We start from the raw sequence: 144,179 nt of genomic DNA, 5'->3' as shown, positions 1-144,179 counted from the left end.
TTTATCAATGAAGATTTTTTTTTGGAATATTCAGGAGCGGGCAAGCCTTCCTTCCACTTGACATTTAGAATGATCATGCAGTAACATAGCCCGAAGCTGTGTGTTTTGATGGAGATGGGACTTTCTGGTTCGAGCTTGGCCCGCACCCATCATCGTTTTCTGGCAAATAGGAGGTTTTATACTATGGAATCCCAGGCTCTGGTAGGGGGGATTATAGTTGTATGAAAAACTGGTGCAATCACTGTGGATGTCTACCATCGATGTCCTCAACAAGTTGCTATTGTTATCTCTGAAATAAATGATTTTCTTGACTTTTGTCTGATGCGTATATGAGCACTGATTACAAGGAGAGGAGAACCTTGTGACTAGAGGTGTCTAGCATGATGGATCACGGTATCTCCTTTGCTACTGCTGGTGATTTTAATTATATTGATGGTCCTCATGAGAAAAGGATGGGTAGGCTTTTTATGGATGATGTGGAGTCTAAAGAGTGCATGCATTTCCTTCACTCTAATGGCTAAGTGGATGTCGATTTTATTGGTCCGAGGTTTATTTGATGTAACAATTGCCAAAGAGGGAGCTAGAGTGTGGGAGAGAATTGATAGAATTTTTGCGATAGCCAGCTGGATCCAGTGACACCCCACTCACCAAGTCTGCCACCTGCCAAGGATAGCATCCGACTACTATCGGTTCTATTCACCATTGACACCTCCTCTTATCGGAGCCCTTTGTGGTTTGAAAAGTTTTGGCTTTCCAACCCCCAATCGTGGGATATTGTGATGGATGTATCGAGACTGTCGGTGCGAGATGATGCTAGATATCTAGTGACTTGGAGGCTGGAGCTAACAAAATGATGACTCATGCAGCGGAATAGGGTTGAAATGGATGATATCTTTTGGAGGCTTGAGGCCATGGAGGCAGCTATCTCTGAGTTGCAGGAGCATGAGGATCGGGAGGGCAAACTTGTGGAGGGTGATTTGGCTGACCTCCAGGATAAGCTTTTTGTGTATCACTTCTTCTGAGGCAGTAAGAGATTTTATGGAGATAGAAGTTCAGGATTTAGTGGATTAGAGAGAGACCAAAATATGAGGTTCTTTTATTAGGCCACCATCATTCGGAGACACATGAACTAGATTTAGATGATCAAGGACAGCAGTGGATAGTGGTTGACAAGAGAGGAGGATGTTAGACAAAAGATTGTGTGCTTCTTCAAATCAAGGTGGATGATGGCATTGGATGTGGATGGGACTTTTGAGACCCCACCCCCAAGTAGCATGGTCACAAAGCAGGAGCATAGGACCTTCTCTGATCAGTGACAGCGAACAAGGTGCGTAGAGTGGTCTGGTTCATGGTGGAGGATAAAGTCCTAGGACTAGATGGCTTCTCTCCTCTCTTCTTCAAGAGATATTGGTTCATCATTTAGTCTGAGGTTGTGGTATTTGTGTAGGAGTACTTCACCACCTGTCAAATGCCTGAAGCTTGGAAGCAGACTTTCATTGTCTTGCTACCGAAAGTACAAAATGAGTTGGAGCTCGGGTACTTCAAATCAATCAGCCTGTGCATGACTTTGCACAAGATTTTTGCTAAGCTAATGGTATGCAGGATGAAGCCCATTCTCCCTCCTTTGATTTGTCTGGAGCAAGGGGTGTTCATCGGCAGTTGTAGTATCTCTGACAACGTCATCATTACTCAGGAGTTTCATGCATAATCTTTGTTGTGCCTTCACCCGCCACAATCTCATGACAATCAAGCTAGACATAGAGTAGGTCTATGATCGTATGAGTTGGAGGTTCTTTGAGGAGGCCTTGGTGGATTTTGATTTTCATTCTTGTTGGATCGGCTGGTTTATGGCATGTATACGTAGCCCTTCTTTTGTCAATTTGATCAATGGGACACCTTTGGACTTCTTCTACACCATGGTCAGGTTGCGGCAAGGTTGTCCTCTATTCATTATCCATACTGCACCCTCTCACAAGCTCTATGTGATGCATTATAGGGGCTGGTATTAGATCTTTATGTGTCAACACCAGGGATCTAACCAATCTCACATTTATTTTTTATAGACGACTATCTACTGGTCGGCTGGACTTCAGTTTAGAATGCTGTCAATTTCAAGAAGATTTTGGAGTATTATCTAGCTTCAAGTCAGAAGATAAGCCTCTTCAAGTTAGCTATTTATTTCAGTCCGAAGATGAAGGTACCGCTGTGACATACAATCAGGGACTGACTTTAGATTGTGAAGAATAGTCGGACCTTGTAGTGCCTGAGAGTCCCTATCTCTAGATGGAGGCTGAGGAGGACAGAGTGCGCTGGTGTGTGTAATGGCCCGATCCATGGATTGGCCCATCTACAGAAGAGCCACAAGCCCACAAATAGAGAGAAAAAAAAACTCCACTGAATTCGATATGGAATTATTCTCCTAGGGCTGCCAAAACTTTAGAAGATCTTCTACAAAGCTATCTCCCATTCACTCCAAGGCACTCCACCAAGCAAAGACCCTCCTTTCTCCCCTCTTTCTTCCTCTTTTCTCCCATTGAAGTTGTGCCCTACTGTCCTTGTGCCTACTTGAAATCGGGGCTGAGATTCATCGAAACCAAGGTAAAACCTCAATCCCACCTTTCTCTCTCTCTTTCTCCTCTTTTCGTAGCTTTTGGCGCCACCATCGACCAACAGCTTTGCCAGAAATCTCTTTTGAAAAAATCTCCTATTTTTGGCCATGTCCAATGCTAATAGTCATCGCCAAAGCCCTCGATCTTTTGTCCATGTTAAGCTCTAGCCCATGTCGAAGCCCCACCCACCGACAGACAGCCTAGGACCCAATGATGACCAAGGAAAGGGTCTCGAATTGGGCATATTTTTAATGCCTTTTAATGACTAGTTGCTTGCCATCGGCTATCCCCTTCTCCACCATTATTGGCCATCTACTGCTGCATATTATTGCCAGACCTCCGATCGTGCTGCTGCACCCTACTAGACCCTGACCCCCAACCCAACATTCCTCCCCTATTCGACCAAAGAAAGAAAGAAGAAAAGAAAAGAAGACGAAGAAGAAGAAAAGAAAAAAGAAAGAAGAACATAGAGAAAGTGATGCTCTCTCCTGGGTTTCTCTCTTGAGAAAAAAAATAAAAGAAATAAAAAAAAGACTCATTCTCTTTCCACTTTCTCTCTCTTAATCCACTTTTTTTCTCTTGAAAGATTTGTGCATCTCAAGATAATCCCATCTTTTTGCTCTAAGAACTCAAGTTGATCCTCTGGAAGAAAGGCCCAAAACCATCTTGGTGTCCGAATAGACTATCGAACTGATTATCTTGGCCATGTCGAGTATCTTTGAAATTCATTATTAATGAATCTTATTGATCGATTTTGATCTCGATCCAATTCGTACTTCATGATACTTTGATTGAGTCGTTTAGATCTAACCCTTGACTAGGAGATCCTGAATTATCCTGATGCTCAGACAGTCTGTCTGATTGACCATCTAGTCAATAGTTCTCTTTCCTTATGATTTAATTTTATTGAGCTCATTAAATAGAAATTGATCTTACTTTTGATATTTTAAATAGGATTAATAGATTTATTTAATGAAGTCTGAAGATCTAGGACAGTCGAGATAAGTGGATCTTATATTTCTTATTTATTTTTAAATTATCATATTTTTCATATATATGATCTGTTACTGATGAAATTATGTTTTTCATAAAATAAAAAGATCAACATATATATTATGAAGATCATGCTTTATTATGAAAAATGGTTTTATGAATATTTTTAATGAAAATAGCATATTTATGAAATATGAATCTAATTATGCTACTTAGTATTCTTTTACTTATGTATATATATATATATTTTAAATAAAAAAATATAAAGATTTCAAAAGCTCTCAGATAGCTATGTATGAATACTAGAATTGAAAAAATCGACATTCGAAGCTAGCATCCATATAAACATAGGCCTACTAATAAGTATAAAGTTGGTATACAAAATAAAAATTTTATCGATTAAGAACACAAATCCTGTTATGGGTATAAAGTGACCATAGCATAAATATTTGTGAGCAATATTTTAAAATATGATATGAGTGCCTGACAAGAATAACTTATGAATCATATTTATGAAACATTCATAATTTTGTATGCATGATTATTTTTATGACTTATTTTATTATACTAATCTATGAAATACTTTATTTTTGTAATATCTATTATTTTCTCAATAGTATATTATCATTGAAAAACTCTTGCTTGATCTGATAAGAAAGTATAGATTTTACTTACTGAGCTGGTGTAGCCTATACCTCTTTATTCTTCTTTTATTTTTTTTACCGAGAAATAAAGTTAGGGATGAAGGATGATTTAGGCTTGAGGGTTTACACTAGCAAGCTTAAAAATTTTATAGTTGGATTTAGTTTATTGAATGATTATGGACTTATAGTTAACTATTTATGAATTTTGAGATATGGGTTTGATATTTGATTTTGGATTTAGATATTCTGAATCAATTTTAGTTTATTTACTTGATGAATGATGGAATTGACTCTTTTAGTATATTTTTTTGATAAATTTTAGCTGACTATGATTGATAGGCTTTGTATTATCGATGGTGTTATCCATTGATATCATTGCTGTGTTATATTTTGGATTTGAGGTATGATGGTGTGGAGCAAGCGATTCGGGAGTGACTGGAGGGTTGATAGGTAAGAGCTCTTTCCATAATAGATAAGGTCACCTTGATAAGGTCGGTCCTCAGTTCCATGCTTATCTATCTTCTTTCAAATACGATCTTGCCCAAGACCTTTGTGGTAAAGCTTAAGCAACATCTCCAAAGGTTCTTGTGGGGCTCTCGCCCTAGAGGGAGTGGTGTGCACTTGTTGGCCCAAGATGTGGTGTGCCAACCACTGGGAGATAGAGATCTTGGCATTTGGTCTTTGGTCATGGACAGGAGGCTATGATTACTCGGCATGTGGCTAAGTTCCTTCTTTATCTTGATAGTCTTTGAAGTACGATGATGAGGGCTATATATGGTCAGTGGACAGTGAGACCCAGGCTGATCGAAGTTGTTCATTCTTATGGAGAGAGATTTATGCATGAGCCCCTAATGTAATTGCTTAGACGAGATGGCTCATGGGGGACGATCGATTTGTGAACCTCCTGCTAGACCCATAGATCGCTGACTTGCCTTTGAGCTGATGGTCGACCTTTGTTAGTAGCAAGGTGGGGGACTCCATGAGGATATGTGACCTGTTCCATTTAAATGGCAGAGGCTAGAGCCTTGCGATAGTAGTTCACCTTTTTGGGGAGTAGTTTGGAGAGTGCATGCTCTCCCTAATGATTCCTATCCATAGCAGCTTGGACACTAGGATCTAGAGATCTTTCTGGACTCCGAGAGCAGTGATTGCTGACCTCTATCGACTGTACTAGGGGGAGCTTATCTGCAGACGACTGGATACAAGGTGGACTTGGAGGATTGGAGTACATCCGAGGGTGAGCTATTTCTGTTGGTGGCTTGGGGTCAACTTCTGACTAGATCTATTATGAGGGATAGAGGCATAGACCTCCACTCTGCCTACTCATCATGTGGATTAGGAGATGGGATAGTGGAGCACATCCTCTTTTTATGTTTGAGGGTCAGATAGGTTTGGTACCTTGTGGGGCTGCATCAGCTGATTGTTCAGGCCAAGGCTCTAGTTCAGTTATTCTTGGAGTTTCTATGGTGGAGCACTTAGGGTGATGAGACTACGGTGCTAGACATCGAGTGGTCTATATTGCCCACCCTATCTGGCTGTCTAAGAATAGCATGGTTTTTAAGTCCAAGAGATGTTCGATGAGATTTATTTTTGGAGAGAGTCCTCTCCTAAATAGCGGAGTTGATTGAGGTGACCTCGAGGTCCTTGGATATCTGGGACGGCCGTCTTGCTCAAGTAGCGATCCGATGGGTTGTTATTATTACTTGGGAAACCCCTCCACTGATGTACCTCAAGATTAGTTTTGATGGTAGCTTCAAAGATGGGTGAAGAGGCATCGGTTTTGTGATCTATGGGTCTGATTCCAGACTTCGAGCCCATGGTACTTAAAGCAGAGCTTCAAGCTGCCTGGATGGGGATTGCATACAAGTGGCAAACTCTGCGAGCCGACCACTTGGTCATTGAAGAAGATTTTGCTACGATGACAATTTGGATCTAGGGATGTGCACAAGAAGATGCCACTCACCCCTTTTGTAGGACATTTCGAGACTGTTGTCGAGGTGCATAGCTCTAGTTACCGACATGTCTTTCGAGAGGCAAATACTATAGTTGATTGGTGGCTACTTTTGTTGTGAAGTACTCTCGAAACCTTCTTTGGACGGATGTGAGGGCGGCTCCAAGGCCACCCAGGGACATTTTGTTTTCTCATTTTTTTTGAAAGAATCCACACTAGATTTGTATGAGCTCTTCATTTTTACCAAAAAAAAATAAAAAATAAATTGGAGGCCCAGAAGATCGGTTTAAAGGCAGAATTTTATATCTATAACCAAGATTCGGTTGACGAGCAGGTTGCTTTAAACTATTTATCTAGTAATGTCTCGTTAATAATATAAATGTCCTGTTATCTTTTTGCCTCATAACCTACACCTTGAAGACGTATAAATTACCTATAAGAAGCATGATCTTTCCTTTTTTTTAAAAAAAAATGAAAAGAAACTAAATATGCAGTCTTCTCTTCTTGTAGACTTTCAGACTTAAGACAAGTGTCTTAGTTTTGTTGAAATAAAATAATGAAGGAAAATGTACTGGCATTTTGGCTACTAACGTAGGGATTAGGGAACTTGGCCGGAAATGGGCTTGGACTATTTTGATCAAATTTGAGTTGGGCTTGGCTCTAAAACAAAGATAAAGCCCGACTAAAAAATTTGGGGCGGGGTTCTGATCAGCTCAAGTCTGAACCTGGTAACTAGCCAGAAGCAGGCTGGGTTGTTTAAGGCTCGAAGCCTGAACCTGGTAACTAGCCAGAAGCAGGCTGGGTTGTTTAAGGTCTAGTCAATCCTAACCTAACCTGACCAAACCCAGACATTCGATCCAACCCGACCACCCCTACCTAAACATAATCCTCACCCTCTGCCACACTTGTTCTCTCACCATTCACACCCAATAATTCCCAACTACGCCCATGCCGTTTGATTGTTCCCCCCTCTCTCTGGAAGAGATCGAGCACACCAAATCTATTGTTTCCACTAATGGAGAGGGTCCAGATGTTGTCCTATTTAATGCCCGATAAACATGAAGCCAAAAATGAAATTGTTCGAGCCCTCTTTGTTACAAGACAAGGCCAATCATGCTGTCAAAATCGTACAGCAGATGGTGAACAAGCAAAAATGTCCCTGGATTGTTCTCCCCCCACTGAATATGTTTTTGTTTCCCTAGTTGAATAGAAAACATGTTCAAGGGACTCCATTGTTTGATGTCTTGGTTTTGCGGTCAGAATTGATCAAGTATCCTTGATGGGTGCTTAAGAGGGAATCCATTATGCTGGGGGAACAGTCGGCAATAGTTGCTGACTAGATCCAGAGTCAGACCAGAAGAATCTTGCCTTCCCCCTACTGAAAGATGCTGGGGCATTGGTGAATGAATGTACTTCCTTCGTAGCCAGACATGTATATTGGAAGGTGAACAGGATAGCAGAGGGGATTGTCTTTTTTGTTGTGGAGCACTCCGTTGAAGCCTTAAGAATGGATTGGATGTTGACCCAGCATTGCTGAGTGATGTTTTATTTTCTGACTTTCTGGAATGTAGTCACGCTAGATTGGTGCGAATTTAATCTTCTGATTTTTGGGTTTTTAGGGTTTTAGCGTCTCCGATAGGTTCTGTAGAATGGAGGAGGGTTGAGCATTGGCGGTGGATCAAAGAAGGCAATTAAGCTCCAAGAGACTAGTCTTATTGATCCTCACCTTTTCATCGGTCAAGTCGAACTAGGCTTTGCCAAAAGCTTAACACGGTTTATGTAGGCTCAAGCCCACCCTGACCCAATCTGTGGGCTTACTTTCCAACGCAAACCCGACATTTGCTCAAGCCCATCCTTTTTTTTCTAATTTAAAAATGCAAAAATATTTAAAAATACTTAAAAATGCTAAGTATGAATAACTAACTATTTTCAATAGCAATTTTATTGCTCAATAAATAAAATAAGGTACTCTAAGATTCTAGATGTTCTTTCATGAAGCTTATATATTAACAAAACCTAGGTTAAAAAATTTTAGTTAAATTGGATTTCCATCCTCAAGCATGAATTTGGCATGTTTAATAAACGAGTTTATTTTGTACACTAGATCCCGTTCATTGGTCCTAAAATGCCTACCCAAAAGGCCTTATACTTTTAATATGTTCATTTATTTTTTCTAAAATTTTATGAATATTATATAAAATTAAATAAAATTATAAATATAATCAGATATGCAGATTAATTATCTATTCATATCTATACTTATTTTTTCTTTTGATGGTTACAGATATAGATATGGATATGAATATTAGTCATATACTTAAATTTTTATTTATATTTGAATATATTCGGATATAAAACTCTGAACGGATGTTATCCTACCCATTTTTATCCTTTGCTTTTTTTTTTTTTTTTTTTTAAGATTCTTGGTTTTTTTTTTAAGATTCTTGGACAATTATCCCATGGCTAAAAGGTGTCAAATCACTCAAACAGGTTTCAAGGCAACTAAGGCATCAGGATCCTGTATCTCCACGAATTGCAACCAGCTGTCCCTGCAGCAGTCCACATTTTCGGGAGAGAGATCAGAAGCTGATTCTGTGAATCTTTGGGCTTAGAGAATAGGATGAGAGATAATGGCATGGCTTAGACATCCATGTAAATCCTATTATCAAACTCTTGTTCTACAGTACTTAGTGTCGCATTTTGATAATGGCTAGGATCTATTTTTAGTTCGAGCAAACTAGTGAGAGAATGCTTTGCGAAGACCAAGAGATAGGTTGTTGCATCATGAGAGTAGGCCCTTGCAAAACTATTTGTACCATAAGTGTGTGGAATCTATTTTGGAAGGATCATCATCCTTACCAGAATGATATTCTAACTTATATCATTTTGCATTCATAAAGACTGTGGTTGCAGAATAAGTTAATCCATGCTCAGTAGTTTTTTTTTTTTTTTCAAAATGAAGAAACCATGCTAAGTAGTTTCACTTGCTCTAAATCCTCTCTGTTCTAGAATAAACTACTCCCACCAGGAGGGTGGAATAATATACTTTGTTTAGATTTCTAAAAGTAGCTTTAGAAGTTTTTCAAGTGTTTGTTTTGCTGTCAAAGGAAATTTGGTTAGATTTTTGACCTTAAATGGATTAAAGAGCCTTTGTTCTATTCAACCCTCCCTTTACCTTGCAACAAATGCAGCCAAAGTACTTGAACCAGCTCCTCCAAAAGGGGTGGTCGTTCATTTAGTCATGTAGAAATAGTTGCAAGCATCCAGATTACTGTTTTTTTTTTTGGGTAAAAATATATATTCTTTGCCATCTAGATAGAATATACTAGAAGAGAGTGGACAGCATTGCACTCTCATATTCATGAAGCATAAAGATGGATAGTTCTCGAAGAAAAAAAATTGAGAGCCCATAGACATGAAGTCAAGGAAGCTTATGGAAGGTTTAATTAAGTAGAATGTATTAGAAACCCTTCTTTCACTTGTAAAAGAATGAAGGCATCTAATCTATAACCCTTTATGACCGAAGAGGAATCGGATCCCTGATCTTGAGAGATAACTTAAGGAAAAATAGAATCGACCAACTGAAAAAGGAAGCCTTTACATGTCAAAGGTAATGCACTCTGAGCTTTCTTCACCACTAAGAAAGCTCTAGGCTTGTAGAGTGGATGGCCATTCAACATATATAGATTTTGACACTAGGAGGAAGGAAGCATCACTGAATAACTCCCTTTCACACAATCCCTTTTAGAAATCATAGTAGTATATGTCCATATATAAGGTTAAGTTCATCTATATCTATGCATACAACTTAGCTCACGCCAGAATCGAAGCACAAAAAACCACATAACTGCCTGCTGCTTCTCCGCCACTTCCTTGATGGACTCAGTAGCTCAAGGAACCCAACCTCCACCAGGTCTCTCTCTCTCTCTCTCAAGGAACACACACACACACACATACTCTAGTTCAAGGGATGGAAGACAAGAAAATTTTTTCTTCTACTACTGATCTTGGGCTTTGTTTTATGAGTGCAAAGGGTACCCAAGTGATCCGGGGGCACCGAAGAACAGGACAGGCAATCCCCGTATCAAGAAGAAAGGCGACAGAGGGTTCATTGAAGGATGGTAAGCTCATACACTGCTAGTTAATGGTAGAGATTTCAGCAGCAGTTTTCCGAGGGTTTAAGGGATAGTTTTGGCGAGTGCTAAAATCACTTGTCAGGGTGGTGGATCACAACTTAGTTGTGGTCACCCTTCCAATCCATCAAATTATAGCACTTCTGGGCATCAGGACAAAGTGTAAAATCTCTAGACTTTATATTTTTCAAGGAAAATTTTTAAAACATGAGATAATTAATTTTTCTATATGTAAATTATTCTAAGGTTGTTCCATCGTGATTTGATTGTCATGAACTTGAAATACATAAATAGCCCCTCTGCATGTACGAGTAAAATCTCACTCTCCCCAGACCTTGCAACAACGGGAGGCTCATGCATTGGAATTCACATATTTTATTATGATATATATGTTGTATTTTGTTATAATATATATGTTGTTGACCCAAAATTCTATACTCTCCTTGCTTATTTGCTTGATGGTCAGTTTATGTAATATTTTACCTACATAAACCTAATAGCTGATTTAATTTGAGATTTTCTTTTACTCTTTTTTTTTTTTTCTTTCTTTTTGAGATAGAAGATTTTCCTAGGTCGATAAGAACCCAAGAAATCAAGATTTGTCACAACCGCTCGTAGGTACTTCTAACATCCTATATAAGGATAGAATATGGAAGGATATTCACTCCTTAGAACAGAACAAAGTTGGCCAAAAGAAAAGAGGGTCATAGGACAACAAAATATTATTTGCGTATGATAAGTCGGCGTTTTCTGCATAACATCATCAGATTTAGTGCCTACATGCAAAAATTTCAAGCAACAAGCATATATGCCAAAAATTTTGATTTTGCTTTTACAAAGAGAGAGATTTGCTTCAACATAATTAACTGAGATATTTATTAGATGGCTTCGGCCTCCTTTTCCCTAAAAGAAAATGCTTACATGTAGATTTGCTTAGGTCCATACCCGGCCCACATGCTTTGCAGGATATCTCCTAATTTTTCAGGGAAAGGATGGAAATTGTCATTTTCTTACTATTCAATCTATGTTATTATCCTTTAGATAAAACCATCATGTTGTCTATGTTGACTGAAGTTTGCTATATCAAACCAATAAAGATTTCTTTTTTGATTCTTTGGAGTTGAATTCCTTATATATTCAAGAATTTTTTGCTGTTCCTAGCTCAGGCTAGTTTGCTACTTAAGGAGACTCGAGATGAATTTTAAGAATTTGATGAGTAGCTAGAGAAGGTCTTTTGATAAAAGCATTAGTGGTTGTCAAGTCCTATAAACATGCAATGCATTGTTCAATTGCATGTCGGATAGATGGTTTCATATTCATAATATTATGCATTTCTTACATTACACATCATATATCCTTCTAATTCTACCTCAAAAATGTTTTAACTAGTTTTTTGGGGAATAATGCTTTAGTATGACACTTGTTTCATACTGCAATACGGAAGGAAACTCCTTTGTATCAATTTATGAGATATGATGTCTTCACAAGTTTAAGTGGCATCCTTTTTAAACTCTCTCTCTCTCTCTCTCTCTCTGCAGTCTTGCTGCACTTTGTTGTTGTTGGATATGTGAAACCTGCTTCTGATGAAGAGTGGAGACAAATCAGACGAGACACAAACTATAAGAGCATTACAAACGGATAATAGGAGTATCACATCGTGCTTTTCAATGGATTGTAATCTTATGTTGATGTAATAATCAAGCCAAGGACTTGCATATATTTGCTCCATTTGAGAGTTTGGTTTGTAACTCTTTTTTCTAGTGTATCATCCAGTATTAGAAACTACCTGTCTATCTTTCTCCTATTTGCTTTGTTCGGTGGATCTTCCAATCCCCTTTTTTTTAAAAAAGAAAGAAATTTCCAAACAGAAGTGCAACAAGGGTGCAACAATGAAAATAAAAAGTGATCAGCAATAAAACAATTTAAATAGAATGTAGAATACAATTGATTAATATTTATATAGATTATTGCAGTTCAAATAGAAAAAGAAGATGTATCCATAGTATTATTAAGCAAATTTCCATGCAATTAATTCAAAAAGGACAGGATAGATGAAAGAAGTAAAACGTCATTTCTCTTTTCCATTCAACAAACCCCCAACATATAAAGAATTAAAAAATAAAAACCTCTCAATAAAACATTCTCTTTTTTTGGAGACTCCTTAATAAAACATTCCCTTTTTTTGGAGAAAAATAAATTTACTAAATGCTCTAAACAATTATATCTTAGCACGACCATCTGAACAAGAACTTGAACAAGAACTTGAAGGCACGTAGGAAAACAAAAACTAGAAAATACAATTTTAAACCTTTGAATGATGATTCTCACTCCATGGAACGAGCCATAATTCAATATGGGAAGAAAAATTGAGGCAATTTTGATGAGATGAACTAGTCAAAAGACATCTAGGCATTGATCATGAAGTAAGAACAACAGTTGCTACCATTACTCCTCAATACAGTAGTGTTGACTTCAAAGTAGGGCTAAAATCAGATTGGATATGAAATGAATCCTAGTATATTCATATCTATACTTATTTTGTTTGATGAATACAAAAACGGTTACGGATGTTAGTTGGATGCAGAAGTTCATTTTCATATTTGCTATAAATGTATATGGATGCAAATTGGATATTTGAAGTGGGAATATAAATAGAGATATATGTTGGATAATTAAATTTTATGATCACAAAATCAAAGATATTTCTAAGCAGATGATAAATCAAGTTAACAGCTTATTAATATGATTATTTATTTCTCATAAAAATTCAATAGTGTTATATAAAATTAAATAGAATTAAAAATAGAATTGGATATTCGGATGCAAATTGAATAGTTGTTTATCTATATCCATATATATTTTTCTTCGATTGATATAAATACAGATACGGATATTAGTCTGATGCTTAAATTTTTATCTATATCTGAATAGATTCAAATATAAAAATAGATCTGAATAGATATTATCTGATTCATTTTCATCTCTACTTCAAAGTTAATAAAGGTATCCACACTAATAGGAGGTGAGGAAGAAGGAGAAAGGTGCCCATGCTTTCTTTTTTTTTTTTGTTTAGGAACTAAACAAGCTTCATTAATTTCTTTCCTTAACACATTGCTTACTATGGAAAAAACCTAAAGAGAATAGGTAAACTTTCATTCCTTCTTCGACCTTAATCTTTAATTTTTTTCTCTTTTTTCATCCACTTCTTTTTTTAAGCTCTGTATATGCTTCTTGCTCATATGAAAAATCCATTCACAAAATATATTAGAAGATATATTTATTAAAATATTCTTTGATTTGATGTCTAAATAAAAACTATGGCTGAACTGACATAATGTGAAAATTCTTGCTATTATATAATGTAAACTACCAGTCTCTGAATCTTTAACAATCTATTTGAACACTTCTTTGTCTTTAATAATTAATTATGTCCATCAGACTAGCCAGATATTAGTAAAGAAAAAATAGTGATGGACATTTGATTAACTAGACATCAACCCCCTAATGATATTGTTGGAATTATGTACTAATTTAAATATGCCCGTCTTGGCTTAGCTTTCTCTTCCTTCTTTATTTGGCAAACAAATATAGATGGTATATTTATCATTTGATAAAAATTTTGAAATATCTTATTTGTGAGAGTATATTATCATTTGATATAAATTTTGAAACATTTTAATTTTGAGTCTCCTCAAAAAATATATCTTTCTTTGGATCATTTACGATTGTAAGCCTAATAGTCTAGTTCCATGTAGATTGGGTTGATCCAGAATCATCTTATTAGATTTTCTAGGTCAAATCAAATCAAGATCAGTCCAAATACAAACAACCATTAACATGTACAAATCAGTTACACAGTCAAATATTGAATATATCATACAAGAAAGGGATGATAAACGACATGTGAACATTTTTTACCTAAAATAAAAAACAACAACAACAACAACAACATGTGAACATAATTGGCAATCCATTTTGCAAAAGTTTATCAACAAAAATGTATCTTTAGCTCAATAAGGGTCGAACACGGTACGAGGCATTAGTTTCAAATTGGTTTGGGCTTGGATTGCATATCTTGGTGATGTAAACCCAATCTATATTTGAAACATACCATATTTTCAATCCAAGTCTCATCCGAAATGGATTACATGTGGAACAGGCTAGGACTTTCAACTTAGCTCTAGATCATAGGCAAGTCCATCCAATTGTTTTTTAGATTGCATTTGATGCATCATCAGCCAATCTTAGAAGATAATGTGGATTGTCTTTAAGATAAATTGCAATCATTAAATTATCAGTAATGTTGATTCCTATTTTTGGTACATATAGGTAATATTGCAATAAAATTACTGAAAATCTTGGTTGATATGTTTGGCATGACACTTAGATTACTTGTAATGTGAAATTAAATTTTTAAAATATCCTTAGTAATTTTGTCCTGGTGCTCTTCTTTCACCCTGATGAGAAGCGATGGGAGTAGTGTGGGTGTGGTGGCGGCACAGAGAAACGGTGAGTTGGTGAGTGTAGGCAACCGCAAGCATGAGGGGAGGGGGAATGGAAATCCACAATTGCCGCTGCTTCTTATGAGAAGAAGAAGAAGTACATCTCCATGTGGACCGCCGGTCTAAGCCATCCATTTTTCCCACTTATTCCCACTGGTATGCCTCCTTGGCGTTCGCTGATGGTGGCAAGCCTCTCCCACTCATCCATGTCTACAGCATCGTCTTCAATGATTTTTTCACTTCCCTCCACCCCGATCATGCCTCCAAACTCACCCACCACCTGGCCATCCTCATCATCTTCGAGGACCACCTCTGTTGCTTCCACACCACCCGCTCCTTCAAGTTCCTCAAACTCTGCACCTAGATTGGCCGCTAGTCCAAGTCACTATGGCTCCGATGTCATTGTCGGCATCCTCGATACATGCGCTGGCTCAAGCATCGAAGCTTTTTCGATCGCAACCTCGACCCTATCCTCTGTTGCTAACGTAGCACCTATGAGATCGGACTTGGCTTCCCTACCTCCCTCTGCAACCGTAAGCTCGTCGGTGCCCGCTCCTCCAAAGGCCATGACTCCAACGCCGCTGTCTATGGTGTCGGCATCAATAGGACCATCGAGTTTCGCTCTCCCTGCAATGTTGACAGCCATAGAACCCACACCACTTCTACCACCGTCGTCCACCATGCCTTTTACACCAACATAGCCAGCTATGCCATATTGGCGTCGCCTCCAAGGCTCGAATCACGATCTGCAAGGTCCGCTAAAAAGACACCGGCTCCTTCAACTCAGACATCCTCGTCAGCTTCAATCGTACTGTCGCCAACGGCATTGACAGCATCTCCATTTCTATCTGTGGAGGAGCCACTCGAGGGGTGTGCACGGAGGAGCCACGGGTGGCATCGAGGGAGGGGTGTGGGGGGAGAGGGGGAGGACAAGGCAATGGGTTTTATGTTATTTTTTTGAAAGATAATATTATCTAAAATTTTTATTGCAATAGTACCAAAAAAATGATAATATAGATAGTCTCTTTCTCTTAAACTATTTAAATTACTTCATGAGAGACAATATAAATTGTTAAAATAATTTAGATTGTCATCCAAAATTATATCAAATACAGTAATATGATGGATTTACTTTAAATTATCAGCGATCTATATTTCTTATTCTATATGTATTGTGCATGCTCGACGGCAGAGTTAGGTGATGCTAGGTTTGGTGTGCGACTGCTTTAGTTAATCAATCCAAATCCCGATAAGGCAGCTAGTCAGTCCGGTTCAGTTTATAATCGAACCGCTCTGATCATTCCCGGTCCGGTCTGTTTTGGCTCTTCCCATATCTAATATGACAAGAAAAAAAATAAAAAATGTCGTGGCTGCGGAAGCTTTTCCGCGCCAGAGAGTTTCCTCCGCAGCCTTCTCATCCTCATCCCCTCACAGAATGTTAGCAAGAATTAGAGCATGTCAAATTAAATTAATTGCATCGTATAAGGCATTGTTTGGAGCGATCCTTTCTCCGCCGCACGATTCGGAGCTCTCTTATCTGCCACGTCGGATCGGATGCGGACCGTTGGCTGCCCTCGCTCCATGATTCCCGCCACCCTATCCCATTTGTCTTTTCCTATATATCTCCACCACTCTTCACCAGAGCTGGAACCTCTCAAGAAGCTTTCCGGCGGATGCCTTAGAGAATGCCAAACTAAAAGAGCAAGAGAGAAAGATAAAGGTATTCTTTTTCTAACCTCTCTTCCTGTTTTCTCTCCAATTTTATTTTAGAATATCTCCAATTTTTTTCGACTGTCCGCGAATCACAATGTTTTTGAATAATAATTTGGACATATGTATGCTTAAAAACAAAAAATTATTTCTGATGCACGAGATTGCTGCTACTGTGGGATCTAAGGGAGAATTAGATCTACGCAGCCTTACCCCCAGCGCAAAAAGACTGTTCCTGCGTTTTGAGCCCTCGACACCAAGATCCCAATAAAGCAACTGTTGTGCCAATACATCTTTATGCTTTCTTTAGGAAATATTATTTTTTTTCATTACCTCCAGGAGCGGTGTAGTTAACCATTCCAATCTATCAAAGCTATGGTGATTTTTCTATGTTACCTGTGACAGGATATAAGTTGTTAAAGAATAATTTTTGTTTATTACCAGTGAATCGATATTTTTCTCTCCTGTTAATATGGATTCTGTAATTTTTTTCTTAATTCATCAAGTGGCTCTGCCAAATGGTTTTTACTACTAAATTTGTGATTTTGAACCTTTTGGTCATTGGCGTAATGCTTTCTGAAACAGTAAAGCCATATGATGCTATGCAATCATGCCTGCGGTTGTTGCAGAACAGAACGGTTTCTTAATTATCTGTTAGGGGACTTTGGAATCAAGCATCCTTTTGCCCTTCTATCCCCTTTCTCTGTTATGATATGTGTTGCAATATTAGACGCTCTTTTATGCTGCGATTATAAGATTGTTTTTTCACATAGATAAAGGTAACAGAGTGTGATGTTCTTATCAATTTCTTATTTATCATTGTTCTTGGAGAGTTTTAGATTATTAATATCTGGAATACATGTTCTCTGATTAGCGTTCTGATAATCATAACTCTGAGCAGAAAGAAGCACTACTAAGGAGCTTGGTTTTGTGGTTTCATGCAGGAGAGCTTCACTGAGCTTAGCAAAGATTAAAGAATAACTGACCTTTTGTCATCTTAAGTATACAAGAAAAGATGGATTATGTTTATGGTCCTGGGAGGAACCATCTCTTTGTTCCTGGGCCTGTGAATATCCCAGAGCCTGTGATACGGGCTATGAACAGGAACAATGAAGATTACAGGTCCCCAGCTGTGCCTGCGCTGACGAAGACTCTTATTGAGGATGTTAAGAAGATCTTCAAGACAACAAGTGGGACTCCTTTTCTAATTCCTACAACAGGTAATTCTTTCCATGCTTACTGCATATGTCAAAGATAATATCTATCAATGTTCAGATTCTTCTCACATTCTGCACCTTCATAATTTGAGACGCATCGTTTCATATTTCTTTAGTTATATAACTTTGTAAATTGTCAGAGTTTCCATCAAAGTTTGTCTGTAATTCATAAATGATATATAACCTTACAATTGGAGAGACAGTAGTAAGTTCTGAAAAACCATAATGTCAACTTTGGTCTATGCAGATAGGAGCCATTTAAAAAGTGCAGACTCATTGCAGTATTTATGCCTGAAATCCCAGAGCTTCATATTTTAGTGTACCAAACGTTCTTGGGTATTCTTTGCAGAAAGCTCTGCAGGAAAAGACTCATCCATGACCACTGTTACGTAGTCATTCATGCCATGCTAGACAGAAAATTGCAAGAGGATCTTTTTTTCCTGATACAGATCTAAGCTTCCGAAGATCTTCCCCTTAAAAGCCTGCAATATAGTCTACTAAAAGATGATTGTCTTCCATCTGAATGAACTTGTATGATGCTGCAGATTAGTGGTTTATTAGAGGGGCTGTTGTCCCCTCCACCGATAGTTAATATTTGATGAGGCACACATTATTGAAATGACAAACATCTGAAGTGAGAACATCAGCCTTGTTTAATGCTCTGCCTTCACTAGAAATGTCTGATATTTATAACTTGTACTGTTTAATGCTTGTATACAACATGATGTATCCTGTACTCAAATAACTTTTGACTGAAGATACCAAAAGGTTGTCCGATACTGACAGCTTTAGCTGACATTATTAGATTACACCATTTTTGAACAGTCAAGGGGCAATGTGCTGTTATGCTGTGTTTAGTTATATGAAATTCTTGGCATAGTAGAATTCCTGAAAATAGCATGCAGGAAACACTATTTAAAAGTAGTAAATTTCAGGTAAACTGTAAATAGTTCTGGATATATTTATTTAGATAATCCTGTGATACCTATACTTTTTCACAAGGCTGTATCTAGATTATATCTTTTGTTTCATCTTGTTCAGTGGAAAATCATTTTTTTAATAACCATACATAATCCGTCTGTAACAATGTGATGTCTTCATCTAGGTACTGGAGCTTGGGAAAGTGCATTAACAAACACATTATCACCTGGTGATAGAATTGTATCTTTTCTTATTGGGCAATTCAGTCTTCTCTGGATTGATCAACAACAACGCCTCAAATTTGATGTGGATGTCATAGAAAGTGAGTGGGGACGAGGTGCCAATCTTGATATGTTGGCAATGAAACTAGCTACAGACACGGCTCATACAATTAAGGCAATCTGTATTGTTCACAATGAGACAGCAACTGGAGTCACCAATAATTTGGCAACTGTAAGAAACTTGCTAGGTAAGCATGGATTTATTCACATTTAATCTAAAATCATGTTGATGCCTCATGGTTTGTCGATATGATTTCCCACTTCAAGTGATGCGTTTTATATTCTTAAGTGATGATGCTTTCAGTGTGATAAACTTACTAATTGATCTACCAAAATGACTGTAACTTTTTCCATTGAAAAATTATACATATCAACAGGCATATTGCTTATTTGAAAATGTGAGGCATGTGGAAGCAAGTTTTATGTGTTTTATAACAGTTTGCCCATTGAACTTGTAGAAAGGAAAGGTTTAAGGGGGAGTCTAATCCTCCAGACTTGACCGGCAACAAAGCTTTTACCATTATGTGATCTAGTACCTTTTGTGAATATATGATACTGGTGAGAAGACTATCTAAAATGATTTGTTATGTCGAAGCTTTTGATACTTGTAGAAACATAACAAACACGAGATCATTTGATACAATTTTTGTTTTGAGGTTTCAAAAATTGTATCTAAATTATGCAGCAGACATATGAAATTTTCTCTAGAATATCATAAAATCCTTTACCAATATACCGAAGAAAGGAAGAATATTTTGGGTTGGCTCAAATGTTTTCTTGCAAAGCACTTCTGAACTAGAAATGCCTAGCAAACTTCTGAAGGAAATTATCTGGAATATATCACACCCACATATTGTAATTGTATATACACAATTATCTAATTTGATATGCCTAGAAAATGACTGATGACATATATCAACGCAATCAATCTAAACTTGGCCACTATAAACTACCATTATCGATAGAAGGTGCTAGATTAAATAGAGGTTAGTGCTTGAAGCTAGTGCTAGAGTCGAGAAGGGTTGTCTTTGGCTTCATGATGCTCCAATTTGTCATCCTGTCTCAAACAATAGTCCCCATTCTATCCCATAAACATATCAAGAACCATAGTCAATATAAATCTGTAGACTATCCATGAATGCTAAATCTGTGCAAAATTAGTGTTTTCCTAACTCAGCAGTGGAAAACTTTCTTGCATTTGCTTCTTGGTTTGCTTCAAAGTAACTGACTTCTGCCCCCAAATTTTTCTCTTTTCTTTTTCATTTCTTTCCTTTTTTTTTTTTTCTTTTTTTGGCTGTTATTGCTGTTGTTGTTCCAACAAAACTCTTTTTTTGATGAAGTTCCCAGCAAAATTTTGAAAACTGAAACCATACCATTCCAATTGCCATTAAGGCACCAGCAAGATCGATGTATATATGGGTAACTTGCGCTTGTATTTTTATCATATCTTCATTGTTCAAATATTAGAAAGAATTGAAATTGGACCTTGCAAGCTTTGAGAAAATTGGGAGCATATAGTGTCTATTTCCCAAAAAAAAAAAAATCAGATGAAAACTGATTTATATCAAATTTTAGGATGTCTGCGGTGGGTTCAATGACTATTTCGGGGAAGGAGAGGATTGTGACGTAGATTGGACCTGCTAAATGTGGATTTGTATGATCTGGACTCTCTTATATTAGAGATCTATGGTCGTTGCATGCTATTCTTGTATAATTATCATGAAATTTGAATTTCAAGTGATAGTCTTTGATCATTTTCATGAAGATATGAACTTCTTTTTCTCATTATATTGTATAAATATGATTTAAAATTCATACATCTTGTTTATAATGCTATAAACATTTCAGTTATTTTGTGTTATGGTATCAGGCAAATATGCATAGTTTCAATCCTGTTTCTGCAACTCATTTAAGCCTTAATTGTTTGCTCCAAGTGGTGAGGATTCCCCTGATGAAATTCATGTGTCTAATTAAACTTGTTCATGCTGCCAATGTGGCACTGCAGATGAGTACAACCATCCTGCACTATTGCTTGTTGACGGTGTGTCATCGATATGTGCTCTTGACTTTCGTATGGATGAATGGGGAGTTGATGTAGCTTTAACTGGATCACAGAAAGCTCTTTCTTTGCCTACTGGAATGGGCATTATCTGCGCTAGCCCAAAAGCACTGGAAGCCTCTAAGACAGCCAAATCAGTAAGGGTGTTCTTTGACTGGAATGACTACCTGAAGTTCTACAAAATGGGAACTTATTGGCCCTATACTCCTTCTATCCAACTTCTGTATGGGCTCAGAGCAGCTTTGGATCTTATATTTGAGGAAGGACTTGACAATGTGATCGCAAGGCACAACCGTTTAGGGAAAGCAACAAGGTGAACACTAATCTGATATCAATGTAGATCTTCTCTATGGTCATATTTATTTTTGACTTTGGTCTACTTTATCTATAGTACAACATATCCTTGTTGCTATTGAAAATGTAAAATGTAAGGAAGTGAATATGTCTCTGAAATCTTTTTGACTCCTCTCTTATCTTTAATGAAGCTTCTCTGTCTTCTGCATCTCTATTCATGCTCTTAAAATTTGAATATGCAGACTTGCTGTTGAGGCTTGGGGCCTGAAGAATTGCACACAGAAGGAGGAATGGTTTAGTGACACAGTCACCGCAGTGGTTGTTCCACCTTATATTGACAGTGCTGAGGTTGTTAGGAGGGCATGGAAGAGATACAATTTAAGCTTAGGCTTGGGCTTGAACAAAGTGGCGGGAAAGGTGTTCAGGATAGGACATCTAGGTAACCTCAACGAGGTATGCTCTTCTTTTTTCATTCTTGCAAGTAAATATTGGGAGGACCCATAAATAAATATAATTATTTTTTATGAGGTTAGAATTTGAAATGGATTGAGATATCAATTTCCTTTTGTAAGTTAGCATCTCTATCCAATTTAGGTATTCTATCCAATTGAGATAGAAGGCATAAATTGATTTCTTGTGGGTTAACATACGCTAATAAATGAATAGCTTTCCTTGAGTAATTTCTGCTAAACATGAAGCATGCTTATATGTCTTTACCTTTCCAATATGAGTTTGAAAAACACAGAAATCATTACTATGATGTTAGCGGTCATTTTCCATATAAGCCAATGACTTATCTTCTTAAACCAAATATTAAAATCAAACCTTCTGCTTAGAACTCCACATTATTGCTCGTTCATGTATATAGCTGCCATAACCAAAGGTTTTGAGAATTCTTTTGTATCGTGTGCTAGGTTGTCATGGTGTTATCGATTCACTATAAATACAAGTGTTGGTGTGTGGGAATAGATGCACCCATATATGGTGGAAAATTTGAGACAAATTATTCATGACCATCGATGGGCCACATGAATAATTACTTCTGACACTTCTGCTGCTACAGAAGAGATCATAGCTTGAATGCCTATTGTTGTGGTGTAGAAGGGAGGATATCATTAGTCCCACATTGGTTGTGAGTCAAGGAAGACTTTGGCTTATATAAGAAAGGACCATCCTTCCTATGTGAGGTGCCTTTGAAGGACAAAATCGTGAGGCCCATAGGCCAGAGTGGACAATACCTCGCATGCTGAGCCATGAGCCCTTGGCCACAACATTGGTGTGCTAGGTAGGAGACCATCCCTATTGTGATAAAAATAAGAAGGGCACCTCTTGTCCGTATGTAGACTCCTCTTTACTGGAGGGACAGTGATAAAATAAGGAGGGTATCTCCCATCCCTATATAGACTCTCCTTTAACTGGGGAGCTATGTTGTGGTGTAGAAGGAAGGGCATCATTAGTCTCGCATTGATCGTAAGTCAAAAAGGACTTTAGCTTATATAGGAAGGGACCATCCTTCCCACATGAAGCATTTTTTGAAGGGCAAAACCGTGAGGCTCATGGACCAGAGCGGATAATATCTTATGTACCGAGTCATGAGCCCTTGGCTACAACACCTATAAACGACACTTGAATTTATCCATTCATATATTTTCAAGTCATCATTTCCCATTGTGTATCTGGCCGCAAGTAATTTTCCATATCATTTGCCAATATTAGCACAGCTATATTTCCTTGCTAAACATTCTCTCTTTTATGACTGATTGTGGGATCTAGAGTTCCATGTTCGGATTTTCAACTTTAACTCATACGGTTACTCTTTAGGTCGATAAATAGGCAAGGCATCAATTCATCAATCAGGTGAGGCCTGAGCTTGGAACTGCTACTAAATCTAGATGAAGTGTCACTTAATCAGATACATTACATTATTTAGATCATCTTTAAATCTTCTCCACCAAGTCTAATTGACCCAAAACAAGTAATTTAACTTTTTAAATCAATTCTCAGCCTGAACAGAAGCTTTTCTTTTTGATTCTGTCAACTGATCATTGTCATCTCAAGCTTTAGTAGCTTGAATTTTCTCGAATGAACAATTCTGAGGAAGATAGCATACCACTTTAGGGAAAGGCATTTTGACTACTTTCACAGTATGTGGGACATATTCAACTTATGTCTTGCAACCCCTTTGGCATCCGATATAATTGATCAGAAAGTTCGGTTGAATTGGAAGCTGCTCATGAACCGATCAGACCTGAAGCTTCAGTTTCTCAAATCATACTGTTGGACCTGAAAATGAAAAATGTCATTTTAACTTCAGATTTGATTTGTTACAAGTATGATTCGTTGGTCCTCACTTTTAAGCATCATTATTGATTCTTTATTGTAATAAGAAATCATTGATCAATTTTTATTTTGAGATAGACTTGTTGGACCAAAGTTTTTTTTTTTCTTTTCACCAATAAGACTTAATGATTAGATTTTGTGCAATATGGCTAATGTTTGTTTAAACTCTGCAGCTGCAACTGTTAGGCTGTCTTAGTGGGGTGGAGATGGTACTCAAGGATATAGGCTACCCGGTCAAGCTGGGAAGTGGAGTGGGAGCAGCAGCTGCTTATCTTCAGAACACTACCCCAATGATCCCTTCGAGGATATAACATTCGATCAACATAGCTTCTTTTCTCAGACTTTCTGTAAATATGACCATATATTATGCACTCTTGTGAGGCTTGTTCTCCATACATACTGTTCTGTAATTGATTATTTTCTTTAGAACTCCCATATTCATATCTAGTTAGTCGTCCTATTCTTGCTTCCATTATAAGTAGCATATTATACATGAGTTGCGCGGATGACAGGTGGTTCCATGCAAGTAGGTAAATGGTAGGAAAGACATTGTTGCCAACTTGGTACCATTAAAAAAATGCTGGTGTTGTGGCATCTTATGTGCCACTTTGTGAACCATCTCCTTTGGTTCAATTTTGGAAGATACCCAAGAAGAAAAGCTAAGAAATTCTAGTCAAGTCACCTGTCCTAGCAACTTGATTGACTATTGTTTTCCTAGGTATTATTGTTCCATTGAGAGCATAAATGAGCAGGTATGGATTTATATTAGTTTTTGAAATATAAATGCTTAGCAACTAGTCAATATTTAATCCGAATGGTGTAGAGAATAGATAGTAGAATACTTCAGAGAATATTGACAAAAGGAATCAACGTGCCGTAACCAGCAGGCCGATGGTAATGTTCATGCCTTGCTTGAGCTAACTAAAGAAAAGCGTAGTCTTGAAATGTGCTTCTCAAATCTGCTTGCAGAATGTTAAAAGTTGTGAAATTTTCTTTCAGGCAATGTTTGCAATCAACTGATCTAAGTCCAAATTTTCTAGCTGACATGGTACTTCATCAACTTTAACCAAACGCTAAAAAATGCAAAGGGTATAGTGCGAATTTTAAGTCACCCAAGAAAAAAAATAAGCGATGAAGAAGACTCCCATTGGATAGACTATAGTTGATGCAAGAAGAGGGATGTAGAGGCATTTGTGACATGATGATATGGTTGGAGAGCCCTGTGCTTAGGATAGACTAAGCAACCTCTGTGTAGTCTTGGACCGCATCAATCAGCATTCTGTTTTGGCTCCTATCCATGCTTCTGGGCATGTGGATGGATAAAATATGCTCTTTAGAAACTAGAAAAGTGTTAATTAGTCATGAAGGCAGCTTGAAATTGACATGGTGATTGATTTAAGAGTCATAGTGAACCCTTTCCTCGTCTTGTCTCGTTTGATGACCTACTGTGTGACACACACCATAAAAAAAAGAAATCTGGTCACCGTACTCCACTTGTTTTCTTAATTTTTCAACAAATATTTAATGAGCTATCTTATAAGATGGTTGGAACAGAGTAGCTGATGTGTCATTTTTTTTTCTCCGACAACATAGCTGTCACGCCCCAAATTTGGGATATAACACGGCCATGCTACCGAGGGATGGAGCCCACGATAACACGAAGCCAATTCATCATAATCATCTAAAATCCGTCAAATAAAAAGATTCAATTCTATTATTCATCAAATAATCGAACCAATATGGGTTCAGAGCATCTAAATCCAAAAGCAAGTACTAACCCGAATCTCAACATTCATAAATAACTATAAATTCATGATTATAAAATAAATTAAACTTCTGTTGTCAAATTTTTCAGCTTGCTATACCGATCTTCAAGCTTGGATTCCTTTTACCGATCCTAACCTTATTTCTCTGTTCAAACAAAAAAAAAAAAAAAAAAATATGAGCTACACTAACCCAGTAAGTAGAACTTGCACTTCCTTATCGGATCAAGCATAAATTTTTCATGATAATGCAATATTTAAAAAATAACAGATAATAAAAATAAAGTATTTCATAGAGCATATAACAAAACAAGTTATAAACTCATCATGCATGCATAAATCATGTATATTTCACAATCATGAATCGTAAATCATTTTCATCATGTATTCATGTCATGTTTCAAAACATTGCTCACAGACATTCGTGCTAAGGTCACTATTATACCCGTGACAGGGCCATGTTTCTTAATCGACAGAGTTCTTAATTCATGTGCCAACTTTATACCCGCTGGCAGGGCCATGTTTCATGTGGATGCTAGCTCCGGATGTCGACCTTCCCGAAGGGATTCATTCATAGCCATCTGAGAGCCTTTGAAATCTTTATATCTTTTTCTTAAAGCATACATATACATAGATGGGAAAACAATGAAATTCATGCTTCATAATCATGCTATTTTCATAAAACATATTCATGAAATCAATGCTTACAATAAAACATGTTTTTTCATATCACATATGCCGATCCTTAGTTTATAAAAAATTATGATTTCATCGATAGCAATTCTTTGCATAAAAACATGTTCATTTAAAAATAAATAAGGAGCATAAGATCTACTTACCTCGTTCATCTTAGATCTTCGGACTTCGTTAGAAGAATCAGCTAATCCTATTTAAAATATCAAATCATTATCAAATTCTATTCCATAAATATAATAAGATTAAATCATAAGGAAAGAGGACCGTTGACCGAATGTGTCGGACCATCCAGATACCAGGGCAATTTAGGATCTTTGATCTGAGGGTCAGATTCAAGTGACTTGATCAAGAAATCGTGAAACACAGATCGAATTAAGATCAAGTTCAATCAATAAGGTTCTTTAATAATGGTTTTGAAAAATACTTGATATGGCCAAATGAGGTTGACATTCAGCACGGATATCAAAGCAATTTCGGATCATCTTATTAGAGTCAATATGAGCCTCTAAAAGATGAAGGCATGACTCGATACAGGATTCATAGACCTTAAAGAAAGAAAGTCGGTCATGAGAGAGAAAGTAGAGAGAGAAAGTGGAGAGAGAATCTTCGTATCCTTTAAAAGTGGCAATCATGATTGAGATCATCAGAGATCATATCAAGGTGACTTAATATAGATTGACCATGATTGATATTATCAATTTCGAAAAAGAATCGGATCGGGATCCGATCTACTGCACGAATTTCGGAGCAGTCCCAGATCATCATATTTTCATCTCAAGTTTATCCTAGGGTCTGTGATGTAATCAGAGAGAGAGAATGATCCTAGAGAGACGAAATCCATAATGAGAGAGAAAGGTCTAGAGAGAGAAAATAAGAAAAAAATTTAGAGAGAGAAAATATAGAGAGAAGGTAGAGAGAGAAAATCCAATTCTAGAGAAAGAAAAACTTTAGAGAGAGATGAGAAAAACTTTCTCTCACATGTATTTTTTTTTATTATTATATATATATATATTTTTTTTTTCTTTTTTTTTTTCTTTTTTTCTTTTTAGAGAGAGACAATAGAGAGAGAAAAAGAGAGAGAAAGAGGGAAAAAGAGGGGAGAGAGGAAAATTTTCTCTTTTCTTATTATTTATTTATTTATTTATTTTTTCTATTTTGCATTTTCTTTGTTTTTCTTTTTCTTTTTTTCTTTTTCTTTTCTTTTTCTTTTTCCTTTTTCTTTTCTTTTTCTTTTCTTTTCTTCTTCTTCCCGAGCTTTCATTGGGCCGAAACAGGGGACCTTGAGGTCCCCGTGCCTTGATCGACCGATCACGGCCATCTCATGGCCGGTGGTGGCCGGTGGCAACGGCCGACTCTCCCTGGTTTGGAGAGACCAGGGCCGGCGGTCGGCGTGACCGTCGGCGCCGGAAAATCAGAGGAAAGAGGCGGCGAACAGGGGGTTTCCTTCTCCAACTAAATCCGGCGACACCCGTCGCCGGCCATCGTGCTCACCGGCACGGGAAAGAAGGGAGAGAAGAGAGGGAGAGGAGGGAGACCTTACCACAACCTCCGGTGACCCCCACCGGCGAGAAATCGCGGCGAACACGGGTCGAGGAGTCACGACTTCAAACGGGAAAATCGGAGGAAATTTTCGGCAATCGACGGTGACTGAAGGGTCTACCCATAGAGGAGAGAGAGGGGTTTCTTATAGGGTTTGTCCTAGGGTCTTTCAATGGCCCTAGGACTCCGATTTTTGATCGGAGAAGAGGAAGACTCCGATCGGGAGTCTTCCTGCTCTGTTTTTCCTTTTTTTTTTTTTTTTTTTTCGGGTGGGCTTTGAGCTGGTTTTGGGCCTCAATTGGGCCGGGTTATCACATTCTACCCCCCTAAAAAAAAAAATTTCATCCTCGAAATTTAACATACCTTCATTTTCAAAAAAAGTGTGGATATCTCATCTTCATATTATCTTCAAGCTCCCAAGTGGCCTCTTTCTCTTCATGATTACTCCTATGAATCTTTACATACGGAATGATACGCCGTCTTAGAACTTGCTCTTTTCGATCAATAATTCGGAGGAAAATTTTTTTTTTTTTTTCTAGCATCCATTTATTATCAGTAAAATCCTTCCTTATTTACAACTAACGTATTTCATAATATCTTTTGCTTTAAAGGATTAATATTTCTAATCAATTTAGACCACCATGCTTTTGCTGCGCACTCTGATCTCAATTTACCAAATTATCTAAATCTATCAAAAATATCTTTGTATATTAAATCAACCAAAGATAGATTCAACTTTCAGATTTCATATATAATTTAGGATAAAATTTAAGATTTTCTTGTTATTACTATCTCTTAGATATAGCACATCAAAATTAAATCTTCATCCCCCTTCTATGTTTGAACTTATTACATAAGCTTCATCACTCCTCAAGAATCCAATATGTCTAGAATTAATTTGAGTTAACCTTCGAGTTACCTTACAATCATTTAGACAACTTCCAAACCAACTTTTCTTTGCAAAAAAAAAAAATTAACATCAAAATCAGCAAAGTTATCATGTCCTTTATCCATATAGGTTTAGCATTCCAATGTCATCAAATATACCTAACATAATATATCAATACCTCCCATTTCATTCTAGGGTCAACACTTCTCGTACTCAGATCAACCTTGCTAATTGAAATCTAAGATATAACTCATCAATTCTATTATAGACATCATATGCCACTTATGCATAAATTTCATCATAATACCTATTGATTCGAAATCAAATTATTGAATCCTTTCTTTTATATCTATCATGTTCCTCATGATCTTAGCCTCAAATTCAAATATCACTAAAGTCACAATCCCGAATAATGATAACCTTAAGTTCAAATACCACTTAAGTCATATTCTCTAGTGATCATAACCTAAACTTTATATCATTCTATCACGTCCTTAATGATCATAATCTTAAGCTCTGATGTTATCCATTATACTCCACTCGGTCACATCCTATTGGTCATACAGAAAATTTTGATATTACTTTATAATCTCAATGATCTTAAACCTAAGCTCTGATATTAATCTATCATATCCTAATCATTTATATTATTTATATCATAATCTCTAAAGATTATAACCTAAGCTCTGATACCATAAAATGTCACGCCCCAAATCCGGGACATAACACGGCCATGCTACCGAAGGATGGAGCCCACGATAACACGAAGCCAATTTATCATAATCATCTAAAATCCGTCAAATAAAAAGATTCAATTCTATTATTCATCAAATAATCGAACCAATATGGGTTCAGAGCATCTAAATCCAAAAGCAAGTACTAACCCGAATCTCAACATTCATAAATAACTATAAATTCATGATTATAAAATAAATTAAACTTCTGTTGTCAAATTTTTCAGCTTGCTATACCGATCTTCAAGCTTGGATTCCTTTTACCGATCCTAACCTTATTTCTCTGTTCAAACAAAAAGAAAACAAAAAAAATATGAGCTACACTAGCCCAGTAAGTAGAACTTGCACTTCCTTATCGGATCAAGCATAAGTTTTTCATGATAATGCAATATTTAAAAAATAATAGATAATACAAAATAAAGTATTTCATAGAGCATATAACAAAACAAGTTATAAACTCATCATGCATGCATAAATCATGTATATTTCACAATCATGAATCGTAAATCATTTTCATCATGTATTCATGTCATGTTTCAAAACATTGCTCACAGACATTCGTGCTAAGGTCACTATTATACCCGTGACAGGGCCATGTTTCTTAATCGACAGAGTTCTTAATTCATGTGCCAACTTTATACCCGCTGGCAGGGCCATGTTTCATGTGGATGCTAGCTCCGGATGTCGACCTTCCCGAAGGGATTCATTCATAGCCATCTGAGAGCCTTTGAAATCTTTATATCTTTTTCTTAAAGCATACATATACATAGATGGGAAAATAATGAAATTCATGCTTCATAATCATGCTATTTTCATAAAACATATTCATGAAATCAATGCTTACAATAAAACATGCTTTTTCATATCACATATGCCGATCCTTAGTTTATAAAAAATTATGATTTCATCGATAGCAATTCTTTGCATAAAAACATGTTCATTTAAAAATAAATAAGGAGCATAAGATCTACTTACCTCGTTCATCTTAGATCTTCGGACTTCGTTAGAAGAATCAGCTAATCCTATTTAAAATATCAAATCATTATCAAATTCTATTTCATAAATATAATAAGATTAAATCATAAGGAAAGAGGACCGTTGACCGAATGTGTCGGACCATCCAGATACCAGGGCAATTTAGGATCTTTGATCTGAGGGTCAGATTCAAGTGACTTGATCAAGAAATCGTGAAACACAGATCGAATTAAGATCAAGTTCAATCAATAAGGTTCTTTAATAATGGTTTTGAAAAATACTTGATATGGCCAAATGAGGTTGACATTCAGCACGGATATCAAAGCAATTTCGGATCATCTTATTAGAGTCAATATGAGCCTCTAAAAGATGAAGGCATGACTCGATACAGGATTCATAGACCTTCTTAAAGAAAGAAAGTCGGTCATGAGAGAGAAAGTAGAGAGAGAAAGTGGAGAGAGAATCTTCGTATCCTTTAAAAGTGGCAATCATGATTGAGATCATCAGAGATCATATCAAGGTGACTTAATATAGATTGACCATGATTGATATTATCAATTTCGAAAAAGAATCGGATCGGGATCCGATCTACTGCACGAATTTCGGAGCAGTCCCAGATCATCATATTTTCATCTCAAGTTTATCCTAGGGTCTGTGATGTAATCAGAGAGAGAGAATGATCCTAGAGAGATGAAATCCATAATGAGAGAGAAAGGTCTAGAGAGAAAAAATAAGAAAAAAATCTAGAGAGAGAAAATATAGAGAGAAGGTAGAGAGAGAAAGTCCAATTCTAGAGAGAGAAAAACTTTAGAGAGAGATGAGAAAAACTTTCTCTCACATGTATTTTTTTATTATTATTATATATATATATATATTTTTTTCTTTTTCTTTTTTTTTTTCTTTTTTTCTTTTTAGAGAGAGACAATAGAGAGAGAAAAAGAGAGAGAAAGAGGGAAAAAGAGGGGAGAGAGGAAAATTTTTTCTTTTCTTATTATTTATTTATTTATTTATTTTTTCTATTTTGCATTTTCTTTGTTTTTCTTTTTCTTTTTTTCTTTTTCTTTTCTTTTTCTTTTTCCTTTTTCTTTTCTTTTTCTTTTCTTTTCTTCTTCTTCCCGAGCTTTCATTGGGCCGAAACAGGGGACCTTGAGGTCCCCGTGCCTTGATCGGCCGATCACGGCCATCTCATGGCCGGTGGTGGCCGGTGGCAACGGCCGACTCTCCCTGGTTTGGAGAGACTAGGGCCGGCGGTCGGCGTGACCGTCGGTGCCGGAAAATCAGAGGAAAGAGGCGGCGAACAGGGGGTTTCCTTCTCCAACTAAATCCGGCGACACCCGTCGCCGGCCATCGTGCTCACCGGCACGGGAAAGAAGGGAGAGAAGAGAGGAAGAGGAGGGAGACCTTACCACAACCTCCGGTGACCCCCACCGGCGAGAAATCGCGGCGAACACGGGTCGAGGAGTCACGGCTTCAAACGGGAAAATCGGAGGAAATTTCCGGCAATCGACGGTGACTGAAGGGTCTACCCATAGAGGAGAGAGAGGGGTTTCTTATAGGGTTCGTCCTAGGGTCTTTCAATGGCCCTAGGACTCCGATTTTTGATCGGAGAAGAGGAAGACTCCGATCGGGAGTCTTCCTGCTCTGTTTTTCCTTTTTTTTTTTTTTTTTTTTTTTTCGGGTGGGCTTTGAGCTGGTTTTGGGCCTCAATTGGGCCGGGTTATCACAATAGCATTAATACTAACTGAGATCCATACCTAATGATGCTAAAATATAAATGCATCATATGAAGCTTATTTTGTCCTACCTGAAACAAGAATCCTGCTAGAAACGAAGCATGTTGGTCCTGTAAATTAAATAATAATAATAATAATAATAATAATAATAAATAAAATAAAATTATCAAGTTTCAAATTCGAAATATAAAATAGTCATGCTGTCGAGGAGTACAGCCTACGATAACATAAAACCTATCGATCATTGTTAACTAAAATCCATCATAAATAAAATATAATAAAATGTTCAATTTCACCGTTCATCAAGCAAATAAATCAAGATTGATCTAGAATATTTAAATCCAAAATCAAATATCAAACCTATATCTGAAAATTCATAAATAATTAAAGACAAATTCATGATGACTTAATGAATTAAGTTTCATGTGCTACACAGTCTTCTAAGATTGGATTCTTTATCGTTTCTAATATTATTCCTCTATGAAATAAAAAAAAAAAAATGAGCTACATCAGCTCAGTAAATAAAATTTATGCTTTCTTATCAGATCAAGCATAAGTTTTTTCATGATAATGTAATATTTAAAAATAACAGATATTATAAATAACATATTTTATAAAGTATATAATAAAATGAGTCATAAAGATAATAATATATGCATAAATCATAAATATTTTATAAATATAATTCGTAAATCATTTTTGTCATGTGCTCATATTATAATTCAAAATCTTGCATACAGATATTCATGCTATAGTTACTTTATATCCATGACAAGGTCGATGTTCTTAATCAACAAAATTATTATTTCGTGTGCCAACTTATCTGTTGACAAGACCTATATTCTTATGGATGCTAGCTCAAGATGTCGATCTTTTCATAAAATTTTATTCATAATTATCTAAGAATTTTTGAAATTTTTATATTTTTTTCTTAAAAATACATATATATGTTATATGTATGCCCTATAAGCCAGATTGGTTGACACATGTACACATTCTAGAGACATAATTTTATAATTAAATTTTAAAATAAATAAAATTTGGATTATTTTTCATTCATGTTGTATTTAAATTGTGTCCATAAATCATTCGAGGAATTAATAGATGATGACATGTATTCTCAAGAGTTTAGAATTTCAGGCATGTGTCATCAGTGGTTAATTCTTAAATGCTCCTGATCAATAGATCACCACAGAGACGATGATTGATCTGGTTAGATCGATGCATGGATCGCTTTTCTTTGTGGGTAGATGAATCTCGAGTCGATAGTATGAGGATACAAAAGTGAGAGTGCAGGTGCTTGATAAAAATCAAAGATACTGAGCGTGACCAACACGAGAAATCATTAGGATGGTTATCCACTCGTTGGTGATTTGCTCAAAGTTGTAATAGTGTAGATAGTTCTTTGATCCGCGGTGCCTCGACTTTTCACAGTGAGACTGTTATAGTTTGATTACATAATTACTTGGTTACCTAGCCATTCAGAACCTTGCGATGTATGTTGGTTACAGTATGTTCATTATAGGAATAGGGTGTGCCCAAGATAGGATCTGTTGATCCTAATAGATAGGGAGAGATCCTATGCAGTTTATAAGACTAAGTTCTAAAATCTATGACCATGGTAGGTGAATGATGAAAAAAAATTTTCATAAGATTTCATATAGACTCGAGTTGATTAAATCTGACATATGATGGACGAACGGATTTGGTAAGTTATCCTTGACCCGCGTCTTGTCGGGACTCATGACAGAAGAATCGAATTATACAGTAACTATACCTAGATGTTCAATATTTCATTCTGTTGGGTTGTCACTCCATACTGTTGGTATCACTGATGGAACATGAGACTCGTCGAGCATCATTTTGATAATCAATGATTCTTAATGGACAGAGTTGAAATCGTTCCAATCCATCAAAAGGAGTTTCGACGATATTATGTTGGGGATCACAATATATCTCACTATCAGAAAGAATAGAACCTATAGACTCATACATAAAAGAGATCTTTATCTGATCAGATAGTTGATTAGCAATTATGAATCACTATTGGGTCTAATCATCAATATAATTAATCTAGTGTAAGAATTACAATAAAGTAATTTACTAAGAGTTGGTGAATTATAGGAAGATTAATTAGTAATTAAATTATTAATTAGCTCAATTTGATAAAGCAATGAGGCTGAAATCAAATCTAATTGAATTAGATTCAATTTAGATTGATTTGAGTGTGATTAGATAAAGCCTAATTGAATTATGAGCTAATCTAATCGCAAGAGAGACCAATTTGTGATTTGATCGGGACTTAGGTTTAACCAATTTTCTAATTGGATTAGGATCTAATTTGATTCCTAGTTAGACTAGGATTATTTTTGTTTGGATGTAACCAATTTCTAAATTGGTTAGGAATAAATTAAGCACCAAAAAGAGGACCGGGACTCTCTCCCTTCTCCCTTGCATCACCCCATACCCATGCCATATCTTCACGTGCTTTTATTTTTTGCATGAGGTTTCTCATGCCAAAGTGGTTGTCGGCCCTTCCTTTCTCAACACCTCAGGTTTGGATAAAAGAAAAGTTCAAATTTGATTTGAACTTCCTTATCAAAATGAGGTTTGACCTCATTTATCTATCTTAGACGCCAACCATAAAAGGGCTTCTTTTTGTGCGTGGAAAATAAGATGAAGATCTGATTTACCATGAGAAAAAGGAAAAATTAAGAGGGGCGGTGGGCTTTCTTAGAGTGTGAGAAAAAAAGGAAAGGGTTTCCTCTTAGGCGTTAAGATCCCTAGGGTTCTTTCTTAGGATTTTTTCCTATTGCATGGTGTTGGATTTTGGGAAGAGAGAAAAGAAAAGAGAAAGGATTCTCTAAATTTTAATCTTCCCTTCATCTTCCTCCTATTCTTTTTCAGAGATTTGAGAGAATCTTAAAGATTTGAAAAAGAAATCAGAATCAACCATCAAGAAGCAACTTCTATAAGGGAGCTAGCACCTCGATGAAGTCAGGAGCTTCTGATCGGATCGAAAACTTCATGTGGATATCGATAGAGGTCGGATGTATGTGCGGCTTGACGAGGACCTCATCGGATTATCATGATTATAGACAATAGAGATCATCGACCAATGCAAAGGTATCGAGATCTGATCTCAAATTTTTAATTTTATTTAAATCTAATTTTTTAGCATCTTAAAAGCATGTGGTCGATCCTGTTAGTATGTAGATTAAATCTACTTCATGCATGTTAGATAGATTAAACCATTTAATTTAGATCAATTTTTTATTCTATCATATTTATGATTTTTAAAAGTTAAAAAATCTGCATGTTCTGATTTTTGCATGCATATTTTTGGATGTACGACATCCTTCAAATGGTATTAGAGCCACAGATTTGTCATTTACATGCATTTTTAAGATCTAAAAATTAGATCTTTAGTTCTAAAATTAGATTTAATAAGATTTAAAATTTTTTGATTAAAGTTCAAGATCATTTTGATAGAAGTTTGTTCTAGAACGATTGTTGAACATTATTTGATAATGCATTAACCAAAAATTTTAGATCTAAATTTTTATGATGTATGAGATTAATGTTTGAATTTCATATGATGCATAAGATGTATTTTATGATAGGATCATATTTAGAACTATCTTGCATGAGATGTAATTAGATTAGATCTGAATTATATGTTTATGATCTGATTTTTAGTTGATACATGAGATGTATGTTAGATCTAAGTTACATGAGATGTATGATTAGATCTAAAATTAGATTTAATAATTAAATTAGATCTAATTTAAAACACATAATGATGATTCTATTAATACATGAGATGTATGAAATTTTTATGCATATATGATATGTGTAGATGTAAATTGATTTCTTAGTAGCCTAGTACTCTTCGAGAATCATGGTAAAGACCATCCTATCATAGAGGATTATGATAGAAGGGATACCTATAAGAATCAAGAAGAAGAACTATGAAAAAAAAATTATTTTTGTACAAAATCCTAGATCTAAAATCATTTAAGATTTGAATATGAATCAGAATTTTATGTAGTTGTGAATGAGATGCATAATTAGATATTTAGATATGAAATAGTTTTGATATCTAAACTAAATTTGATTTCATAATGCACTTAATTAAGATCTGAAATTGAGAATTAACGATCTAAAATTAAGGCAATTAGATTTTGTATAGTTCATCGATATATGTAGTGGTCGCACCGAATCGCTACAACCCTTAATGAAGGGTGTATCGTGAGCTCAAATCGAAAATAATTGTGATTGCAATTCATAGTGGGAAATTGAAGCCAACTCAATCTCGAATTGTTGGATCATTTTAGTATCTAAAATAAGAATATAGATGGTGGTTATTTAATTAGAACCATTGCCATAGGCAGCGTGGAGCCTCCCACACATCTTATCTTATCTGACCATTTTGAGGATCAATTTTAATTTTATGACACTCAAGGTTAAGTCCACTTCAATTTTCATTGCACTATGGGATCGATTTGATGAGACCAAATCAGGATCTCTTTAGTGGATCCAATTTAATTGTGGATCTACATGGAATGTAGTAAATAATTAAACCTAAGAGATCTAAATTAAAATCTTCTCAATAATATTAAGTCGAGGGATCTTCCATCATTGTAGAGTGTCGTGTCCTCTCCGATATTGACTGTTCTCAGCTGGATACAGTGGTTCAGTTGCATCAGGGGAGAAGCAACCATTTTATTTATAGCGGGGTGGAGATGGGGTAGGATCTAAGATTTATCAGGTGAGGGTTCAATGATGGCTTTACTTGCGCTAATTGGTAGATCTGACTTAACTAAGAAATAAGGTCAATATCTGTCAAGTGAGGACTCAGAACTTAGAGATCAAGTCTGTTGCGATTTATTTGAGAAGCATTGGATAAAAGTTATCTACCTATTGGTTGACATATTCATCAAGATCTGTCAGATGAGATGATGTGCCAATCAATGGGACCGCAGTATCCACTAAGAGCCTTAACTCGTGAAGGGGTTTCCACTTTCTAACCCAAGGAGTGTTAGGATCCGAAAAAATAGTGAAAGCTCCGAAGAAATAATGGGAGCTAAGTTTGTTTTTAAAATAAATTCTCTAAAACAAACTAAACTTAGTAATAAAAGTCTAACTAAAAATTTTTTCTTTCTATAGAAAATTTATCTGCCTCTAATAGTCTAGTCTGCATCTTAGAAATCAACAAATTGTTAGGTTCTAACTAAGGATTGGCTAAGGAACTTGAAAGGTGTTTTGAGTTTCGAAAAATTAGGTTGTGTATTAGACCAGAAAATACCTATAGGGATCTTGAATAGTTCAAAAGATACCTTTAGAAGATATGTCGGATCTGCTCATGATTGAGACTAACCTAATAATTTTTTCTACTATCAGTTGAGTAATAGACTCTAATTCTAGTGTACACTTATGTACTTCAATGCAGGATCTTAAAGAATGTAGAAGGTTGAAGTTAGGAGAGATGACCCTACGAGTGGGTAATGGAGCAAGAGTTACTACTGTGGCTGTAGGGATCTATTTTCTTTTATTACCATTTGATTTCTGTCTAGAACTAAGGAACTGTTATTGTGTACCTAATGCGAGCAGAAATTTGATTTCTGTTTCGTGCTTAGCACAGGACGATTATGAAATTAGTTTCAATAAGGATCATTGTATCATTTATTTTGAAAATAAAATGGTTGCATATGGTCATTTAATCAACAGCCTCTATCTTTTGCATGTTGATACAAACGAGACAGTTAATTTATCCAAACAAACTGTGAGTACCGTTGGATCTAAGAAATCTAGAGATAAGGTTAGCCTAAAGTACATATGGCACCTTAGACTAGATCATATCGGAGAAGAAAGGATTAACAGACTGATGAAAGATAGTCATTTAGACTCATTCTTTGATGAGTTGATTCTAGTCTATGAGTCCTACTTTCAAGAAAAAATGATCAAACTACTCTTTATGGATATAGAAAAATGACCACTGAGGAAATGATTCTGGTACATACTGATGCATGCAGTCCATTTAATGTGTCAGTCAGAAGAGGTTATCTCTACTTCATCATCTTTATCAATGATTTTTTACGATATGGATATCTATTTCTTATAAGACACAAATCCGAAGTCTTTGAAAGATACAAAAAATTTAGATGTGAGGTAGAGAAGCAAACTGAAAAATTACTTTAAGATACTTCGATCAAATCGAGGAGGAGAATACCTAAGTGGAATACCTCAGCTCAACAAAATTTTAAAATAAAAAAATCGGATCCTATTGGATATGGTTCGATTTATAATGAGCTTCACCGACCTCACTTTATTTTTTGGAGATACGTCTTAATGATTATCAATTACTTAATTAATAGGATTCTCTCTAAATCTATTCCTACCACACCATATGAGATATAGCATGGTAAGAAGTTGAATTTTGGTTATCTCAAAATTTAAAGATGTCCGGCTTATGTCAAACGATAATAGATATACAAGTTAGAGGCTAGATCTATGAGAGCTCATTTTATAGGGTACCCAAAAGAGACTTTGAGATACTATTTTTACCTTCCGGAGGATCACAATATGATTGTAAGCTGGCATGTCAAACTCTTGAAAAGTAATTTTATCTAAGATAGAGATAGTAGGAGAAAAATTTAGCTCGAAGAAAGTATCTCTGAAGAACAACAAGCCATAGAGCCTGTAAAACTCATTCTACCTCATAGATCCAGTAGGATCACACATCCTCCTCAAAGATATATGGGTATGCGGGAAGAAGATGTAGAGAAAACATTCCTCATAGATGATATGGATCATATTGATGATCCTAAAATTTATACGAGATAATGTTAGACATCGACTTTGAGAAATAGTTGAAAGCGATGAGGTTAGAAATTGACTCAATGCACACCAACCAGGTCTGGACCTTAGTAGATCTACCAGCAAGAATAGTTCTTATTAGGTGTAAATAGATCTTTAAGAGAAAGATCGATTTGGATGGAAAGATGGAGACCTTTAAAGCAAGTTTGTAGCTAAAGGTTATAATCAATGCAAAGACGTTGACTATCAGGATACCTTCTCACCAGTTGCCATGCTAAAGTCCATTCGAATACTGCTTGCTGTTGCAACAGCTCATGACTATGAGATTGGCAGATGGATATGAAAACTATCTTTCTGAATAGATATCTTAAGGAAGATATTTATATGGAGCAGCCTTTAGGTTTCACATCCAGTGATAGAGATCATAAGGTTTGTAAGCTGTAAAGATCCATCTATGGATTAAAATAAGTATCTCGAAGTTAGAACACTCGATTCAATGATGCGATCAAATCATTTGATTTCATCAAGAATGAAGAGGAACCGTGCATGTCCAAGAAGATCAGTGGGAGGGTTGTCACATTCCTCATATTGTACGTGGATGATATCCTCCTAATTGGGAATGATATTTCTATGATGACTTTTATAAAAGTTTGGTTGTCCAAAGAATTCTCCATGAAAGATCTTGGAGAAGCATCCTATATTCTGAGAATAAATGTCTATAGAGGATCTAAAAGGATGCTAGGTTTGTCACAGTAGCTGTACATAGAGAAAGTGTTAAAGTGGTTCAGTATAAAAAATTCTAAGAGGGGTCTGTTACCCTTCAGGCATGGAGTTCATCTCTCTAAGAAAATGAGTCTTAGTACACCTGAGGAGATTCAGCGTATGAATAAGATCCCTTATGCTTTTGCTATCGGGAGCCTCATGTACGTTATGCTGTGTACCCAACCTGATATTGCTCTTGCTGTGAGTATTACAAACAGATATCAGTTGAATCCAGGTGAGGAGCATTGGATTGCTGTGAAAAATATTTTTAAGTACTTGAGAAGGACTAATGATCTCTTGTTGATTTTTGAAGGAGGAGACTTGTGGGTACAGAGATATACAGACTCAAATTTTATATCTGATATTGATGATAGAAAATTTACATCAGATTTTGTGTTTCTATATAATGGTGGTACGGTTAGTTGAAAGAGTTTCAAGCAATCGATCATTATAAATTTTACCATGGAGGTAGAATACATCGCCACATCGGAAGCTGCTAAGGATTCTGGTTTAAGAAGTTTATTGTGAAATTGGATGTGATGCCATCAGATGTCATTCCATTCTCTTACAACAACAATGGTACTATAACAATTTGCTAAGAAACCGAGGTCTCATCAGAAGTCCAAGCACATCGAGCGATGATTTCATTTGATTTGCAAATATCTTGAGAAGAAGTTTGTCGAGGTATAGAGAGTTGACTCCGTAGACAATGTAGCTAACCCGCTGATCAAGCTATTGAGCCAACAGAAGATTGAAGCTCACTTTGAGAAGATAGGGCTTAGGTTTATGACCAATTGACTTTAGGTTAAGTGAAAGTTTGTTAGATGTATGTCCTAAAAGTCAGATTGGTTGACACATATACACATTCTTCATATTGTGTTTAAATTATATCCATGAATCATTCGAAGAATTAACGGATGATGACACGTATTATCAAGAGTTGAGAATTTGCGGCATGTGTTATTAGTGGTTAATTCTTAAATACTTCCAATCGATAGATCATCATGGAAACGATGATTGATTCGATTAGATCGATGTACAGATCATTTTCCTTCGTGGGTAGACAAGTCTCGAGTCGACAATGAGGAAACATTGGAGTAAAAGTACAGGTATTTGATAGAGATCAAGGATACTGAATATGACCAACACGAGAAGTCACTAGGATGGCTACCCACTCATCGATGACTTGCTCAAAGTTACAGTGATGTAGATAGTTCTTTGACCTGTGGTGTCTCGATTTTTTATAATAAGATTGTTGTAGTTTGACAGCATAATTACTTAATTATCTAGTAATTTAAAATTTTATAGTATATGTTGGCTACAATAAGTCCATTATAGGAATAGGATATGCACCAAGATGGGATCTATCGATCCTGATAGATAGGAAGAGGTCTTATGCAGTTAATGAGACTGAGTCCTAAAATTCATGATCATGATAGGTGAATGATGAAAATTTTTTTTTATAAGATTTTACATAGACTCGAGTTGATTGAATCTGACATATGACGGACGAATAGGTTTGACAAGTTATCCTTAATCTACGTCTTCAGGACTTACGATAGAAGAATCGAACTATACGGTAACTGCACTTAGAGATTCAATATTTTATTCTATTGGATTGTCACTACATACTGCTAGGTATCACTAATGGATTGTGAGACTCATCGAACATCATCTTGATGATCGATGATCTTTGATGGACAGAGTTAGAATCATTTCAATCCATTGAAAGAAGTTTCGATGATATTGTGATAGAGATCACAGTATATCTTACTACCAAATAGAATAGAATCTATAAGGTCACATACAAAAGAGATCTTTGTCTGATTAAATAGTTGATTAGCGATTATGAATCGCTATTGAATCTAATTATCAATATGATTAATAATTAATCTAGTGCAAGAGTTGTAATAAAGAAATTTGCTAAGAGTTAGTAAATTATAAGAGGATTAATTAGCAATTAGATTGCTAATTGACTATAATTTGATTAAGCAATGGGACTGAAATTAAGTCTAATTAAATTGAATTCAATTTAGATTAATTTAGATTTGATTAGATCAAGTCTAATTGAGTTATGAGATAACCCAATCATAAGGAAGATCAATTCCTGATTTGATCAAGACTTGAGTTTAACCAATTTTTTAATTAGATTAGGATCTGATTTGATTTCTAATTAGACTAGGTTTATTTTCTTTTGGGGTGTAATCAATTTCTAAATTGGTTAGGAATAAATTAAGCACCAAAAGGAAGAGTCCCAGTCTACTGGGACTCTCTCCCTTCTCTTTTGTGCCACCCCATACCCACGCCATATCTTCATGCGCTTTTGTTCTTTGTGTGAGGTTTCTTCATGCCAAAGTGGTTGTCGCCCCTTCCTTTCTCAACGCTTCAAGTTTGCATGAAAGAAAAGTTCAAATTTGATTTAAACTTAACTTCCTTATCAACATGAGGTTTGACCTCATCTATCTATATTGGATGCCAACCATAAAAGGGCTTCTTTTTGTGCATGGAAAATAAGATGAAAATATGATTTACCATGAGAAAAAAGAAAAATTAAGCGGGGCAGTTGGCTTTCTTAGAGCATGAGAAAAAGAGGAAAGGGTTTCCTCTTAGGCGTTAAGATCCCTAGGGTTCCTTCTTAACATTTCTTCCAATTGTATGGTGTTGGATTTTGGAAAGAGAGAAAAGAAAAGAGAAATGATTCTTTAGATTTTAATCTTTCCTTCATCTTCCTCCTATTCCTCTTTTGAGATCTAAAAAAGTCTGAGGGATTTGAAGAAAAAATCAGAATCAATCATCAAGAAGTAATTTTTTTAAGAGAGCTAGCACCTCGATGAAATCACGAGCCTCTAATCGGATCGAGAATTTCGTATGAATATTCGTAGAGATCGGATGCATGTGCGGCTCGATGAGAATCTCATTGGATTACTATGATTATTGATAGTGGAGATCATCGATCCACATAAAGATATCGAGATCTGATCTTAAATTTTTTATTTTATTTAAATCTAATTTTTCAATATCTTAAAAGCATATGATCGATCCTTTGAGCATGTAGATTAAATCTACTTCATGCATGTTAGATAGATTATATTATTTAATCTAGATCAAATTTTTATTTCATCATGTTTATAATTTTTAAAAGTTAAAAAATCTACATATTCTGATTTTTGCATGCATGTTTTTGGATGTACGACATCCTTTAATATACAGGTGGAAAAATAATAAAATTCATACTTTATAAATATATTATTTTCATAAATATATTCATGGAATCATTGGTTATAATAAAACATATTTTTTCATATCTCCTATATTGATCCTGATTTTATAAAAAAATATGAGTTTAATGGTTTAATTTTATAAAAAATATGATAATTTTAAAAAAATAAGGAGCATAAGATATACTTACCTCGTCTATCCTAAATCTTTAAACTTTGTTAGAAGAATCAGTTAATCTTATTTAAAATATTAAATTATGATCAATTTTTTTCAATTAATTTAATAAAATTAAAAACAAAAGGAGGTTGATCAGATGATCGATCTGATAGACCATTTGGACACCAAAGTCGTTCGAGATCATCTTGTCGGGGTCAATAGGGATCCTTAGGAGAGGAAAGCATAACTCGATAAAGGGTTCATATATTTTCTTATAGAGAGAAAGTAGAGAGAGAACCTAGTAAACTAGGGTCCAGTCATCATTTAGAGAGAGAAAATATGAGAAGAGAGAAATTACTAGAGAGAAGGGGGGAGAGACATAAGAGAGAAAATCCTCAGAGGCACGAGAGAGAAAGAGACAACTCTCTTTTATTCTTTTTCTTTTCTTTTCTTTCTTTCCTTTTCTTTTTCTTTCTTCTTCCTTTCTTGGCCGAATAAGAGAGCAAGGTGGCTGATGGTCGGAAAACTGACAGTGGACGGCGACATAGGTGGTCGGCGATAGAGGAGCAAGGGATGGCCAGTGAGGGTCGAACGACAAAAAAATCAAGTAAAAATATTCAGAAAATAGGGGATCCATCCCTTTTCTATCATTTTTCGATCATTGGCCAATCATCGATGATCGAGATCTTTGAGAAAGGAAGCAAATAAGAGGGGTGTCATGAACCAGGGCTGTGGCATCGCAGGCGGTGGCATTGGTGGTTGGAAAAAAAGAAATAGTTTCAGCCAAAACATGGGAAAAATAGGGCTTCACTTTTGGTAGATTTTTTGATAAATCTAACAACCGATGGTCGCGTGTAAAAGCATGAGAAGAAGAGGAAGGAAGAGAGGAAGAGGGGCCAGAGCTTACTCTGGACTCCGGTGACATCTCCGACGATAATTTTAGGTGAACACGATGAGGGTAGTCCGCAACTTCAATGGGAGAAAACTGGGAGAAAGAAGAGAGAAGAGGGTTGGGTTCATTGTGGATTGTTTTGGAGGGAAAGGAGGAGATTTATAGGAGATTTTCTAGGATTTTTGGCAGTCTTAATAGATCGATTTCATCTTGGATTTGATGGGAAAGAAGACTTGGAAGTCTTTGTTCCTTTAATTTTTTTTCTTTTTTCTTTTTTTTCATGTGGGTTGGGTTTGGGCTAGCTCATGGTGAGCTAGTCCAATTGGACTAGGTTATTACAAAAATTGTGTGTAGTAAGAGAGGCCATCCACCCACATCCTGTCTTCTTCCTTGTCAAAGTGTCTCTTTGTGCAATCTCTTCCTCATCAAACCATCTCTTCTCTCCATAAGGCCTCCCTTCCCCTCCCCAAGTCCATCTCCTCCTCCAAATTCTTCTTCTTTTTTCAGGATAAAAAAAATATAGTATGTATCAAGAAATCGATGGGTGTATATCATCTAATCATATATTATGTATTAGTGAACACCATATTTTGAAAATTATATATCAATTTAGCTAAAGATATATATTAGCTCATTATTGAATACACCATAAAAATTTATATTATATATTAGGAAGCTGATGAGTGTGTATTATGTGGCTATATATATTGTGTATTGATAACCATTATATGCTGAAAATTATATGTTGATTTAGTTACATACACATAATGAGATACTAAATAACTATTTTACAAGGTGTGTGTCATTTGATGATGTAGTATGTATTGATGAAAATTATGTTTTGACAATTACATATCGATTTATCATAGATGTATATATAGGGACATTAGAGGATTATTTTGCTAAATATATATCTACTCATGTAGTATGTATTGGTGAATACTATATTCTTAAAACTATATATTGATTTATCTGACAATGTGTATTGAAATGGTAGATGATTATTATATATATATATATATATATCATCTGATCATATATTATATATTATATATTAATTTTTTTAAATTATAAAATTTATAGATTTTAATAATAGGAGGAATCTCATATTCTCCAGTTCTCTTTTGAGGATGGGCACCAAAGGATGCGGCAAAATAGGAAGCGAAATAGAGGACTATGGATTTTTTACCTATTTATGGTTAATTTAAAAAAAAATTACCAAAATAATATTGAGCTCAAATTATTTATGAAAATACTGCTCAGAAGAAAGGCACCCTTTGAAAGGGTGACTTTCTTTACCAACTCACCAACCTAACCGCCAGCTAGAGATCAGGTGGATGAGAGAAATGAGTCGTCCTTTGATAAGACGGCTTTATAAGTCACCCTTTCATAGGGCGACTCTCTCTTTTTCTGTCTCTCTTTATTTTAAGTTAATGTCTTCATTTATTTTACTCTTTATTAACTTTAAAATATAAATATAAATAAGTAATTTTTTTTTAAAATAAATAAAAATATCAAAAAAATTAAAATTCTTAAGAATAAGAAGTCATGAATTTTAGTTCAATTTTTTTCCAAATCTGAAACTTTAAAAATTTTCGAACGAATAGGTTAAAGGGTCTCAAAATTTATTAAAAATTATTTTGTGACTCACTAACATAATTACCATCAATTTTGATTTCAAAAAAATATATATTTTATATAGTTCTCTGTATAGGTGCTAGTTTTTTGACTTAAAAAATTTTTGGATCCGTAATGGCAGATAGTCACAAATTATGCTTAACTGGCTTCAACAAATTTCGATAAGATAAGTTTAATTCAAAGTAGTTTATAATTCAACCAAAATAGTTAAAATTAAAATTATCTTGCCAAAATTTATTGAAGTCAGTTGGACACAATTTGTGACTATCTGCCATTACGAATCCTGAAATTTTTTTAGGTCAGAAAACTAGCACCTATATGGAGGGCTATATAAAATATATATTTTTTTAAAATCAAAATTAATGATAATTGATCTTTGGATGTTAGTGAGTTATAAAATAATTTTTAATAAATTTTGAGACCTTTTAACCTATTCATTCTGAAGAATAAAAATTTTAAAAGTTTCAAATTTAGAAAAGAATTTAACTAAAACCCAAGTTTTGACTTGTTATTCTTAAGAATTTTAATTTTTCTGATATTTTTATTGATTCTAAATAAGGAGTATTTACTTATTTATATTTATGTTTTAAAATTAATGAAGAATAAAATAAAAGAAAGAGATACAAAGGCGCCTACATCCCTGATGTAGGCGCTCAATGTAGGCGCCTACATCAGGATAGGCGCCTACATCCATTCTATTGGTTTCGATTTTAGGCGCCTTTATTCTACCATTTTTATATTGATTGGACCCAAGGCACCGAGGGATGTAGGTGCCTACATCCATTCTATTGGTTTCGATTTTAGGCACCTTCATTCTACCACTTTTATATTCATTAAATCTAAGGCATCGAATTAGTTCGAAATATCGACTACATTTTCTTTCTCTTTTTCTTTTTCTTTCATTCCTCTCAAAATCTCTAGCTCCCATCTCCATAACCATCATACCATCTCCACTCACATCTTATATCTCAAACTAAAAATCTTCTTTCTATCTCCGGCCAACCTTCGAAAGATGGCTCCAAAATACATCTTCTCCAATGCCAAAGAGCAATCAGAAGTGAAAGCAGAAGGAAAAGAGGAGCAAGCGAAACACTAGCTTCATCACTTCCTTCGAGATCACTTACCAAAAGTGAAAGCAGAAGGAGAAGAGGAGCAAACGAAGCACCAGCTTCATCACCTCTTTCGAGATTACCTCCTTCAAGAACTCTAGCAAGTAATAAAAATATTCTCTCAGCTCGTATTATTGATATGAATTTCTTAGATTTAGAAGGATTCGAGATGGCAAACTTGATTAGAGCTATGAGGTGAAAATTCATCTACACAGCTGAAGCTCCAATATTTATGAAGTTAGTTAGAGAATTTTATGAAAATATTTTATTTGAAGAAGGTACCGTATCATCTTCAGTGAAAGAAAAGAAAATTTATTTTGATGATGATGTTGGGAATTGTGTCCTAAAGTCAATCATTTGATGATTGTGCTGATTATAAATATATATGAATTGATAAATAATAAAAATTATTCGATATTTTTTATCATAAGATTACATCTTCTAACAAACTTCTATATTGTGATGAAGTCCTTAGGACTACTTTGACCGATAAAGGAGAATTTATCGCGTAGTCCTTAAATTGATTTGTGACAAAATGATACACTATTACTAGGATGATAGTGATATCAAGTGTAGGTCGTTGTGTACTATATGCGTTGGTTGTCCTCGTAACCAAATGGTGTGGAGACACTGTTATGATATGCAGGTGAAATATAAGAGTATAACGTCACTAAACGTGACCAACTGTGGAGTACTCAGCTGTCAAGGGTAGCTTGCGAAGGGTATAAATATAAGTGTCCCTCCGACCTGAGATAACCACGGTGACTTACAAGCAACTCACTGTACTTTGATGTCGGACTAACTGAGTTTCTAATTTAGTGATAGAAAGTTTCTGTGTGCAGTCAAGTACTTGTCAAGTCGGTGCGTGAGTTAAGATAGGATTTATCCCTCTGAATTAGTAGGAGATATGCATCAGTGTATTTTAATTTAGCAAAATCTGAGCCCGGATAATCCATGTGATGGATTTGAAAAAGATTGAAATACAATGTGGATGACTTATTTAGAATTGACAGTTAAATCTTAGATCATCCTCGAGCATTAGGGTCAAAGAGATAAATTATACGGTAACCATATGTTAATGGTTCTTGAATGTTGCTTCACCTTCATTCGACCAATCCGGATGTTAGATCTGAAGGAACCAGATTTAGGATTTCAGGGTTAGATCTTAAAACTTTTTCAAGATCAGACAGTGAAAGAATAAAATAAATCAAAATTTATCATATAAAATCAGAGAAGCCCTAAATTTAAGATTCTATTACATAATTATTATATGACATTAAATCAAAAATTAAAATATAAAGAGCAAGAACTACATGTTGATCATATCAACATATTTTTATACTACATCTAATGTATGTAAAATATAATAGATCAGATCTATTACCTTGCAAGTTAGACATTCTAACTTTGCTGATCCGGACTTGAGGATGATGTTATGAGCCACACACATATCCGACCTCTAGGAGTCATCCACACGAGCCCACGAATCATGATCAGAAATTCTGATCCAAAAAATTAGCACAGTATGCTAATACGGTGCTGATCCTTCTTTGATGATCGATCAGATGCCTCATTCTTCTTGATTTAGACTCTTTCAAAGATGAGAAGTAGGAGAAAGAGTTTTAGATATGAGACACTCTCAGAAAACTCATAGATGGAGGAAGGGAAGAGGTGAACTCAGCAACCCTAGAAGAAGATCCTCTTCTTCTTCTCTTTGCTCTAACCCAGATACTTAGTTTTCTATCTATTATATCTCCACGCCCCAACACTCTTTCTCTCTAATTTTCACATGCCTCAAAGGACTCTCAATGCTCTATAATCCACAAAAATTTCAAGAAGAAATTCGTCTAAAATCAAGAGATATCAAGAATCTTTGTCTAGGTCAAATACCTAGTCAAGAAAAATCCAAATAGGACAAGACAAGGGGTGCCCAACTCTTGGGCACCCCCTCCTTCTTTTTCTGCCATGGACCACCAGCAAAGGGCATACAATATGTGCCATAAAACCCATAAAAATTTTAGAAAAAATCTAGATAAAACCAGTGCCATAAGGAAAGATCAGTTTTGATTTTCTAAAATTCTATCTCACAGAATTTGAAATTCAAACTAATCCCTACTTTGACTTGATCCACAATCACATTCCATGTAAGAGAGAAAGAGTGAAAAGCTTTGGGCATGCGTGAAGGCCTAGGAGAGAAGGTTTTGTCATACAAAATAAGAGAGAGTGGATGTGGGGGGCTAAGGTGGCGCAAGGTGGAATCCTAGTCTTACTAAGGTTCAATCTATGACTTGTTCAAATTTGGTTTCTCAAACCAAATCAAACCAAAACCAAATCAACCCAATTAAAATAGGTCTTAACCCAATTAAGAACCTAATTTAATTAGATTAAATTAAATTTAAATTTAATTTAATTTTTTAATCGAATTAAAAATTAGGTTGACCCAAGTCCTAATTGAACTAGGACTAGTTTTTTCTTTTACTTGGCTTATCCAATAAATCAATTGAACTTGATCCAATCAAATTCAAACTAAATCTAATTAAATTATATTCAATTAGACTTAATCTCAGTCTATTTACTTAATCAAATTAAGCCAATTAGCAATCAAATTGCTAATCGATCCTCCTATAATACTTGCACTAGGTTAAATGTCAATCGTATTGATCGTTTAACTCTAGAATGATTCTTAATCGTTGATCAACCATCCGATCGGATCGTAAACTCTAATGTGTGTGATCTCATAGGTTTGAACCTAAATCAATAGCATAAGAATAAATTTTTGTACTAATCGAAGTGACCATCTAACAATGGTACCCGACGGTCGGATATGTCGAATGTGTAGAACAACATCCTTAGAACCCATGTGGATATAGTTTCTATATAATTCATCTCCTTTACCAAAATGCTTATAGGACACCTTAGAGTTCAACTGTCAACTCTGATCAGGTTGTCCACATTGTATTTCAAAATATCAAATCTATCTGATGGATTACTCTGATCAAGGTTTTGCTAAATTGAAATACAGCGACTCATTCTTCTCCAACTCTTGGAGTGGTCAATCCCATCTTGATCACACTCTGACTTCGCAAGTACTTGACTGTGCCCAAAAGCCTTCCGTCACTGAATTAGAAATTCAGTTAGTCCAGTACCAAAGCACAGTGAGTTGCTTGTAAGTCACTGAGGCGATCTCAGGTCTAAGAGATACTTATACCTATATCCCATCAGAGACATTCTCAACAGCAGAATACTCTGGAGTTGGTCACATTCAATGATGATGTACCCTTGCATCTCACATGTATGCCATACTAGTGTCTCCACACTCCTTGGTTAAGAGGACAACCAACCCATATGGCCTACAGCGACCTATGCTCGATAGAAGCTGTCGTCCTTATTAACAGCTTATCATTTGATCGTGAACAGTTTTAAGGACTAATCGATAAATCCTCTCTTTATCAAACCTAAATAGTCTTAAAGATTTCATCACAACAATGGAGTTCATTAGAAGATGAAAACTTATGATAAAAATATCAAAAAAATATTTTATTTATTAACAAATCAATTACAATATAAGGTTGCTCAACCGTCAACAGGATGACGATTGGCTTTTGGACCATATTTTTCAATAACTCCCACTTGTCCTAAAGCTACTTGGCGCAGTATCTAATACCCATCTTCGACTTGTGGTTGTCGAACTCCTTTATCGCCAGGGCTTTAGTGAAGGGGTCGGCCAGGTTCTCCTTTCTGTCGATCTTTTGAAGATTGATGTCACCTCAATCCACGATCTTTCGGATCAGGTGGAAGCGACGAAAAATATGCTTCATCTGCTGGTGTGCTTTGGGTTCCTTTACCTGAGCTATGGCACCAGTACTGTCGCAGTAGAGCAGGACCGGACCATCGAGGAAGGGTGCTACTTCGAGTTCGGTGATGAATTTTCTCAGCCACACAGCTTCCTTCGTGGCATCCGATGCTACGATGTACTCCATCTCACAAATAGAGTTTGTCATAGTATGCTGCTCGGAACTCTTCCAGCAGATGGCTCCATCATTCAGAGTAAAGATATAACCCGACACGCTTCTGCTGTCATCATGATCAGATTGAAAGCTAGAGTCTGTGAACCCCACAAGTTTCAGATCTGACTCGCCATAAACCAACCATTGGTCCTTAGTATTTTTCAAATACTTAAGGATGGCTTTAACCACCTTCCAGTGGTTTTCTTCAGGATCGGATTGGTATCTACTCACTACTCCTAGTGAGTATGCCACATCTGGCCTTGTACATGTCATAGCGTACATAATAGATCTCATGACCGAAGCATATGAGACTCTACTCATATGCTCTCTCTCTTCAGAAGTTGTCGGACAATCCTTCTTAAAGAGAGAAATTTCATGGCCTATCAGTAGATAGCCCTTCTTGGAATTCTCCATGCTGAATCTCTTCAGCACAGTATCTATGTACGTAGACTGGGATAACCCAAGCATCCTTTTAGAACTATCCCTATAGATCTTCATCCCTAGAATGTAGGATGCTTCACCTAAGTCCTTCATGGAGAACTGTGATGACAACCAAACTTTTATTCTCTGTAATGCAGGGATGTCATTCTCGATTAAGAGAATGTCATCCACGTACAAGACAAGGAATACCACAACTGGACCATTTGTCCATTTATAGATGCAGGGCTCTTCTCCATTTTTAACAAAGTCATACGTTTTGATCACCTTATCAAAACGCATGTTCCAACTCCGAGAAGCTTGCTTCAATCCATAAATGGATCTCTGAAGCTTGCACACTTTGGACTCATCTGTGAATGTAAACCCCTAAGGTTGTATCATATACACCTCTTCGGTCAGCTTTCCATTCAGAAAAGCTATCTTTACATCCATCTGCCAGATCTCATAATCCAGATGGACAGCTATTGCAAGCATTATCCGAATGGATTTGAGTATTGCCACAGAGAAGAACGTCTCGTTATAGTCAATACCAAAATATTGACGATACCCCTTGGCAACCAGATGGACTTTATAGATCTCCACCTTTCCATCTGCGCCCCTCTTCCTTTTGAAGACCCATTTACACCCAATGGGTTTAACCCCTTCAGGTGGGTCAACCAATGTCCATACATCATTGACCTTCATGGATTCCATTTTGGATTTCATGACTTCAAGTCATTTCTCGAAATCAGATCTCTGCATTGCATCTATATAGGTGATTGGATCCTCATCGTTCTCATCGAGTTCGATGGGATCACCGTCTCGGATCAAGAAACTGTAGTATATGTCCGGCTGATGCGGTACTCTATCGGATCGTCTTAATGGTGCAGGTACATTAGGCTTCGGATCTGATCTAATCAAATCTGACTCAGGTTCAGCTATTGGTGTCGGTCCTTCTACCTGTTGAACTTCATCAAGTTTAACTTTGGAGGCAATGGTTTCTTCACCAAGGAACTTCTTTTTTAAAAAGGTTGCCTTAAGACTGACAAACACTTTTTGTTCATCAATATGGTAAAAAAAATATCTTTTGGTCTCTTTGAGGTACCCTATGAATGTGCATTTGTCAGACCTAGGTCCAAATTTATCTGTAACTAACCGTTTGACATAGGCCGGACACCCCTAGACCCTAAGGTGTGAAAGTGCTGGCTTACGCCCTGTCCATATCTCATATGAAGTCTTAATTACAGACTTACTTGGAACCCTATTTAACAGATAACAGGTCGATTCTAGTGCATATCCCCAGAAGGATATCGACAAGCTGGCAAAATCCATCATGGATCGGATCATGTCTAACAGAGTCCGATTTCTCCTTTCAGACATATCATTATGCCGTGGTGTTCTTAAAGGAGTCCTTTGGGAGAGAATCTCATTCTCTCCTAGATATGTGAGAAACTCACCAGAAAGGTATTCCCCTCCTCGATTAAATCAAAGAGTTTTAATACTCTTCCCAGTTTATTTTTTCACTTCACTTCGGAATCGTTTGAACATTTCAAATGAATCCGACTTATATTTCATCAGATAGACATATCCATATCTGGATAGATCATCCGTAAAAGTGATGAAGTAGAAATATCCATCTCCAGCACTTGGGCTCATGGGCCCACATACATCAGTATGTACTGGGCTTAAGAGCTCAGTAGCTCTCTCATCTTTTTCAGTAAAAGGTGACTTGGTCATTTTACCAAGAAAACAGGACTCACAGGTTGGAAGTGATTCACAATCACTGACTTCGAAAATTTTCTCTTGAGTCAACCTGTTTATCCTGTTCTTGTTTATATGACCTAGTCTATAGTGCCATAAGTAGATATCTGATACACTATCTAATCTAGGGTGCTTGCCAGTAGAATAGACTACGTTAACAGGTTGTGATAACATATACACACCATTGTTCAAATATCTATAAAAAATAGTAACATCATTCATAACGCTGATTTAATTTTTTAATTGAATTAGAAATTAGGTTGATCCAAGTCTTAATTGAACTAGGACTAATTTTTTCTTGCATTTGGCTTATCCAATAAATCAATTGGACTTGATCCAATCAAGCTCAAACCAAATCTAATTAAATCATATTCAATTAGACTTAATCTCAATCCATTGGCTTAATCAAATTAAGTCAATTAGTAATTGAATTGCTAATCGATCCTCCTGCAACACTTGCACTAGGTTAAATATCAATCGTATTGATCGTTTAACCCTAGAACGATTCTTAATCATTGATCAACCATCTGATCGGATCGTGAACTCTAATGTATGTGACCTCATAGGTCCGAACCTAAATCGATAGCATAAGAATAAATTTTTGTACCAATCAAAGTGACCATCTAGCAATGGTACCCGACGGTCGGATAGATCGAATGTGTAGAACAATATCCTTAGAACCCATGTGGATATAGTTTTCATATAATTCATCCACTTGACCAAAATGCTCATAGGACACCTCAGAGTTCAACTGTCAAGTCTGATCAGGTTGTCCATATTGTATTTCAAAATATCAAATCCATCTGATGTATTATCCTGACCAAGGCTTTGCTAAATTGAAATACAGCGACTCATTCTTCTCCAACTCTTGGAGTGGTCAATCCTATCTTGATCACACTCTGACTTTGCAAGTACTTGACTGTGCCTAGAAGTCTTCTATCACTGAATTAGAAATTCAGTTAGTCCAGTACCAAAGCACAGTGAGTTGCTTGTAAGTCACTGAGGCGATCTCAGGTCTAAGGGATACTTATACCTATATTTCATCAGAGACATTCTTGACAGCAGAATGCTCTGGAGTTGGTCACGTTCAATGATGATGTACCATTGTATCTCATCTGTATACCATACCAGTGTCTCCACACTCCTTGGTTAAGAGGACAATCAACCCATATGTCCTACAGCGATCTATGCTCGATAGAAGCTGTCGTCCTTATTAACAGCCTATCATTTGGTCGTGAATAGTTTTAAGGACTAATCGATAAATTCTCTCTTTATCGAACTTAAATAGTCCTAAGAATTTCATCACAACAACAGAGTTCATTAGAAGATGAAAACTTATGATGAAAATACTAAAAAATATTTTATTTATTAACAAATCAATTACAATACAAAGTTGCTCAAACGTCAATAGGGTGATGATTGACTTTTGGAACATATTTTCCAACAGGATCATCATTGCTAGATGGTTACATTGATTGATTTAAAAAATTATTTTTATGCTACCAGCTTAGGTTCGAACTTATGGGATCACACTCAAAAAAAATTTCTGACTGATCATGTGGCTAATCAACGATTGAAAATCTTTTAAGGACTTAATCGTCAATTCAATTGATGATTAATCTTATGTAAAAATTATAAATTAATTCATCAAGTGAATTAATAGAGAATTAATTAATAATTAGATTGCTGATTAACTCAATTTGATTAACCAAAGAGGATTAAATAAAATCTAATTGAATTAGATTCAATTAGGTTTGATCCGATTAGGTTATGAGATGACCTAATTACTAAGAGAGAATTATCTCTAATTTGATCAGGACTTTGATTCAATCAATTTTTAATTTGATTAAAATTTGATTAAAAATTTATAAATTTTATTAGATTATATTTTATATATTTTATTTGGACTAAACCAGATGTAATTTGGTTTGGATTCAAATAAGGAAACTTAGAGTCCTCATAAGGAATAGGACTCTTCTCCTTACGCCAACCCAGTTTGCATGCCATATATCTCTATACACAAAATTATTTTGTGTGAGATTTTTTCACACCAAAGAGTCTTTTCCCTTCTCTATCTCATATCCAAATTTAATTTGATTTTGATAAAAGAAAGATTCTGAAATTAGATTTCAAAATATACTTTATTAGGAGAATCTATTCTCATCCAAATCAATCTCTCCATGCCAATAAATTTCTTTCTCCTTATATGTGTGACATTTTGAAAAGATTTTTTGTGAAAAATTAGTTGGGAAACTGATTTACCATGAAAAAATATGGAAAGGGATGTCCCATATAGTTTTGGCATGTTTTGGAATGTGAAATTGTGAAGGGAGATGGAATTCTGTAAGAGTCCAGGATCACTAAGACTCTTCACCCCACCTCCTTACATGTCTATAAAAGGAGTTTTTGTGATTTCTTTTATGTGTGTAAGATACCAGAAGAGAGATTTTCATATGACAAAAGTTTGGGCATGGTTCATGATGTAAAAAATAGAAAGGAGGGTCCTCTCTCTTGAGGTGTGCGTAAAAATCTGAATATCAGATTTTTGATCCTTTGGGTTTGGGAAGAGAGAATAAATTAGTAAAAAAATATTTTCTTCTTCATCTTTCTTTCACCTCTTCATCTTCTCTATAAGTTTATCTTCAACCTCTAGAAAGGTTTTAAAGATTTTAAAAAAAAGATCAATATTGGTCAAGAAGAAGATCTTTGCGTGAGCTAGCACTCCTGAGAAGACCGATCAGATCGGGGCTTCGAGTGGATTTTTCGTAGAGGTCGAATGCATGTGCGGCTGTGAGCAATTAGAAAGAACCTTCTCTATCATCTTTTCAATAGTGGTGATCATCAATCCGTGCTCAGGTATCGAGTTCTGAACTCAGATTAGAAGTAGAAGTGATCTACTGCTCACATGCATGTATGCTGATTTTATCTTCAGTATTTTTTAGATTTTATATGCAACATAATATGTCATAGATCCTAAAGTAAGTTGATTTGATGATTAGATCATATATATGTTAGATTAATTTGATTAATCTAATTATCTTCTGCTATAATTTTTTTGAAAAAATTTCGAAATACATGTATGAAATCACCTACGCATCCCAACAGTGGTATCAAAGCCCAGGTTTATTATGACATGATATATGTGCATATTAAATCTAAATTTTAATTTTATTTAGATATGATATATGATATTTTTATCTAAATTTAATTAATGATGGATCGCACAAACTGAAATAAAGTTGTCCTGCTGTAGGATTTACCCCTTATAGTGAACAGGTTATCCTAGTTTGTGTTGATCTTTGATAAAATCTGATTTTATGTCATGCATGTGATGTTTATGATCTGATTGAGATATGATCTAAGATTATAATTAGATCTGATATAATTTAGATGAGATCTAAATTCAAGTATATATGATATGTGATTAGATTAGATGATCCGATTAGCAAGTACTCGGATTGGATTGATCACCAGATCATCCGTACATGGGAGCAAGAAGGGTTTAAAAGCCCTCTCTTTTCATTCGATGAGGTACTCTTATAATGTGTAAGGGTGTCATGTGATTAAATCTCATAAAGAAGAATGTAAAGGGAAGAACTTATTTTTCTGTAAAATCTTAGATCTTGAAATTCTAGATTTGTTGTATGTGATACAAAGTTGTATGAAAAATAAGACATCTAATCTATATGATTAAAATTATTTTAATCATGATAAAATAAAATTTTGAATCATAAAAATTTTAGAAATGATCTAAAGTGTTATGATTTATTTTATTTTAGTGTTATGCAAGAATTTTCAGATATGAAACTTTTTGAATCATGCTTGCACAATTACTGAGCCGATCCAGTTTTGAATTGAATCGATCCAGTCTCCTTATGTAGCCGGCTCAATGTTGATTGAGTCGACCCAGTTTTGGAATAAAAAATCTTTACATAATATTTGTTGTAAATTATTTACAAAATAAAAGGTTGAAATTATTTCAAACCATAACCTAAACTTATGTTGATGCTAAACTTAATTTAGAATTAAGTGTAGAATCGATTAGATCTAGAATTGTGAATTAAAGATTTTATATCTTTCGCATAAAATATGGGGCATGGATTAGCTCAAATCAGGTCTTTTTAATTGGGTTAGACCTAAAATTAGAATCAAAGAGTTAACGGACTAACTAGAGAATTGATTAAATCTAACCAAATATTGAATTAGATTAAATCAGAATTTCTTTAGAACTAATACAATAGTTGTAGATGGTCAAGTCCATATCTTTGATTAGACCAAATGGATCTTGATTGTGGCTCAGTGGTTGAATCTGAATCATTAGGTTGGTCAAATCAAAACTAATTAACCAATTGGTGTCTAACGTAAGTTTGGCATTTCGATCGGAGGTTTTTAATTGGGAGTAGCTTATCTGACCATTTCGATGGTGTCTAAGACAAGCTTAGTAGACCCTCCCATCGATCTCACTTACCTGGTCAATTTGATGAATTATGTCTTGATTAGACCACTAAGTGATTCGAGTTGATCCATGCCATTAAAGTTGACCAGTGTGACTGATCTAGGTGCCATTTCAACTAGTATGACCCTGATCCAATTCAGTGACTTAGTGAAGTCAGTAGGAGGATTGTGATTTACTGGTTGATCTCTTCTCATCTCTTCTTTAAATTGATTCTTAAATCTTCTAAATTATTAGATCCATAAAATGAGCTAGTTATGGGGATAACTAGATCATAGCCTCCCATTAAGGTGAATGATAATGGGTCCATTATTTCTGATTGATATTGCAGATGCCATCTATCTGATGTTCACTCTGAATGATGAAATTATCATTCATCATATGATGACTCTATTGTACTATCGATGATGATTGGATTGATCGAGCTATCCTCGGGCCTGATCATTCATTAGTTAGAAATACTGAGTAGGTTCATGTTAATGGTTTGACCTAACCAAAACTTTCAGTAGAGGCCCATCACCTACTGAAATAAAATCTGAGATAAAATTAATTATTAAAAATTATTTAAAAAAATAATTGATTGAGAACTTACCCATAGATGCATATAGATTGACAGAGTCATCCTCGGGCTTGTATGCAGTCTGTGTGGATTCTAGTACCCACTAAAGAATTAAGGTAATTCCTTAGACTGAAAGTAAAGGCTACCAATTCGACTAAAATAGTGGAAGAATCTTTAGACTAAAGTCTAAATTTTTAGACTCAATCAATTCATAAACATAGAGATCTTGTATTTTTCTTTCAGTTATGACTAGCTATACGTTGCTCCGTTCACTGTTTGATAGTGATTAATTTATAGGATTTAACTTCGATAATTGGTATCAAAAGTTGTGAATAGTTTTAGAGCACGAATGGATCCTAAATATGATTATGGATCCAACACCTGAAGTTTTCACATCTAATACATGTGATGCAATCAAAGGCACTTATCAAAAGTGGCCACATGATCAAATCACCATGTGGTATTTTTGAGAGTAGTGAAAAAATATGAATTTTGTTGTAAATTCAATGATGCTCAGTGGGAGAAAATCCTTCAAATATTGAAGGAGTTCTTTCGCACCTCTGAAGATGTGTCTTCAGTGTGGCAATAATTTTTTGAGAAAAAAAAGATGCAAAAGAGTCGTACTTGGGCTAGTGAGTCCGAACTGACAAAAGAGTCTAAGATTAACCTAGTATGGCAGAGTCCCTTAATCCGAATAGATAAAAGAAGAGAAATCAGCAAAAGATTGCTAGACAAGGTACTTATATGATAACACCTTGTGATTTTTCTATCTGTGATGCTACTATCTAGATATTGGATATCAAAAGTTCATACAAATTATTGCAACGATTTCAGGTTAGTAGAAAGATTGAAAACCACAAGAGATTTCTGAACATTGGAGTTGGAAGTTATGTTCCAATCCTGATTTTAAAAATCGTCGAGCCTATTTTTAATTCTAATAATGTCGTTTTAGTAATTGTCACTACTGTCTAATAATTTTGTGATATCATTATGAATGATGTCAAAATCTTATCAAAAATTAAGAAATGATATTTATGAATAGTCACAGCCTGTTAGTGTATTGTACATAATCAAACAAACACCTTAAAGTAGATAATGTCATGAAAGCCTACCTTTGGCAGTTTAGGCTCGGTTATATAAATAAGAATAGGATCAATAGGAGATAATTTTTGAGATAAATGATTATGAATTATTGTCAACCTATTAATCCTATCTCCTTTGTAAGATGACCAAGTCACCTTTTACTGGAAAAGGTGAACGAGCCAATGATGTTCTGAATCTGATACATACTGATGTATTGGATCTACGAACTTGTTTGCTATAAATTTAGATTATTTAAAATATTTAAATAATTTTATAATAAGATAGAGAAATAAATTTGAAAGAGCATTGAAACTCTTCGGTCAGACCAAAGAGGAGAACGCCCTTCCGATAAATTTTGACATATCTAGAAGAGAATAGGATTTTCTTCTGTGAGAATCGATTTTGTTAGACATAGTTCGATCCATGATAGAATTTAAAAGTCTGCCAGTCTCCTTTTAAGGTTATGATCTTGAGACTACTTGTTATGTTCTGAACTGAATTTTGAATTAATCAGTTGCAATGACTCCATATGAGATATGGACTAGGCATAAGCCGATACTTTCTTATCTTGAGATTTGAGAGTGTTTGTTTTATGTTGAGCATTTACAGACCAATTAGCTTGGATCCTGATCCTATATATATTATTTTGTAGGATAACCAAAGAATCTAGGGGATATAACTTCTACCATGCTAAAAAATAAGAGTTGTTCAGCATTCTTTTCAGAAAAGGAGTACTTTGGTGAAGGTACTGATATTTTTAATATGAAACTTATGAAGTTCGATAGGTAAAAGAACCGACACAATTTAGTGAACCCATAGAATCGGATTTGATCAGATCAAATTCGGAATCCATTGTAGAGGCACTATTAAGGAGATTCGGTAGAGTACCACGTCTGTCGGATAGATACTTCGGTATCTAGGTTCGAAACATGATCCTATTGAACTCGATGAGAACAACAAAGATTTGATCATGTACATGGATGCCATGCAGAGGTTCGACTCCGATTAATGGCTTAAAGCCATAAAGTCTGAAATGGAGTCCATGAAGGTCAATGGTGTATGGACACTCATTGATCCACTCAAAGGGATAATGCCCATAGAGTGTAAGTAGATCTCCAATAGGATCAGAGTAGCACAGATGAGAAGGTGGAGATCTACAAAGCTCATTTGGTTGCTTAAGGATATTGTCAACATTATGGTATTGACCATAATGAGATATTTTTTCTTGTGGCAATGCTAAATATTTTGAAGTTGAAACGTGCATTTTGATAAGTGATCAAAATGCATGGCTTCATTGAGAACGAAGAAGAATCCTGCAAATACAAATAGGTTAATAGTTTTATGAGTGTATTTCTTATTTTGTATGTGAATGAAATTCTCTTAATCGAGAATGATATTTCTTACATTACAGGGAATAAAGGTTTCGCTGTTATTATTGTTCTCTATAAAGAACTTTGAGAAAAGCATCTCTCATCCTAGTGATGAAGATCTATAGAGATAGATTTAAGAGGCTGCTTAGATTTTTTCAATCCAATGTATACAGAGTGATTATGAGTAAAATTTGTTCTATCATGTACATCATGTATGAGATCGGATATAGTATACTCACTAAGGTAGTGTGTGGATACTTGTAAGATCCGGATGAGAATCACTGGAAGGTCATCCATAAGTATTTGAGAAATACTAAGGACCAGTGACTCGATTATGGAGAATTTGATTTAAAACTTATGAAATTTGATTTTAATTTTTAGTTGGATATAATAATAGCAAGAACATGTCGGAATATATCCTTATCCTAAATAATAAAGCAATCTGTTGAAAAGGTTCCAAGTAGAGTAATATAGTCAAATTAAATTACGAGGTTGAATGCATTGCAGCATCCGATATTTGCAAGGAAGCTATGTGATTGTACAAGTTCACTGACAAGCTAGGAGTGACATCCTTCGATGATGGTCATGCTGTATTGTACAGCACCGGATCCATAGCTCATATCAAGGAGTCGAAGTCCCATTAGCTTACTAAGTATTTTGCATCGCTACTACCTTATTTAGAAAATCTATTAAGGTGACGTCAATCTTTAGAAGATCGATGAAAAAAAAAATTGATCAGTCCATTTACTAAAGTCTCGATATCTAGGAGTTCTGAGATGATAAATCGAAGATGGACATATGATACTATACTGATTGGCTTTAGTCCAAGTGAGAGTTGTTGGGAATTGTATCCTAAAGCCAATCATTTGACGATTTTGCTGATTATAAATGTATATGAATTGATAAATAATAAAAGTTATTTGATTTTTTTTATCATAAGATTACATCTTCTAACGAATGCTTATATTGTGATGAAGTCTTTAGGACTACTTTGATCGATAAAGGAGGATTTATCATGTAGTCCTTAAATTGGTTCGCATCCAAACGATACGCTATTACTAGGACGATAGCGATATCAAGTGTAGATTGTTGTGTGTCATATGCATTAGTTAACCTCATAACCAAATGGTGTGAAGACACTGGTATGGCATGCAGGTGAGATGTAGGAGTACATCGTCACTGAACGTGACCAACTACGGAGCACTCTGCTGTCAAGGATAGCTCGCAAAGGGTATGGATATAAGTATTCCTTCAACCTAAGATCATCACAGTGACTTACAAGCAATTCACTGTACTTTAGTACCAGACTAACTGAGTTTCTAATTTAGTGATGGAAGATTTTTGGGTGCAGTCAAGTACTTGTCAAGTCAGTATATGAGTCAAGATGGGATTGACCCCTCCAAATTAGTAGGAGATATGCATCAGTGTATTTCAATTTAGCAAAACCTGAGCCCAGATAATTCATGTGATGGATTTGAAAAAGATTGAAATACAATGTGGATGACTTATTTAGAATTGACAGTTAAATCCTAGGTTATCCTCGAGCATTAAGATCAAAGGAATGAATTATACGGTAACCATACGTCAATAGGTTTTTGAATGTTGCTTCATCTTCATTCGACCTATCCAGATGTTGGGTCATCATTGCTAGATGGTTACGTCGATTGATTTAAGAAGTTGTTCCTATGCTACTGGCTTAGGTTTGAATCTATAGGATCATACTCAAAAAAAATTTCTGAATGATCATGTGGCTGATCAACGATTGAGAATTGTTCAAGGACTTAATTGTCAATTCGATTGATGGTTAACCTTATGCAAAAATTACAATAAATTAATTTACTAAGTAAATTAATGAAAGATTAATTAGTAATTAGAATGCTGATTAGCTCAATTTGATTGAGCAAAGAGGATTAAATAAAATTCAATTGAATTAGATTCAATTAGGTTTGACCCGATTAGGTTATGAGATGACCCAATCGCTAAGGGAGAATTGTTCCTGATTTGATCAAGATTTTGATTCAATCAATTTTTAATTTGATTGAGATTTGATTAAGAATTTATGAATTTAATTAGATTGGGTTTCATATATTTTATTTAGGCTAAACCAGATGTGATTTGGTTTGGATTCAAATAAGGAAACTTAGTGTCCTTATTGGAATAGGACTTTTCTCTTTACGCCAATCCAGTTTGCATGTCATATATCTCCACGCACAAAATTATTTTGTTTGAGATTTTCTCACACCAAAGAGTCATTTCTCTTCTCTATCTCACATCCAAATCTGATTTGGTTTTGATAAAAAGAAGGTCCTAAAATTAGATTTCAAAATATTCTTTATCAGGAGAATCTGTTCTCATCTAGATCAACTTCTCCACACCAATAAATTTTTAATTTTTTTCTTATTATATGTGTGACATTTTGAGGAGATTTTTCGTGGGAGATCAGTTAGGGAACTGATTTACCATGAAAAAATATGGGAAGGGGCATCCCATATATTTTGGCATATTTTGGGATATAGAATTGTGAAAGGAGACGGAATCCTGTAAGAGTCCAGGATCACTAGGACTCTTCACCCCACCTCCTTACACGCCTATAAAAGGGGCTTTTGTGGTTTCTTTTGTATGTGTAAGATACCAAAAGAGAGATTTTCATATGAAAAAAGTTTGGGCATGGTTCATGATGTAAAAAATAGAGAGGTGGGTCCTTTCTCTTGGATGTGCGCAAAAATCTAAATACCAGATTTTTGGTCCTTTGGGTTTGGGAAGAGAGAATAAATTAGTGAAAAATTATTTTCTTCTTCATCTTTCTTCTACCTCTTCATCTCTTCTAGAAGTTAATCTTCAACCTTAGAAAAGATTTCAAAGATTTGAAAAAAGGATCTAGATCGATCAAGAAGAAGATCTTTGCGTGAGCTAGCACTCCCAAGAAGACCGATCAGATCGGAACTTTGAGTAGATTTTCTGTAGAGACCAGATGCATGTGTGGCTGTGAGCAATCAGAAAGAATCTTCTCTATCATCTTCTCAATAGTGGTGATCATCGATCCGCACTCAGGTATCGAGTTTCGAACTCAGATTAGAAGTAGATATGATCTACTGCTCACATGCATGCATGCTGATTTTATCTTTAATTTTTTTTAGATTTTATATGTAATATAACATGTCATAGATCCTAGAGTAGGTTGATTTGATGATTAGATCATATGCATGTTAGATTAAGTTGATTAATCTAATTATCTTTCACTATAAATTTTTTGAAAAAATTTCAAAATGCATGCATGAAATCGCCTACGCATCCCAACAGATGAAATACTAGGACAAATTTTAAAACTTCCAACCGTAGATGACCTACGGGACAGTAAAGGAGATAGAAGTGTAAGAATAGAAACTATTTTTGGGTAGAGGATCACGGTCAATTCTGTAAAATTTATGGGCGACACTTAAATATTGAAATAAGATTCCACCATATCATTATTTGCTGGATTATACAACCTAGAGCAAGAGGATTTAATACTGTAACAGAGAGAGACTTAGCAATTATGCATCATGTAGTCCAATGCATCCCACTCAACCTTTCAAAAATGATCATCAAAGCTATACAAGAAGTGGTAGGTAGAGCACAGATATTCCTACCTTATGTCATGATTTTATTCCATATCTTTAAATATTATGGAGTAAGGATTCAGTGTGAACAATCAATAAAATTAGGCAGAGGTAGTAAAATCAATGAATGAGCCATCCACATAATGTATTGGTTTAAAACTGATGATGATGAGTGGACTAGAATAGATGGAAGCAGAGAATATGAGGAAGTTGAGGAAGAAAGACCTCAATTTAATAGAAGTGAAGCAGAACCTTCCAGATCTAGATCTACGGAGCGTATGGAGCTTGTTGATCAAGTTAGGATGACTCTAGTATGGTCAGTGCAATCGCTCGGGAGGTTGCATCTATTCTTCAGTTCTCATCTTCAGGAGACAGTACTGCACGTATGGATCCTAGCGACATACATAGTTCTTCATTTGAGCAAAAATTAGATAATCTTATTTCAGCGGTGCAGGACATAAGATAGAACATTCATAATTTGATCTATCGTATCGAGGAATTAGAGAGATGTTTGCCTCATACAGATATGCAACATCAGCTAGGTGAGATTATCTATACTTTTAGAGTGCTTCAAACTGCGATACAGAGAGAATCAGGTGAAATAGAAAGATAAAATATTATTTCTACTGGATTAGCTATAATTTTATAGAATATTGTCTGGATCGGCCAATAGATGAATATTCTTGTTTCAAATCTCCTAAGTGATCAATCCAGTCAGCCTCCTCCTAGTAAACTATCCTCCTCTAGACCATCCTCATTTATCCGTCACTATCGTCCTGCTGTCCAGTCTGATCCTAAGGATGAGACTGTATCGGATTTTATATATTGTGTGTTGTGATGATGTAGTATCTTATGTGTTGTATGTTCTCCTCACACGACTGAAAATGTGTGAGGAGAACTAAAAAAAAAATACTGTCCAAAATTTCTTTCAGCCCCTATTGACATCTGTTGATTACCATAATTACGTATAGAATTAATTACAATTTCTAAACTATCCAAATTGGATAATCAATTGATCAATGTATATAATTCTCCCATCCGTACAAAAAAAAGTATAATTGTATGGATGTTTTAGAATATGTACATTAATCAAAAGGGGTTTAGGTTTCATGTAATGCAAAATTTACTTAATGGGCCACAAATCCAGGGGATTTTGGGCCAACCAATCAAACAAATTGTCCTCCTGTACAAATTACCTTCCGTTATAAAATTATAAATAAATAGTATAAAAATAAATTTATAATTCAAATAAAAAAATTCATAAAAATTAAAAAAAAATATCCTTGAGTGCTGGTGGTAGTACGGGGAGGTACATCAGGGAGGAGGAGGGGATCGGGGTTCTCACGTCGAGAGGAGGAAGGGCCACCAGAGAGGAGGAGGGGGACGGTCGTAGGGGACTGAGGCGGGGCGTTTGCGTCGGGGACTAAGAGGAGCGATGGGGGTGTTTGCATCGGGGATCGAGATGGGCGACGGGGTTCACGCGGAGAGGAGGGGGGATCGAAAGGGAGAGATCGCATCGAGAGGAGGGGGCACTGAGCGATGAGGATCACATGAGGAGGAGGGGGACTGAGAGAGAGAGATCGTGTGGGGAGGAGGGGACTGAGAGGGAGAGATCATGCGGGGAGGAGGGGGATCATGGAGGGTCGGGAGTGGGAAGGATGGACTGACTGTGGAGGGCCAGGAGTGGGGAGTGGGGAGGAGGGGAGCGCCTGTGGACGACTGTGGGGAGGAGGGGGGTGGTTTTTTTTTTTTACTTAAGTCTCTTAAGAGTCTATATTTGGAAGGGCGACTTTCATAGCCGTCCGCTGGGAGGGCGACTCATATAGTCGTTGTGTAATAAGGTGACTATAATAGTCGCTCTTCCATAAGATGATTTTCTTTTGACTGACTCGGTGATTTGTTGGCTGACTCATACTCCCACATGACTCCAGATGGCACCTAAAATTATTTTATTATAGAGCAATTTTTTTAAATAATAATTTGATAAATATTTTTTAAAAAATATTATTTTAATAAATTATTTTAAAAATAATGATAAATAGGCAAAAAATCTGAGAGTTCTTTTCTTAATTAATATAAAAAAATTATTTATCTAAATAATTTTATTTTAAATTTATTTATCAGAATGATGTAAAATCGATAAAATATCATTTTGAATGGCATTTTCTCATGATCACGTCACCTCCTATTTTCCACATAGATCAAAAAAAAAGAAATATCAAAAAATATGGTGATTTTAAAAATGCCATTTGGAATGGCATTTTTAAAATCACCATTCCAAATGGCATTTTTAACATCATCATATTTCTTGACATTTTCCCCCCCCAAAAAAAGAAAAAATGGTAAAAAATGAAAAAAAAATTAAATTTATAAAAAAATAAAAATTTTAATTTTGATAAAAATAAAAATTATCATTTAAAATTAGTATCTCCATTTCAAATTATCTTTTTAAAAAAATATCAAAAAAAATTGGTGTAAAAAAAATTAAAAATACCATTAAAAAAGAATCAAAAAGAAATAAAAATTATAATTTTAAAATTATTTAAAAATTAATTTTTTTTAAAAAAAATATCTCCAAAAATATCTTAAAAATTGAATAAAATATAAAATACCATAAAATTAATTTTATCAAATTAATTTTTTAAAATATATCATTAAAGAAGAAAAAATGAGAAAAAATTGAGAAAAAAATAAAAATTATAATTTTGAATAAATTTTAAAAAATAAAAATTCTAATTTTAATTCAAATAAAAAGATAATTTTAAATTTTTTATCCATTTAAAATTAATTTTTTAAAAAATATCTAAAAAACTAAAAAAAATTAAAAAATAAACAATACCATAAAAAAAGAAAAAATGAGAAAGAAATGAGAAAAAAATTAAAATTAAAATTTTAAATTTTAAAAAATTTTAATTTTAATTTTAATTCAAATAAAAACCATCATTTCAAATTAGTTATCCATTTCAAATTAATTTAAAAAAAGATTTTCAAAAAAATAAAAATTAAAAAAATAAAAGTGCCATAAAGAAGTCAAAAATTTAAAAAAATAAAAAAAATAAAAATTATAATTTAAATGGTAAAAATTTCATAAAAATAGGAAAAATGGCAAAAATGAGAAAAAACATAAAAATTAGAATTTTAAGTTATAAAAAAAATTAAAATTTTAATTTAAATTCAAGAAAAATAAAAGAAAAAAATGCCATATGAAAAGTGAAAAAAAAGAACAAATATGAAAAAAAGAACAAATATGAAATTGTAATTCTAATTTAAAAATAAAAATTTTAATTTTAATTTTAAAAAATTAAAAATTATAATTATAATTCAAATAAAAAATGATAAAAAAATAAAATTTATAATTATTACTTAAAAAAATTATAACTTTAATTCAAATAAAAAATTATCATTTCAAATTACTATGCCCATTTTAAATTAATTTAATTTACTAAAAGATCACATAAAAATAAGTAAAGAAAAAAAAAATTTAAAAAACTATAAAAAATAAAAAAAGAAAAAAGAATTTGGATGAAAACACCAAAGAGAATGGCGTTTTTGAAAACACCATTCCCTTTGGCGTTGGTTAGGCTTAAATTCCAAAAAAAAAAAAAACCCTTCTCTCCTTCTTCTCCCTCTTCTCCAGCTATCTTCGGCATTTTCTCCTCTACGACGGCACGACGGTGACCTCCCGACGGCAGTGAGCTCCCTCCTCTCTCTTTCCTCTTCCTCTCTCTCCCTCTTCCTCTCTCCCTCTTCCTCTCTCTCTCTCTCTCTTTCCTTGGCCGCCGACGACAGAGGGCCGGCGGCGGGCCGGCGCGGCACGCCCTGACGGCGGCCCCGATGGTGGGCCCCGACGGCAGCCCTGATGGTGGGCCCTGGCCCTCCACTTCCTTTGGCCGGCCCCCTCCTCTCCCTCTTCCTCTCTCTCTCCCTCTTTTTCCTTGGCCGTTGGCGACAGAGGGCCGGCGGCGGGCCGGCGCGTCCCAATGGCGGGCCCCGGCCCTCCCCTTCCCTTGGCCGGCCCCCTCCTCTCCCTCTTCCTCTCTCTCTCTCCCTCTTTTTCATTGGCCGTCGGTGACAGAGGGCCGGCGGTTGGCCGGCGAGCCCCGACGATGGCCCCGATGGCGGGTGTCGGCCCTCCCCTTCCCTTGGCTGGCCCCCTCCTCTCGCTCTTCCTCTCTCTCTCTCCCTCTTCTTCTCTCTCTCCCTCTTTTTCCTTGGCCGCCGGCGACAGACGGCCGGCGGCGGGTGGCGGGCCCCGACGGCAGCTCCCCGCGGCGGCCCGACGATGGCTCCCCGCGGCAGGCCCTGGCAGCAGCCCCCCGACGATGGGCCGCGGCGGGCCCTGTGGCGGCCCCTCGGCGACGGGCTGCGGTGGGCCCCGACGGGCCCCAACAGGCCCAAGCGGCCCTCCGGCGGTAGGCCCGTGCGGCCCTATGGCACCCTTCTCTTTCGATCTGCGGCGGTGGGCCCCAACCGCGGGCCCCGACGGCCCTCCGATGGTGGGTCCATGCGGCCCTGCAACACCCTTTTCTTTCGATCCACGACGGTGGGCCCCGATGGCGGCCCTCGGCGGTGGGCCCGGGTGGCCCTCCGATGGTGGGTCCGTGCGGTCCTGCGGCACCATTCTATTTCAGTTTGAGACTCAAACAGAAAGGTAGATCAAAGTCAACAAGACTACGAAATGAGATGGATGATAGGCAAATAAGAAGTAAGAACCATTGTGACATTTGTAAGGAACAGGGTCATGACCGCCGCCGCTGTCCTAGAATACTTCAACACACTTCAACTTCAAGCAGTGGAAGAAATTAAAGGCTCCGAAGATGTATTTTCGTCATTGTTTTATGTATTTCTGTGAGATGAACTGAATTTTATGTTTAAGTTGTATTATTTGATAATATTGTATTTAAAATATATTTCTCATAAAATGAATAGCTATCATATCATATTTCTTATTTTTTAATATACTTGTGATAATATCATTATTTTAGATTCATTAGCGTATTATGGCTTACGATCCGTGGTATTCCGGTTCTCGAGACAGCAGTATTCTTACATTGCAAGAGCACCATCGATCACAGACTATTTTAGATGACGGCATAAGCATTCAAATCCTATTTACTATTTAATTTTTTTTAAAAATCATATACATTATCTAATTATTATATATTATTGCAGGAGCCCAGATACCTTCGTCTACGACGATCTGATGCTGACTTCTGGAGGACAAAAGATATCCCACATAGAGTGCTGGATTATTTATGATATCTTGGATTTTATGGAATATATCAGATCGGTCGTATACAGATGGACATTGGTCTTATTACTGCTTTGCTTGAGAGATGGCATCCAGAGACATACACATTTCATCTTCTATTTGGTGAGGCGACCATCACTTTATAAGATGTCAGCATCCTTACTGGACTACCAGTTGATGGCGATCCAGTTACCGTAGTTGATCCCACGCTTACCATTCCAGAGTGGCAGACTTTGTGCTTGCGATTGCTAGAGTTTGAGCCCGACGCACACTTTTTCGATCATTCACGACTCAGGATTGAGTGTTTGGATGATCGTTATCGACATTTTCATATTGTGGATGATGCACCAGAGGAGATGGTGCAGCAATATGTTAGAGATCAGGTGCTGCGATTGTTAGGTGGTATCCTGTTACCCGATACTTCATCGAATAAGATGAAGTTGATGTTTTTGCCATTATTAGAGGATTCAGACTTCGCTCGTAGACTCAGTTGGGGCAGTGCAGTACTAGCTTATCTGTACAGAGCTGTGTCGGGGTTCTTATGCTGATCAGAGCGAGATTAGTGGTTATCTTATATTATTACAGGTATGTGAATTAAAATTTTTTATTTTTAATATTTAATTATATTCCAAACATTGGATATATCATGTATGATTTTTTTTAAAATTTACAGATTTGAGTATGGGAGCATGCTGACTATCAGTCCATTACGATGACAGTTGCTCGAGATGCCATCAGAGCAGCATGATCCTGATGTTCCATTCAGGCTAGACGGACCATTAGAATATAGGTATAAAAATTTTATTTTTTTTTATTTGAAACTTACTATTTTAAATTCGATAAAATTTATTTAACATGAGTAGATTGTGAAACAGATGGAACGTTGCATTCAACGTTCATCACGTATCGACGAGAGTGGCATGGGTTTATAGGTGCCAGTTGGATACATTAGTTGATACATATAGATGGATAAATTCTGAATTTTTTATAAATATCATTTTATAGTATTCATAATCTATTAAAATTTTAGCTTACTAATTTTTTTTATTTTAACTCTATCAATTTTTGTGGAAGCCATATACAGATGAGATATCGGCTATATTGCCGCAGATGTGTATAGTTGGACATGACATATGGACTGCTAGGGTGCCACTTATTTATTTTGATATGGTAGAGTGGCATCTTTTCGATCGTGTCCTGCGGTAGTTTGGTCAGATTCAGGGTATCTCAGAGCAGTTTGATATTAACCAGGGACTTCATCGTATTGATCGACGAGGGAGAGCTCGTATTGACTGACGTATCAGACATGCAAAGTACATCGATATTTGAGATGCACGTCAAGATCACATTGTTCATGGTGATCCCATTTTGAGAGGTCGTTCATATACCGATGACTACATGGCTTGATTTTTTAGCATTACAATGCGAATCATTGGACAGCCTCAGTATGCAGTTTTCGGATACGAGGACGAGAGTTCTGCTGTGCGTCTTTTGGTAAAACTATGAAATTAGTTTATGTTGTTTGTGTTATATTTTTATTTTATATTTTACAGTATATTGACTATTTTATTTTTATTTTATAGACTGATTCTATGTCGGATCTTGTGTTGGACGCTCGTCATGCTTTATCTACAACTGATGAGGATGAATGGATTCGGATACTGCGTGAGATAGAGAGAATAAGTTTCGGAACATTGGTGGCGATTGGTGTTGATCCATATAGCTGTGCGCCTTGGTATGGAGCAGCCGATGCGTCAGATATGAGATATACGCCGTCACCATATGTTCCACATATGTCATCACCGCATATTCTGCAGATGTCATCACTAGATGCTGCACAGATGCCACCGTCTTTTGATCCACAGATGGCAGCGCCTTCTTCTTCCTACATCCCTCAGATGACATCATCGGATACCAGTTGGCCATATGAGTATGATACTTTCTTTTCAGGACCATCCGTGTATCCAGATGAGAGGGTTGAGCAGGTCGTTCAGTCTGTAGATGATCCGACAGCATTCGTTATCCCTGAGAGTATGACCAGCAGACCTCCTCCACTGATATAGGGGAGGAGCCATCATAGCAAGAGCAGGAGCAGCCGTTGAGGACCTTCTTGAGAAGGTCCAAGCGACCACGGGCACCACGACGTCTTTGTGGGACTTAGTCTTTTTTAGATTTGTACTTAGTATTTTTGAAACTTTTATTGTACTATCTTTTGTATGCTTGACATTTTTATTCTATTTAATATTATTAATTATTAATTTTATTTTATATTATTTAATTTTAAGTGATCGGATATTTTGCTTTGTAGATATGGTTACACATATTCTAATATATCTCAGAACATTAGGAGAGAAAAAGTTACGCTAAAAGGACTATAGAAATTATAATATAAATAATAATAGTATATCAGATAATTTAATTATGAGATGAATCGGACCGTACTGGTACATCTCGATCTGGTACGAGCACAAACAGCAACATACGGTACGGTATTGAAAAAAATTTTGAATTATAATTTTTATTTTTTTAAATTTAAAATTATAATAATTATTTTTTTTCTCATTTTTTTGATATTTTTATTTTTTATGATATTTTTTATTTTTTTAACCCCCATAAATTTTTTTGGGATATTTTTTTAACAAAATTAATTTTAAATAAAAAAATAATTTTAATTTATATTTTTTATTTGAGCTAAAATTTGAATTTTTATTTTTTCCTCATTTTTTTTCTCATTTTTTACTTCTTTGTTTGGAATATTTTTTTAAAAAAATAATTTGAAATAAGAAAAATAATTTGAAATGGTTTTTTTTATTTTAATTAAAATTAAAAAAAAATATTTTTTTAAATTAAAAATTATAATTTTTATTTGTTTCTCAATTTTTAAATATTTTGCTCTTTTATGATACTTTTTTTATTTTTTATTTTTTTTTGACATATTTTTTTAAAAAAAATTAATTTGAAATGGGGAAAGTAATTTGAAATGATGGTTTTTATTTGAATTAAAAATTAAAAATTTTATTTTTTAAAATTTAAAATTATAATTTTTATTTGGCTACATTTTTTCTCATTTTTTATGATATTTTTTATTTTTTAATTTTTTTAAATTTTTTTTGAGATATTTTTTTAAAAAAAATAAATTTTAAATGGACAAAATAATTTTAAATTATTTTTTTATTTGAATTAAAATTAAAATTTTTATTCTTTAAAATTCATTCAAAATTATAATTTTTATTATTTTTTATTTTTTTTTTCTTTTATGATATTTTTTAAAAAAATTAATTTGAAAAGGAGATTGTAATTTGAAATGATGATTTTTATTTGAATTAAAATTAAAATTTTTATTTTTTTAAATTTTAGAATTATAATTTCTATTTCTTAAAATTTTTAATGGTATTTTTAATTTTTTTTTACACCAATTTTTTTCAGATATTTTTTTAAAAAGATCATTTGAAATGGAGATACTAATTTTAAATGATAATTTTTATTTTTATCAAAATTAAAATTTTTATCTTTTATAAATTTAATTTTTTTTATTTTTTATTTTTTTTGGGAAGAAAAAAATGTCAAGAAATATGATGATTTTAAAAATGCCATTTAGAATGATGATTTTAAAAATGCCATTCCAAATAACGTTTTTAAAATCGTCATATTTTTTGACATTTTTATTTTTTATTTTTTATTTTTTTTAGTCTACGTGAAAAAATAAGAGATGATGTGGTCATAGAAAATACCATTCGAAATAATGTTTTATCGATTTTACATCATTTTGATAAATAAATTTAAAATAAAATTATGTAGATAAATAATTTTTTTTTATATATTAATTAAAAAAAACTCAAAAATCTGAGGACAATCGTTCATGACCGACTCAAACCCCACGACACCGCCGGCTCTGATCTAGTCCACTTGCTTCTAGACGCGTTGAAGCAGTCCGATCTCTCTTCGGTTGACACGCGCCATCATCGTCTTTATCAAGGTTCCGAGCCGCTCCTCCAAGCCTGCCCCGCCCAAAAGAAAGAGACAGATGGTGAGAGCGACTCGAAAGAAAGAAAAGATTACCATCACTTCGTTTGGAAGACTTCTCTCCCTCCTCTCCTCTCACAAGCATCCCAACCGCCTTGCTGACTCCGTCTTCGCCTCATCTCTCCACCCCACCACTCGCTTTCTCCTCTCTAGTATTATTATCTCTCTCGCCCCCCACCTTAACCCACTCACCTCCAAACCCCAAAAAAACCATGCAGCAGCCCAATTCCGACACCGTTGAGCTCCTCTCCCACCTTCTAGATTCAGTCGAAGAGACGGTCTGCCTCGCCACCGATCCCGAAGCCGAGACTCTCAACTTAACCTCCGCCCTCCCCATCTTTGCCGCTTTTGTCGAACGGTTGGCGCCAATTCTCCATGGCCTTCCACAACCCGAGGTTTCCGAGACGCCGGCAATAAGGAAGGCCATGGAGACCCTCGGCGCCGAGCTCCGGCGTGCCCGGGCACTGGTCAGGAGCTCCGCCGGCTCGCCGGTGGCCGTGCGGTTGATGGAGGGCTGCGTTTGGGACCTCGGGAGATGCCTCGGTCTTTTTCTTGATGCATGGGGGGATGCTTTGGATGAGGTTAAGAAGGAGGAGATTGGGGAGTTGCAGAGGGAGATGATGGGTGTGCGATTTGATGGGTCGAAGAGTGGTGGTGTGGTGGATGTTGAGGATTTGGTGGTGCGGGTAAAGAGCGGAGATGAGGATGAGCTAGGGGTTGTGCTTCTGGAGCTTGGAATTTTGATTACGGAGGGATTGGTGAGAGAGGAAGGCGTGTGTTTGGTTCCAGTTTTGTTGAATCGGTTGGCTTCTGCGAAGAGCGATAATAGGTTGAAGATAATCCTCTTGCTGAGGAGCCTCGCCTTTCATAGTGATGAGAATAAGGTAAAATTTTAGAATCAATTTAAGAACTTGTATTGCTCTTCTTATTTCAATGATGTTTTAGCGAGCTAAACACGTATGAAAAAAATGATATCTTGGATGGCGGTATGTCCTCCTCTGCTAGTATTCATCTTCTTTCTTTCCCCATTTACTAAATTAATGTGCAGTCAGCTGAATCACATAAATTGTCTTAAAACTCTGCTTCTTTTGTTATTTAATCCACTTGTTAGGATAGTGGAAAAGTAGATATAGATGTGATTTGGCTGATATGATCTTTCAGAATTTTTCCTGAATTCTTTTCTTTGCTTTCTTTGATTGTGTTGTTACTTGGTTTTGCAGGGGAAGATGGCAGGTATCGAGGCTCTTTCGAGTGTTGTTAGGTCTTTGTCAAGGGATGTCGATGAGAGGAGGCAAGCTGTAGGGCTGCTTTTGGATCTTTCGGATATTGTTAAAGTTCGCCAAAGAATTGGTAGAATTCAAGGTTGTATAGTGATGCTGGTTGCATTGCTCAATGGAGATGATCCATCTGCTTCATCTGATGCTGGGAAGTTGTTATGTGCTTTGTCGAGCAACACGCAGAACGTGCTTCTCATGGCGGAGGCTGGTTACTTCAAGCCATTAGTACACTATTTAAAAGAAGGTACTCCCAAGATGCTCTTTTATTCTTTCTATCAGATTTTGTTTGTTATCCTAGAAATTTTAGTACAAGGAAGGCTATTCTGATGTGGACTCTTTCACCTTACTTTGGCATCGAAACTACACATTATAGTGATTTTGTCTTTGGGACTTCTATGATATTTTGGTTTACTATCTGAATTATAGTTTGATTCTCATACTAACCAGAAATGTGTTGAGAAATTCTTTTTCCTAACAACAGGCTGTGATTCTTTCTTATCATGGGCAACTTTGCTTGTATGTGCTGATAGGTGTTCATGTTTGAATTTGTTAGTCATTAGTGTACATGGTGTGTCAATAATATTAAAGTCAGCTATTGTTCATATGCGAGCTTTGACCTTATGGTTGGATACTGTTGGAAAGCACTACCTTGTGAGTGATTGCAAATTTTATTTTGTTTCCGGTCATTTGATTGCATTCTCAAGGCTTTTGTCATTGGAGTGAGTTCCCAAATATATTTTAAGAATCCCCTAGTCAGTTTGAAGTTCTGGATGGTATATCTATTCATGTGATTCTCCAAACTGATTTCTTAAGATCATATCAGTTGGTTGTGAGTGCATCGTATGGCAACATATGATGCTCCAAGGGGATGAAAGAGTTTGACTGATATTATATTCACAACCTACTGTTCTGGACATGTAGGTCCATGGGCTCTAATACAAGTAGGTTGAGACTTTAAGCTTGTAGGGTGTGCAAGTAATTCGAGATTGGGGTATGGCTACAAGTCTATGAAGTTCATGACAAAAGGTTAATCTATCAGCTAATCAAATCATTAGGGCTTTGAATCCTTAGAGCTTTGACCTATATGTACTCTCAAGATTCTCTTTTAGTCTTTCTGTCACGTTATGTTTGTTATCCTATGTAGTACGGTTGGAGGGAATGAGGAGGAGATGGAGGATCATTAGGGCTTATATACCATAATAGAAAATGAGAGATGGTGAATGGATAGTTTCTTCTGTCAATTCCTTGGATAATTTTTGGTATATGATACTTGTGGCTGAGATACTTTCTTAGGACAACTCATAACTGAACTTGGTTACAAGCCTTGGTTACAGCAATAATTCAAACACCAACTAAACTTAGTTGCAAAGTTAACTTTTTTTACAACAATAATTCAAAATGTAGTTGGGCTAAGATATATGACCCTCGTAATGACTTGTCATTTATATTGCAACGAGGTCCCTGAAAATTGGAATATTGTGAGACAAATCCCTCCACTATAACAGTATCTTGCATGGATTCTCGAGCATGATGAAGTGAATCTAACCCATTACCAATATAGATATGATCAAGTAGGCTTTAAGTTTAATCTGACATTGGAGAAACTCTTTCTTGAAGGGGGGGAAAAAGTTTTCAAAGCATGCATATACCATCTTTTTTATAACAAATTTGTTAACCAAGCTCATGAAAGAAAAGCTAGTAATACTAGATTTACTCATCCATTCAATTATTTTAATTCAATATGGTCTCTTCTTTATTGAGGTGTAGATTCCTTGATAGGCATCCCACATGTCTGCGGTAACAATCATATACAGCACACTATGTATGCTAATTCATGACTCAGTCTGCACTCCTACACAGTCTAATAATTTAAGTCTTTAGTGATTAATACTAGGGCACAGGGATCCCTCAACTCAGGGGTATGCAAAGATTATCAAGAACATGAATTGTTTCCAGGTAACCCTGCATCCATATGCTGATGCACAATCACCACTCTAGGAACCAAGAAATGTTGCCACCATTTTATGGTCACCATGTATAGTTGACAAAGCATGAATGAGTCAGCTGCACCTACCCCTAGTGGTGACTGATTTGAGGAACATGGAACAGGACTCTTATTTCACCCCAGTTGCTTGAAGAAATTGGCTGAGTTTCTGACGATGCCTTTATGGATTTTAAAGACCTAATACAATGTAGGTTCATTCTTGTGTTACCTCACAACCAATATACAGGGCAAAAAAGTCATCTCCTTAATGCCTGGTAAAGAATCCTATAGTTAACAGAGATGGCTTTGATATGATGACACTTCCAACACTGCGGCTTAACTATATATGGAATTAAAGAACTTGGATATCTAGAACATGGTGTTCTTGATTTGAAAATTCCTACATGTTTCATGACTTCATCTATGTGATTCTTTGGGTATATGCATGTTAAGAATGTATAAATGGCCATCTTTCTCCATGGTCAGCAACTTGTCTTGCATGTCACGTGTGGCAATTATGGGCATGAAGAGGACTTGCTTCCCCTATACCTTTTACCAGGTCTCATGAAATGTTTCCATGGTTTGGCCTAGAATTTAATAGCTTTTTTTCTCTTTGTTGTAGTATAACATAGTCTGCTCTCTCTTTTTGTAGTCTGATTGATGTTCCTCTGCAGGTTCTGATATGAACAAGATTCTCATGGCAACAGCAATTTCAAGGATGGAACTCACAGACCAAATGAAAGCTGTGCTTGGGGACAAGGGCTCGATTAAACCACTTGTGAAAATGTTCATATCAGGGAATCTTGAAGCCAAGTTGTCTGCATTGGGAGCCCTGCGTAACCTCTCTAGCTTGGCAGAAAATATTCCACTCTTGATTAGTTCGGGTATTGTAGCACCTCTGCTTCAACTTCTGTTCTCTGTCACATCTGTGCTCATGACTCTTAGAGAACCCGCCTCAGCTATACTTGCAAGCCTAGCTCAGTCTGAACTAATTCTTACAAATAAGGATGTGGCTCAGCAAATGCTCTCACTTCTTAATTTATCCAGCCCAACAATCCAGCTTCACCTTTTACAGGCTCTTAATAGCATAGCCAGCCATTCAAAAGCTAAAAGAGCCAGAGTTAAAATGAAAGAAAATGGTGCAGTGCAGCTTCTCTTACCATTTCTGATTGACAGCAATGCCGAAATCAGAAACTTTGCCCTGAAACTGCTCTTCAATCTTTCTAAAGATTTTGCAGGAGAGTTAATTGAGCAGCTAGGAGAAACCCATCTCAACATCTTAGTAAACATCATTTCCACATCAACATCTGATAGTGAAAAGGCTGCTGCTGTTGGCATACTAAGTAGCCTGCCTGTGAATGACAAAAAGGCGACAGAGACACTTACAAGGTTAAACCTACTCCCAGTTTTGATCTCTTTACTTGGAGTAAGCATCTCAGCCTCTTCAACTCCTACAAGGAGATGGTTACTTGAGAGCATTGCTGGTGTAATGATTCGTTTTACTGTTCCTTGGGATAAGAAACTCCAAAAAGTATCAGCAGCCCATGGAGTAATTCCTTGCCTTGTGAAGCTACTCTCAAGTGGATCAGTGATTGCCAAGTCTAGAGCAGCAACATCATTGGCTCAACTGTCACAGAATTCACTTGCTTTATGCAAGGTCAAATCATCAAGATGGCTCTGCCTTCCTCCTCCCTCTGAAAGATTCTGTGAGGTTCATAAAGATAATTGCATTGTCAAAAACACATTTTGCCTAGTGAAGGCAGGTGCTCTATCACCTTTGGTACAAATTCTGGAAGGCAAAGAGCGTGAAGCAGATGAAGCAGTTCTCAGTGCTCTGGCAACTCTTATGCATGACGAGCTATGGGAAAATGGAAGCACTGCTCTAGATAAAGCAGCAGGAATTCAGGCTCTCATAAGAATTCTTGGAGTGGGTAGTTTAAAATCTCAAGAAAAAGCAATTTGGATGCTAGAGAGGATATTTAGGCTTCCAACTTACAGAGAGCAATATGGCGAAGCTGCTCAGAATATGCTTATTGATCTTGCACAAAAGGGAGATCCAACACTGAAACCAATGATTGCTAAGATATTGGCACACCTCCAGCTCTTGCTGATGCAATCGAGCTACTTCTGAGAGGGTTCAGTTTTGATATTGTGTGGAATCATCTAAATACGTTGTAGAGAAAGCTTGAAGTCCTTTGGCAGGCAAAGATGATGTCGTTTATTAATGTACCATGCTTCTTCGTTTGTTTGTACTTGCAGACGATTGCACAGAGTTGCTTAGCTAATGGTTATTGGTCACGCCCAAAAAGTGGTGCAGACTGAAAGCAGTAGTTGGAAGCAAGAACATATTTTTCTCTGAGCAGACTTCAAAAGATTCCTAGTAATCTGCAACCTTATAACATGAGGGAAAAAAAAACAAAAAAGATTCTATATCAAGCTACCATCGGGAAATTGTTTTCTTTAATTTGTTCTTTTTTATATTTTATTGTGAAGTATATAGAGAGGAGCGGTTTCTAATTCTTTAGGGAGAAAAATGTAGAGATGCAATTAGGGGAAATACTCAGTTTACAGGTTACCGTTGTTAGCTGTTTGTACATGTTATTGAGAATGAGGTTACTAGTAGATTATCACATGTAGATAATATCCAACACCCTCTGATGTCGTGTGGGTGTGTGTGAATATAGTTTGAATCATTATTTTTGTGGAAGTTATGGAGTCCAATGGCTGATGGAGCCCATTAAACCCTGCATGGAAGCAATATGTTGTCCAAATTATCTGTTTTATCAGATTTTTATTTTTCTGCAGCAATGGGAATTGGAATTCTACTTCACAGGGAATAAGACAATTATCTGCATGCATGGTTTCGAAAAAAAAAAATAAATAAAAGGACAGCTTGCCATCATGAGACTGCTAGCTTATTGTTCAGTGTGTTTTTTTTTTCCTCTCTTCTTCTTTTTTCTTTTGGTTACAACGTGTGTACTTAATAAGCACTTGAGAGCATTCATAATAATCAAAACTTTCATCTCCTTTTGACAGTTTGCAGCCCATATTATAAGGAAAAATGTAGCTTCATGCTTGGATTCCCATATGATAAAGCTGAAACTTTAGATAGGTTTAAGGAAGGAAAAGATAGTGATTTTGGTGCTGTAAAAAGTCACTTTTTCGGTAAATAAACTGTAGAAAATGTTGCTTTCATCTGCTTCACTTAATTAAGATTCAATACATGGTGTGTGGAGAAAGAAAAAGGGGTAAAAGAAATAGTGATGCACCACTGTCTGAGAGGTTCATGTCCAGCTAATGGCTGGCTGTTGGATAATGGATACAAGGAAGGTCATCAAATTTTAATACGAAATTCGAAGTCTTTCGTGAGTGGCATTCCCCCAGTTGAAAATCATTGTCAATCATGCTGAAAGACCGACATAAAGTGCGCACTTTTTCAACTCTTTGTTCTTTTATTTCAGGTTTGTTTTTCGAGATAATATTATTTTAAAAAATAATTAAATGAATGTGCTTTTTTTTTTTTCTTTCTTTTTTTTTTTTTTTTTTTTTTTGCTTTCTTACTTTACCCTACTGGTTTCCATTCTGTCAACGCTTTTGTTGAACTCCAGGCTGTTTTGACCGACCATCATATGGACCTGATTCATGCTCTAATTTCGCATATTTTTGATAATTACCGCACCTCCATCAAGGCCTTCGTTGACTCCCTTGTTTGAAAGATCATCATAGAAAGTAGGCATTTGAATAGCTCTCCCAACTGGTAAAATTCTTGGCAATTATATAAACTGATGTTTATTTTTGATAATTATTTAGGTCTCTCTCTCTCTCTCTATATACATATCTCTCTCTCTTTCTCTCTCTCTCTCTCTCTATATATATATATATAGAGAGAGAGAGAGAGAGAGTTGGACTCCACAGTTTGCATTAACTCAACAAAGATGAACTATTTAGAATTAATGGTAAACTATTCAAATTTAAAGTTCAAACTAGACCATAGAATAAGAACTAATATTATAAAAAATATTTGAAAAACAAAATTCACATATTTCAGCTTAACGCTTTTAGTAGTATCATATTACTATAATCTAATCATCAGAATCTAATAAATTTAAATTTATCTATATCTTAAATATATAAATTATGATATATTTTAATTTGTTTATTCTGTTATGTATTTTATTATGTTAGTATATTTAATGTTCGTGTGTTTTTGTATCAACTTTGTGCGTACATTGCAGGCTATCAAAATATATCAATTTTTTTAAATTTTTAATATAAATCATATTTAATAATCTAAATTTTTAATTTGAAGGATCTATTATTGGATTTAAAATTTTTATGTCTATACAAGGCCAGATCACACATTGCCACCTTAGCAGGAAAACTCTACGGACAACAAATTCCTCAGTCAAGCAATGGATAAAGTATAAATTCTTACAAGATAATTGTATAAATTATAAATTGTATCCATCCGGATAGGGTCCGCCCCGGTCCGACCCTGCGGGGCTCAGTCACTGGGACACTTGAAATAAATAATAAATAAAAATATAACAACGAGTCAACGACAAAAGAAAAGAATCTTCTCCTGTAAACCACAGAGAAAAAACCCTGGTGGCCGGCGTCCTTGCCCATGGCGGCGACAGCGGCACTGGACATGTTCAAGCTCGGGTTCATCGGCGCCGGGAACATGGCGGAGAGCATCGCCAGAGGGGTCGCCAAGCTCGGCGTCCTGCCCCCGTCGAGCATCCGCATCACCCACTGCCGCACGGAGCGCCGGCTCGTGTTTGAGTCCTTCGGCGTCAAGATCTTGGAGACCAATGCCCAGGTAACCCATCCTTCTCATTTCAAATCAGCTCCATTGTCCTTTTCACCGATTGAAGATGTTGGATTGATGAGCGGATTCTTGGGTTGTTTATTTCCCAGTAATTTTATTGATTGATGAGCTCAAAACTTTTGATCGATGGAGTTTCATTCCATTGATCAAGAGTTCTCGTTTATATTATCATTTGATGATGATTTATCGGTAAAATTTGCTTCTTTGTTCAGATTAATTATCTCTTTTCTTTGCATGAATTCACGTCTTTATATGCTTGACTCTGGAATGGTGAGACGACTTCGGATGAAATTTGATTACTTGTTGCGCCTTTTCTTTGTTTCGGTCATATTAAACCTCTAATGCATACGCTGTTTCTTATAAGCAGGTAGTTGATGACAGCGACATCATTATTCTCTCCGTGAAACCTCAAATCGGTACTTTACCATTCCATAAGCTTCCATAAGCTGTACAACAGAGTCTTGCTTCATCATACATGCATTGTGAAAGAAAAAGCTACTTATGGGAAGCTTTTTGCATTGATATGACCAAATGTGTTGATATCTCAACTTGGATATCTTCCTTTATACATGTGAAAACATTGTGTTGCAAATTATTTATTCATAATCTGGAAATTGCATGGGTAAATTCAGCAGTTAAATTGTACAGTTTGATTGAATTGATTTTTCAACTTTGTTATGATAATTAATTTTTTCATGCTTGTCTTTGCTAAAATATAACTTGTTCATTAGTCATGTGAGATCAATCGCATGAGATATCTTGCATTAATTGATCAACATGCAAGGCCTTCCACCTGGGATATGATGACTTTATTTAACATAAAGTATTAAATACTAATTAACTTCTTTGGGCAAGAGCATTGACATAAGGAGCCTAAGCAAGGTTTGCCTTATTTGTCCGTACCATATTTTATGGGATATACTGTACCATATCAGTATGTAGTCTCGTATTGTACCCATACTTGGTATGTCTTTCTTGTATCATACCGTGTACCGTCACTATAATAGAATGGTATCAGTATGAGATCCGGTACCGAGACGGCAAATTTTAAGCCTAAGTCATGTGCGCAGTGAGACTTTTAAAATTCTACAATTGCCTGGAGGAATGTGAAGTGTTTGAATTTGTGTTTCATCCATGTCAAATATTTGATTTGCTTTGATCTGCTTTAATCATTCATTCATACATAGGGCTGAAATTGGGCTCCGGTCGGGCTTTGGACTAGGCTCGAAATAGTTCAGTCTAGATGTGGGCTTAATTATAGGGCTCATTTGTCTTTCGGGCTAGGCTTGGGTGTATCTTTGGCTCGACTTGGGTCCCGCGCGAGCCCGAGCCCAATGTCCAGCCCGATTAGACATGCCATGCCAGTATTGTCCATCCCATCACCACGGGTCCATGGATCTTCCCCATCGTCCATCCATCAGACGGTCACACACTCCCCATGCTGTGCCATCCCTCACATGGTTTTAGGCCTAATTTCTCCGTCGGCCAACTGAAAAAACCCTCCACATTGGCTTGGTTTTAGGCCTAATAAGAAAGCGATAGCGAGAGAAGGCGGCAGGATTTTTTGGGAATGGATTTAAGTGTGGTGCCATACGGCAAGACAGGGAGAAGTAAATGGGGTCTAGGAGAAGAGCTAAGGGCAGCGGCGAAGCTTGCCGCCTCTGCTGCCAGAGTCGATGGTGGGGGGAGGTACGGGGAGTGCATGAGGAACCATGCAGCGGCGATCGACGGGGAGGCATTTGATGGGTGCATGGAGTTCATGCCGGGAGGTGAGGAAGGGACGTTGGAGGTGCTAAAATGCACGACCTATAGCTGCCATCGGAATTTCCACCACTCGGATAGCTTCTCCTCCAGTGACCCTTGCTGCCCGCTCCTCCTCAAGGCGGCTCTGCTGTCGGCGTTCCTCCCCTCCACCACCGCACCCAATGCCGCTACCCTTCCACACGATCCACCCTCCACCACCGCTGCACCTGATGCCGCTACCCTTCCAAGCGATCCACCCTCCTCTGCCACTGCCATTGCTGCCGCTTGTGGCAGAAAATGTGATTGGGCTGGCCCAATTGGGTTCGGGCTAGGCTTGGGCCCAGGCTCGAGTCAGTCTCGGGCCTAAATTTTTCAAAAACTTTCGGGCCTAAGTGCAACCTGAAGCCCGAAAAAATATTTCAGACTAGGCTCGGGCAGGGGTGTGGCCTAGCCTGGCTCGGCCCACTTCTAGCCTTGTTCATACAAAGTCACACCTTAAATCTCTTCATAGTCAACTTAAATAATAAAATATAATCCTTATAACCAAGATTCAATTGCTTGCAAAAAGAGTAATCACTTTTCCAATACCTGTTCTGCAACAAGAATGCAGTCTAATTTGTGTCTGCAATAATGCTGCAAGAAAGGACCTCTTACCTTGAGATTTTATTAATAACAAATAGGAATCACACACTTTTTATGTCATTGTTTTGGTATTTGTTAATTTCATTGTTGAAATATATCTCAGATTATAGGTTGGAACCCCAGTGGCAATATCACATTCTGAATTAAGAATAACAGACAGAAGATGAATGAGTGGGCATGATAAATAATAATGCCAAGGGGTATTGGGTCCTTACATTCAAAGTCTAGTGCTGTCACGTTTAATATGCATCAAATTTTTGACTCTTTGTTTGCCACAGCATTCTTACAAAATCAAACTTTAAGGAGAGGATTAAAAAATAATGTCCAGAGCATGTATGTATTGGAATGCATGTGCCAGCCAGCCCCTTCAGAGTAATTCCATAGACCTGACATCTAGTGGTTATGAATCTGCCTTCAAGGCACTTCATGATACAGAATTAGTCAGAAAAGTGATTCTTTTCCAACTTCTTGGAGGTGGTTAGGCTTAACAAACCATTTACATCAATATAAGGATTGTGGATGGTATCTTTGGTAATGAAGCTGTACCATGAATGTCTAAAGTCCCTGGAGGACTGCCATCTGACAAGAATCTCATTCTCATAACCATGTTTTTCAGCACATGGCTGTATTGGTCCATACTGCATATATTGGCTTGTACTGTTAGGAAATTTTTACTCAGACTCTGCCCCTTTACCGAGTTTTGGTACCAACAATCAGACAATATGGATACTGTACCAGTTGATTACTGTTTTGGGTATCAGAACAAATGCTGAAAAACTTGCTTATAAGCACAAGCACAAATGTCCGACAGAATTGAAATGTCCACACATCAAACAAAAGTTTTGTGGCCATAAACTTTAACCACCTTTGCCATTTATTGTCTTGAAAAATTTGGATCAGTAAATTTATCATTTGCATGCTCTAGGCACCTAATTGCCTATGCCATTTCAATGCTTGATCAAAGCATATTTTGAAACATAGACAGAGATGCAAGGATGTAATCTAAGGCATGGCTTCTTGTTCTTTTGATGTACTGTTTGATCATTCCAACTTTGTCAGTATGGTTTCTTAGCATACCCTGTAATTGGTACCTAAATTGCTGCCTGAATACTTCAGTCTTGTCCAACTGTCAATTTGCCATAATGTTTCATTGATAAAATATGGAAGATGTCTGCTTTTTTTTTTAAAAAAAAAAAACAATCTGAATGATTTTTGTGTAATCTCCATCCCATGTTTTGAGCTGATAAGGTGATCTATACAGTTAAAAAGGTGCTTTTAGAGCTGAAGTCTTTTTTGTCAGAGGAGAAAGTTCTAGTGTCCGTTGCTGCAGGAATCAAGTTAAAGGATCTTCAGGTCTGTACAAAATGCAATCTTCCTTGTACTATACATTTTTTGTAAAATAGAACAATTCACTTTTGCATGATCTAATGCTCCCTGCTTCATGTGACCATTGTTCTTGTCTACTCTTTTTCCAGAATTGTACTACAATGATTTAAATTCAGTTTTTTTGGGGTATAATTGTAGTTGAGATAGGCTTAGTAGTTTGCGGCTACAATATGGATTTAGTGTGAAACATCAAGGAATATAATCTTTTGCCTTGAAAATCATGTACAGCTTATGCTGCATCTATAGATTTAGATTGAAAATAGGTGGTAAGTATTAAAGAATCGAGGTCAGTACCACATCCAGTTCAATAAATTATGCCCTTCTAGTGTTGCATGTGTGTGATATGTAGACAAATAATAATAATATATGTATCACCAATATGAGCATTTGATATTGCAAGGTAGAAGGTTAAACAGGCAGTATCACAATTTTAAAGATGCCCATGGTGAAAAGGTTTTCATGCTTTTGAATTATGATTCCTGCTGACTGCAGATTTTTGGGATATGGCTTGTATGCTTTTGTGAAAATTAGTCAAGACTAGCTGCTACAAATGAAATGAGCTCTTATGAACCTTGACTTCAATTTGATAATACACCTGTTTATTTGGTAAATGAGTCAATCTCAAGTGCTCAACCCCGCTTTTGGGCTCAGCTTGCTGTAGTTGTCACACAAAAGATGAATAGAAGCTTGGGCTTGTCTCAAGACCTTGTTTACATGGCACAAGAACCAAGCTTGAAGAAGTTTGGCTAGCTTGTCTTCTAAGCTTGAATGCCTTGCTCATATGACTGGGCTAAGCACGAGTAATCCAAAGTTAATTTCCTTTTTAAATTGTTTAGATTAAGTTATTCTTACCACTTCATTTTAAGATGAATTAAGAGGGAATGTTGGTGTTGATTATTGCTACCTGAATAGGGTTTGTAAATGTTCGTTTGGCTGGAGTTTTGAGTGTCTTGCTTGAGCTTGCCCTTGCCAAGTTAACGATGGGCTAGTCCATGGACAGCCCTGGGTATCTTCATTTTGTTCTTTCATGTATATGACATTCTCTAGCCTTCAAAATCTCATCAGAAAGATCTATAGATGAGGGTTACTAGCTTGTTCAATTATTTTCCATTCTTTTATTGTTTTCTACTATGTCTAATTCTATGAAACCTAATTTCTAGAATTTCTCATAACTTGCATTATCTTCATTTGTGTACTGTCCCCCACTGTGTTTTTCTGATCTGATTCTGATCAAAAGATTCTAAAGTTATCTTTTTTGTTGTTCCATGATCCCATTGCCCTTCTGGAAATTTCTGATGCTTTCTGGCTCGAGGGTTTGACCAGTCTACCCTGTTAGTCAACTGTTGTTTCAAGACTTTGAGAGATTTGAGGTAAACATGCCTGGCTGATTTGATGCCCTCTATATGCGAAAAATGACTCAAGTAGTACCTTTCTTTTGTTATATATTGATCATAACTTCTTCGAAAACCTACTTATATCATTTTTTAAATTGCACTAATTAGAAAAAGAAAATACATTGATCTTGACACCACTGAGATTTTTTTTTTTTTTTTTGAGATATGTAATGGGTAAGGCATGGGTATCAGTAAATTGTCATGATGTCTCACAAGTGCCTGATGTCAACAATTACAAGCGAATGTACCTGTAACATGATTTTTAGAATTTTTTCTATACATTTTTTAGGAAATCATCTATTTTTTTGCAGTATTGTTGGCTCATCTTTTTTTAAAAAAATGTGGAAACTGCGTAGCCCAGCTGCTCCTTTCTTTTTCGCACTTTTTCAATGTCTACAATATTTATTCATGCGGTCCTTTCTCATTATTGTCCCTTCTATATTATGGTATCCACATATCCGCTATCATGGCTAACTTGCCATATCTGCTTAAGTTGTTTTACAGGAGTGGTCTGGCCAGCGTCGAATAATAAGGGTGATGCCAAATACTCCTGCTGCTGTTGGTCTAGCAGCGTCAGGTGATATTTGACTACTTCATGCTTTTTGTTTTCTTTTATCAGATATATTGTAATATTCTTTATGATGGCATTGTTTTCTGTTGTGTCTGGCTTACCAGACAGGCCTAAGGATCTAGATTTGCCTTGGAAGGGCCACGTCATATGGTGGGGTCCTGACAAGTGTGCAAAATCTGTTTATCTGCTTCAAGTGATCAAGAATCATCATAACTGTTTTATTAGTGTAATTTATATAATCGAGATCTGACATTTAATCAAGATATGATATTTGGATTAGGAGCTAAATATATCTTTTGATCACAAAATCAGAAAAAGATAATGTCCTTATCAATTTAGCTAAGTATGTCTCATGTTAGTTAACAGGTTCTGTCTAAAACTAACAATGGGTGCAAAACAGAATAGAGATTTATTTATATATATGTTCATAAATTAATAGCTTAGTGTGGTTGAACGACCCAGGGGGCATTTGTAATGGGGTGATTCACCCAGGATCAAGGGTGATATGGGTAGAGATGATAAAATCACCGTGTTTGGCTTCATCATGGTGATTCTACATGGCAATAATTTCAAATCAACCTCCCTCTTCAAATCATCTCCCAATCCAGTGATGGGATATCCATCCTCGAGGTCGGAAATCTAAGATCACTCACAGGCAGGGATTTTAGGCTGAAATATAAGGACAAAAATATCCCTTAGTCTAGCAAAAAAAAATGGTATATCAATATACCGTTAATATATTATATCAATATTGTATATATGATATTATATTCTATTTGATATTATATATTATATTTATGATATATATTATATTATAATATATTAGTAATCATATTAGTGTCATATTATGATTCAGTGATAATTTTCAATTAGAATAAAAATATCTTATTGTACTTCATATTTATATAATAAAAATATTTAATATATTACTTCTATTTATCTTATTTTTTAATCAAAATAAATATTTATATTAATAAATAATATATTATAGGTATAAAAAATATTAATTCTATAATAACAATTAATATATTTCTGTAGGATTAATAATTTATAGGACTAATAACTATATTCTTATAGAGTTTATTAATTGCTAATATATTAATAAATATAGTAATATTTTATTTCTAATATATTATATATGATTAATAAATATATTTTTATAGAATATATCATGGATAGTTTTGGTATTATATAATCAGTGATCTTGGATTCCTATAAAATACCAAACAAATTATGCGTAGATATCTGTGGATCTTTAATCACTAGACCATGGCCCATCAAATGCCATGATCTTAGATCACTGGTGATTAGATCACCACAAGATTTAGATTTCTGGTGATCTTAGATTATCACGGTGAGCCCATTTGGGTCACCTCATGCTATCCTAGGGGCTTGCTTGGACACCAAGCTCTGTGGATTGCACATGGCCCTTAATAGTATTTACAGCATAATGTAGAACCAAGATAGAAGAAGGGGAAGAATATAGATGGCAGAGCAAAGATAAGAGAAGAAATTTTAGAGAAGGTAGAAACTTTTGCAAAATACTTTAACTCTCAATCATTCATAACATGCTAGTGATGTCTTACAAGCCAGTATTTATAGGCTTATAATCCCATAGTTGGAAAGTAGCAAAATTAAGGAACACATCTTAACAAAATAGGAAAATATATATAGAATCCTGTAAATAAAGAAAACCAAAGCAAATCAAATCAGCAATCTAAGAAAATTCTAATCAAATCAGGATTTTAAATTAAATCAGCAATTTGAGGAAATTCTAATCAAATCAGGATTGCAAATCAAATAAGCAATTTGAAAAAATCTTAATCAAATCAAGATTTCAAATCAAATCACTAATATAAGAAAATCCTAATCAAATTTGAATTTCAAATCAAATCATCAATATAAGAAAATCCTAATCAAATCTAGATTTGCACCCACGTCTAGTGTAAACGCATAAGGGCGGCTTAGGATCTCCATCATTTCTCTTTGACTGAAGAGAACTTGACTTCGATGAGTTATGATGCTGGTAGGACTCCAAAAGATTAGGATTGAGACGATGAAACTCCTCTTCAGTAATTCAAGTAGCATAAGGGTGGCTTAGGATCTCCATCATTTCTCTTTGACTGAAGAGAACTTGACTTCGATGAGTTATGATGCTGGTATGACTCCAAAAGATTAGGATTGAGACAATGAAACTCCTCTTCAGTAATTCAAGTAGCATCAGAGATAGGACGTCCCTTCCAGTGCACCAAGCGGCATTAGAATCCACCATATGTTGAACCCACAATCTCATCCTTAGTGACACCCTCAATTTGCTCTCGGACTGACTGATGAATTTGTGGAAGCTTAGGAATTAGCACAGAAAAAGTCCGATCTCTACCTATAGGAATACCTGCAGACACTTTGGGAGGCTCGAAAGTATCTCGATAAGGAAACAAATCTTCCACATTGAAAACTAGATTAATAGTGATATCAGAAGATAAATCAAGCAAATAAGCATTAGGTCCTAGTTTACAAATGATACGAAAAGGTCCAGAAGCTCTAGCATGCAATTTCTTGAAAGAATATTTAGGATAATGCTCAAAACGCACACGTACCATTACATAATCATGCTCATTAAAATTTTGATTTCTGCGATGAACATCAACAGTAAGTTTATAAGTCTCATTACTCATTGCAATCTTATGTCTGATTCAGCATGAAGGTCTCGAATATAATGAGCAAAAGATTTTACAGATTCAGAAGGCCGAAATCCATGGGATAAGGGCACAAGGTCAATGGGTTGGCGAGGGGCTAAACCTTGGACAATCTGAAAAGGAGACTTACCAATGGTTTTATTAACAAAGTTGTTATAGGCAAACTCAGTAGTAGATAACAACAAGTTTTAATTTTTTAATTTTTCTTCTACAAGGCATCTAAGCAAATCTCCTGGACTACGATTAACAACCTCAGTCTATCCATCAGTCTGGGGATGGAAAGCAGACGAAAACTTTAAAGTTGTCCCAAACAACTTTCAAAGTATCTTCCAAAAATAGCTTACAAACTTGACATCCCTATCAGATACTATGGAAGAAGGTAAGCCATGCAATTGAACAACCTCGTGGAAGAATAGCTTGGCCACATGTGAGGCATTAGTTGTCTTTGCACAAGGTATGAAATGGGTCATCTTAGAAAATCTGCCCACAATAATTAAGATGGCATCATGACCTTTAACAGTCCTAGGCAATTCGTGAATAAAGTCCATGCTAAGGTCTTGCCAAGGTGTGTGTGGAACAGGCAATGGTGTCTACACATCGGTGTTTCTTTTCCTAACCTTAGCTAATTGACAAGTGCGACACTAGGACACAATCCGAGCAACATCTTTCTTTAAAGAGGGTCAATAAAATCGATCTTCTAACATGGCTACAGTCTTATCACATCCAAAATGACCAGCGAGGTCACCAGTATACAACTTCCAAATAATAAAATCTCTAAATGAAGTGTGAGGAATGCATGGCCTAAGATTCCTAAACAACTAACCATTTCGGATGAAAAAATCTATATAGTCACGATGATTACCATCCATGATCTCCGGATATATAAGTCCAAAATCAGGATAAGTGGTGTACTCATCCTTCAATCTCTTAAACCCTACCACCTGAGCACTCATAGTATGCTAGAGATGTACCACTCAGCTAAGTGCATCAGATGGCTTGTTCTCAACTCCTGGACGATGGTTAAGAATAAATATATACTTCTGGAGAAACTTAATCCATCGGGCATGTCTGGCACTCAACTTTTCTGTGAGCTGTCAATTTGGGTTAGATCCGTCGGTTTGGCCCATCCCGTCATGTAAATGGGGCGGGTTGGATTTATATTTTAGCAATTCGTTTAGCGTCATTGAGTTTTTCACTGAAATATGCAATTGGATGTCCCTCTTGACTCAAAACACCTCCAATGCCTACTCTAGATGCATCACAGGCAACCTCAAAGAGTTTAGAAAAGTCAGGATGTCTCAAAATGGATGCCTCAGTCATCTTTTGCTTGATCTCCTTAAAGGCTGTGCGTGCAGCATCAGTCCATTTATATTCTCCTTTCTTCATGCTATCAATGATGGAAGCCATAATGGTACTAAAATCCTTAACGAATCACTTATAAAAAGTGGCCAACCCATGAACACTACAAACCTTAGAAAAGATCTTTGGTTCGGGCTACTCTCTAATAGCTCTCACTTTCTCGGGATCAGCTGCAATACCCACTGTGACAATGAATCTTAAAAAGACAATCTGAGTCTGCATGAAAGAGCATTTCTTGAGATTGATATATAATTTTTCTGCTCTTAACGTCAAGAAAACCTGACGAATGTGACTCAAATGCTCTTCTTTGGTCTCACTATAGATCAAGATGTCATCAAAATATACCACCAAGAACTTACCTATGAATGGCTTTAAAACTTGAGTCATAACCCTCATAAAAGTATTAGGAGCATTAGTTAATCCAAAGGGAATGACTAACTACTCATACAGTCCATTTTGAGTTTTGAAGGCAGTCTTCCATTCATCTCTCGGTCTAATCCGAATTTGATAGTATCCCTAACGCAAATCAATCTTGGTGAACCATTTAGCCTTGACCAAAAGGTCTATCATGTCTTCCAACCTAGGGATGGAAAATATGTGCTTGATGGTGATCTTGTTGATGGTGGCTATCAACACACATTTGCTGAGAGCCATCCTTTTTCAGAGTCAATAGAGAAGGAACAACATAGGGACTAAGACTAGGCTGACAAAGTCTTTCTCCAAAAGTCCGTCAACTTGCCAATTGATCTCTGCTCTTTTTTTGGGATTCATCCTACAATAAGGTAAATTGGGCAACTAAGATCTTGGGACCAGATCAATGGCATGCTGTATGTCCCTTATAGGTGGTAGCTCACTAGGAAGTTCCTCGGATGTCACGTCTTCAAATTCATGCAATAACTGATTGACCTCTGAGGCAAGGTCAACTCATGATTGAGACGGCCCTTGTGAAATCTCTTTGGCTATTAAAGCTAAAACAATACTTGATCTCTTGTCCTCTTTCTCAAATTCCCTACTAGTTAAAAGATGGAGGTGTTTCTTTCCAACTTGTTGAGAATAGGAAGGACTCAAATCATGTGCACTAGGAGAACTCGAAGAGCTACTGGGTGTCGAAGTCCTACATGCCATTTTCTTATCCAACTTAGAGGGTTTGATGGGCTGAAGCCGTATGGTTTTACCTTTAAACCTTAGCACATAAGTGTTGTCTTGCCTATAATGAGTAACATTTAGATCATATAGCCAAGTTGATCTAAGAAGACATGGAATACATCCGTTGGAGGGACATCACACTAAATTTTATCCGAGTAATCACCCATCTGTAGGGGAACTAAATATCGCTCAATAAGTGACAATGAAGTCTTGTCAATCCATGCTACTCTAAATGGCTGGGGGTGTAGTTCAGGCTGCAACTTCAATTTTTCAAGAGCTGACTTTGAAACTTTATTCATGCAACTCCCTCCATCAATGATGACTTTGCACACTACATCCTCACATTTCACATAAGTGTGAAAAATGTAAAGTGCTTCCATTCATTGATGCTTATTGTGGTAGACAAAATACATCTCATGACCCCACAAAATTTGTCATCATTTTCTTGTCCTTCCTCGTTGTCATCCTCATACTCGGATACATGCTCCTCAGCCTCAAAATCTTGGATGTCATCCTTAGTTGGCATGTTTCCAGTATCATGATCTAAAGTTAGAGTACGATGAGGACATCGGGCTGCGATATGACCCTTACCATGATAGTTATAACACTCAATGTCAGAGATATTATGGCGAGGGTTGGTAATACTAGCATCTTTATCTGGATATGCTGAAGTCCTTTGAGCAAGACTTTTACTTCCCCTAGAAGCAACGGGGCTAGAGAAAGTACTCCTAGTGACTCTAGATTGAGATGACTCCCAAGCTTGGGAAGCTGTGCGCCTCTGAGTGGATATTTGTGGAACTTCTCAATTTTTAAGGCCTTGTGATAGGTGGCCTCAAGAGAATCAAGTGAATAAAACTTAACCTCTCTTTTGATTTCTGGCCTTAGTCCAGTGATAAATTGAGTGACTAACACCCATGGTTGCTCATCGATATCACATCTGATGAGTAGCTCCTCAAATTTAGATAGGTATTCCGTCACACTAGAAGATAGTTGTCTAAGCATGAGCATTTGTTCCACCAATTGAGCTCTATAATATGTGGGAATATATTTATCTCGCAATCTCTCTTTTATTTCAACCCACGAGTCTATAGGATCCCGTTCTAGACGTACTAGGTTCATTTGCACTCCATGCCAATACCTCTTGGCAGAGCTAACGAGCTTCATTTTGGCAAGGCAAGCTCACTGACTATCGGTCATATCATACCACTCAAAGAAATCCTTCATGTCTGCTAACCAGTCTAAGAAGATATTAGGATCTAGTTTGCCATCAAAACTAGGGACCTCAACCTTTACCCTCTTAGTGATATCCCTTGAATTATCAAGATAATATTCCTGTTGGTTGTGGTGATATTGAGGAGGGGAGTGTCTTTGCGGTCTGTCATGATTTCCATCATGGTGCCTGGCATGAAAATTTTAAGGCCTGGTGTAGGCTCTTAGGTCATCCTCTAAATAAGGTTCTTCCTCTTCTATGTGTCCTAACTCAGGTGAGAATCCTCTATGCTAAACATCTTGAGAAAAGTTTGCAGCCAGGGCAAATCTCCTTCCAACATGTGGTGCTCTAGCTCCCCAAATAGTAGGAGTCCTAACATGGTGCAATGGAGGAACGACAGGAGTAGGTAGTAAGCCTGGGTTAGCATCTGAAGTCTCTATAGGGTTATGCCTGTTACTTGTGCTACCATCGTGCTTAACATTGGCGGAAATAGAGTTGCTCTTAGAGTGATGTTTGCTTAAAGTAACTTATAATTGGAAAAACTGTTTAATCATCTCTTCTCGAAATTAGTCCATAGTTGTTTGGAAAGTATTGACTTTATGTTCAAGGATGTTGACCCGCTTGTCCAATGCATCCTGGGCGTCGGAGAGCTCTCAAATGGTCATGGTGATTTCAATCTTAACAATGTATGGTTTGAGACGTTTAGGTGAAAAAGTGAAGGCTGGGTTTTGGACTCAAATTACAAGTAATAATCCCCCAACTGCTATATTGTTCTTGCAAAAAAAATCATGAAATGAATAATTGCAACTATGTGAAGTGATATATGATTTTTTTTTTTTTTGCAAAAAGGTAGAAAGAAGAAATCCTAAAATCTAAATGAATATGGTGCAAGTAAGTAGGATTTTGAATAAAAGGAGGGATAAACAGGCTTTAGTGGTTTACTTGGACCTTTTTGCAATTTGCTAGTTTACCAATTAATATGGAATTAGTCACAGATCTCAAGTATGGAGAAAATGTACCTTACGTCAGAGTTCCAAAGGCCCAAAAGTATGTACTCGATACAGATTCTTTTTTTTTTTTCGCCGGTCGGATTCGCATCCGAAGCCTTAAACTGGGTTGGATCCGAATCTGGTTGTGAGTACAGATCTGGATCTGAGTTTGGGTTAGCCTGAGGAGCAATGGCAGCGACAGAAAGAAAAGAGAGTGGGCCTTCCGGATGCAACGAGGATCGAAGAATGGCAATACGTCGATGATCAATGGTGGAGGCTTGGATTCTGGCGACGAAGAAATGATGGACACCTTCTAAAATTGATGATGGTGATGGCAAGGGCTATCGACTATTCTGGTGGTAGCAAAAATTTTAGAGTTCTATGGCAGCGATGTGATGAGTTGTTTATGTGAAGCAAATAATGACTATGGATCGCAGTTTGGCTCTGATACCAATTGATGCAGAATCAAGATAGAAGAAGAAGAGGAAGAAATAGATGGCAGACCAAAGATAAGAGAAGAAATTTAGGAGCACTCAGCGAAGTAGAAACTTTTGCAAAATACTTTAATTCTTAATCATTCATAACATGCTAGTGATGTCTTACAAGTCCGTATTTATAGACTTATAATCCCATAGCTGGCAAGGAGCAAAATTAAAAAACACATCTCAATAAAATAGGGAAATACATATAAAATCCTGGAAATAAGGAAAATCAAAGCAAATTAAATCAGCAATCTAAGAAAATCCTAACCAAATTAGGATTTCAAATCAAATCAACAATTTGAGGAAATCCTAATCAAATCAGGATTACAAATCAAATCAGTAATTTGAGGACATCCTAATCAAATCAGGATTTCAAATCAAATCACCAATATCAGAAAATCCTAATCAAATTTAGATTTCAAATCAAATCGTCAATATAAGAAAATCCTAATCAAATTTGGATTTGCGCCCACGTCTAGTGTAAATGCGTAAGGGTGGCTTAGGATCTCCATCACAGTGTTTCTTCAAATTCTTGCATACTTGTTATCTAGCGAGTTTAAGCTTCCTTTATATTTTTTTGTCCTCTTCTAATTTCATTTGCAGAATGTACTTAATGCACGGTATAATGATCAATATGAAACCATTTCTGTAATTGAAAATCTAGTAATTATTTTAGTATTGGAATTCCAATGGTAGAATACTTGTGTAAAAGACGTGACAAAAATTGGAATTATGATAGCGCATTGTAACAGGTGAAACCAGAAGTTTTGTTACTTCACTGAAACCTCTTGTGTGAACTGGCATGCTACAGCTCCTGATATCCTGTGTTTATCTAGTCATGTGTGTGGGTGAGATGGCAACTAAGAAAGACGAAGAACGTGTAACCAGTTTGTTCAATGCAATTGGAAAGATATGGACAGCTGATGAAAAATATTTTGATGCTGTAACTGGCTTGAGGTATGTTATTGTTATAACTCATAAATTGCCAACTTGGAAGATGCATAATGATATGTTATACTAGCTAGCATGCTTCTCCTTTAAGAGTAATATACTTGGAGACCAGGTAACGTAGAAAGCTCTTGAACATTTTTTTTTCCAAGAATAATGTCATATTTAAGGTTGTATACTGCAAATCCCAGTGGTAGTGGCCCTGCTTATATTTATGTAGCAATAGAGGCCCTGGCTGATGGAGGGGTGGCGGCTGGTCTTCCTCGGGATCTTGCTCTTGGTCTTGCTTCTCAGACAGTAAGTACAATAATCTTCCTAAATGAAATTTCAGTAAAACCCTTGTTATACTTGCCTTCAAGTTGAGCCACTTGCATTGCATGTGCCACACAGTAAAACCCCTCTTATACTTGCCTTCAAGTTAAGCCACTTGCATCGCATGTGCCACAGTTCTAATTATTATATTTGACCTGTGACTGGTTGCTTTTGGGCTCAGCCTCTGATGTGCATATCTGAAAAGAACGAGTAGCATGAATTCGATGTTTGCACATGTAAACCAACTTGCAAGAATATGCTGTTTATGGCCTTATCTCTTAGGTATTCAATTTTCCATTTGAGCATCTTCTGTCAAAAAAAAAATTGGAGATATTGATTTTTTACAATAGCCATTTTTTGAGAATCTAATACTTAGATCCCCATTTAGTAATCTAAATCATGCACAGTGGTCTATCAAACAAATAATCTTGATAGAAATGCACAAGATGTGTGACTCTAGTTAAAACAGGCAACCGTGCATGTAAGCAGAGTACATGGATAGACATTTCTAACCTAAATCTACTGTTACCCAAATTAAAGTTAGATTTGGACCATTATCCCTTTATTTTCTAAATCAAAGTATAAAACACCACAAACCAACAAGTTTTTACTCCCCATTTGCTACAGGCTTCTTGACATCGTATATACTTACCCCATGGCTAGACCGGCACTGGCCTGGCATGAGCAGGCACCTAAAATCATGGTCTATACCCTCTTCGTTTATTTGGTCATGGTCACAATGAAAATCCTTCAATATTTCCTTTTTTTTTTTTTCAAGGAAAAACATACACTTCTGAATATATACATGCATGCACACATGCACGCACGCGTATACCTAGACATAGACATATATTCTTTTTTTGGTACCTCCACTTTGTGACATTCACGAAATCAAAGTTATAAGTGAGTTTTGATCATATCACTCTGTGAGCAGAGGAAGTTCGTTCCTTTTCGAACATGGGTGGTCAACTTGCCATAACATGTAGTGTTCATGAACTCTCTGTCTGTAGGTTCTAGGTGCTGCAGCGATGGTTAACCACACTGGGAGACATCCTGGTCAGCTGAAGGATGCAGTTACGTCTCCTGCAGGGACCACTATAGCTGGGATTCAGGAATTAGAGAGGGGTTCATTCCGTGGTACGCTGATGAATGCTGTTGTTGCAGCCACAAAACGGTGCCAAGAACTATCACAAACATAGTAATACTAAGTGGCTCTTCTTTGACTAGTAGCGCATCAGTCTGGATGCGTTTGTAAGGGCAACTGGATTATCTAGAGTTGTTACATCATGTTAATCGCAATGCCTAATTGATTACTGTTTTATTCTTCAAAGAAGATGAATCATTTGCTAATATTTTTAGCGACACCTTTGTTCTTTCGTGGATAAATATGATAAAAGTTGATCAATTTTTTCATTAACTAATTTATCCATGCTCTCATAGATGGATAATTTATTTTTTCATGGATAGTATTTATTTATGAAATGAAAAAAAATTTACTCGTATAGAAGGTGATTAAATTATTTTTTCATTAGTCAGTAGACATTTAATTTTATTTTTAAAATATTTTATGTTTATTTTCAAAGTTTTTATCATTCAATGTCCAATAATTTAGTTGTCCATTTTTTTCAAACATAAAATGCATAGAGGATATTATAAAAAATATGGATAAATTTTAGTAATTTATTTAAAAAAATAGTAATGCAAAAAATATGAATAACAAATTTAGAAGTCTTTTTTTCATCTGTAAAATAGAATGGATAAATTATTTTTTTATTTAAATATTATCTAAAAAATATTAATTTAAATAAATATAAGTTTTTAGATAAATGATTGTTGCCAGGAGTGCTCTCAGTTTCAGGAGATGGACTTTTCTGCACATGTGCCGCTTACGGTGTAACTTTGAAAATAAGAGTCGGGCATCTTAGTTATCGCCAAATTTATGTAAAATGTTACCGTACTATGGAAATGATTTTGTTATTACCTTATTCCACCCTTTTATATGAGAAAATAAATAAATAAAAAAAAAGGATGGAGCACTGGATTCAAACAAAAGTTCATTTTGAATATATCTGATGAATCACCTAGAGCATGGTATTAACATGGGTTGTCTAAGACGAGGAGTAACTAATTTCCAATTAGGACTAGAAATTGCTATTCTATTGAAAGATCGACAGCTCATTTTCCAACTTCTATGCCACCTTTTTTGAAGTTTGCATGGTTTAACCCATGTAGGAGGAGACGAAACCAATCATGGATGACGGTAGGCAAATTAATCATGATTGGTCTTTCGAGTATCCTCTTGATTTGGTGCAACCAACGTATATAGATAGCTTGGCGGTTCCGGCCTAATTAGTCGTTGTAAATAAGCTAAATTACAAGAGAAATCCAAAAGATGGCATTTCTGGGGCAATGAAGTGACGAAACTGTTGTTTCGTAACTGGTCACGAAGCCTCGGCTACGTTTAGTGGGCCCCAATAATTTGTGGCTTTGGTTGGAAGAAGGCTGGAAACCAACCATTCTTCTCAGACGAGAAGGAAACCCTTTGTAGTGCTTCCCTCCCACTCTTCGACGGGGCCATGGAACGGGCGGGGCTCTCGACAGCTCCACTGTACACTGAGATCAGTAGAAGTATATTGTTTCCTCCACCTCGCCCTCCTACTTGCTTCATCAAAGGAAGAAGAACCGACCATCATAAATCAAGACGGCTGAGGTCCAACTGCAGAGGAACAGAGAAAGACTGCAGTGACAGCAGCAGAATGGACGAAGATTGGATGTCATCGCCGTCGGCCACCCCCTACCAAATCCTCGGTGTGGACTCCACCTCCTGCTCCCCCGCCCAACTCAAAGCCGCCTTCCGAGCCCGTGTAAGTTCTACACCATCTGCTCCTTTGAGCCATTGCATTTTTCTGATTGCATTGGTAAAGATGTATATGTGTTTAGTCTAGCTTTTGGAAAATTTAATTAATAACTGCACGAGTGTGTGTACATGGCGAACTATATTATTTGTAAGTTTATTGGTTATAAATATAATGGGTCTTCATGATTTATTGTATCGAGAATGTTTGAAGATCTATGTCCTGTTACTATTATAATATCAAATTGTTTTAATGTTTCAGGTCAAGGAATTTCATCCAGATGTATGTAGAGACATGAAAGATGCAGATTCTATAATCAGACGTGTGATTCAGGCGTACGAGGTAGTCTGTAGTATGCATGTGTGTCTAGTTATTTAGTTGTTTGTTTTTGATAAAGAGAGAAGTATGAGGAACTTGTAATGGTAGGTCAAGGTGCAAAAGGGTGGCTCGATGAGTGGCCAAAATTCGGCCCACTCATCAGTCTTCCTCTGCAACCAAAGTTTATGGAATCACGTATGAGCCGAGTTTGCAATATTAGTCTTCGTGCTTGGCGATTGTCATAAGATTTTCTTTATCAATTATCCCTTTAGTGTTTTTTTTGTTTGTTTGTTTGTTTATGTTTAATGGGGGAATCGTGCATGATAAGTTTAATAGTTTTTTTTTTTTTTTCCATGGCCATCTCTCTTCTGTCATGGAGGAATCCTTTTGATCTACGCTTCTCATCTTTTGATGCTTTTATTCTTTATACGTACTATCTGTTTGTGCATCTGAAATCACATTAACAATCAGCTGTATACAAATTGGTGCCTCTAGTTGTAAATGCATGCTCTCATCGACCATTGACACATTCTGCTTGCAGATACTTTCTGTAAACCAACAAGTGGAGACCACTGAAAGGTAGATGAGGTTTTTATTTCAAACCATTGCTTATATGCATCTGAAAATGCTAGCATTCTTGATTTTCCTAATCGAACTTTGTTAGATATAAAAAATGATTAGTTTTCAAGTCCCTTTTTTTTTTTCCTGGTTGATGAGTAATAACTTGACAGTCAATCAAATCTTCTTTGGGGGTTATATGTATGGCTCTCGAGCTTCCATATTAATGATTTGAAGGATAAAAGAAATGACAGTAGAACAGGTGAAGTGATATACAGGAGAACAGGTGAAGTGATATAACTACAAGAGTAACTTAAATTATAAAGAAATTGCACTAAATAGTCCTTGTAGATTGTGACTTGGGTTTCATCTCAATAATCAAACCTCTTTGTTTAGCAACCAGAGGTTTTAGATTCAAGTCTTGGTAGTGTGTCCCTAAGTATATGGCCCAGGTAGTTATAATGTGGCTGGGTCTCCCTCCCTTTCTCCTATCAAAAAATAAAAAACCTCAGGTCTGCGATGACCTGTATGTAAAGGCATCAAAGCCTTCTTTAAACAATGTATATTTCAAGGAAAATTACTGGTGTAATTTGAAGTTAGGACTCCTTCGGCACATTTTGACTAAACACCAGGACACCTAATTGACTCAAAACTCCAGACCATTTAGGAAAAAGACTTACCTATCATCATGACCTTTGGACTTATTAGGCCACAAATATCTAGCTAATACTATTGGGACTCGTAAAATTCTTCCTTAATGCATTGGTGTTCCACCCGTCACTTTTCCTCTATGAACCTTCACCTACCTTGAAAGTCAAAATATAACAATCGAAATCCTGGATTGTTTTTGGAACTGTTCGAGATTACAACTATGTCATCAAACATTCTATTTTTATCTTATCCTATAGCTTTATAACTTTTTGAACTGACTCATTTGTCTGAGCAGCCTCAAGAAAACAAAAATTATAATCCAGTGTTGTGTTCATTCTTATTATCCATCCTTAGAAACTGATTTTCCTCACTTCGAATTTCCTCCACAGCCTCCATTTTCTTCTTAAACATCTTTACCCTCCAGAAGTCTTCTCATTGGTTGCAGACACGCTCATCTCATTCCACATATGCCAGAGCAGATTATAAACATCCGCATCCCCACCTTAAGACTAACCTTTTTGTCCCTTAATGACATTATGGACTTCCTTATATTTGTGGCTTCTTTTCAAGGTAGATCTAATCAATGATTCCGGTCCCAGTAGGATGTCCCATGAGACCTTGGGATGGGGTATCATCCCATGTGTTGGGATAGGACTGTCCTGTTAGTGTACCAGTGTTCTAATTGGGACGTCTTTGGACATTCTCTGTCCCAAGTATCGGGACGGTGGCGTATCTTGTTCCATGAAAAGATTTAGACAGTTCTGTCCCATGGGATTTAAAACCTTGGATCTAATTTCATATCTTAAATACCAACTCTCCTAACCAGCAGTTGTGAGAACTTTTATAAAGAAGATTGTCAAGAGAATTTTCCAAGTATAGATGGTAGAAGAAGAGGTTCTAGATTTCCTCCTTGACTTTCCTTTTCTTCTTTCTGTCTATTCTGTTTCTCCCCTCACAACCAGGCATGATCATCACCTTGCACAGTTGAACTACCATCAAGTTGGGTTTTGTGGCTATCTTGTTGTGCATGTACATGGCATCAATTTGTGCTGTGGCCACACCATCTTACTATGCATTGTTTTGAGTTGTTATGACCCCAATTTCTCTTCGTGTCATTGTCCTAAGCTTTGTGACCTTGTCAATTTGTCACCCTTTGCCAAACAGTGATGCTTTTGCTTCAAGCATCCTAAGACACCAGCATGCACATCAAGTATAACCAAGGATTCCACTTTGAGCCATTTTAAATGGTGTCATCATTATGATGGAGCAATATGTTGCATTGTCATGTGATATTGACCCCCGCTTTCATATCTAAAATCATGAAAGATGCGTCAAGGCCACCTTAACAAACTGAACGAGCCTTACATGAAATCTGCTCTAGTTGCTTTTGCTTGGAAGGTCCAGTTTAGCCTTAAAAATGAAGGTTATTGAAGACCCAAACGAAGCACTATAGTTGGTAGAGACTTTTAAGGCTCGCACCCAATTTGTCTTGGTGATCATGATTTGGGAAATGAACCATCTAAAAGGATATAATAAGGTCAATGTTTGGTGATGGCTTCTTCTAGACCCAACTCTTCAATGATATAATGTTATAATAAGATTGGCATAACATCTCTGCAAATTGACAAGGATTTTAGCATGGAACTAGCTTTGAGTTGAGGTATATGCATGAAGTCTCTGCATTTGGTCGCTATAAGACCCTTGAGCTGATCCCCCTCAGCCTCATGTTCATAAGCCCTTAATTTGAGCATAACATTTGTTTATGACTAATCTCCATGCTTTGTCCTCTACTTGGAGGAGACCTCCTGTTGATACAAAATAATTGATTTTAGTGCAGTATAATCACCATACTCATTCATTTGCTTACAAGAGACTCCTCCATTAGTAGTAAAAGCCCTGTTCATTAAGTAAACCTATTCATTCAATGACAAACTACACATACTCCTTAAATGGGTACACAGCAAGTCAACCATCTGGAGTCATCAAATTTGTGTCATGAATTTAATGTCTTATTAACTTCATTCATTTTTCTGTGGGAATTCTTTTGTGTTTTCAGGATAAGTAAACGAATATTGATGTAATTTTTCTTTATGTTCTTATTTTTGTAACTTTGCTATCTTTTAGGGTGTGCATGGACCCATTTGAAGAACCAGAATGTGAGGCTTATGACCTTTTTGTCAATGAGATTCAATGTGTTGGCAAAGGTAGAATTCGATTTACTTCTTTTCCTAGTTTTCACAGTTTTTCTTATTAGTATCAATTTCTTGACCTGGCAAATAGTATCTGGAAAGGAGAAACTTGTTAAAACATGTTTTATACACTGCTTTTTTTTTTTCTCTTTTTCCCTTTTTGTGTGGAACAAGTTGGGTTTTGGCCTAACTCTGACAGTCAATGGACAATAATATTAACAAAGTATAGATTTGTAGCCATCTAGTGCAGAATTGTTCTTTTCTGTTACCAAAATTATAGCATAAAGAGTTCCAAGGTGTCCAAGGTGCTTTTATTTAGATAAAAGAAATTTCTGTCTTCATGTGAAATAAGACTAGAAACCCAATTGACATCCCTGTTAGCATCCCCCTAGCTATGCTTATAAGTCCATGTTATAAATCTTTTCAAGTAGAGGACAGAAAATATGGAATCTAATAACTTCAATGTCTGAGGAATTTATATCCTCCTTTTACCCGTGACATGTATTTTCAACCCACTACAGTCCATACTTCAGCTTACAACTTACAGTGAATTATAAGGCCATGTGATGTGTCTTGGCTTTATTTACTTGATTTCTTTCAACTAAATCTTGAAGAAAATTAAAGTAACATTTGCATGGTTATGAATGTCTCTTTCCATTTTCAGCACTGCCTTTGGCCATAAAGATGATTTGCCTCTAATGGGACCCTAAAGAGCAGGAAATGTATTAAGCTAGTATATAATTATAAGAAACTATTCCAAATCTTGAAAGGCAGCTGTACCTTGTCTATAGCGTACTTTAAGAGAGTACTAGAATAATAAAAAGCAGAAATTGTGATCAAGAATCTTCAAATGACACCAACATCAAATTCTAATATATTCAAAAGTTTCAATGATTTTAAATTTCAGTAAATTTTCTATTTTCCTTGAGGAGTTATATCCATGTAATTAGTTATATATTGTTAAGCAGTAATATGATGGTTACTCAAACTCTGTACAAGTGACGGCTTAATGTTGCTGGAACATTCAAGAGATGAAAATTAGTTCCAGTAAAATTTAAGGCTTATTATAAGTTCAAGATAGTTATAGAAATCTAGAGATCTATATATTCACTTGAAAGTGGATTGTGGGGATTGATGAGTAGTAGTAGTCTACTTTCATTCCATTTGACCTAATATAAGGTGGATAACCTTGATGTCTATTATCATTGTTGTATTTGCAATAATGGTAAAGGAACTTGGTCAAATGGTTTCTCCTTCACTCATTCAGCATTTGATGAAGTAAAATGCGCGAGCATTAGCATCGATAACCTACATAGTTTGACAATAGACCTTGAAAATACAATTATTTTCTTAACATCATTCTGTTTAAAGATTGTCCATATGTTGTGTATATAGAAACAAGCATGATTGCTAGCTTGGTCGAAGCTAGCTTATGTATGCACTTGTATGCTTTATGCTAATGAAGCTAATGGTTTGTGTCATGGTCCAAATCTGGGATATAACACGGCTATGCTATCAAGGGATACAGCCCATGATAACACGAAGTCAATATTCATCTTCTTAAATATAATAACAAATGCATCATAAATAAACATAATAATAAAGTTCAATTCAAATGTTTAATTAAACCAAAACTAGTTCAAAGCATTTAAATCCAAAAGCAAATATCAACCCAATTATCAAGATTCATAATTAAATAACTATAAGTCCATGATCATAAAATAAACTAAATTTTTATTACAAAATTTTCAAGCTTGCTTCACAGATCTCCAAGCCTAGATTTTCTTTGTCGGTCATAATCTTATTTCTCTGTAAAAAAAAAAAAAAAAAAAAATGAGCTATACTGGCCCAGTAAGTAGAACATATGCTTTCTTATCGGATTCAGCATAAGTTTTTCATGATAATACAATATTTATAAAATAATAAATAATATAAAATAAAGTATTTCATAGAATATATAATAAAAAAAGTCATAAACCAATCATGCATGCATAAATCATGAACATTACATAAACATGTTTCGTAAATCATTCTTGTCATATGTTCATGTCATGTTTCTAAATCTTACTCACAAATATTCGTGCTATGATCACTTTATATCCATGATAGGGTCAATATTTTTAATCGACAAGTTCATATTTCATGTGCCAACTTTATACCCACTGACAGGGTCTGTGTCCTTATGGATGCTAGCTCTGGGTATCGACCTTCTAATAGAGATTCGTTCATAGCTAACTGAGAGCTTTTAAAATCTTTATATCTTTTTTTCTTAAAACATACATATACATAGGTAGAAATCAATAAAATTCATACTTCATAAACATTCTATTTTTATTAAAATATATTCAGAAAATCAATGTTCATAATAAAGCATATCTTTTTTTTCATATCTCATATGCTGATCCTTATTTTATTAAAAAAAATATGATTTCATCATCAATAATTTTTTGCATGAAAAACATGATCATTTAAAAATAAATAAAGAACGTAAGATCCACTTACCTCGATCATCCTAGATCTTTAGTCTTTCTTAAATGAATCAGGTAATCCTATTTAAACTTGTCACGCCCCAAATCCGGGACATAACACGACCATGCCATCCAGGGATACAGCCCATGATAACACGAAGCCAACATTCATCTTCTTAAATATAATAACAGATGCATCATAAATAAAAGTAATAATAAAGCTCAATTCAAATGTTTAATTAAACCAAAACTGATTCAAAGCATCTAAATCCAAAAGTAAACATCAACCCAAGTCTCAAGATTCAAAATTAATTAACTACAAGTCCATGATTATAAAATAAACTAAACTTTCACTACAAAATTTTCAAGCCTGCTTCGCAGATTCTCAAGCCTGAATTTTTTTCGCCAGTCCTAACCTTATTTCTCTGTACAAAAAAAAGAAAACAAAAAGAATATGAGCTACACTAGCCCAGTGAGTAGAACTGACGCTTTTTTATCGGATCAAACATAAGTTTTTCTATGATAATGCAATATTGACAAAATAACAGATAATACAAAATAAAGTATTTCATAGAACATATAATAAAACAAGTCATAAACCAATCATGCATGCATAAATCATGAACATTTCATAAACATAAATCATAAATCATTCTTGTCATGTATTCGTGTCATGTTTCAAAACATTGCTCACTGATATTCGTGCTAAGATCACTATTATACCTGTGACAGGACTAGGGATGGAAATAGGCCAGGCGGCCTGTCAGGGGCCTACGGCCTGGCCTGCTGTCGGCCTGACCTGGCCTGACCTATTTATCTAAATAAGCCAGGTATAGGCTTTTAAAAAGGCCTATTTAAATAAATAGGTCAGGCCTAAAATTTTAAAGTTTGGCCCGAAAGTCTGCAGGCTGGCCTGTATAAATTATATATATATATAATTTAATAAAAAATATTATTTTATTAATATATATAATTAATTAATTATTGATCTTATCCATCGATATCCAATTATCTTAGTCCTTTCGAGAATCAAGAAGACGGAAGAGTCTTTTAGACTTTTATCCTTCCTTGACTCTTTGAGTCTTTTAACCTTCCGGTCCTTCCCTAAGTCTTTTACCCTGTCATCACTCATCAGTCTTTTACCCTTCCAGAGACCACCACAAGCATAGGGTACGGTTCCTTCCTTGTTCATTCATATTCTCTTGCTGCGTGGTTACCACTTACCAACCTGTGTGCAGTATATTAATATATACTTTCTTGGTTGGTATATTATAGGTCTATCTAATGGCTTCTCCATTTCAAAGCAATGAAATAATTTCATCTACTCCTACTTCTATTCCTTTAAATGAATCTCATGAGGCCACTCAACGTAGACCAATAGATTTAAGTATGCTTCAAGATGATGACAGACCTGACAATGACAGTGATCAATTAGGTTCTCTCCCAGAACATGAAGGGCCAAGAGATGAGGATTGTATTACTAATAAGAAGAGGCGAAAAACATCAGTTGTTTGGAATGACTTTCATGAAATTGATGTCGCTGGAGGTGGAAAGAAAGCCGTATGCAACTATTGTAAAGAAAAACTAGCTACTGGTGGGAGGGGGGCTAGCACAAGCCATCTTAAAAGGCATTCCCAGAGTTGCTTGCAAAAGAGGTTGCACATGACTCAGCAAAAGAAGCAAACCACCATTCCATTTCATCCTTCCAATTCAGGTATTAATCCTTTTGTTACTCCTGGTGCTAAGTATTCTAATGAAAAAATGAGAGAAATTATTGCTTCTGCTATAATGGTACATGAGCATCCTTTTAGTATTATTGAGGATGAGATTTGGATGTGGGGTTTCCAATATACAAATCCTGAGTTTCAGAAAATTTCTCGTAAAACAGCAAGGGCTGATTGTTTAACAATCTATGAGGCTGAGAAAAAAAAAATTGAAGGCTTTGTTGAAGAGTGTGAACAAAATTAGTATAACTACAGATATGTGAAAATCAAGTCACCAAGTAGCTGAATACATGGTTATTACTGGCCATTTTATTGATGGGGGATGGAGTCTTCAAAAGAGAGTTTTGAGTTTTGTGAAAGTTCCTGCTCCAAGGCGTGGAGTTGATGTGGCTGATGCAATTTTTAAGTGTTTGAAAGCATGGGGGATTGAAAATAAAGTGTTTTCAGTTTCTGTTGATAATGCATCTTATAATGACTCATGCATAAGAAATCTCAAGGAAAACTTATCACTGTGCAACAAGTTAGTTCTTGATGGAGAGTTGTTTCATGTCAGATGCTATGCACACATACTAAATTTGTTGGTGCAGGATGGCCTTGGTAAGATTAAAAATGTCATTCACAACATTCGAGAGAGTGTGAAGTATATTAATCACTTTGATTCAAGGTTGAAGGCTTTTTGTGATGTTGTTGAACAAAAGCGATTAAAAGAAAGAAAGTTAATTATTGATTGTCCGACAAGATGGAATTCCACATTTGAGATGTTATCTTCTGCTTTAAAATTCAAGATTACATTTCCAGCTTATAAGGAAAGAGAGCCACATTATGATTATGCACCCTCACCTGAGGATTGGGAAAAGGTTGAGAAGGTTTGCCAACTTTTAGAAGTTTTTAGTCTAGCTACTCATGTCATCTCAGGCAGTGAATATCCTACTGCTAATTTGTATCTTGTTGAGGTTTATAGGGTGAAAGAGGTAATTGATGCTGCAGCAAGGGATTGGGACTTCTTTATGAAAGAAATGGCAAAGCCAATGAAGGAAAATTTTGATAAATATTGGGAGGAATGTAACCTTTTGATGGCTATTGCTAGTGTCTTAGATCCTAGGTGCAAATTTCATGTTGTTGATATATGTTTTCCCTTGATATATAAATCAGAAACTGAGGCTGAAAAGAATGTGAACAAAGTGCACACGGCATTACAAGTATTATATGATGAGTATGTGAATTTGAGTAGGGAAAAGCCATCCTCTTGTGAAGTAAATACTGGTGGCAACAACTCCTTATCTACTGCCGTATCTAAACCTTCATTTACCACTGGATTTGATCAAATTATGAGCATTGTGCGTGAAAAGGAAGCAGTTCCCCACTGAAATCATAGTTAGAATCTTATCTTGAGGAGGGTGTTTATATTTATGATAGTAGTTCTAACTCCTCCTTTAGTGCTTTGGAGTGGTGGAGGAACAACAGCTTGAAATATAAGATCTTATCAAAAATGGCAGCTGATATACTAGCTATTCCAATCTCAACAGTGGCACCAGAGTCCACATTCAGTGCTGGAGGAAGAATTATAGATGAATATCGTGCTAAATTGAATGAAGAATCTGTTGAAGCACTCATTTGTGGTGGGGATTGGCTCCGCAATAAATATGGTTTGAAGAGAAAGCAAAAGGTATAAATTTTAGATATTGAAATGGTCATTTTTCTAATATTTGTTAAATTAATTATTATCAGACTATTTTATGGTTTGATAACATAAATTGATTTATTATTTTGAAGGAGTCTGAACAAGAAGAGATCACCTTGAGGATTTGATGCCTTGCTCTTGCTACTTGTTGCTTGCTGTACTACTTCCTACTTGTTAGGAGTTTTACTTCTGTTTTTTAATTTAGAGCTGTGATGGAAAATATTGGATTTTGTTGGGAGGTTTTATTTTTATTTTTTATTTTGTTATGACTTTTAATGGTCTGATGGAAGCTACTTGTTTGAAGATTTTATTTTTGATTTTTAATTTGACATTGAGACTTGTGATGGTTTGATAGAACCTGCCATTGTTTTTTTTAATTTGTAGACCTTCATTTTTTTAATTTATAGTTGTGACTTGTTATGAAACATATGGGATTTGTCAATTGTCATGGGTGTTTTTCATTGTGTTTTGTAAAATAAGCCAGATCAAGCCTCATTTTAAGCCTGAACCAGTCCAACAGGCCAGGCTTAAGCTAGTATTTTACAATACAGGCCTGGCCTATTTAAGCCAAAACCTGGCCTATTTTCATCCCTACTTTTAAATAGGCTTTCAGGCTAGGCCAGACTTTTTTATTTTGCAAAACAGGCCAGGCCGAGCCTTATTTTAAGCCTGAACCAGTCCAACAGGCCAGGCTCAGGCTAGTATTTTACAATACAGGCCTGGCCTGTTTAAGCCAAAGCCTGACCTGGTCTGACCTATTTCCACCCCTAGACAGAACCATGTTTCTTAATCGACAGAGTTCTTATTTCAGGTGCTAACTTTATACCCGTTGGCGGGGTCATGTTTCCTATGGATGCTAGCTCCAGATGTCGACCTTCCCGAAGAGATTCATTCATAGCTATCTGAGAGCCTTTGAAATCTTTATATCTTTTTCTTAAAACATACATATACATAGATGAAAAAATCATAAAATTCATGCTTCATAACCATGCTATTTCATAAAGCATATTTATGAAATCAATGTTCATAATAAAACATGCTTTTTCATATCACATATGCTGATCTTTATTTTATGAAAAATATGATTTCATTAACAACAGATTATTTGCATAAAAAATATAATAATTTTAAAAATAAATAAGGAGCATAAGATCCACTTACCTCGATCGTCCTAGATCTTTAGTCTTTCTTAAATGAATCAGATAATCCTGTTTAAAATATTAAATCATGATCAATTTTTATTTCATATATTTAATAAAATTAAATAATAAAAAAAGTGGTTGTTTGGGTGACCAATCCGATAGACCATTTGGGCACAAATGATTCGGGGTCATCTCGTTGAGGTCAACATGGATTCCTAAAAGAGAAAAAGATGATCCGGTACAAAATCTATGGGTCTTTCTTAGAGAGAGAAAGGAGGAGAGAGAAAATTTTAGAGAGAGAAATTTTAGAGAGAGAAAGAGGGAGAGAGAAGAGAAAGGAAAAAAGGAAGAGAGAGAAGAGAGAAAATTCTCTCTTTTTTCTTTTCTTTTTTTTTTTTCTTTTTCTTTTTCTTTTTCTTCTCTTCTTTTCTTCTTTCTTTCCTCTTCTTTGGCCGAACAGGGGAGGACCAGAGGGACGTTTGCCCATGGTCTAGCAGGCTGCGGCGGCACGGCTGGTGGTCTAACAGTGGCGACTGATGGTGGTGGAGCCAGAGATGGCCGACGGCGAGGTTCGGCCGGTGGGAGATTAGAAAAAAAATGAAAAACTGGAGACCGCCCTCTTTCTTAGAATTTCTCCGATCATTGGCCGATCACCGACGGTCATGACCTTCGAAGAAGATAAGTAGAGAGGTGGGGGTCCAAATCTAAGGGTGCGGCACCATGGGCGGCGGTGCTGGTGACTGAAAAAGGGAGGAAGATGGCTCGGCCGAACAGAGCAAAATAGAGTCTTGCCTTATTGTGGATTTTTCGACGAATCCGACGGCCGGCGAGGGTGCGCCAGGCCATGGGAAGGAGGGGAAGGAAGAGAAGGAGGGCCGGGGCTTACCTCCAACTCCGGTGAGGTTTCCGAAAAGAATTTGAGGCAAAACCAAGAAGGGCGTGGACGGCTTCAATGGAAAAATCTGAAAGGAAGAAGAGGAAGAAACTGGTGCTCGTCGTGGCCGACTATGGAGGAGAAAGGGAGGATTTTATAGGCTCTTCCTAGGGTTCCTATTTGCCCTAGGAGTCCTAGATCTAGTCGAACAAGAGGAGGAAGAAGAGTCAATGGGAGTCTTCATTCAAAATTTTTTTTTCTGTGGGCTTGATGGGCCACAATTGGGTGGGCTTGATTTTTAGAACAGGGTATCACAAAAATATTAAATCATGATTAATTTTTATTTCATATATTCAATAAATTTAAATAATAAAAGAAAGTGGTTGACTGGATGATCAATTCGATAGACCATCCGGACACTAAATCGATTAGGAGTCATCTCACTGAGGTCAACATAGGTCCCTAAAAGAGGAAAGAATGGCCCGATACAAGATCTGTAGATCTTTCTTAGAGAGAGAAAAAAGGAGAGAAATTTTAGAGAGAGGAGAAGAGAGAATCTTAAAGGGGCTTTAAGAGAGAGAAAATCCTCTCATTTTTCTTTTTTTTTCTTTTTCTTTTTTTCTTTTTCTTATCTTCTTTTCTTCTTTCTTTTCTCTTCGTTTGTCGAACAGGAGAGGACTTGAGGGAGGTTTGCCCATGGTCCGACGAGGTGCGGTGGCACGGTCGGTGGTCCGATAGTGGCGACCAACGGCGGTGGAGTGAAAGATGGCCGATGGCAAGGTTCGACCGGCAAGAAATTATGAAAAAAAATCAATTAAATAATAGGGCATCTTTTTCTTCTCGATTTTCGGCAAAGTCGATGGCTGACAACGAGGTTTGGGGCCAGAGGAGAAAGGGAAGAGGGAGAGGAAGAAAGGTCGGAGCCTTACTTGAGCTCCGATGGCATCTTCGGCCTCTATTTTTTGGCGAACACAATAACAGGAGGCCCCGGATTCAACGGAGAAAAGAGAGAGAAAAATCATCGGTGTTCGTCGGTGTTCATCATGGCCAGTCTTAGAGGAGAGGGGAGGGGATTTTATGGAGCGGAGGGGAGGCCGAATCTTTTTCGGATTCGACTTCCTCTCCGATGAGGTCGCACGAAAGAAGACTCCCAATGGGAGTCTTCAATGTTTCTCTTTTTTTATCTCTTTGGCTGCTTTGAGATTCGGATTATCACATTCTACCCCTCTTAAAAAGAGTTTCGTCCTCAAAATTTGGTATATCTTCACTCTTTTACCAATAGGGATCTTAATCTTCATACTATCTTTACTATACTCTTAGATCAAGTTCCATCAATTCTAACTTCCTCATCTAAAATGAGGCAATTTTTTTTTAACAAGATATTGATAAAAATAACTTTTCTAAGAGAAGATATAACATATAGTAGCTTATTCAATTCTATATAGTTATTATTTGAAAGATGTAAAGGAATGAAAAAATTCATAATCAAATAGCATATGAGCATCTATGGGGTGACTAGAATGGTACCTGTAACTACTTGATTGCTTGCACTGACACCTTGTTGGGTCAAAGCGAATACCCTTGCATTTCCTTGTTGTTTCTGATCTGCTAGCTTGGAACTCTTTGAACTATCCTTTTTCTTAATAAGACAATCTCGTGCCATATGTCTTATTCTGCCGCATGAAAAGCATGCTCCCAGCTTTTTGAGACAAGGTCCATAATGATTTTTGCCATAATATTCACAGATTATAGCTTTTTTATTATTCTCTACAATATTAGTAGAATTTTTCTGTTGATCATTTAAATTTTCTGTTGATCTCGATCTTTTTTTGTTACTCCTCTCCTGTTCTGATCTTTTTATCTCGGATTCTACTTTCAAAGCTTGTTCTAGCATATCTTTATAATCATTAAAAATATGAGAAGATAATCGAGACTGAATCCCATATTTTAATCCTTGCTCAAATCTACTAGCTTTGCTCATTTTAAACTCCATAAGCTGAGGGCAGAAACAACCTAACTCATTGAATTTGTTTGCATACTCTGATACTGTCATTTCATCTTTTTTGTTTCAAAGCTAAGAACTCATTCTCCTTTACTAATCTCATTGTCTCGGAAAAGTATTGATCATAAAATATCTTTTTAAACTCTTTCCAAGTCAACTGGTCATCGATATTCTCATAGACAGTCTTTGTTGCAATCCACCAAAGCTCGATATTCTCTTTTAGCATAGATATGGCCAATCTGACTTTTATGTTTTCGAGATACTGTAGGACATCGAACATCTTCTCTATCTCCCGAATCCAGGTCTCTGCAACTAGAGGGTCAGGTCTACCCTCAAACAGTGGTGGATTAAGCCTTCTAAACCTCTCATAATATGACTCTAAAGATGGTGCAGGTTGAGGAGCAGCTTGTGTCTGCTGTTATTAGTGAATAAGCTGAGCCACCACTTGGCATACTCCAGCAACATCTGCTTGAGTGGCTGGCGCATTAGGAGCATGCTCAGCCGACTAGTTGGCATCTCTCATCGTAGTTCTTCTTACTTCTCTCTTTCTACTGGTAAGATTCATTGAGACTTCATTCTCTCTGTTGCTCATTGTCACCTAAAAATACTAGCATTAATTAACTTCCTTAAATGAGCAATAGAAACTTTAAAAAAATTTATTTATTCTTATTCAATTAAATATGATCTAGCTAAATGAGATCTATCTATCCATTATTGGATTTTAAGTCTACCAATGATCAAATCTATTGCTCTGATACCATAAAATATGATGCCCCAAATTCGGGACATGATACGGCCATGCTATCAAGGGATACAGCCCATGATAACAAGAAGTCAACGTTCATCTTCTTAAATATAATAACAAATGCATCATAAATAAAAGTAATAATAAAGTTAAATTTAAATACTTAATTAAACCAAAACTGGTTCAGAGTATCTAAATCCAAAAGCAAATATCAACCCAAGTCTCAAGATTCATAATTAAATAACTACAAGTCCATGATCATAAAATAAACTAAACTTTCACTACAAAATTTCTAAGCTTGCTTCGCAGATCCTCGAGCCTGGATTTCTTTCGTCGATCCTAACCTTATTCCTTTGTAAAAAAAAAAAAAAAAAGAATATGAGTTACACTAGCCTAATAAGTAGAACCTACGCTTCTTTATCAGATCCAGCATAAGTTTTTCATGCTAATACAATATTTAAAAAATAACAGATAATATAAAATAAAATATTCTATAGAATATATAATAAAATAAGTCATAAACCAATCATGTATGCATAAATCATGAACATTACATAAACATGTTTCGTAAATCATTTTTGTCATGTGTCCATATCATGTTTCTAAATCTTGCTCACAGATATTCGTGCTATGGTCACTTTATATTCGTGACAGGGCCAGTATTCTTAATCGACAAGTTCATATTTCATGTGCCAACTTTATACCCGCTGGTAGGGCCTATGTTCTTGTAGATGCTAGCTTCGGGTGTCGACCTTCCCATAAGGATTCATTTATAGCTATCTGAGTCTTTGAAATTTTTATATCTTTTTTTTTAAAACATACATATATATAGGTAGAAATCAATAAAATTCATACTTTATAAATATTTTATTTTTATTAAAATATATTAATAAAATCAATGTTCATAATAAAACATGTTTTTTTTTATATTTCATATGCTGATCTTTATTTTATAAAAAAAATGATTTCATCATCAACAATTCTTTGCATGGAAAACATGATCATTTAAAAATAAATAAGAAACATAAGATCTACTTATCTGGATCGTCCTAGATCTTTAGTCTTTCTTAAATGAATTAGGTAACCCTATTTGATCGTCCTAGATCTTTAGTCTTCCTTAAATGAATCAGGTAATCCTATTTAAAATATTAAATCATGATTAATTTTTTATTCTATATATTCAATAAAATTAAATAATAAAAGAAAGTGGTTGACTGGGTGACCAGTTCGATAGACCATTCAGATACTAAATCGATTAGGAGTCATCTCACTGAAGTCAACATGGGTCCCTAAAAGAGGAAAGGATGGCCCAATACAGGATCTGTAGATCTTTCTTAGAGAGAGAAAAGAGGAGAGAGAAATTCTAGAGAGAGGAAAAGAGAGAATCCTAGAGGAACTTTAATAGAGAGAAAGAGAGAGAAAATCCTCTCTCTTTTTTTCTTTTTCTTCTTTTTCTTTTCCTTCTCTTCTTTTCTTCTTTCTTTTCTCTTCTTTGGCCGAACAGGAGAGGACCTGAGGGAGGTTTGCCCGTGGTCCGACAAGATGTGGTGGCACGGTCGGTGGTCCGGCAGTGGCGACCGACAGCAGTGGAGCCAGAGATGGCCGATGGCGAGGTTCAGCCGACGAGAAATTATAGAAAAAAATCATTTGAAAAATAGGGCATCCTTTTTTTCTCGATTTTCGGCAAAGTCGACGGCCAGCGGTGAGGTTTGGAGCCAGAGGAGAAAGGGAAGAGAGAGAGGAAGAAAGGTCGGAGCCTTACCTGAGCTCCGGTGGCATCTCTAGCCTCTATTTTCTGGTGAACACAATAACAGGAGGCCGTGGCTTCAACGGAGAAAAGAGGGAAAAATCGTCAGTGTTCATCGGTGTTCGTCGTGGCCAGCCTTAGAGGAGAGGAGAGGGGATTTTATAGGGCGGAGGGGAGGCCGAATCTTTCCCGGATTCGACTTCCTCTCCGATGAGGTCGCGCGGAAGAAGACTCCCAGTGGGAGTTTTTAACGTTTCCCTTTTTTTGTCTCTTTGGCTGCTTTGAGATTCGGATTATCACGGTTTGCCTTCTAATCTTGTTTGTCTAGGTTTCAATCTTACTGAGACTTACTTGTCGTAGAGTTCACTGTTGGCTATTGACCTTGGTTCTATCAAAATGACAAGGAAGCAATTCCTTCTATCCTGCATGACCTCAAAATGATATTTTTTTATTCTATTTTTCCAGCATATCCATCTATAGTTTTGCATATCAAATGTCTTATATATGTTGAGCATGAACTTTTTTGGATAAAAGTCCAGAGAGCATTAGGCATCCCTCAAGTTTATCATGCCCTAATAGATACTTATTCTCTGCAGGATGTCCATATTCTTGTGTTAAAAAGGCACCTCATGCCTTTTCATTCACTGGTGAGAACGGTACTGCTCGTGCAATGTCTCAAGGTTTGGCCACATTTTTAATTTCATTTCTAGTGACATGGAAGTATTTATTATGCCTTCTCATGAGCACCTAGCTTTATAGGACTTCTGAATCACTTCTAATGACTAAAAGTTTATCCTACAATGTGATATCTTAAAATTTTGAAATCATTGGAGTTATTAGATTGATTGATGGTATGTGTATTTCTTTGTGTATTATTCATTTGTACACTGAAACCTCAAAGTGTTTCAAGATGCTCTCAATGTACGCTCATGCTAAATTGTAATTGAACAAGAATCCTGATATGTCTACTTGAAATATCTCTTTTGGAGTAGCAGAAGGTTTAAACTACTCATGCTGATGATCTGAAACCATTTTACAAATATTTCTAGCAGCTTTCATGCATCACTGACTTGAAAGAAGCACAAGTGTGGTTTTTTTCTACAGATCTTGAGACATACTCTAGTGTCCTGCAGATAATGAATCTTTCTGAAGATCTTTTATTTTTTGAAAAAAAAGAGGTCTTGAGTATTGGATTCTGTAAAGAGCTCCCACGGTCTATTGGCAATTTATATAAGCCTGGAGAGCACATTTGAAACTGAACTGTCACCAGTCTCTTTTAGTTGGCATACGATAGGCATATCTTGCAATGGCTATTTGATTAGCGTTGATATTAGCTATTCAAAGATTGTGGTAACGAATATTATATTTTATTCCTAGGGGAATTTTTTGTTGTTCCAGTTATCTTTGTCATCTTACAGGCGTGATAGTTATTTGTAGTTTCTTTTGACCTGGTGGTACTTCTGATATTGTTGATGCAAAGGTTGAAGTGTCAAATATATTACCCTCATCCTTGGTTTAGCAAGCAGAGTAGAAAACAGATATGAAAGTAATGGAAAAATGCCATAGCTAGAAGTAGAGGATCAGGTACAAAAAGTTTATTCCAGTTAATTCATGCACCGGGATGAATAGCATTTGAGGATAATGTGTACTCCTTACTCATGCATCAACTCCCATGGGAGGATAAACTCTCGGACTTTAAGTTTTGTTTGCCAGGCTAGTTTTTCTTTCTTCCACATTTTGTCAGTCCCTTGGTTTGTTAATGCAGGGCATGGTGATGATTATCTCGTCCAGAGTGCTGTTGGGCAGTGCCCAAGGAGATGCATCCATTATGTCACACCTTCGCAACGAGTTATTTTGGAGGATATGCTCCAGAGGTAATGATGATAATTTAGAAGATTATAATTGTGATTCATAAAAGAAAAATTAGAACTTCCAGATTGGATTATACTAACTTTTGCTGTTTTTTGCTGTTTTGATATTGATGCTTGCAGTATCTTAAGTCCACCATATGACTTGTCGGAAGCAGATTTCTTGGACTCTCTCATTATCAAAGCAAATTTTGAAAACAATCGATACCAACAGCCCAAAAGGAAACCAAAGGTCTCAAGTAAATATGTTGATTGGTCATGACATTGAGAGAGTGATAGGATGTGTATTCCATGTAAGCAACTACAAATTTTGAGGTGGATAGCTATTTACATCTTAGGCACAGTTGATATTTTTATGGCTGTTTGATCTTTAGGCTAATGTACAGTTGGGAGTATATTTCTATACATTGACTAATACTACTTGGTGTTGGACCATATCAAATCTTGTTGTTCTCAAGGGCTTTAGGAGATGGAAACCCAGTGCTTTAGTCTCCATGTAGTCTGGCCAACTTAATCCATCAACTTAATGTGGATATCCTCTTGATTTATCTTATCCATGCTTGAATTGTATCCTCTTTTTCCAAGAGGGGAAGCCACATTCTCTTTTATCGCAGGATGGCGTGTCCCTTTTTTTTTAATTTTCTGGTATATGTTGCCTGGAGGCAATTCTTGCCTATGGAGCAGCACTAGTAATCCTTCCCCAATATTGCTGAATTTTGCAGCAAGCTTGCAGCAGTTTCAATTGAAACATCATCTTAAGTATAAAAAACAAGTGACTAAGATCAAGTGATTGGTGTTGTTCTCTCTATGCTAACAAATATGTCGCTCTATTAAACATTGAAAGTGACATACTAATGTTCCACTTTGAGCCTAAACTTGGAAAGCAAGAGAAAGAACAACATATGGGTTTTATTCCCGAATCATGACAATATTTTATTCATGGCTAATCTCTAGCAATTGCTTCCATTTGTAAAGCATATGAAGCTTCTATTTTAGAGGCAATAGGTGCAATTACCTGTGCCAACCACTATGTGTGGCTTAACAAAATGATCAACATTATTTACTTTTTGTTTTTGCTTTTGTTTTTGTAAAAATGGAAAAAACGGGCAACATTGGATGTTCCCCGGAGGTCTAACCAGCCCACTCGAACCTTGCAATACAGATTTTCTTAGTGGTACCCACTTCCACCGCAAGCTAGTGATCTCTCATTTGTTTACTTTGGATCTATTGGGATATATCGATCGGTCTCTTTCACATCGACTCACTGTCGGGCCCATCTAACCGGCATCCGACTCTACCGACCGCACCGACCGACGACTGCCGACGCTGTCCGACCGAATATATGTCGGTCGGACAGATCCTCTCCGCTCCCGACTGGCCGAACTGCGGAGCCCGATATCCACCTCCCGCAATGCGCCTGACTGACCGCCGGAGGGTCCCTAGGTCTTCACCCAACATCCTACGGACGAAGGCCGATGCATGATTGATCGGCTCCTCCGAACACCGTACGGCTGCTGAGGGCCGCCGCCCTGACAAAGATATGCGACGCAGCCGCCTTGAGACATTGTCCCACCTAAGACATGGGTCAACCTTGATGATTTGACAGCCCCACGACGATTTGACAACCCCACGGTGACCCTGACAGCCTCCGACGATTTGACAACTCTCCCATTGTCTGCGTCATTAATGACGGCACCATGCCGCGCTCTACTATAAAATGGGGAAGGCAACAGTACTGGAGGAGGTTCCTTCAAAACCCTAGGGCTTACTCTACCCTCTCTCTCTCTCGCTGAGCTTCTTGATTCTTTTCTACTGTTGCCTAGTCTCCCCTCTGACTTGACCGTCGGAGGATCCCGCCGGAGTCACCTCCAATCAGTGCGGGCTTCTTTTGCAGGCACTCGCTTCCGGCGACCAGGCGACGAGGGGGTTGGCCACAACAGGATCAACAATCCAATAAAAACCTACAATCTGACACCAACAATAAGTTTCAAATAAAACTACCTCAAGTCTTTGATTTGTTTAGCATACCATGTCATAATTGTAATGAATCTGCTAGTAGATGTGGGGCAAGATGCCAACTGCATATCAAGTGGCAAACATCTTGATATATGCATGAAGAAGCAAACTATATTTATGTCACAGAAGGAAAATAAAATGGCAAATTCAGAAACCATCTAGTACACAATTGATGCCATTAAACTTTGTCACGATGGCAGGCCCCAGCAACAACAATATAATATGCTTTTTATATACATGAGGCTGACAGCGGGACTTCCGGCCAATAGCATCACATGTAAGGCCGAGAAGCCCATTTACCTTCGAACCTTCCGAGTGAGTACTCCATAGCCGGCACCCCAGTTAAACGCAGAGGATCAGGCTCTATGCCATAATCTGTCAGTGGCCTGTGCTCAAGAACCTCGTCATGCTGCTGCACAAACTCTGGAATTTCAACTTGTCCTTTCTTTATGTCATCCCATAGATACTGCAAACGGCTGATGTATTTGATTTTCCAATACAAGCTGCAAAGAATTGAATGCCAAGAAAAATTAGTGACTCAAGAAAATATGTGGATCATTGCATATAAATGTTTTTACCAAAACAAGCTAAAATTCATCTTTCCTTTTGAATGGCATAAGTGATCGGTCAAGCACATATGCATTAAGGAAGTGAGCAATAGATTCTGTTAACGAAAGGAAGCAGCACCACACTTGCGTGTCTTATAGCTTTCTGTTACTCTACTCCCCAAGTTCTCATGAGTTTGCAGAAGATACACCATAAAATATATTCAAGCAAAAGAAGCCATAAAATATTTCGAAATTTTGGATATTTACTCCAAATTGTTGATATCAATGGCCCAGATATACTGAAAGATTCCATTATACATATAACAGGATGTAACATAAAACGTACAGAGGGAGGGGGATCCATTTCCCCACCTCATGTCGAGAAATATCTCTCCCCCTTGAGGGAAACGCTAGAGCAATAAACAAAGAGAGAACATAAGACACGCAACTGCAATTTGAAGAATTCAGAAGCAGAAGACTGACAAGTTTGGAAGTTTAATCAAAAAGTTGATACTTATCAAGGCACAACATAACATATCCATTCCTCACAGGGTCACTAGACTTCATAAAGGGGGGGAGATTTTGGAGAAATTTTTGTCTCAGGTTTTTCCTTGTGACTTCTCCATGTGCAGCCTTCTCCTGGATCAGGCTTTGAGCTTCTCTAAACACATATTCTCATGATGAGGTGTACCAGAGACTGAAGGGTTGTCAGGAAGGGGTAAATTCTCTTCGTTAAACCCTTTGTGCAAATATAATGGAGCTCTTTCTCCTCTTATAAACAGAGTCTAGCATTTGGGTGAAACACATAAAATTTTGGTGTTTTACCTGCCTATCCATTTTAATTTTTCCATTACTTTATTCTGCCGTTCCTGGGGTTATAACAGGTAAATTACTATCACAACTAATAATACATGACCAATGAGGGACTAATTTCTAATTGTCGTTTGTTTAGTAAAAGTTCAATTAGAATAACCATAGAAACATACATCACTTCAGACAACTCATTTTCTTCTCGAACCCTTTGTCTCCTTCCTCTTTATTCCTTACATATCAACCCACAGTATGACCTCTAATAGTAACAAGAATCCAATAACTTGGCATCCAAAAAAAAAAAAAAGAGCCAGCTCAAGACTGAGATTGTCTGCAGCGGGCACATTTCTCTTACAGAAGCCAAAAGTTGAGTTCCAAAACTTTTGTTCCCAAGAAAACAAGATTATATTCTCCCTGGAATCTAGTGACTTTTGGAAGCTAAAGCTCTGGACTTCAATATAGATCTAACAATCTAGTTGATAAAAGAACTCAAACAATCCATGCATTACATGAATTATAGCGAATTCTAGGATTGACTTATAATAGTTTCATAGATCATAATTTTGGTCCCACAATAATCATAAGTTGATAATATGTATGATTTGAGATTATGAAACTTAAGAACAAAACGTTAGAGCAGATGTCAGTTCACATTATTATGGCATGTACCTAGTATATGCTTATGGAACCTTGCAATTTTCAACTTTATTCTCTATTATATTATTGTGGATGATTAACACAAAATTCATTTGACTGAGTCATACATTTCTACCATTGAATATGAAATTTTAAATAATAGATTTCCTAACGTTTATAGAACCATTAAACAATAAATTAGATGGTCTGATGGAATTATCTGGACAAGAAAACATACTTCATTGGCTAATCAAGATAGGAGAATAAATGCATAGCCACACAATTAGACAATAAAAGACCAACATACCAACAAAAGGATGACTATTTTTACAAGGATGTATTTGTAAAGTCAATGGCCATAGGAACAAATATATAACACAGCGGATACTGCAATCCTTACTAACACAATGAAAATTTTGTTAGCTCTAACATGTCAAGATTATGCACCAAGAAACCTAGCATTGGTATTGCATGAGCAATAATAGACTTCTCAGTCAACTCTCTGCAACTGAAAGTAGGTTCTGTTCATCTAAGCATTCATGAGGTGAAGATCTTACAATTTTTTTTCTCTTTTTTTTAAACAATACCAAGGATTTGAACTTTGGACCCCCTCCAAGGGCAAGCCCTAAGGGGAGACATCCCAACTAACCAAGCTAACAGTTGTTGGCAATAATACTGTAGTTCTTAATTTAACATCTTATAATTCCCAAGTAATGACCTTCTACTTTGTAGAAATCTCCCTGACTGATATGAAATGACACTGATTTTAAGGTTTGATTTTGAAATATGTAACAAATATAACATATGCAAAAGAAATATCAGATATTCAGCACCGCAGTTTTTCGCAAGTTATCCAACCATGATTTCGAATTTCTCCTGTTTTATGCACCCATCATGTGCTATTGTGGTTCACTTAACATTAACACTAATTAATATTTAATAAACCAATAAGAAGGATATATTGTTTTTTTTCTATTTGGTAAGAGGAAGGATATATTTTTAGTCATATGATCAAACTGTAATCTTTTCATCAAGCTCAAAGCACATACATATTTAAAATTCGAATCATCTATCAAAGAGTCAACCATGTCACCAGAATGAATACTGCAAAAGATTTCTAGTTGTACAAAAATTTGTTCAACCATCTCGGATCATGATATACATTATCCAAGAATGGCCTTATGACCCCTTGTTTATTACATATCATGACTAAAGTCCACATCACTCACCTCTTTAGTTAGCAAGAAAAGAAGCAAAAGCTTATGAAAAAAAATTCATATATTCTAGACCACCAACTACATAATGCAATCACATTATTATCACCTAAAGAAGGTCACAACAAGAGAATAATTTGATAATTGATTTGACCTTCACAACTAGACCCAGAAACATTAATCTATGGCATTAATCCTAGTGTGAAGTGATAGACTTTCATATGATGAAAATGAAATATTAAAAAACAAAAAAGTGATAGTCATAAATGCACAAAAGTTTTGCATGCAAGATGGAATTTGTTGGTAGAAAAACAAATAAGCATATGACAGTATTTCAATGGATGAAAAGATTAAAGCATTCAGTCCACTTTTGTCTCCTTTTTTGGAATATAATGCATCCCCAAACAAGTGAAGATGTCTTAAATTATTAAAAAAGAATATAAGAGAAGTTCATTAGTTTTTTTTTTTTTCCGAGTAATTTAGTGAATGTCCTATCTATGGGTTCTTTGACCGTATCTTATATACTTAACAACATAAAAGTAAAGACAAAAAAATTACAGAGGAAAATGCCATGAAACTTAAGTTACTAGCTACAACTTATCAAATGAAAAGAATAAGCCCTATACTTGTTCAAATATAAAAAATTCAAAAAGAATTTATTTAAGATTAACATACATTTCGCAACCAAAAAAGTCCTGAAAATTCTGTGAACATGAGATTTGTTGTTACATTTTACTAAATGATGGAGAAAAACAAACTGTGACATCAAGTTACCTGATCATATCTTCCCATTCCATTCACTAAATTTTCAGACAATATTAAGTTCTAGAAGTTCAATTTTAATGGATATTCCAGCTAGCAAAGACTTCCTTTAAATGAGATTTAAAGCAACGATTATTAAAGTTTTGAAGATTCTTCGTCTGTTAATAACTTCTTCAATATCACTTAAAAGCTACCTAATAATAGTCAGGTGATTACAAGTATCTTCACCTAATGCATGAGCAATTTTTTCATAGTACTTTCATGTATAAAAGCTCCTAAAAAACCCCACTACTCTTGTGACCGACCAATTACCTTTTGTAAGTAAATGCATGACGAGCAGAGGTTGATACAACATTTTGATAAGAGACAATATACCTCTCAACTATCAAAGTAAACTGCTAGTTCATAAAGTAATCATATCAATGATAAATACCATTCTTCAAGCAAAGCAACTGGTACTAGTTAGAAATAACGCAAAAACCATGTGGAAATTACCGACCCTCCACTTAAGAAGAGGCGTCCAAGTGTGGCAAAGACCAGCCTGGAACGGAGTCCTGGGTGCAAAAAGTACACAACCTGCAGCCTTGCCTTGTAGTCAGAAGGAAGCTCCTCATATACCCACCTCAAGATGGACATCCCAGGGTTGTTATCCTCTGACTGCACTGTGCTGTGGATGTATACGATGCAGAATGGACCTTCGGGCAGTTCTGTGCTTAGCTTGTTGAATACGTACCTCTTCAAATGCTCCCCGCTAATAATTGGAGCTGCAAATTGGGAAACAAAGCTGCATTTTAGAATAAAAAAGCGACTAGCAGAACCTAATAATAATAAACAAAAGAAAGTATGAAGACTTTGATATACTCCGTCACATCAAAATTTGCACTCGAATTAGGATATTTTAATTGGGTGGCTGGAATCAAAGAAACAGCACTAAGCCTTATGAAGTGCAATCTCACCTTGGCTTGATCCATGAACACCTACCAGTTCTCACTTTCCCCTCATAAAACCATCTAAAATATAGTAAATCAAGTCTCAGCTTTAAAAACATTCTTCCTTGAGGAGGGGAAAAAGAAGAGCAAGTGATGTATCTAAAGTCTAAATCTTTCCGCATAGTATCTCAAAATTACCTCAATTGAAGCAGAGTAATTAAAAATCTCAAAGCAGCCATTTTTACTACAAATCGGACTTCCATTCGCAGGAAAAACGTAAAACCTGATTGCTGGAAGAGAAACCGTTTATGGAAGCAATTAAAGCATGTCGAGCAATTAGAGTTTCAAACAAGCCCTGGATCCACTTCCAAAATAAGCAAAAATAAATAACGTATGCAACATAACTACAAACACCGAGAACCCTAACCCCAGTATGGATCGCAAAAGATAAAGGATGACGGCAGAGGAGTGGGATTCGATCCAGCGGACCTGGGAAGTACTTGCCGACGATTCGTAAGATTCGGTTGCCGGCCTTATCGGATCCCTCAACGCGGAAGGCCTGGAGGGCTTCGAGATCGGAGAAATCCTCGTTGCCGGCGGCGATCAGGCTGGGAGGGCAGTCGTGCCACACCTCGTCGTCTTCCTGTGCCTGGCGACGCTCCACCGGCGAAAGGAGGCTGCGGGCATCGACGCCGAGGTCCGACGCCAAGACCACCACCGAAAACTCCTCGCCCGAGTTTCGCTCCATCGCGATCGACCGGAGGCTTCCAGCCACTGCCAATCGAGTAAAATGATGCTGTTTTCTTCCAGGCCAAAATCATGTGTTGTAATATTAATGTAAGATAGGGGTTTTGTGTAAAATTTTAATGTAAAGGCTGAACTAGCACCGGCGAACTATTTGCCGATACTACTCCAAGTCTAGCTAGATAGTAATCATGTATTAACTTCGGCACAACATAATATCGCAAGTTTCTCTGGAGAAATATTTTTCTTTCTGCTAATTTGTAATTCTTCAGACACCAAAAATTACGGTTTTTATGGATTTTTTTTTGTCTAGTCTTTGCATGAAATTTGGATCCATGATGAGCTCCAATAAAATCAAGCCTGGTCACAACCCAAAACAAAAGTTGAAGAGGAAAATACAACTCAATCAAATTTCGTACGGCATAACAAACCCAACATCCATGTACATCATTTCATGTATTTGCCCATGTCCAAATCTTGGCATTATATGAGTTCATGTCGCTAAATACATTCAGCAGCTTTTGAGAGCTCTTTCTTTTCTCCAAACCCCCGCTGATAAAGTTCTACCTTAGTTGGATATCTTGCACCACTTCGAAATGATCTTGATCTAGCCATCCATTTAGTATTCTCAATACAATCACATTAAGATTAAGGTTTGCTGCTGGAGACATAATTATTCAGCTCAGCTGTATATATGTCAGGACCTAGAGACCTCACCTACTCTCTGACCTGAGCAAGAAAATTGGATCTTAATTAGAACAATTCTGCCAGCCAAATTTAATCTAGCTGTTGGATGGATGTCTGGTCAGGACATCATCTCTCAAGATCCTTTCAGTACCACGTGATGCAGCAGGAAGAAAGAAGAAATAAAATAAAAGAAAAACAATCAAAATACGTGGATCAGCCACAAAAAGACTCGTCTTCACGGAACATACAAACTTCACTATGAAAAAAAAATTTTATAAGAGGAGACCTCACCCTCAATCCTTATACACTCAATTCTCTCTCACTAAAAGTTCCCCTCACAAAAGCTCTCTCTCTCTTGGAAAACCCCCTGAATCCTTGAAGTGCCTGGCGACCGCTGTCCAGAAGCCCTGTTCCTTCTCTCACAGCAACGCTTCCGCCTCTCTCTTCTCTCGAGTTCGTACGGCTCTGTATGGTGAGAAAACCCGAACCACTAACTCTCTCTGTTAACGATCAGCCCTATTTAAAGGGCTTAAAACTTGATTAGAGATGGATTAGGAGTCCTAAACAAAGCCAGATAACCCTCTGGACCGTCGAATCAAGACCGGGATATCTCTGGACCCTCCGATCGCGCTCCGATCCATGGAATAGTACCGTGGACCGCGAGAAACATGTAGGAACCGCCTATGCGGTCCACAGACCCACTCGTGGACCACTCGATCCACGGTGGACCGGTGAACAGGGCTAGGCAGGCCACCTGGGCCTGGGCTTGGGTCGGCCCGCTCTCGTGCGCGGGCTCGCGCGAGCCTCGGCCGTACGCCCGCCTGGGCCACCCGCCCACCTGGGCCGCGGGCCTGGGTCGCGCGTCTCGCTCACCGCCGCCTGCGGCTGCGCCGCTGCCACCGGTCGCCGGTGGTCCTCCGCCACCTCGAATCTCGTGCCGACTTCAAAAGCTCGTATCTCCTCCATCCGAGCTCCATTTCAGGTGATCTTGATCTCGTTGGACTCCATTTTTCGTCGCGAATCTCGCTGTAGGCTCAATATGGACTGAATCTCGAGGCGTTAAATCCTAACACTAGTCTATGCTAACCAACACCTAACACTCTTTCACCTAGATTATGGTGTCAACGGTCAAAGGATAGCAGACAAACGAAGCCCCATACACGCCGGAAAGTTGAAAGCAAAGCAAGGGCATTGTTCTCGTTCCAACCTCGCCATTTCTTTTCTTTCTTTTTTCTTTTCCTTTCTTTTTTAAGTAGGAAACCCATATGAAGGCACATTGGATCCTTTTTATCTTCATATTTTATTCTGTCGGCCCAAAATAACGAGTTTAAACCCATTCTGACAACTTGTTGAGGAAAAGAGCAGCCCCCAAGCTAAAATTCTATCTACCATCTCAAACTTCATGTATTTTATTTATTTTTCTTTTCTTTTTTTTTTTTTTGGTTGGTAATAGACCGGAAGAACTAACTTTCAAAGCTTTATGTAGCGTTGTGCATCACTTGCACTTTCTTAATTATAAAATTAAAATATATATTTTATTTTTAAATTTTCAGTATATGAATATTTTAAGTATAATCAATTATTATAATATTTACAAACTAAAACAAATTCATTCCAATCTTTTGATGGCAGCGGCAGTGGCAATAACAGGTATAGATTTTATCATTCACAATAAACAATGATTGATCTTCCTTCGCATGAAAGAATGATTGATCTTCTTTCATGGTGTCAATAACTAGATCACATATTTTATAGATCTTAGATCACTCCAAACTTTTTATTTTTATCATCTTGTATAGATCTCGAAATAGTCATTGCATATGGTCTAATGATACTTGATGTCATGAAAGAAGGTGAATCATTCTCTCACGCACGGAAGATGCAACCCGAACCCAGCAATAACACCAATAGCAATGAAAATAGCTATAGTGATGGTAGCAGTGGTGGTCATAATCGTAGTGGATTTGGTGGTGGTATAAAGACAAGAACAGGTGCTCGACTAAATGTGATCCAGCTGAAGGCTCCGAAAATGATGGAATTCAAGCAAGTGCTTTGATCTCCTTTTTCTCTTTTACATCTCATTCTGCTAGCTTTTCTCTGAACCCGATACTTGCCTTCGTTGGCTTAAGGTGACCTTTAGGCCCACAGACCACAAGCATCAATGATCAAACAGGACCCCTGTGAGCTTAAAGCTTCGACCATAATCATTCATACCTGCTTCGAACCTTTGAACCAAAGGCCCTCATATGACCACGTCTCCTCGCACCTTTCTTCCACACTGCCAGAGTTACGAAGGCCCAGTTCTATGCAAAGATTAATCAGGGCAGGGTACATTCACATGCACTTATTCCCTGGTTCCTGACGTGAGACTGAATCAAAGCCCAAAGCCTTGAGCTCACGTCCATCACTCTCTCCTTTAAATAGGTGGAGGAGAGCCTCTCTATTTCATGAACTCCTACGCCAAGCATCTGCTAGAGGATGCATGGCTGAAACTGAGGGAACCCGAAAGGAGGTGCTCGAGAGGAAGAGGGTCGTGATGGAGGAGGTCACCATATCCAGTTCATGGTCCGTCCCAGTAAGCGGGACATGCAGCGCTCCCCTAAGAGGAGATAGCACAAAAGAATGGCTGATCTCAATAACAAACGAGAGCACAAAAAAGATCTCTGCCACCAAGCCTGGGGTATGCAAGGCCCCTGAATTCCTCCGCAAGGACGAGAAGAACGCCAAGTCTTTCGAACCCGAGGTGGTGGCCATCGGCCCCTACCACCGCGGCAAGACCCATCTCCAGCCAGCGGAGGACCACAAACGAGCTGCAGCACACAAGTTCACGTTAGGCAGTAAGCATTGCATCGATGAATTCTATTCCAAGGTCAAAAATGAAGCTACTAGAGCAAGAGCATGCTACGCTGATAAATTCGAGCTCATGACCGACGAGGAGTTCACCCAGATGTTGTTCTTCGACGGCTGCTTCGTGCTCCACTTCATCAGCTGCTATGTCGAAGGCGATATGAAGGAGGTCACAATGAGCACTCACCTTCACGGCTTCATCGTGAGAGATATGTTCTTGCTCGAAAACCAGCTTCCATACGTCGTGCTTTATGCCCTGATGAGCCTGAAGTCAGTCAAGCTCGATGATTTCTTTAACAAGATCATCGGGACGGTGTCCATCCAATCATTCTCAGACCCAAAAGAACCCTCGTACCACCACCTCCTCGACCGTCTTCGAGAAAAGCTCTTGGGGCCTACGAAAGACCCGCGGCAACCTGTCCAATTAGGGCCAGAGGACTTGCACTTGTTCCGCTCCGTAAAGGAGCTTCGCGAGGTCGGGATCAAGTTCCGTCAGAGCAACAGCCTCTACCTGAGAGACATTCAGTTCAGACCCTGCGCCGTGTGGGGGACGCTATCGCTTCCCAAAATCGTCATCGATGACCTGGCTCGGTCGAGATTCTTGAACATGATCGCCCTCGAGATGTATCTGGGCAGCGCGGGCGACTACGGGATCACGTCGTTCGTGTGGTTCCTCGACTGCCTCATCGACCGGGCGGAAGATGTGCGGGAGCTGCGAGAGGAGGGGATACTGCTCAACGCGCTCGGGAGCGACGAGCAGGTGGCGGAGCTCTTCAACGAGCTCGCCACCAACCTGGCGCCGGATTACAGGGCCTACGGCGACGTGTTGAAGGGGATCCGCCAGCACCGCGATAGCAAGTTTAAGGTCTCTATTTACACGTTCCTGCACACCCATTTCAGCAGCCCATGGACGGCCATTGCCTTCATTGCTGCGGTGTTTCTTCTGGTCCTATCGGTGATACAGACCATCTTCGCAGTCTTTCCCCGCAGTTGAGAGATGGAGGGGTTCATAACCTGTTGGTGTTGCTGGTGTTGGCATGTTGCATGACTCCCTGCTTCGTGCATGCATGTTTGGCTTGAAAGTTTTTCTTCTGTGTGCTGGTATAGCGGCCTAACTTGGTTCCTTAATTTGGAGTGTGTTGGCTTGTGATATTGTTGTGACTTTGGCTTGAAATTCATAATAAATGGAAATTTTCCTCTGAAATTGTGTGAAAATAGGTTTCGTTTTTAGGAGAAAATAGGTTTTTAAAATGTTAGTTGTGCAAGAACTAAATATATATAAAATGACTGTCAAACGAGGGTGCGTTTTAGATCCTCTATGCAATTTATGTTTCCATTGCAGTTAGATGTGGAATCCATGGAATATTAAGATTCTCATCTAAGACGAATTTAACGATAAAAAGAAATTTAATAACTAAAATAAGGTATCTTAAGATACTAGATATTTTCCCATTAAGTTCGTATATCAAAAAAATATAGGATTAAATCATAGAAACCTAGGGCTAAGAAAAATTCAGGCCAGACGGGCCTAGGCCAGGCTTTAATCACCAAGCCCAAATCCAACCTGTTTAACAAATGGATTTATTGTTGAGAAATTCTTTGTGCACCGCACGTGTTGATTGGCTCACGTGCAGGGTGAATTTGTTTAACAAATGGATTTATTGTTGAGAAATTCTTTATGCACCGTGCGTGTTGATTGGCTCACATGCGGGATGATTAAAAAAATTTTTTTTTTCATGCACTGTTCGATCCTGTGCATGAGTCGATCACCGTATGTGATGCACAAAAAAATTTTCTTTACTGTTTAGCCACCATCTGGCCCGTTAGGACAAAAAATTTGGCCCATGCTGCCAAAAGGTCCTAAATGTGCCACCTAGGCCTGAATAGATATGCTTCCAATCCTACTTGAACACGGGGATATAATTGTCGAGCAAAGTTTAAAAGAATCATTTCATCTTCAAAAAATGTTACCTTGCTAAAAAAAATTTAAGATTTATTTGGATATTCCTACAAAATTGAGTTGAAAATCCTATAAAATGAAGTTTGTTGGCACGTCTAGCTTATATGTTCTAAGAGCCTGCGTTCAAACCATATCCATGTCCTAGTGTTTGGACTGCAAGAAGAAAAGAAGGATTTAAAAAAATCTTTTATTTCTTCTCATAAAATTTGGATCGAAGGGTATTTAGTTGATATAGGGTCATGCTTAAATTGATTGGGCAATTAATGATAGAAATATCCAGACAGGCTCTTACCTTTTTATAAATCTCTTTTTGTAAAACTTCGAATCTTAAATTAATTGTTAATTTTCTTTTGATATAAAATTAATAAAAATAAATAATGAACAAATCTAATAAAATGTTGATTTTTTCTCTAGCTTTTACGTCATGATAATATCGAAGGGGCAAAGTCGATGTGTGACTTGATAAAAGAGCTTTAGATGTCCAAACCCATAATATATAAGTTGGAAAACTCTTTGCCGTCGATTCAATAATCTCAATACCAGTCACACTAAGGAGGTGTTTGGTTAGGGAGAGTGAGGGTCTGAAATCGGAATGGGTGACTCCCATTTCAACCGTTTGGTTGGGAGGAGTCTCATTCCGATTCCGATTCTGAGATGGAATGGGAATGGCTCAATTTATATAGAACTCAATTCCTACTCTCTTCTATGGATTCAATTTTTCATTCCAATTCCGATTCCGATTCTGATTCTGGTCATGAACCAAACACTTCAGAGGATTTAGCCATTCCGATTTCGATTCCAAACCATTCTGATTTTCATTCCTATTCTGACTCCGATCACGAACCAAATACTCTCTAAGAGTAAGGTTTGCTGCCGAAGCCGCAGCTATCTAGCTCGGCTATATATAAGTCATAACCTAAAGACCTAATCAACTCTAACCCGAGCAAAAAAATTGGATCTTAATTAGACCAAATCCTCCAGCCACATTTAATCCGGCTTATGCTGACCAATACCTAACACCCTTTTACCTAAACTATGATGTCAATTATCAAAGGATAGCAGAGAAAAGAAAAACCCAATACACAACACCCCCCCCCCCCCTCCCCCCGGGAAAGTTAGAAAGCAAAGCAAGGGCATTATTCTCATTCCAACCTCATCTTTTCTTTTCTTTTCTTTTTCTTTCTTTTTTTTTTTTTATAATAGAAACCCATACAAAAGGCACGTACATCAGATCATTTTCATCTTTATATTCTAGCTAGCACGTGATCCATTCAAAATAATGGGTTTAAACCCATTCTAATGGGTTGTTGAGGAAAAGTAGCGGCCCTCAAACTAAAATTCTCTCTGTCATCTCAAACACCAATGCTTTTTTTTGCTTCCTTTTTCCTTGTCTTTTCCTTTTTTTTTTTTTTTTGGGTAATAGACAGGGCGAACTAATTTTTTTTAGTGCTGTGCATCATTTTCACTTTCTTATTTATAAAAATAAAAATAATATTTTATTTATAATTTTTATTTTTTAAAATATAAATATATTTAATATAATCAATTATTATAATATTTATAAATATAAAAATTTATTTTCAAAATTTCGTCACGATGACAACGACAATAACCAGTTTAGATTGCATCTTTCATGTAAAATCACTATTCTTCTTTCGCAACATCAATCATTGATAGATTTCAATTAGATTAAATTTTTGTATGTATAAATCTCGAAATGACTACTGCACGATTTAATTTTTAATATTATAAATAAAAATAAATTATTTTTTCTTAAAAAATATAATTTGAATTTAATTATAATAATAATAATGATAATGACGGCAGTAAGGATAGTAATGGTGACGACACGAAAGGGTGGCAAGATTAAATAAAATCCAGCCGAAGGCTATAAAAAACATGGAATTCAAGCAAGCGCCTTGGTCTTCAGTCCAGGCCCTTTTCTTCTTTACATCTCATTATGCCAGCTTTCCTCTCAACCCTATACTTGCCTTCATTGGCTTAACGTGATCTTTAGGGACCACAAGCATCATTATCAAACAAGACCACTGCGAGCTTAAAGCTTCAACCTCGATCATCCATACCTGCTTCGAACCTTTGAACCAAATTTCCCTCCAGAGGCCCGCATGTGACCACGTCTCCTCACTCCTTTCTTCCAATACTACCAGTCTATATTACAAAGGCCCAATTTTATGCAAAGATTAATCAGGGAACAAACTCACCGTAAATTGACATACACGTTTTCCCGGATTCCTGGCGTGAGAATAGACTAAATCAAAGCCCAAAGCCTTGAGCTCAGTCATCCATCACTCTCTCCTTTAAATAGGCCTCTATGAGAGCCTCTCTATCCCAGAACTCCTGAGCCAAGTTGAACTGAGGGAACCCGATTGGAGGTGCGAGAGAGGAAGAGGGTCGATCGTGATGGCCACCACGCCTATCCTAGTAACCGAGACCTGCAGCGCTCCGGATAGCACAAAAGAACTGCTGATCTCCATAATAGAGGAGAGAAAGAGCAAGCTTCAGATAAGCGAGGCGCCGGAACCCCTCCGCAAGCCTCAGATCTGCAAGGCCCCTGAGCTCCTCCGCAAGGACGAGAAGAGCGCCAAGTCTTTCGACCCCGAGGTGGTGGCCATCGGCCCCTACCACCGCGGCAGGGCCCATCTCGTGCCAGCGGAAGACCACAAGCGAACCGCAGCAGTCAAGTTCACGTCAGCCAGTAAGCATTCCATCGATGACTTTTATGACAAGATCAAAAAGGTGGCTGCGGAAGCAAGAGAATGCTATGCTGATGCATTCGATCTTACGGAGGAGGAGTTCACCCTAATGTTGTTCTTCGACGGCTGCTTCGTGCTCCACTTCATCGACTGCTATGTCCGGGGAGAAATGGAGGAGGTCACAATGAGCATTCACCTCCACGGCTTCATCGTAAGAGACATGTTCTTGCTCGAAAACCAGCTCCCCTTCGTCGTGCTCGATGCCCTGATCAGCCTGAAGCCAGTCAAGCTCGATGATTTTTTTCTCAAGATCATCGGGACGGAGCTCAAGCCATTATCCTCAGCCACGCGAGATCCATATCACCTCCTCGACCTTCTTCGAACAAAGCTCTTGGGGACTGCGACGGGGCAGCAGCAACAACTTGGCCCAGGGCCGGAGAACTTGCACTTGTTCCGCTCGGTGAAGGAGCTTCGCGAGGTCGGGATCAGGTTCCGGCAGAGCAAGAAAGACCACTTGAGCGCCATCGATTTCAAACCCTGCGCCGTGTGGGGGACGCTGTCGCTTCCAAAGATCGTCGTCGATGACCTGACTCGGTCGCGGTTCTTGAACATGATCGCCCTCGAGATGTATCTGGGCAGCGCGGGCGACTACGGGATCACGTCGTTCGTGTGGTTCCTCGACTGCCTCATCGACCGGGCGGAAGATGTGCGGGAGCTGCGAGAGGAAGGGATACTGCTCAACGCGCTCGGGAGCGACGAGCAGGTGGCGGAGCTCTTCAACGAGCTCGCCACCAACTTGGCGCCGGATTACAGGGCCTACAGCGACGTGTTGAACCGGATCAGCACGCACCGCAGTAACAAGTTTAAGGTCTCTATTTACACGTTCCTGCACACCCATTTCAGCAGCCCATGGACGGCCATTGCCTTCGTTGCTGGGGTGTTTCTTCTAATCCTATCAGTGATACAGACCATCTTCACTATCTTTCCCCGCAGTCAAGATAAAGGAGGTTCTTAACCGGCTGGTGTTTCTGGTGTATGTGCATGCTGTATGACTCCTTGCTTCATGCATGCATGTTTGGATTGACTTTTTATTTTTTTTTTTATTTTTTACTTTTTGCAGCTGTAGCAGCCTAACTTTGTTCCTTTGGATTGTGTTGGCGAGTGATGTTTGTACTGTTGTGCCTTTGGCTTGAAATTCATAATAAATGAAAATTTTCTTCTGAAATTGTGTGAAAATAGTTTTCTTTAATTTTTAGGAGAAAATAGGTTTTAAAATGTTGATTGTGCAATAACTAAGTATAAAATGGCAGTCAAACGAGGGTGAGTTAGAGATCCACCATGCACTTTATGTTTCCATTGCACTTAGACGTGGAATCCATATAGAATATTAAGATTCTCACCTAACATAAATTTAATGATAAAAAAGAAAACTTCAATAACTAAAATATGATATTTTAAGATACTAAATCCTTTCCCATTTAGTTCGTATATTAAAAAAATCTAGGATTAAATCATAAAAATGTAGGGCTAAGAAAAATTCAAGTAGATGGGTCTAGGCCGGGCTTTAATCCCCAAGCCCAAATCCAACATGTTTAATAAATAAATTTATTTTTTTGTCCTAGTCTGGTTTGCTAGGACTAAAACCTTAGCCCATGTCGCCATGAGCTCCTAAATAAAGCTGCAAATGAGTCAAGTTGACCGGTGATCTAATATGACCCGTGAAGATCCGATCCAAACCATTTAAAAGGATCCACAGATTCGGATCAGATTTTAAAATTGGGTCCATTTAATTTTTTGGATTGGATCTGGATGTACTAAATTTTAATCCAACCAGATCCACTTAAATTTTTGGATTTATGTGAATCTCATGCTCAATGACCCGATCCGATCCGAACCTATTATATGACCCAAACCCCTTTTATACTAGCATGGGCAAGGTACAAATTGCAGCAGACTGCCCACCTACACAACATTATATATCTTCTTCCTTTTCCAACCTCACAATTGAGTGGGACCTATTGGTTCAAAGCTAATGAAGTCCTCAATAAATATTATCTTCTTACCTTTCCATTATCAAAAGAGTTTCTTCGCAACAAACCTATACAATATTTTCAACTCAAAAAATTTAGAGGATTAGTAGGAAATAGATATTTCACTTCCAACTATATCCAATGACCAATCTTAGGAGCTTAGATCTATTTGGCTTCCATATGTACATGAAGTTATATTTTGACAAATTCTCTTGAACATAATTGTCACATGTTAATAACCACTCCAAGAATCATTTTGTATCGCAAGTGTTATTAGGTGATAAACTTGTGAGATCAACTTCAACTCCACTCATAGAAATCAATTGAATAGCTATAGCTATTGTCTGTTGGTTAATTTAACTAATGATACAATCTAGACCCGATTCAGACCCATATTTCATGGATTAAGACTGGGTTATATATGGATCCGATCTGACCCGACCTGAATGATCCATTGGATTAAAAAATTTGATCATACATCCGACCCAATCCGATCTTCTATTAGACTGAGTATAGATCAAATATTAAGACCTACTCAAAGAATCGGATCAGGTCAGGAGTACTCATGGCATGATCCAATCCGATCCATTTACACCCCTAGTTCTAAATAAGCTACCTAGCCCATGGATGGGTATCCTATTTGAACATGAAGACATAATGGTTCGGTAAAGATTAAAAAAGAATTATTTTATCTTCAAAAAATATTACCTTGTGAAAAAAATTTAGGATCTATTTCGGTATTCCTATAAGATTGGGTGGAAAATCCTATAAAAATTAAGCCTGTTGGCACATCTAGCTTATATTTTCTAAGAGCCCAAGTTCAAACCCTGTCCATGTCCTTACCTTTGGGCTGCAAGAAGGAAAAAAAGACTTATGAAAGTCTTTTATTTCCTCCCATAAGATTTGGATTGGACGGTATTTGGTTAATATAGGATCATGCTTAAATAGATTGGACAATTAATGATAGAAATATCCAAACATGCCCTTAATTTTTTCATAAATCTCATTTTGTAAAACTTGGAATCTTAAATCAATTGCTAATTTTCTTTTGGTATATAATTAGTAAAAATAAAACTAACGAACAAATCTAGTGGAATGCTGATCTTTTCTCTTGCTTTTACGTCATGATAACATCAAACGGGCAAAGTAGATTTTTGACTTGATAAAGAGCATGCTTTAGATGTCCAAACCCATAATAAGGTGGAAAACTCTTTGCTGCTGCCTATTAGTTAATATATTATGTGTACTTTATTTTTGTTGGGGGAAAACTACGATGGTTGAAGCTTAGTCAAAATTAGGGTAAAGGTGAGAAACCTAATGGTTAATTTACCTACTCAACTAGTTAACACTCATATTTCTATTATTCATGCATATTTCTATTATTCATGTGAGGCACCATCTAAGCGTGATTATTGCCGCAACCTAGCCAATGGCAGGTGAACATAAGGATTGGCATTAGAAGCACCGGAAGGACAGAAACTTTGTAAGGAAAATGGGATCCGGTCATGGACATACGGTGCACACCAGTTACATTATCTAGCAACAGTCCAACATATTCTATCCAGCAAAAACCTAATATCTGAAACGTATGATAAGTCTCAAATGAAACTACCCCAAGTCTTTGATTTTGTTCAGTATAATTTGTCATTATTGAAATGGATCTGCTGGTATATGTGGAGCAAGATACCAAGTGCATATCAAGTAGCAAAGATCAAGATATATACATGAAGAAGCATATAATATTTATGCCATAGAAGGAAAATAAAATGGCATAAAAGCAGAAAACATCTCTTACATAATTGACCTTATTAAACTTTGTCGTAGCTCTGCAACAAAATACTATAGGCTCTGTTGCGGCCAACTTTCTGTCGTCTATCATCGGTAATAAGTACCTACAAAACAACGTCCTCACATATCGGAGTTGTGTCCGGCGGAGACCCTCCGATGCTTAAGTTAGAGAGGAAATTGGTGAACAGTAATGATTTGAATATCGAGAGTAGCAGAGCTCTGGTTCAAAAGTGTCTTACCGGTGCCGTTCACTTCTCCTTCTTTTATAGATGACTCTGATGTAACTGTCGAGCACGTGGTCTCACTTTTTATGACGCTAAATTATCGGACCATAATTGTAGAGTTAGTGGGTCATTAACTTTCATTAATTATCGTGATACGTAGTCGATAACCGCTCATAACGGTTATAGTATATTGAGCAGATTGGCCGACTATATGTCGATAGTATTGATATGTCCGTGGAATGTCCTAGTGACCATCAGCTGGTAACTCTAATATGCCGATGGTCTTCAATCGGAGGTTGTTCAAGTCGTTTGTTGTTGGTCAATAGTAGCCAAATGTCAGTCGGTTATCCGATTGTGAGTCGACACAATGTACTCAGTCGGTCGACGTAGAGTCGGAGCCAGGGTTGGTTAACTTGAGTCAGAGTTGTATGTTCGGTCGGCTAACCGATGTAGAGTCAAAGTCGGGGGTCGGTTGATTTTCCCTAACAGTTGCCTCCCACTCCCAAATCTAAAGTGACCCGACGTATATATCACCATGTGGCTTGTCACGTTGGATGAAGGGAGTCGTTACGTGTTGCCTTGAGCCCCAACTTGGCTGCTAGGTTCTTTGAGACATGAGATCGGCTGTTTTGTCGTTTCGATAACTGCAGAACCATCATTAGGCTGTCATATCGATAAGACAAATCATATCGGATGTTTGTATTGGACATCGTTTCAGGAAGATGATTCGGCGTCAGATGATACGATTCTGATAAGTAGATTTTGTCCATGTGTCAGAATGACATTGGGTGGAGCTGTTCACGTGGATGATGGTGAGGTGGCACGATCAGAAGCAGGTGCGTCGAACCATCCGATCAATAGTCGGTTCGGATGTTGCCACATGTCGTCATTCGATGAGTCTCTTTTTTTATCACTTTCATCCTGACCGTTGAGGGATCCTATATATATAGGATCGCTTTTGGCCAAACTTTTACTTTTCATTTTGTCTTCATCTCTGCTGTAGAAACTCTGCAAGAAGATCATCTCAGCGTTTGAAGACTTTCCTTTGCATTTTTATTTTTAGCTTTCAAGTTAAGTGTCCTTCTTCCTTAGGGCTTCCCTTCGCGCTGGGGTGATCCAAGGATCGGCCCCAACGAGAACAGTCAGGTGGAGATCGACGATCGAAAAAATTTCCTTCAATTGAAGGACATGGCAATACCTCTGCAGGGAGAGTTGATGACCGAACAAGTTTTTGCTGCTATGCGACCGAGGGCAAGAGTATCGGACATCGATATTCATCAGCAAACTGCCAAGAAGAGAGAAGCATCCGAAGCTGGACCTTTTCAACCGAAGAAGATCGGGCAGCTGCTTCATCTACGCTGGGGGAATCCGACTTACTATCGACATCAGTTCTTGAGCCAGTTTTGGCATTGTCGGCTCGGATTTCAGATACACTCCTGTCTTACTTGCAGCGGGTGACATGCAGCCAAGGATGCTAATGACAGTGGATGAAAGATCTGAAGCCCTTCTCTGTTTTCATACAAGTAGGTTAGGCTGTTGATGTGGTTGGCCAGGTGGGGCGTTCGGAAAGTTGTACTTGGATCTTAACTTGAGCAGCATCATCCCTCTTGCTCCTAAAGGTGGAGCTGCTGAAGAAGAAGTCGCACCAATTGCAGACAACACCGACAACACCAAAAGTTGTTCAAATCGTCGATGCCACACCAGAGCAAAGAGATGGAGATGACAACTGGTGATCAGTGTAATTTTTGCTTTCCTTTTGTAATCAAACTATTTTGTAATCAGATTTTGATCTAATTTTATAATCTTCTTTCCGATGAATGAAAGAAAATTTTATCCAAGTGTAGACGCTGCGTATGTTTTCATTGTCATAGAATTGTGGTCGGATAATCGAATATCAATTGGTAAACCAGACATTCGATAATACTTATAGAATCATCTGTTAGTCATATATCTATTTGACATACTTTAAGTATTAGGATAAACGGTAATAAGCCGAATACCCTCCATCCGACCTTGGTCGGGTTAGTATGTCAGGTTATTTAATAATCGATGGCAAGCCGAATATCCTTCAACTGACCGTAGTCGAGTCAGTATGATTCCAATCCAACCTTGATCGTGTTGGCATAGTATTTCGCTTAGTTAAAACTAAGTCAGCATAATAGTCATTCGACTAGAGTCAGCCTTTACAGTGGAAAGCCGTATAGTCGGTATGTCAATTTTTACAGTAAAAAATCGAAATATAGTCGATACCGAGATAAAATCGATCTTCTGGCTTTTACAGTGAAAGCTAAAATATATTCTGTACCGAAATAAAGTCGATTCTCAAGCTTTTACAATGAAAGCCAAAATATATTCTGTATCGAGATAAAATCGATTCTTTGACTTTTACAGTGAAAGCCAAAATATATTCTGTATCGAGATAAAGTCGATTCTCTGACTTTTACAGTGAAAACTGAAATATGTTCGGTACCGAGACACAGTCGGTACTATGGTTTTTACAGTAGAAGTCAAAATATGTTCGATGCATCAATTTTTACTATGAAAAATCGAAATATAGTCGATAGTCGAAGAATTGACCGTCCATCTGTCAGTCCATTACCACTTCATAGTTGAATGAAACTTGTGATTCTGAAATGCCATGTTTCATTCTGAATAGTGTATATACAGACAACTTTATTGATAATATATCTTCAAATCATCGGCATTCCAGGTTTGTGGAATAGTTGTTCTGCACGATCATAGTTGAGTCGGCATTGTTCTGCCGTAGAGAAATACTGTTGTAGATTGTTCTATTGATCCGAAATATGATCATAAACTGCTCCATTGTAGAAGAGTATAGTCATTATTCGGAGGAGCTTTTTGAATCATCGATCGAGATTGATTCATCGTTCCATTATAGAAGAGTATAGTTTTTATTCGGAGGAGCTTTTCGAATCGTCGATCGAGATCGATTCATCATTTGAAGACACTTTTCAAATATCTGCCCTCCAGCTCTTTGATCATCCAAGATCATATTAATTACTCCCACTGTTGGTCGATTGTTGATAGCCTCTTTAGTTTGTGGCTAAGGTTGTCGGTCAGTAGGAGGTTGAGTCAGTTGATCCCTTCGAAATTTTTCGAGGTAGTCTCATCGGATCAGGACTTCAATCTCGTCCCTGAGTTGGATGCATTGTTCGGTATCATGATCGTAATCACGATGGAACCAACAATACTTCTTCCTATCTCGGCTCTTTGATGGTGCTCTCATTGATGGGGGGTGTCGTAAGTATTCTTCTCCTTCGATCTCCATGAAAATCTGCGCACGGAGAACATAGAGAAGAGTATAGAAGTCATACCTGCCGTAGCTCGGCTTCAGACTCCGTTGTTAGGGTGAAGCTCGCTTATTGAGAGGTGGCCGACTTGATTCGGCTGGAGCTCCACTTTTCTTCTGACCCTAACCTTTGGTCTGACGTCGATCAGAAGCAGTCTCGTCCGTACAGATGTACTTATACACGCATTCGAGAAGTTCAGCATAAGTTTGGGAGAGAGTTTTGTCAAGGGAATAAGTAAATCTGGTTTCCCTCAGACCCCTCTTCATAGTCGATATGGCCATCTCTTCGTTGAGGTCCCAGACCTCAAGTGTGATTGTGTTACAACGAACCACAAAGTCTCTTAGTGTCTCAGTCTCTTCTTGTTTGATTGAGAAGAGACTATCAGATGTTCGTGGCAGCCTTCGACTAGTGCTGCAGTGGGCCATGAAAGAATACTCGAGCTGCTCGAAGGAGTCTATGTTTTCCGACTGAAGCCCGATATACCAAGTCCGAGCAACTTTCCGAAGAGTTACCGAGAAGCCGATGTATAAGAGGGCATCGGTTGCCCCCTGGATCATTATGAGAGCTTTATAGCTCTCCAGGTGGTCGATTGGACCGGTGGAGCCCTTGTATGCTTCCACCTGTGGCATCTTGAACCAAGATGGGATCAGCTCATCTAAGATATACTGAGAGAGAAACTAGACGGTGTGGAAGTCGTAGTCACCAAAGGATTTTCGATCTTCCACCTGAAGTCGGGCGAGTCGGCAGTCAATTTTTCGGAACTTACATTCATAGTCGTCCAACCGTCGTTGCTGGAAAATTCTGAAAGTGGAACCTCCCGACGAGGTTGAAGGAGAGGCAGAAGATGTCCGCAGTCGTTTCCCCTTCCTAACAATGTGGAGATAGGAAGGAGAGAGGGAACGCCACGAATGATGGGTGGCACGATGAGAGTGCCGAGAATGCAGTTATCTATCTTGATGGAAGCATCGAGACAATCGCTCTGGGGAGGAAGAAGGTGATCACCACGAAGGATGGCAGCTGTGCCTGGATGGCACCGATTGTGCTACCGATTGTTCCGCCGGCGGCTGCTGCTGCTACTGGGTTTGCTGGTGTTGGAGGCTTTTGATCGCCTCCATCAAAACATTCATCTGTTGCACAAGTACAGCGATCTACACATCCGTGGTGACCACAGGACGCGAGGAACTGGGCTCTGCTATCTGAGGTGGAGGAGGAGCATCTTTCCGGCGGGAAGAGTATCTCACCAATCCGATTGAATGTTGGACTCTGATTTTTGGCATGATTGACTACAGATTTCCTCCTACCTGGTGTGCCAATTTGTTGCGGCCAACTCCCTGTAGCCTGTCGCCGGTGATGAGCACCTATCAAACAACATCCTCACAGACCGGAATTATATCCGATGGAGACCCTCCGATGCTTAAGTCTGAGAGGAAATTGGTGAACAGTAGTAGATTTGAATATCGAGAGTAACAGAGCTTTGGCTCAAAAGTGTTTTATCGGTACTGTTCACTTATCCTCTTTTTATAGATGATTCTGATGTAACTGTCGAGTACGTGGTCCCATTTTTTATGACGCTAAATTATCGGGCCATAATTATAGAGTTAGTGGATCGTTAATTTCCACAAATTACCGTGACACGTAGTCGATAACCGCTCATAATGGTTATAGTATGTTGAGCAGATTGACCGACTATATATCGGTAATATTGATATGTCGAGGGAATGTCCGAGTGACCATCGGCTGGTAACTCTGATATGCTGATGGTCTTCAATCGAAGGTTGATCAAGTCGTTTGTTGTTGATCGATAGTAGCCGAATGTCAGTCGATTATCCGATTGTAAGTCGGCACAATATACTCAGTCGGCCGACGTAGAGTCAGAGCCGGGGTTGGTTAACTTGAGTCGGAGTTGTATGTTCGGTCGGCCAGTCGATGTAGAGTCGAAGTCAGGGATCGGTTGACTTGCCCCAATAAGCTCTTTATTTTCTTACAGCTAAAAGAGGATCTTCTAGCAAACAGCATCACTTGTGAGAACAGGCAGCCCATTTATCTTCAAAACCTTCCAGGCAAGTACTCCAAAGCTGGCACTTCGGTTACGCGCAGAGGATCAGGATCTATGCCATAACTTGGGCTGCCTGTGCTCAAGAACCTTGTCATGTTCTTGCATAAATTCTGGATTTCAACTTGTCCTTTCTTCATGTCATCCTATAGATACTGCAAACGGTGGATCTATTCGACTTTCTCCGATCGATGTAAGCAGCAAAGAAATTGAATGTCAAGCAAAATCAGTGGCTCAAGAAAATTGTACTGATAATTGCATATAAACTTTTTTACCGAAGCAAGTTAAAATTCATCTTTCCTTCTGACTAGCATTTGTGATTGGTCAAGCACATATGCATTTAGGAAGTAATAGAATCTGTTGCAGCAAGGAATCAGCACGCATTTGCTCATCTTATACCTTTCTATTACAACTCTACTCCCCAAGTTCTTGTGATTTTGCAGAAGATACACCATAAAGCATACTCAAGAAAAAGAAACCACAAACTATTTCAGATTTTGGATAGCTACACCAAATTGTTAACATCAGTGGCCCAGATATATTCAAAGTTTCCATCATAGATATAACAGGATGAAACATAAAACATTCACATGGAGGGGGATCTGTTTCCCCAGCTCATGTGGAGAAATACCTCTCCCCCTTGAGGGAAGCACTAGAACAATAAACAAAGAGAGCATGAGAGGCACCACTGCAATTTGAAGAATTCAGAAGCAGAAAAATGGCAGGTTTGGAAGCTCAATCAAAAACTCGATACTTATCAAGGCACAACATAACATATCCATTACTCACAGGGTCATTAATTTGACTTCATAAAGGGGGAAGATTTTGGAGAAATTTTTGTCCCAGGTTATCCCTTGTGACTTCTCTATATGCAGCCTTCTCCTGGATCAGGCTTTGCACTTTTCTCTAAACATATATTCCTAGTAATTTTCTCTGAAGCGGCATGATGAGGTGCACCAGAGACTGAAGGGTTATCAGGAAGAGGTAAATTTTCTTGGTTCAACCCTTTGTACAAATATAATGGACCTCTTTCTCATCTTATGAACAGAGCCTGGCATTTGGGTGAAGCACATAAAATTTTGGTGTTTTGCCTGCTTGTTCATTTTAATTTTTCCATTACTTTATTCTGCTGTTCCTGGGGTTATAACAGGTAAATCACTATCGCAACTAACAATACATGACCAATGTGGGACGAATTTCTCTCAGTCATTTGTTTGGTAAAAATTCAATTAGAATAATCGTAGAAACATACATTCACTTCAAACAACTCATTTTCTTCGCAAACCTTTTGTCTCCCTGTTCCTTTCCATTCTTTACATATCAACCCACAATATGACCTCTAATGGAACCAAGAATCCAATGCTTTGGCACGCAACAGAAAAAAAAAGAGCATGCTTGACTGAGATTGTCTACGGTTGGCACATTTTTCTTATAGGAGCCAAAAGTTGAGTTCCAAAACTTTAGTTACCAGGATGAAGTTGTCTCTGGAATCTAGTGACTTTTGGAGGCTCAAGCAATCCACGCATTTTGTAACTTTGTTCTCTGTTATATTATTGTGGATGATTAATAGGGAACTCATGTGCTGAGCCATACATCTTTATCATTGAATATGAAATTTTAAATAATAGCTTTTCTAAGCTTTATAGAAACACTGAACAATAAATTAGATGGTCTGTTTGAATTATTTGGACTGCAAAACATGCTTCATTAGATAATCAAGATAGGAGAGTAAATGCATAGCCACACAACTAGACACTAAAAGACCCACAGAACAACATAAGGATGACTGTTTTACAGGGATGCATTTGTAAAGCCATAATTGCATGGACACAAATATGCAACACATCAGATACTGCAAACCTTTGCTTTGTCAGCTGTGACATGTCAAGATTATGCATCAAGAATCCTAGCATCAGTATTGCATGAGCAATAATGGAATTTCCTAGTCAACTCTCTGCAACTGAAAGTAGTTTTCTGTTCATCTAATAATTCATGAGATGAAGACCCTACATT

General features: G+C 36.9%; 8 protein-coding genes and 1 long non-coding RNA gene across 16 annotated transcripts; 8 read left to right on the top strand and 1 right to left on the bottom strand.

The window, feature by feature from the left end:
* Nucleotides 1–9,898: 9,898 nt before the first annotated feature.
* LOC105057642 (uncharacterized) lies at nucleotides 9,899–12,115 on the top strand. The gene is made up of 3 exons (XR_834009.4): nucleotides 9,899–10,110; nucleotides 10,231–10,318; nucleotides 11,869–12,115. It is a non-coding gene; the product is annotated as an uncharacterized lncRNA (long non-coding RNA).
* A 4,282-nt stretch (nucleotides 12,116–16,397) lies between these two features.
* LOC105057640 (serine--glyoxylate aminotransferase) lies at nucleotides 16,398–24,089 on the top strand. The gene is made up of 6 exons (XM_010940306.4): nucleotides 16,398–16,552; nucleotides 17,487–17,762; nucleotides 18,865–19,149; nucleotides 20,967–21,333; nucleotides 21,557–21,767; nucleotides 23,828–24,089. Exons 2-6 carry the CDS (start codon nucleotides 17,558–17,560, stop codon nucleotides 23,963–23,965), a joined length of 1,206 nt encoding a protein of 401 aa, XP_010938608.1. The 5' UTR covers nucleotides 16,398–16,552; nucleotides 17,487–17,557; the 3' UTR covers nucleotides 23,966–24,089.
* Nucleotides 24,090–73,181: 49,092 nt separating this feature from the next.
* Nucleotides 73,182–79,012, top strand: LOC105057639 (U-box domain-containing protein 44). The gene is made up of 3 exons (XM_010940305.4): nucleotides 73,182–73,985; nucleotides 74,322–74,622; nucleotides 77,037–79,012. Exons 1-3 carry the CDS (start codon nucleotides 73,314–73,316, stop codon nucleotides 78,491–78,493), a joined length of 2,430 nt encoding a protein of 809 aa, XP_010938607.1. The 5' UTR covers nucleotides 73,182–73,313; the 3' UTR covers nucleotides 78,494–79,012.
* Nucleotides 79,013–80,920: 1,908 nt separating this feature from the next.
* LOC105057638 (pyrroline-5-carboxylate reductase) lies at nucleotides 80,921–97,421 on the top strand. The gene is made up of 7 exons (XM_010940304.4): nucleotides 80,921–81,184; nucleotides 81,561–81,609; nucleotides 84,840–84,931; nucleotides 86,863–86,935; nucleotides 95,648–95,768; nucleotides 95,951–96,056; nucleotides 97,082–97,421. The coding sequence occupies exons 1-7, from the start codon at nucleotides 80,990–80,992 to the stop codon at nucleotides 97,268–97,270; spliced, it is 825 nt and encodes a 274-aa protein (XP_010938606.1). The 5' UTR covers nucleotides 80,921–80,989; the 3' UTR covers nucleotides 97,271–97,421.
* On the top strand, nucleotides 81,886–84,814 carry LOC140853595 (uncharacterized). Its single transcript, XM_073248251.1, has one exon. It carries the CDS (start codon nucleotides 82,764–82,766, stop codon nucleotides 83,301–83,303), a length of 540 nt encoding a protein of 179 aa, XP_073104352.1. The 5' UTR covers nucleotides 81,886–82,763; the 3' UTR covers nucleotides 83,304–84,814.
* A 695-nt stretch (nucleotides 97,422–98,116) lies between the features above and the next one.
* On the top strand, nucleotides 98,117–117,446 carry LOC105057636 (chaperone protein dnaJ C76, chloroplastic). 8 transcript variants are annotated; one of them, XM_073248555.1, is made up of 8 exons: nucleotides 98,117–98,935; nucleotides 99,188–99,271; nucleotides 99,786–99,823; nucleotides 102,578–102,657; nucleotides 106,546–106,824; nucleotides 115,622–115,705; nucleotides 116,791–116,899; nucleotides 117,017–117,446. In XM_073248555.1, the coding sequence occupies exons 1-8, from the start codon at nucleotides 98,648–98,650 to the stop codon at nucleotides 117,153–117,155; spliced, it is 1,101 nt and encodes a 366-aa protein (XP_073104656.1). In that variant the 5' UTR covers nucleotides 98,117–98,647; the 3' UTR covers nucleotides 117,156–117,446. The 8 variants fall into 8 exon arrangements, with proteins under 8 accessions (XP_073104656.1, XP_073104657.1, XP_010938604.1 ...); XM_073248556.1 differs by having other exon boundaries at nucleotides 98,128–98,935; nucleotides 99,188–99,268; XM_010940299.4 differs by lacking the exon at nucleotides 106,546–106,824 and having other exon boundaries at nucleotides 98,510–98,935.
* A 1,554-nt stretch (nucleotides 117,447–119,000) lies between these two features.
* LOC105057635 (uncharacterized) lies at nucleotides 119,001–124,611 on the bottom strand. Its single transcript, XM_010940298.3, has 3 exons — nucleotides 124,298–124,611; nucleotides 123,379–123,643; nucleotides 119,001–119,412 (listed from the first exon to the last, which is right to left on the bottom strand). Exons 1-3 carry the CDS (start codon nucleotides 124,554–124,556, stop codon nucleotides 119,181–119,183), a joined length of 756 nt encoding a protein of 251 aa, XP_010938600.1. The 5' UTR covers nucleotides 124,557–124,611; the 3' UTR covers nucleotides 119,001–119,180.
* Nucleotides 124,612–127,705: 3,094 nt separating this feature from the next.
* On the top strand, nucleotides 127,706–129,295 carry LOC105057736 (UPF0481 protein At3g47200-like). The gene has a single exon (XM_010940430.3). The coding sequence runs from the start codon at nucleotides 127,722–127,724 to the stop codon at nucleotides 129,078–129,080; it is 1,359 nt and encodes a 452-aa protein (XP_010938732.1). The 5' UTR covers nucleotides 127,706–127,721; the 3' UTR covers nucleotides 129,081–129,295.
* Nucleotides 129,296–132,419: 3,124 nt separating this feature from the next.
* Nucleotides 132,420–133,901, top strand: LOC105057735 (UPF0481 protein At3g47200-like). The gene has a single exon (XM_010940429.3). The coding sequence runs from the start codon at nucleotides 132,468–132,470 to the stop codon at nucleotides 133,773–133,775; it is 1,308 nt and encodes a 435-aa protein (XP_010938731.1). The 5' UTR covers nucleotides 132,420–132,467; the 3' UTR covers nucleotides 133,776–133,901.
* The last annotated feature ends 10,278 nt before the right edge of the window (nucleotides 133,902–144,179 follow it).

The sequence above is a fragment of the Elaeis guineensis genome, chromosome 14, assembly GCF_000442705.2.
Source record: "Elaeis guineensis isolate ETL-2024a chromosome 14, EG11, whole genome shotgun sequence".
Lineage (NCBI taxonomy): Eukaryota > Viridiplantae > Streptophyta > Magnoliopsida > Arecales > Arecaceae > Elaeis > Elaeis guineensis.
This window is presented reverse-complemented; position numbering and strand designations above follow the sequence as displayed.

Bases quoted from the DNA above. Each gene is read 5' to 3' on its own strand.
- LOC105057640 (XM_010940306.4), top strand. From the start codon at position 17,558: ATGGATTATGTTTATGGTCCTGGGAGGAACCATCTCTTTGTTCCTGGG. The intron at 17,763-18,864 runs GTAATTCTTTCC...GTCTTCATCTAG, and splicing joins TTTTCTAATTCCTACAACAG to GTACTGGAGCTTGGGAAAGT. The intron at 19,150-20,966 runs GTAAGCATGGAT...GTGGCACTGCAG, and splicing joins AACTGTAAGAAACTTGCTAG to ATGAGTACAACCATCCTGCA.
- LOC105057639 (XM_010940305.4), top strand. From the start codon at position 73,314: ATGCAGCAGCCCAATTCCGACACCGTTGAGCTCCTCTCCCACCTTCTA. The intron at 73,986-74,321 runs GTAAAATTTTAG...TTGGTTTTGCAG, and splicing joins TTCATAGTGATGAGAATAAG to GGGAAGATGGCAGGTATCGA. The intron at 74,623-77,036 runs GTACTCCCAAGA...GTTCCTCTGCAG, and splicing joins AGTACACTATTTAAAAGAAG to GTTCTGATATGAACAAGATT.
- LOC105057638 (XM_010940304.4), top strand. From the start codon at position 80,990: ATGGCGGCGACAGCGGCACTGGACATGTTCAAGCTCGGGTTCATCGGC. The intron at 86,936-95,647 runs GTGATATTTGAC...GTGTTTATCTAG, and splicing joins TGTTGGTCTAGCAGCGTCAG to TCATGTGTGTGGGTGAGATG. The intron at 95,769-95,950 runs GTATGTTATTGT...TGCAAATCCCAG, and splicing joins GATGCTGTAACTGGCTTGAG to TGGTAGTGGCCCTGCTTATA.
- LOC140853595 (XM_073248251.1), top strand. From the start codon at position 82,764: ATGGATTTAAGTGTGGTGCCATACGGCAAGACAGGGAGAAGTAAATGG.
- LOC105057636 (XM_073248555.1), top strand. From the start codon at position 98,648: ATGGAACGGGCGGGGCTCTCGACAGCTCCACTGTACACTGAGATCAGT. The intron at 99,824-102,577 runs GTAGATGAGGTT...GCTATCTTTTAG, and splicing joins CAAGTGGAGACCACTGAAAG to GGTGTGCATGGACCCATTTG. The intron at 102,658-106,545 runs GTAGAATTCGAT...GTGATCAATTAG, and splicing joins GATTCAATGTGTTGGCAAAG to GTTCTCTCCCAGAACATGAA.
- LOC105057635 (XM_010940298.3), bottom strand. From the start codon at position 124,556: ATGGAGCGAAACTCGGGCGAGGAGTTTTCGGTGGTGGTCTTGGCGTCG. The intron at 123,644-124,297 runs GTCCGCTGGATC...CCCAATTTGCAG, and splicing joins CGTCGGCAAGTACTTCCCAG to CTCCAATTATTAGCGGGGAG. The intron at 119,413-123,378 runs GTCGGTAATTTC...AATTCTTTGCAG, and splicing joins CGCCTCTTCTTAAGTGGAGG to CTTGTATTGGAAAATCAAAT.
- LOC105057736 (XM_010940430.3), top strand. From the start codon at position 127,722: ATGGCTGAAACTGAGGGAACCCGAAAGGAGGTGCTCGAGAGGAAGAGG.
- LOC105057735 (XM_010940429.3), top strand. From the start codon at position 132,468: ATGGCCACCACGCCTATCCTAGTAACCGAGACCTGCAGCGCTCCGGAT.